The sequence below is a fragment of the Arachis ipaensis genome, chromosome B9, assembly GCF_059453495.1.
Source record: "Arachis ipaensis isolate K30076 ecotype BB chromosome B9, ASM5945349v1, whole genome shotgun sequence".
NCBI classification, from domain to species: domain Eukaryota; kingdom Viridiplantae; phylum Streptophyta; class Magnoliopsida; order Fabales; family Fabaceae; genus Arachis; species Arachis ipaensis.
Genome location: NC_142444.1, coordinates 130,929,074 through 131,073,252, shown reverse-complemented (window position 1 = coordinate 131,073,252; position 144,179 = coordinate 130,929,074). Strand labels below are relative to the sequence as shown.

The 144,179-nt window shown below is 37.1% G+C and overlaps 4 protein-coding genes and 3 non-coding genes across 7 annotated transcripts; 3 read left to right on the top strand and 4 right to left on the bottom strand.

The window, feature by feature from the left end:
- Positions 1-29,136: 29,136 nt before the first annotated feature.
- On the bottom strand, positions 29,137-29,244 carry LOC148546336 (small nucleolar RNA R71). The gene has a single exon (XR_015902070.1). It is a non-coding gene; the product is annotated as a small nucleolar RNA R71 (small nucleolar RNA).
- Positions 29,245-41,749: 12,505 nt separating this feature from the next.
- LOC107615885 (AT-hook motif nuclear-localized protein 20) lies at positions 41,750-43,800 on the top strand. Its single transcript, XM_021112549.2, has one exon. It carries the CDS (start codon positions 42,825-42,827, stop codon positions 43,440-43,442), a length of 618 nt encoding a protein of 205 aa, XP_020968208.1. The 5' UTR covers positions 41,750-42,824; the 3' UTR covers positions 43,443-43,800.
- A 17,461-nt stretch (positions 43,801-61,261) lies between these two features.
- LOC148546335 (protein FAR1-RELATED SEQUENCE 1-like) lies at positions 61,262-62,299 on the bottom strand. The gene has a single exon (XM_088499190.1). It carries the CDS (start codon positions 62,297-62,299, stop codon positions 61,262-61,264), a length of 1,038 nt encoding a protein of 345 aa, XP_088355316.1.
- Positions 62,300-73,715: 11,416 nt separating this feature from the next.
- LOC107615886 (protein FAR1-RELATED SEQUENCE 5-like) lies at positions 73,716-74,714 on the bottom strand. Its single transcript, XM_016317904.1, has one exon. The coding sequence runs from the start codon at positions 74,712-74,714 to the stop codon at positions 73,716-73,718; it is 999 nt and encodes a 332-aa protein (XP_016173390.1).
- Positions 74,715-87,501: 12,787 nt separating this feature from the next.
- LOC107619410 (uncharacterized) lies at positions 87,502-89,853 on the bottom strand. The gene has a single exon (XM_016321695.3). The coding sequence runs from the start codon at positions 89,641-89,643 to the stop codon at positions 87,838-87,840; it is 1,806 nt and encodes a 601-aa protein (XP_016177181.1). The 5' UTR covers positions 89,644-89,853; the 3' UTR covers positions 87,502-87,837.
- Positions 89,854-114,314: 24,461 nt separating this feature from the next.
- LOC148546334 (small nucleolar RNA R71) lies at positions 114,315-114,422 on the top strand. Its single transcript, XR_015900310.1, has one exon. It is a non-coding gene; the product is annotated as a small nucleolar RNA R71 (small nucleolar RNA).
- A 17,991-nt stretch (positions 114,423-132,413) lies between these two features.
- LOC148546333 (small nucleolar RNA R71) lies at positions 132,414-132,521 on the top strand. The gene has a single exon (XR_015900650.1). It is a non-coding gene; the product is annotated as a small nucleolar RNA R71 (small nucleolar RNA).
- Positions 132,522-144,179: the final 11,658 nt, after the last annotated feature.

Below are 144,179 nucleotides of genomic sequence, written 5' to 3'. Positions count from 1 at the left end.
CTGTGGTGGCCTGAGGGTCTGCGGACTGGATAAGGGTAGGAGGATCTGTCTGCTGCAGTGGAGGTTCTGAATGGATAGGAATCTCTGCATCTGCAGCCTGTATCTGGTGTGGCTCCTCCTGTTGTGGCGCAGCCTGCTCTGAGCCTGCCTGCTCGGCCTCTCTCTGTGGATGGGTCTCCTCCTCATGCTCCTCTGCCTCCTCCTCAGATGGCTCTGATGGTGTGTCAGGCTAGAAGGGTAAGTCGCTGCCAGATCGGATCATCATCTTGAGGTGCTCATAGCATCACTTGTTGCGACGCTCAGATCTCTCATATCGCCGCTTGTTGCGGTGCTCCATCTGGTCCAGCTACTAGAATAAGCGGTGCACGAGGTGGTAAACGGGCTCTGAGGCAGGTGGAGGTGCAGTGGGTGGGGCTGGTGCAGCAGGGGAAGAAGAAGGGGCAGTTGAAAGCGTGGCTGTCTCATCAGAAGCGGTCAGGAATGGAGGTCTGTAGCCTAAAGCCTGAAACTTCCTGCTGTGATGGATAATCTTCTTGCAGTCCACAGCAGGTGGCTTCTCATCAGCAAGCTCCCGAGGCACGTCAGCTCGATGTCCTAGCTGGGTAATCAGATATGGGAAAGGGAGAGTGCCTTTGACATGGACCCTGGCCATAAAGTGTCGGATGAATCGTGGCAGATATAGGTCCTTACCCTCCAGCACACAGTAGAGAAGGGTGATCATAGTAGCAGGCAGCTCCGTGTCATGAGTGTTCGGTATAACAAAGTTACTCAGGATCTGGTGCCAGAGCCGAGCCTCATCATTCAGATACATCAGCTTGATTCCCTTAGGCATGGTGGTGTTCTTTCCCATGACCCATGGGACAGTAGGGTCAAGGGTTATCCTTTGCTTGACAGCATCCCAGTCAAATCTCAGAAAGCGCATGTCCTCTTCAGCCTTTTGGTAACCGTCAGGCTGATCTGACGTAGGAGGAAGCTGCGGAATATCCTCAATGGCTTCTTCAGTGACCAGTATCTGTTTCCCTCGGAGGTGCACTGCATTCAGGGAAGTCTTGAAATAGTTGCAGTAAAACTCTCTTACCGAGGAAGCATTGACCTCTGTCAGGTTTCTCTCCAAGAAGAACCAGCCTCGCTGTTTGATCTGATCGGAGGTGTACTGCTGTAGTTCTTCTGGAATTTTCAGAGTTTGCTCCAGGTACAGGTTTCTGGAGGTGGCAAACACTGGATACTTCAGCTCACAGTATCGGTTTGCAAATTTAATTGGATTATTGGCAGGGAGGAGCTGGTCAGCCTTCTCCTGCGGGGTAAAATGCTTTTCCCGCCAGGAGTCATCATGCATAATGTCCAATATAGACATAGAGGATTCTCCTCTTTTCCTTTTACCAGTGGTAGCCTTGCCTTTTCCTTTTCTTTGAGGGTCAGACATCCTGAAAAGCAGAAATTCCAGGATATAAAGGAAGAACAGAGCAGGAAAATAAGTAGGCAAATAGCAATATAAGCACATAGTGACAAAAGAGCAGTAGAATTATGAGATGAGTTGAATAACTGTGCATTGGATTGTTTCGGAGTTAAAAAGCTGAGATGAGAAATCACAATCCAAAATATATGATAAGTAGAACACCTGTTAATTAGGAGAAACAATAATCATGCTATGAGTTAAAAAGTTGAAGGAGTTAGTAAAAAGGACAAAGGGAGAAGTTAGAAAGTTAAAAGTGGTTAAAAGTGAAAAAGTGGAAAGCAGTGAGTTAGGAGAAAGAAAGTTAAAGTAAGTGGCATTGAGAATTGTTTCCTAAGTAACAAGAAATTCATAAATTTAAAGACTAGTCAACTCATATTCAAAAATATCAGGTTATTGATGATGATATAAAAATAGCAAAAATTAAAATCGAATCATCAAAAGTGCAATTTATTAACCAGGAAATCGAAAGGAATAAGAATGCTGGCCCGTGCATTGATTAAGTGGTTTGGGAAAAGCTAAGGAATGCCAAATTCAAATTTCCAAAACCAAAACATGAATGAAAATCAAAACAATTTACAGAAAATTGGGCAGCATTCCGGTTGAAATTGGATGTTTTCGGGTAATAAACAGCAAGCAGAATAGTTCATATAAATTAAAATAAAGCTGCAATTACATATACAGAATATGAACATGAAAGAGCAGTGTAAAAGCAGCATGAAATAGTAAAGAATAGCATATGAACAGTATTAACATCATAGCAAGACCAAGATTGCAGAATAGGTAAAACAAGCAACAAGTATGGCACAGTTAGCAGGCCTAAATCCACTAACCACATCCTAGCTACCTAACCACCTAGAATCCACTACAAACATGCATCTCTAACTAGCCTAATTTTAAACATAAACTGAAAAATATGCAACTAACTACGAATGAAATAAAAGTGGCGTTTGGCGGAACCTGGTGGTTAGAGGCACAAGTATGGAACTAAGAGAGGTGGTGGGAGTAGGGTGGTGTTGGTGGCAATACGGCGGTGACGTAGGGTGGCGCGGCGGCGAACCGTGGTTGGCGCGACGGTGGGTGGCTGTTCGGTGGTAGGGGTCTCGGGTTGGGGTAATGGTGGAGAGGAGGTTAAGGGGGAAGGAAGGGAGGGGGTGAGGGTGTTGGTGGTGGGAGGCGCGGCAGTGATGGCGCGGTGGCGGTGGCTGGCCGCGGGGGTGGAGGGGAGAGAAAGGGGAGAAGAAGAAGAAGGAGGGGAGAAGGAAGAAGGAGGGGGGTGGACGGCGCGGTGGGTCTGGGTTGTTGGTCGTGGTGGTGCGGCAGTCGGAGGTGGTTGGGGGTAGTGGTGGTGGTTGTGGGTGGCGAGGAGCAGAGAGGGAGCAGTGGGGGATTTGGGGGAGAGAGAATGGGGCGCGATGGAGGTAGGGTTTCGCGTCACTGGGGTTAGTGAATTTGAATCCACGCGAACGCGTGGAACATGCGATCGCGCGGCTAGGGTGGAATGGGGTTGACGCGATCGCGTGAGTGACGTGATCGCATGGAATGGGAAAAAGGATTAATGATGCGGTCGCGTGAGGCACGTGACCGCGTCGCTGGAAATTGTGCTAAACGCACAAATCCAGCGTCGTTTCAGCGCAACTCTTTGTCTCCATTTAGGGTATTATGCAATCCACGCGACGCGGACGCATTGCTCAAGCTTTCGCGTGGGATGGGTATTTTGCAAATGATGCATTCGCGTGATGGACGCGAACGCGTGTGCCGTTTTGTGCTAAACGCACACCAGCCGCACGATTCCAGCCCAGATTTCTGGGCGTTGGATTTTTACGCCGATTTCCAGATTATGCGTTCGCGTGATTGACGCGGACTTGGGAGGTGGTTTTCGCAACTGACGCGAACGCGTTAGCAGTGCGATCGCGTCGCACGCCTTCCTTTTTTTATATATATGCAGGTATGCAATTATGCAGTATGCAATGCTAATGCAAATGCTATGAATAACACCCAGGTTCAATAAAAATAATATAACATAAAATCAAATAGTACGAAATAAAAATTGAAAAAGAAGTGACCATACCATGGTGGGTTGTCTCCCACCTAGCACTTTTAGTTAAAGTCCTTAAGTTGGACATTGGATGAGCTTCCTGTTATGGTGGCTTATGCTTAAATTCATCCAGAAATATCCACTAATGTTTGGAATGCCAACAGCCTCCGGGGTCCCAAATTAGGCATGTGAAGCCTTTGAGCATCTTCAAACAGGTTCTCAGGCTCCCGGGGTGACGAATGTCAGAATAGATTCCAGGATCCCAAACTTTGCTTTTAAATCCACCTTTGTCTTGATCTATATGCTTCTATCCGGGCGGTTTAGAAATTGTATTCTCACCAAGATGACCAAACGTCTTCCGTGACCCATTCAATTGAACTTGATACCAATCCTTGCACTTCGAATTGATGCGTGGGACCTTATTGAATCTTGTACACCAGCTCTGAGTATGAGCCATTTCCCTCTTACTCTTAAAGCCGCAGAGAGCTCAAAGCTGGCCATCTGTTTCAAGCAAACCATATTCAAGTAGAAAAGTAAAGATAAAGGTTAAGGATTGTACCCACTTGAAGCTTGTATTAGGTGGTAATGGCCTTGGGATAGGTGTTTCCAGTGGTTCTGTAAGTTCTACTCCCTTGTAATCTTCTGCGAATTCCTCCACTTCTTTGCAAACTTCTTCAAATGCAACCACGTCTTGATCAAAGTCTTCGATATCTTCCGCATCACTCAAGTCATAAGTTGGAGGTTGAGAAAAATCTACCTCGACATCATCTTCGTATTCACTTGGATAAGGTTCTTCAATCTCAGAGAATTCACGTGCGGATGCGGGTTCATTACTAGGAAAACTTGACTTGAGACTATCATCATCAAGGAAACTTGCGTCTTGGGTTATTCTGTCTAGTTCTTCATGAAATACCTGCTTTGGGGGTTGTGCACTATCCTCCTTAGCATCAATTGTAACGTCCTTGACGGAATTTTTCACAACTCTGGATTCCCATGGAGGTTCAGCATCTCCTAAATCTTTAATCAGTACTTCTTCTTCTTGGATAATTTGAGCTTCCTCCAATTGTTCCAGAACAAAGTTATGCTCATTACTGCCTACTGGAATTTCTAGTGTCTCCTTCATGCTACGTTTGTCCTTAGATTCTCCACATAAAGCTAGTGGAGTTCCTTGAGTGTCTAAACGTATGGAAGATAATTGATGTATTGCTTGCTCCAGCTGATGAAGGGTTGTATGAAGTTGATCTACTGTTTCCTTGAGGCGAGCCTGTGATTCTTAAGGTGATGGATATGGACATGGTACATAGGGAAGTGGTGGTGTTAGGGAGTAATTGGATTGGAATTGGGGTAAATAAGGATCATACGGTGGTGAGTGGTGAAAAGAAACTTGTGAGTGTAGTGGTTCAAAGCTACGTTGAGAAGATGGTCTATAGGCACAGGGTGGGGCTTGTTGGTGATTACAAGGGGGTCCACCATATTTATCAGCTTGGTATGCATTGTAGAATGGTCCTTGCCCATGATATCTTGGAGGGTGTTGTTACCTAAAGGGTTGATCAGATCCTCTTGGCTCCATCCATCTTTGATTGCTCTGACCTTGATGCATGTTCCTGCTATAACTTCTGTTCCCTTCAACAATATTAGAACCAAACTCAAAGCGAGAGGCGTGAGAATTCATAGTAGCTAATAAAAATAAAAAGGGAAAAACAAAAACAAATAAACAAATAAAAGAAAAATATTTACAATAACCAATAATAAGGCACACGTTTGCAGTTCCCCGGCAACGGCGCCATTTTAACGATCGGTTTTTCTATCGGTAAAGAAATGCAAAAATATGATTGCGTTGTAAGTATAGCTTCTAAACCAACAGAAAATTCTTTCGTACAAACGTTTTGGTTGTCACAAGTAACAAACCGCTATAAAATTGATAACTGAAGTATTTAAACCTCGGGTTGTCTTCTCAAGGAACTGCAGAGAGGTATGTTCTTATTATTGGTTATGAGTTTTGTAAATTGGGGGTTTTGAAAGTAAGAAACAAGTAATTTAAATGGCAAGTAAAATAAATAAATGACTATAAAATAAACTCTTGGCAAGGTATGAAAATTCGGAAGTCCTATCCTAGTTACTCCTATGAGAATGGAAGTTAATCCCACTTAGTTAACCCTCATGAAAGCAAGGAAAAGTCAAGTGAACTAATTAGTTAGATTCCCAAGTCCTAGCCAACTCCTAAGAAAAGACTAGAGTTAGTGGAATACCAGTCAATTTAGCCGACATAACAACCAATCACGGATAGTTGATAACTCAAGAGCTTCCAGTTAATCAATTAAATCCAATAACATAAAAAGCTAAATAAGAATCAATGATCTGAAATACCTCAATTGCATTAATAAGAGAAAATCAATTTAAACATAATGAGTTCATAAGCCAATCTGGCAACATAAGTAATTAAATGAGAGCATTAAAATATCTGAAAGCAAAAGAGAAACATAAAATAAAAGAAGTATTGAACCTGATGAAGAGTTGAAATTCTAAATCCTTTAAGAAGAATGCTAATCCTAAAAACCTAAGAGAGAGGAGAGAACCACTCTCTCTAAAATCTACATCTAAACTATGAAAAGTGAATAATTGGAGACATGATAATGAATGGATGCATTCCCCCACTTTATAACCTCTAATCTGTGCCTTCTGGACTTGGATCTGGGATAAAAGGGTTTCAAAAATCGCTGGGAGCGTTTTCTGTAATTTCTGGTGCGTGGCGTCTGTCACGCGTCCGCGTGAGTCACGCGGTCGCGTCATCTGGAGTTTTCCTTGTCACGTGTTCGCTTCGGTCACGCGTACTCGTCATCTGTGTTCTGCTCATGGTGTGCGTTCGCGTCAGTCACGCGTTCGCGTCGCTGCCTTTTCGCACTGGGCATGCGACCGCGTCGTCCATGCGTTCGCGTCGCTGCCAGTTTCTTCAAAAACTCCATTTTGTGCTTTCCTTCCATTTTTGTATGTTTTCTTTCCATCCTTTAAGTCATTCCTGCCTTAGAAGATCTGAAACTTCTCAACACACAAATCACGGCATCGAATGGTAATAAAGGGTAATTAAAATAAATAAGTGGGTGAAGGGTTGAATAAATCACTTAAATTGAGCATAATATATATCATAAAATATGGGTTTATCAACGATCCTACTCAAAACGCCACAGACAAGGTCAAATTTTTCCAGATCAGAGAATGTTGTGCCTTTGGTTCTAGCCTCTACCACGAAGACCCTAATCTCCCCATACCTCGGCTGAACTGGTGTCTCGAGAAGTCCCCAACGAAGTTGTGGATTAGCCGTCTAAGAGATGTATAATCAAGTTGGTGGTTCAGTTATCTCTGGTTAGGACTCACATTGAACCCATGTAAAATGAAGATGAGTGTCACGGATCATCCCATTCATAAGGTTGAAGAACGAAGATACATCTTAGAATAGAATCACACACAAATTGAATAGAACAGTAGTACTTTTATTAATCCATGAAAATCAGCAGAGCTCTTAACCTTAACCTAGGAGGTTTAATGACTCATACTGTACATAATAGTGTTAAAAAATATGATATGCTAGAGAGAGATCCTAAACATGGTTGATCTTTTCCTATATATACTAGTCTAATAACTAAGGATTACAGAAATATGATAAACTAGTCAAATGGTGCGAAAATCCTCTTCTGGGGCCCACTTGGTGAGTGTTTGGGCTATGCTTGAGTGTCTCCCACGTGCTAATGTCCCTTAGGGGCTTTGAACGCTGGCTAGGGACCCCCTTTTGGGCGTTGAACTCCAGTTGCTCCCTTGTGGGCGCTGGATGCCAGGACTGGGGCTGGTAGCTGGCGTTGAATGCTACTTTTGGGCCTTCAATTCCGAAAAACGTATGAAATATTATATATTTTTGGAAAGCTCTGAATGTTAGCTTTTCATAACTGTTAAGAGCGCGCCATTTGGACTTTTGTAGCTCCAGAAAAGCTCCTTCGAGTGCACGGAGGTCACATCCTGACAGAATCTACAGTCCTTTCTCTGCTTTTGAATCAAACTTTTGCTTAAGCTCCTCAATTTCAGCCAGAAAATACCTGAATTTACCATAAAATACACAAACTCAAGGTAGAATCCAAAAATGTGAATTTTTCACTAAAACCTATGAAAACTTAATAAAACTTAAATAAAACATACTAAAAACTATATGAAAACAATGCCAAAAAGCGTATAAAATAGCCGCTCATCAGGCGCTGAATGCCCAGCTGGCATTTGGTGCCACCAGGGGGGCACAGGCCAGCAACGTTGAACTCCTCCACTGGCGTCTCACGCCTATTCCTGAAGTTAAATGCCAGCAGCAGCCCGTTTCACACCTCCTTGGGCCTCCAAGTGGATTTAGCACTTAGTAGTTTTATTTTATTTTCTTTTTATAATTTTTATTTCGAAAATAATATCTTTTATGTCTAGAATTTATTAATTGGTTAGTATTTAAAGGAAAAGATCACTTAGGTTTAGGATCTTCTTCCTTCCACACACTTTCAAAACCCTGTTTTCTTTGTAAGTTATGAGCAACTAAACCTCTTGGTTAAGGTTAGGAGCTCTGTTTATTTCTATGGATTAAGATATTATTCCTCTGTTTTAATATATGTTTGATTCAATTCTAAGGTGTCATTTTCATTCTTAATCTTATGAACTGGGTGGAACGAGAGTATGACCCTTTTCTACATGAGTTCTTGTGATTCTCGCTCGAGAGAGTTATCTCGCTTGAACTACAGCTTGAAAACACTCCTCCTAGATGGCTAATCACACAACCTGATGGGGATAAGCAACATCTATTCAGCCAGAATTGGGGTGATTAGGGCCTTTGTCATATAAACTGGATTTCTAAACTTCACCCTCTGACCTGAGTTAAGTGACCACAAGAGTGGCAGTGGCAGTTGACGAAGGTTAGGGGAGATTAAATCGCTAAGAGATTAGGGTTTAATTACTAGTGGTTTCCATAGAATGAATCATTCATTATTAAAATAGTTAGTAAGAAGTTTTAATCCGAAAAAGATAAACATCTCCGAGACCTTAACTGTTTTCTCATTATTGATTTTACACCAAACCTTTACTTGCTTTTCCTTATTTGCTTGTTTATCATCTTATACGTTTACAACAACAACAACAACTCTTTTTACTGTTTTCCTAACAAAGTCCAATAGGGTAACTATTGCTTGCTCAGTCTAACAATCCTCGTGGAATCGACCTTCACTCACCTGAGGTATTACTTGGATGACCCGGTGCACTTGCCGGTTAAGTTGTGCAAGTTTTAATTTCGCGTACCACTTTCTTTGGAGCTTCTTTTTCAACCGGATCCTCAGTAAATTGTGCTTTCGTACTTGCCACTTGTCCACTTATCAAGGTGATAGCCTTGTACTCCTTTGTTGGATTTAGAATTGTGTTACTAGGAAAGGTATTGGTGGACCTCTAATTAATTTTAGCAGTTTTTGTGACTATTTGACCCATCTGAATCTCCAAGTTTCTAAGTGAAGCTCTGGTTTTCTGCATGAAACTAAGAGTACTCTTGGAGACCTCTGCAACTATAGATTCCAAGTCAGAGGAGTTTTGAGAACCAGATGCTGGATTATTGTTGTTGAAATTACTCTGATTGAAACTATTCTGATAACCCTAATTGTTATTGAAATTCTGGTGCCTCTGTGGTTGATTTTCCAACCAAAATTCGGGTGATTCCTCCACCCCGGATTGTAAGTCTTGGAGAAAGGATCATTATTAGGAAGGTCTGGAGGAATAGCCCACATAATGAACCTGTTCAGAAGAAAATTGACCATAATTATAAGGCTCACCTTGAGGGAATCCGCCACTCATGTCATAGGAAGCATCTTGGGTATTAATAGTTAAAACTTGTAGTCCACCCAAGTGTTGAGTAATGGCATTTATCTATTGAGACATAGCCTTGTTTTGAGTAAGAATTGTGTCCAAATCATCTAATTCCATGACTCCTTTCTTCACAGAGGTCCTCTCAGAAGAATATAGATATTGGTTATTACTAACCATCTCAATCAAATTAGGAGCTTCCTCAGGAGTCTTTTTCATGTGGAGAGACCCGCCTGTAGAATTATCCGGAGATATTTTGGCGGCCTCAGTAACTCCATGATAAAAGATCTGTAACTGGATCTAGTCTGAAAACATGTTAGGAGGACATTTTCTGAGCATCAGCTTGTTCCTTTCCCAGGCTTCATAGAGAGATTCACCCTCTCTCTGGCTGAAAGTCTGAACATCAGTCCTCAGCTTGGTCAATTCTAAGGTGAAAAGAATTTGGTCAGAAATTCATTGACCAATTTATCCCATGTATCCAAGCTCTCCTTAGGTTGTGTGTCAAGCCACTGCTTGGCTCTGTTCCGTACAGCAAATGGGAAGAGCAACAACCTATAGACATCAAGATGAACTCTATTTATCTTCACTGTATCACAGATTTGCAGGAAATTGGAGATGAATAAGTTTGGGTCTTCTTGCGGGAGTCCATGAAACTGACAGTTTTGTTGTACTAAAGTGATGAGCTGAGGTTTCAGCTCAAAGTTGTTAGCATCCATAGGAGATACAACAATACTATTGCCAAGAAGTTGGGGTTAGGAGTAATGTATGAGCCAAGTGTTCTTCTAGGTTTCTCAAGTATATTAGGAGCATTGAGAGCATCAGGATTAACAACATTATTGTTGTTAAGATCCAAAGTAGACCCTTCAGCTTCTTTCTCAAAATTATTCTTGAGATTCTCAGTGGTTTTGTAAGCTCTAGCCTACTGCAAACGCCTTCTCAAAGTCCTCTCAATCTCAGGATCAAACTCAAGAAGAGATTCTTTGTTTCTATTCTTGCTCATAAAAACGGACAAGAAAAAATGAGAATCTCTATATCAGAGTGAAGAAAATTTCCAGTGAGATAACCTGAGTAAAAAAAATAAAGTAAAAAATAAAGTAAAATAAACTGAATAAATAAAGCACAATTTTTGAAAAAATTAATGAGAAAAATAGACAAAAAAATTTTGAAGTTAATAAGGAAAAATTACTAGGAATAATAAAATAAAGGAACTAAGGGGACACCAAAATTAATTTAAGAAATTAAGGAAAAAGATTTAAACAAAATATTCAAAAAATAAAGAACAGAAATAAATAAATTAAAATAAAGAATATCTAATCTAAGCAATTAAACAACGGGTAGTTGTCGATGACAGTCAATCTCCGGCAACGGCACCAAAAATTTGGTGCGGATTTTACAAACCACAAACTAACCGGCAAGTGCATCGGGTCGTACCAAGTTAAACCTCAGGTGAGTGAGGGTCGATCCCACGAGGATTGATGGACCAAGCAATAATGATTGGGTGATTCGCTTAGTCAGACAAGTAGAAAATACTGTTTTAAGTGCAATTAGCATTAAACAATAATTCAAGAATTTAAGAAAGCAAACAGTAAATTTGGTGTGAAAAGTATGTGAGAAAATAGTTAAGGTTTTAGAGATATTTATTTTTTCAGATTAATAGTTCTTACCGAATACTTTAATCATGCAAGATTCAATTCATGGCAAACTTTAATTGACTAAACCCTAATTCTTTAGTGATTTAGTCTCCTCTAACATAATCAACTGTCAATTCTTTGGTCACTTAATTAAGATTAAAGGTTTAGGTCTAATTCTAGTTTATTAGCCACAAAAATCCTAATTAGAAAAATATAAGATGACTATATGTCACGTATCACATTAAGTCTAGGTAATTAGTAGTTTAGGAGGAGTTACTTTCAAGCTGTTATTCAATTGAGTTAACCTTTCCAAGAATCAACGAGAATTCATGTAGAAAAAAAGTTATCTTCCAATATACTCAAATTCATAAGATAAAGAACGAAAGTAATCCTTGAATATAAATCAATGCATTGATGGAAAGTATAACAACAATAATATTAATTCATAGAATAAACAAAGCTCCTAACCTTAACAGAGGAGGTTTAGTTGCTCATGGCTTAGAGAAAACTAAGGTTCCAAAAGTGTGTAGAGTGCAGAATCAGAGGAGAGAGAAGAGGAAGCCCGAAGGGCTGAATCTTTTTCCCTTTTATATCTAACTAAATGGATTTGAAAATAAAATAAAATAATAACTACTAAAGGCCCAAAAGATTCTATTTTGTTTTAACTAATAATGAAAAGAGAATAAAATAAACTAATTATTATCTAAATCTTAGAACGAAGCCCTCCATGTGAATCCATATGTGCGCTTCTGGCGCTAAAACGCCAGGCTCGGCATTTAGCGCCACTAGCGTGAGGTCCTTGCACGAGTTACGAAGTACCTGCCACTGAACGCTAGGTCGAGGTGTTTAGCCGCCAACCCAACAGAAAGCTCGCACGCGTTACAAGACGCCTAGCGCTAAACGCCAGGTAGCGGCGTTTAGCGCCATCTTGGTAGCATCAAATTTCTTTCTTTTTCTTCTGCAGAACTCTGCCAAACTCGCCTGGATTTTTTCTGAAATAAATAAAATCACATTATGTCTCAAAGTAGCATCTAAATAGGCTTCGAACACTAAAAACTCAATAAAACGCAATAAATTCATATCTAAAATAATAAGAAAATAAATAGAAGATGCTCACACATCAGGGCCTTATCGTAGGAGCTCACAAACTTGGACCTTGTCTATAACAGTGCTCCAACTTGACTCTTCTACCTTTTGTTAGCTCGAAGTTCATCGATTTTTTCATTCTAGTCTAAGAGACCCTTAATTCTTCGTTCAAAAAATATATATTTATTTTTATTATTAAAACTCAAAGGTTTCATTTCTCGAGGGCAGTTATAGCCCTTTTGGATAATGGAATGTTCTTTGCATAGCCTTAAATGAAAAGTTAAAACCTTTCTCCCCTTTCTTTTTTGAAGTTTTTCCAAGGAACATTATTTCTCCATCTTCTCCTCTGTTGTATTCTCCTTCATGGTACCATCGCCTCTCTCTCTCTCTCTCTCTCTCTCTCTCTCTCTCTCTCTCTCTCTCTCTCTCTCTCTCTCTCTCTCTCTCATTTTCTTTCTTTCTTTTTTTGCATGTATTTGTTCTTCATTATATTGCTAAACTTTCTATACCTTCAATTTTCGCCTTTGTATGCCTCTTTTGATTGTGTTGTTATTGTTATTTTTTGAATGTTGGTTTTTCTACTTCATGAGATTCTTTGTTGCCCCATAAGGATTATCTGTTAACTTCCATAAATATTTACTTTCCTCTTTTCATTCAAAACTTAGTTTAGAAAAGTTAGGGGTGCCACTACTTGTTGCTTTGCATTTTCTGTGAATTTTCACAGAGTGTATTCATAGTATATTTTTCTTTAGATTATCAACTAATTGATAGGCTTCTAAGAATCAGTAGTGCCCCTGTAGAATTTCTACCAAACTATGGTGAGAAAAAAAGTACTTTCCTAATGAAAACTACGACAAGATGTTCTTAACCTTTGGGGTAGCGCACCTTTCTAACTTTATCCAAATAGTTAGGCTATTATTAGAGATTTTGAGCTCATACGTTCCTTCCTTGAGATTCTGGTTTCTACTTCACGTCTTCTTTTATTTGTTTTCTTAACTTAACCATCCCCTTTAGATCATGAAGTTAGGGATATTTATCCTTCTGAGCTAACCCACATCACAAGATCTTCAAATTATTCGAAGAATCATACCATACTTTTAAGAAGATGTATTTTAAGGTTAAAAAATCTCCTAATTCTTAGAATTTTTCATTACCTTAGAGGATGAGAAAAGGTCTAACTTGTATTGGCACTTACATTTTTCATCTCCCAAGATTGAATTGAAAGGAGTAAATGATATTGTACTTTGTACTATAGAGTTTTTTTCGAGATTATGGAATGTAAAAACCTTTGAGCTTGAGAATGATTGTTGCTGATGTGAATGCTACAAGTAAAACCATTGTTAACCATCTACTGAGTTCTTTTTGTTTATGAGTTTTATTTTTATTGTTAAACTCATATATGCCTATTTCTTTTGTGTTTTATAGTTGAGATGGCAGATGGCTTGGAAATGGTTCTCACGATGAAGAAAAGGTTGATTAGTAACTAGGGTAATATTGAAAGGGGTGGTGGAGTTTGCATTTCTTCTTCTGCCACCCAGAGCAACATTCCAAGCACAGATTCAAAAACGATCAATGTGAATGAAAATTCTTCCCAAAATTTCCAACTAAGAAGAAGCAAAAGAATAAAGGCAAAAGCCCTCAAGTCAACCCTTCTTATAAGGAAAATTCTCCTTTTTTTGGCTCTGTTTTGAAGAAAAAGATTCATTTTACTAACTTCATATATTCAACCTTAATTACTGAGAAGACCAAATTATAACTTGCGAACATGTCCCTCAAGGAGACTTTGCCCTGCATCCAAAAGAGACTTCTTCGTGTTGTAGTTTTGGCCTGAGATGTCAAAAAAGATATTTCAAAGTTTTGGAGTAAAATTGCTGCTAAGGACAAAGAGATCTTAGCCTCATTAAATACCTTTGAAAGAAAAAAAGGGTGCCTTTATTCAACAAGTTACTACAACAAGTGATCTAAGAATAATACCTCCCCAAATGAACTGCATTCCAAGTTTGAGGTACTTCAACTCCTTGTAATGTTTCCAGCTTATAAGCCATTTTGCCCAAAACATCTTTGAATCTGAATGGACCTTTCCAGTTGAGAAATAACTTATTTTTCGAGATAAAGACATGCCAGTGTTATCTTGTTTTAGCACTAGGACCCCTTTTTGGAACTCCCTATGTCTCACCTTTAGGTTGTTTCTCTTCGAAATCTTTACTTTTAGAGCTTGTTCAACTAGATTGGCCATGATCCTTACTTCCTCAATCAAATCCTTATCCACGGACCCTTCTATGGGTTTAAGATCATCCGAGGGTTTGGTTCCCTTAGTTCTACATGGATTATTGTATCTTTCTTCGAAACATGTAACACGAAAAGGGGTCTCCCCGATTGACATTTGTTCGGTAGTTCGATATGACCAAAGGACGACACCAAGTTCGTTTGCGTAGAGACCTTTGCTTCATTAAACCTCTTTTTCAAGCATTTGAGTATTATCTTATTTGTAGCCTCAACTTGCCCATTTGCTTTAGGATGTTCTACTGAAGCAAAAAATTTGCTTTATTTTTAACCCTTCAAGAAATTGACGAAATCTAGCATCGATAGACTGGGTTTCATTATCTATAACATACAAGGGACTCTGGAATTCTTAACCAGGTTATAATTTGCCTCCAAACAAATTTTCTGCACTGAGTTGAGGTTATACTTGAAAGAGGATCAACTTCAATCTATTTTGTGAAGTAATATATTGCCACAATGAGAAACTTGACTTGACCAGGTGCCAGAGCAAAAAGACTTAGAAGGTCAACACCCACTTAGCTAAAGGTTTTGTAGGTATAACAAACATCAGTTCATGTGGAGGTGACAAATGTAAATTTGAGTGTAGTTGGCATCTTTCATATTTTTTAACATGCACCACAAAATCACAAATAAGAGTGGGCCAATAGTATCTTGCTCTTACAACTTTCTGACCCAACTAATTGCCACTGATAAGATGTCCACAACATCCTTCAAAAACATCCTGTGAAACATAAAATGTTTATTGAGGTGTTAAACATTTAAGAAGAGGTTTGAGTTATCCCGTTTGTACAACTGGTCACCAATCATTGTATAATGAACTGCCTTAGTTTTTAACTTTCTGGCTTTTTTTATCATCGAGTAATTGACCGTCTTTTAAATAGTCTAGAATCGAATCCATCCAAGTTACTATGTCGTCAGCTAATAAGATCGTAAATACTTTCAAACTCACGGAGGGTTCTTTCAAAACCTCCTGAATTAGAGTATGATTTGCTAGGATTTGTATTTGGTAACTTAGATAATACATTTGTCCCTGCATTTTATTCTCTCAAAACATCCCTAATAAAAAAATTGTCACAATTTTTTACCAAATTTTGTACCTTCTATAGGTATAATTGTAATAAGGCATCTGAAGCTTGGTATTTTTCATTGATCTGAGAGGTCACAATTTGAGAATCGCTGTGAACTTGGACCTTAGTGCAACCAACATCCCGAGCTAGCTGTAAATATGTGAGTAATGCTTCATACTCAACTTGATTATTAGATGTAGTGAAATTGTATTTAATAGAGACTTTAATGACTACGTCATCACCGTTAGAAAGGATTAGACCAGCTCCACCACTTTTATAGTTCGAAACCCCATCAACATACAATTCCCATATCAAGTTATTAGTATCTTGTTGGATCATCTCAGTTAAGAAATCTATCCTGGTCTGACACTATAAAAAATTCGCTGGATACCATCAGATTTACCGGCGAATTTATCAAAAAAATATGCCAGTAATATGTTTACCATTGGAATTAGCAGCGAAAAAAATCCGACAGTATAAACCTTGCCAGAAACTATTTACTGTCGGATTTTTTCTTCTGCTGCTAATTACTGTTGAAAAAAAATCTGCTGGTAATTTTTACCGTCAGGTTTATCCCTCGGTAAATCCGATGGTAACATGCTATTTACTAATAATTAAATATTAACTACCAGTGGATTTATCCCACAATAAATTCGCTGGTAAACTTGAATTATAATTTTTTAAAACAATTCGATCCATCCGATCTAATTTCAAATAACAATTTTAAACAAAATCAATCTTAAATCACATTATATCTACAAAATACAATTTAAAACACACAATAGATGTAAAGGCATATAATCGAATGCTTGGCGTGCAAAAGCATTAAACAATAAGAAATAACACAACTATGTATTCCTTCAACATCAATTCACATAAATTCATCCTATACAACATAAAATCATTATAAATGATAACATTATACAAATACATTATATATTATGAAAACACAAATAAGATTTAAACTTATTATGCACATACATTATATTAAGATAACACAAATAAGCTAAATATAAGTAACCAGATGCATGAAATATTTTTTTTTTGGTAGATGATAAAAGATTCAGAAAAATAAAACCCTGCTCAGTAATCAAGCTCACAATGACAATGGTAAGAGAAGAAGAACATTACCTTATTATAAAGGCGTTGGGCGCTCCCTTGACTAAGGACCATACATTTTATCCGCATCTGCTATCATCGTCCATCAAATTAACTGACTAAACTCAAGCTGCATAAAACCTACAAAAAAAAGCTAAGGAATTTCTCAATTCAGGAAAAAAAATCTAAATCGGTCTTTTAAGCAATATAAATAAACTGCAACATGCTTATTGATGCTGCATAAAATTCACCAACGATCAATACAAAAGGAGCCATCCTCTCTATTAAAATCGTAAAACAAGGCTTGGTCCTATATCTATCATAAGAACCTAAAAAAAACCAAAAATTAAATGCATCAAATCCAAACATCAAAATCCCCCTTTGTTCCCACTGGCACAATGACTGCACAAAAAAAAATCCATCAAACAAATGTACAAAACTCAAGATAATGAATCAGCAATGATAAAATACTCATAAACAATTCCAGATCTGGCACAATCGAAGAAATTGATACAACACACAACAACAATAAGCTAATAGGATTTTTTTCAAATAAATTACAAAAAATAATAGGGTCTTTTCTTTGTATTTTTTCAGAGAAAGCATTCTAAATTTCTAAGTACTCAGCTCAATTGATGCATTCTAACAAACAGGTAAAGGGCATTTCTAACTCTTCTTGATATGATCATCATCATTTTTAAACTGAAAATTCAATTACACAAAGAAACCAACCACACCAACCTCAACCCTAGTCAAAATCCCCAAAAGTCCCAAACTGACTTGTACTTTTCAAACATTCAATACATCAGCAATGTTTTTAATGAAAACTCAAGTAATAAATCCTTAACAATACAGAAATAATCACTTTTACTCTTCATGATATCAAAACAATAAACAAAAATCATAATAATAAACATAAAATCATCAAAAATAAAATTCAAAATCATCAAAACAGAATTCAAAATTTTCTAAATAAAAACAAAATTAAAAATTCTGAATCTAAACTAATACATGAACTAAATCTGAAAAAAATAATAGGAAGAAGGAGGAGGACAACATACCTGGAGGGAGGAAGGAGGAAACTCCGGCAAAGTGGTGGCAACACTGGCAGCGAAGTGGTGGCGATGGTGACGAACCAACAGGGTTGCATTATTAGGATTTTTTTTTAAATAAATTAAAAAAATAATAGGAAGAAATAGGAGGACAACATACCTAAAGGGAGGAAGGGGACAGCTCTGGCGACACAAGGAGCAGCGGTGACAGCAGTGCAGTAGTCGCGGTAGCAATAGTGGCAGAAGTGACGAAAACGGCGGTGATAGTGTAAGACCCAAAAATTTTGAAAAGTCCTATTTTAAACTAATTTCAAATTATATTTGTTTACTGTTTCAATTTCAGAAATTATTTTATTGAAAATAATTAAAGGCAGTTTTGATTAATTGGATTTGAAATAAATTAAGATTTTTATCCAAACTCTATAATTATGGATCATTTTTCTAATTATAATTTAAAATTTTAGAAATTCAAAGATAACAAAATTTGGCTATTTAAATTAGGATTTTATCTAATTTTACAATTATTGAATTATTTTCTATATTTAAATTATAAAGTTGGTAGTTATGAATTAATAAGAATTTTATACTGAATTGATTTAAATAATTTATATTTATATAATTTAATACTTTAAGTTTTAGAAATAAAGAAAATTTATTCATATTATCTTATAATTTTAATTAGAATATTTGATTCCAAACCAAAGAGTATTTTGATACAATTAAAGTAATTTTAGTGATTTAATTAGATTTTAAATTAAACCCAAAATTCCTAAATTGAAACCCTAACCCTAATTACACTCAAAGACACTCTCCCTTACCTAATTGAAACCCTAGACGTCACCCCCCTCTTCCAAAAACACAAACACGCACACTCAACACAGAAAGGGGGCAGAGAGAAACGGGAAGAAAGAAAGAAAGAAACAGAAAGGGAAGAGAGAAGAGGGGACCGCGGAAAGAAGGAGAGGAAAGAGGGAGGATGGCGCCGGCGGGCGTCACTGCTGCCGCGCCATCGTGTCGCATAGAGAAGAGAGAAGGAGAGCCGAGGAAGAAGAGGAGGAGAAGAGGCCGCTGCTGCCGTCGTCCTCACTGCATCCCCGCCACTGAACTCGTGCACAGAGGAGGGAGAGGAGGCGTGAAAGGGAGCCGTCGTGCGATTGCCATCGCTGCCGCGTTGCTGGGCTCGCCGTTTGTGGGGGGGTTCGTCGCCGTTCCAGCACCGCTGTCGCCGTTGGGATCACCATGAAGAGGAGCACGAGCGGGAGAGAGAAAACATGGAGGTTGCCACAGCGAGTGTCGCTGCTGGAAGAGAAGGGAACCGCACCGCCATGCCTAGCCGCCGAAAAACACCGCTGCTCTCGCCAATGACCACTGCCGGTAAGGTTTTGAGTTTGGTTTCCATTTCTTTTTAGTTTTTGGGAGCTTTATGGTCACTGCATGTTTGTTACAGTCGCCATCGCCGGAGTTTTGGTCATCGTTGTCACTTGGGATGGCTATCGGGGCTGCTGCCAAATTGGTTCACCAACCACTGCTGTTTCATTTTCCTATTACAGTAAGTGTTTATGCTTCAAAAATTCCTGCGTTAGTATTCTGTTATGTTTGGTTATAAACTCTGAAGTTCTGGTAATGTACGGTCGTGTTCTAAGTGTTGCATGTCACTTTTAAGCTGCTGTGATTGTTGCAAAAGTGATCATGGGCTGAGGTTTCGGTTGCCATTGGTTTCAGGCTGAGAGAAAAGAGTTTCGTTGACGCATTTGGTTTATGATTTTGACTTATTGAGGTATTGGCTTTTTCTAAAAACTAATTTATTTTAAATTGAAATTGTTATAAATTAATATGATGTGTAAAATGTATTTCTGGTGATTATGTAAGTCTTATGAATTGTCTGAATTGTCTTGGATAAATATGGTTGTCTGTTTGATTGAAATATTGTCTGATTTTGTTAAATTGAAGATTTCTGATTGGTTTGATTTTGAAATAATTTTAATATTTGAAGGTATGGTTTTTGTTTTGTTGGAAACTGATTTGGTTTTGAACCCGTTGGAAAGGGTTGAGGATTGGTTTGGTTAGGACCCGAAGAGGGTGGCAAAGTCCAAGTTTTAGAGGAGGTGTTACCGAATTTTCTATAAAATCTAAAACTTAATTTGGAATGTTATTTAGAAAAGTTTGGATTTGAGAAATCGTATTAATTTTTTATTAAGAAAAATAGTTATGTTTTAAGTTTAATTTATTTGAGGAAAACATATGTCTTGAGTTCAATTTATTCAGAAAAGAATTACTTTACGATTTTAAATCACTTAAAAATGGTAGTATGTTCTAAGGTCGATTTTATATATAAAAAGGGGCTGATGTTTTGAGTTGGACTTAAGGATTTCGTTCAGATGAGCTTTAATATTTTATAAGAAATTGGACTTTGATTAAATGATGACGTTTTAAGATGTTTGGGAAAAGTTGAAAGAATTGGTTTCAAGAATGAAATTGAGATTGGTCTTGGATTCGAATTTGGTTCAGAATTTATGATTTCTATGATTTGGTTTTGATTTGGTTTTGAAATTTCCTTTGAATAATTCAAATTAAGCAAACAATGATTTTTAAGAATCTTTACTGAATTTAAGGAAATGAGGTCGATTGTTTTCCCCTAAAGTCTTGAGACCTTGCAATGGATTTTAATTAATAACTTTTAATTTTAAAGTGATTGAGCGGATGGTTTGAAAATGAATGATTTTGAGTCTTTTAGATGAGATTTTGAATTTGGTCAGGTTTTGAAGTTGCTTGGAAGTTTTGAAAAGATGTTGCGAAAAGTGGCTCTATTTTGAAAAGAAGATTGACTTGAGAAAAGTGATTCCTAGCAAGATGTGAACTAAATATGTTTGTTAATTGAAAGTAAATGGGCTAAGAATGATTTTTGAAATAAGATTTTGAGCCTGGTTGATTGTGGATATTATTGAGATTGTTGGTAAATCGCTATGCGCCTCGAGTAAGGGTTGTGGCAGTCTCCTGCTTGTCAAGGTAGCGGTGCCGGCATAAGGACCGAGGCAGTCTCCCGCCTACGTTAAGATGTGAGGGTCGAAGCTGGGCTCCCCACTCACATTTTTCTCTGGTTGCAAGGTGGTAGGGCACTAACCCACGAAATTATACGGCATCCAGAGGAAGGTGGTAGGGCACTCTTCCTCGGAACATTACCCTCTGATAGAGAAGGTGGTAGGGCACTCATCCCTCGGAATTATTCCCCCTAAGTATGCGCAACAGAGAGACTAATCCGGGAGTTGCCAACCGGATTTTGTGTCAGGATTGGCACTATAACCAACAAGTGATATCACAGCCAATAGGACAGGCATTCATCATATGCATCTATGTGACATTGTTTGGGTGTTGCATATTATAATTGGTTTGCCTATGTGAATAATTATGTTTAACTGCTAATTGTTATACTTGATGTAACTGCTTTGATTGTGTTTGAACCTCTTTACTTGTGTTTGTGACTGAAATTGGTTGGATTGTGGTGTCTTGGATGTTGATTGAGTTGAATGCGCCTAAGACCGTGTTTGATTATGTGATAGGCCTGAGGCCGTGATTGGTTTTTGTTTGAGGTCTAGTTCTGTATCAAGAATCAAACTGGTTCAGCATAGACTTAATGAACCTATACTTGGAACAAGCTGGTCATTCATACTGTCTAAGAAAACTTTTAAGATTTTACAAGAAAGGAGAAAGGTTTTGGATTTTGAGGAATTAACCAAGTTGTTTTTAAAAAGGATTTTTTGGATTTTTGAATGTGAACCTTTGGTTTTTGAAAAGACATATAAGACGAGCAATGATCACTGTATTTTAAAAATAGTTCTATTTTACGTATCTTATTATAGCAATTTCTGTAACCCTATAGTGAGAACTAGCGAGGACGATGTTCTCACTCCCCTACAGGTTTTTCTTTTTCAGGATATGGGCGATGAAGTTTCAGAAAGGTTTATTTCATTTTCTATTTATTCAATATTTTTGTATTATCTTAGTTATTATTATTTTCCCTCACCTTTATCTTTACCAATTTTGTAAGAGGGATAGGAATTTGTGATATGTATGTTTGTAAGTTACTGTTATGTATATATAATTTTCGATATGTATGTGTTGTATATATGTTTGTAAGTATTATGTATGTGTGTGTGTGTGTGTGTTTTTAACGAAAAAGTGTCTTTAAAAGATTTCACGTTTTAAGTTTTAAACAGCTTCTAATTTAGTATTAAATATGTTTAGAGTCGTCGTAATATCCAAGTTATCAGAATGGCACAGCCGGAAGCATAACATTCTGATAGTGAGGATGTTACAGATAGAGCGACTAACGCAGTGCAAGGAGTCCACGCATCCTTTGAAAGTTGTTGGTGGTGGCCGACGCTGGTGGAGGGGCTGCCAGAGGTGGTTTGTAAGTGAGAGAGAGGGAGAGAGAGAGAGAGAGAGAGAGGAGAAGATTAGAGAAAAAGAGAGAGAGTTGTTTGAAAATGAGGGAGGAGGATTTGCGGTTCGAATTTAGGCAAGATTACCGTTGGATTTACCGGTGAAAAAATCCGACAGCAACTCTTTGAAAGTGACCAAAACACAGCGTTACACTAATTAGAGATTACCAGCAGATAAATTTGACGGTAAATCCCATGGTAATCTCGGTGCCAATTTTTCTTGTTTTTCTTCCAATTATTACCAACGAATTTACCGTCGAAAAATCAAATCCAATGGTAACTTTTTTTTCCAACGAATTTATTACCAAATTCACCGACAAATCCGCCGCTAACGTCCGACGGTATTCAGCATTTTTCTTGAAGTGAGAGCTTTAATTGCATTTCTAGGCTCATATTGGGAATCAAATTAAGATAATTCAACAAACCAACTCAATATTCTTCCTCCCAAGTCTAGCTTTTGCGAAACTTTCTTTATCGGTTAGTTGTTTTACATATTATTGTATGATTTTGAAAATATTAGCGTAATCAATGTTCCAACTTGAGTAAAGCAAAAGCCAGAATTTCTAATTTGGTATAGCCTATTTATGGTCCTTGGAAAACCTTGCTTATAAAATAAACCGATTGTTGCAATTTTTCATTACTCTCAAGAACAAGAGTAGAAACTATGGTATCTTCTATTATGGAAAGATAAAGATATAGCAACTTCTTGAGTTCAGGCCTCACGAGAATAGGAGGTGATGCTAACACTTCTTTTAAATTTTTTTAATACCACCTCACATTCTTCTGACCATAGAAATGGGGCATCTTTCTTCATCTAGGTGAAGAAGTGCTTTGCCTTTTCTGTCGAGGCTTCGAGGAACCTGGACAAGGCAGTAACTTTAAAACCCAAGAATTTACCTCCCCAGACTCCAAAGTGAATTTTTCAGGATTAAATCTAATCTAATGTTTTCTGAAAAATCCAAATGCTTTCTTAAGGTTAGCAATCAAATCAATTTTCTGTGAAATCTTTATCAACATGCCGTCTATATAGATTCTATGTTTCTTCATATTTGATCTTTGAAAATTTTAGCCATTCACCTTGGGTAGGTTGCTCTTATATTTTTCAAAGCAAAAGACATCACTTTTTATAGCAATAAATTTTTTTTGTTGTTATAAAAGTGGATTTATCTTCTTGAGGTTAGTGTATTAGTATCTGGTTATAGGTAGGGTAAGCATCTAAAAAACTTAGCACCTGAAATCCTGACATGAAATTAATGAGGTTATGAATATTACTAATAAAAAAATATTTTGGGTAGGCTTTGTTTAAATATGTGTAATCACACATACGCCATTTTTCATTAGTTTTCTTTACCATAACCACATTGAAAAGCCGAGTAGAATAATTTAGTTCAGGAATAAATCCTACTTTTAAAAGTCCTTTAATTTAACTTGCTTCTTGACCTTGGCAGCTTGGTCCGACAACCTCTTCCAACTTTATTGACAAACCATATTTACCTTAGAATTGATAATAAACTGATGAGACATAAAGTCATAGTCTATTCCATGCATATTAGATGGAACTCAAGCAAATAGATCAATATTATCCCCGATCTAGAATTTCTCAAGGTTTCCGTTTGCCTCAGGCCTCGACTGTTCTTTAAGTCGAGCATCAAGATCCACTGAATCATTTATCTCTAATATAAAATTACATGAATAGTTATATCTAATAAATAAATAAATATTGTTTTTGATATTTGTTTTTTATTCCTTTTGTAGGCTTAACATTTCAAAAGTATTTAATAATATCCCAACTTTTAAACCCATCAACAATAACAATAACGGCGTCAACGAGTTATAACTCAAATGGTATATACTCTCTATACTCACTTAAAAATTGCGGATTCGAGTCTCCTTATCTTTGGTAAAAAAAAATAATAACAATAACGGCGTGTATATATATAACCCTTAACAATTTACGGTATAGCGAAAATAATATTGAGGTTTCTTTGAAATTTTTGAAACACAAATATGACAAGCAAAATAAAAATAATATTAATACTCAAACCTTGAAGATAAAATAATGTTTTATCCTATAAAACATTATTAATAAAATTATTCAATTATATACATTTAATTGGGTCTTAAATAATTATAAATTTTACTAATTACTTCTATTTCCCCATTAAATAATAGAAGTAATTAATGGAATGATGATTGTGTAGTCTGGTGGAGGATGATCAAGAATTATTTTACATCAAAATTATATAAAAAGGTCTTTTACGTCAAATTGTTATTATTGATCTAATGTGCTAATTTGCGATCATCATCATAATTAGCTCCTAGGGTGTTAGAAGTTGCATATCTATTATCTATATGTTTTTTTTTTTAAGACAGTAGGTTATATTTCACTAATTATTGAAAAATGAAATAAAAAGATGTCTAAAAGTAGGACAGCATAATAAAAGGTGGAGATTTCCTAAAACAATACACTGAAGGTATTCATCCAACGGTGCATAATCGAAAAACGAAGAAAAATCTTAAAGAAGAAAGAATGATAAATCAAATTGAATGAAACTAAGAGTCTGCCTGATGGAGATGACGATCTAAACTGGGAGTTCTTTGGATTTCACAGAGCAACTTGACAGAGCTTTCTAGAATGGCAGACGGCATTAAAGTAGAACCTTCAAAAATTAACTGGTTGCGAGTTTTCCAGCAGTTCCAGCAAATGATGGCAAGCAAGTGAGGATTACGGTCAGCATTCTTCAACGGGTTAAGCAACTTTGTTGATGCAGTCCATCATGTCCAAAAGTCATTAGGACTTTGAGGGGGAAGACAGTCATGGAGATAACTCTGAGACCATACTTCTTTAATTCTAGAGCAATCGATCAAATAACGAGTGATTGTTTCTGTTGCTTCATGACAGCATGGGCATATTGATGATATAGATGAGATGCGGTGATGAATCTGAGCAAGCACCGAAAGCTGACCATGGTGAGCTTTCCAGATAAATAGCTTAATTTTGTGAGGCAAGTTCAACTTCCATAAATCAATCCACAGCTTTTTCTGTTGCATATAATTAGGGCAAAACTCTAGAGGCGGATGGTAAAATTAATGGCCAATTCTGTAACCTGAAACTGTATCAAATTGTTTAGATTTGTTCAAATCCCATTGCAATTTGTCCTTACTCTGCTGAATTTTAACTGACAAAATCCTGTCTGTAATATTTTGGGAAAATAATTCTTGAATGAGATTCTGATTCCAATTCCTATCTTCAGTAATTAGATCTTTAACTCTTGGAACCAACTCAGAAATAGCCTATCTATTTGGCATGTCAGAAATCATTAAAGGATACGGAGGAGGCAGTCAAGGATCCTCAAAGGTTCGGATATTCTCTCCAGTACCCACAGCCCAGTTAAGACCTTTTTCAACAATCTTTCAGCCTTCTAGTATGCTCCTTCATCCCCAAGAAGGTAAGTGATGAGCAGATAATTTATACGCTTTTTGGCATTTTTTTTACATAGTTTTCAGTATGATTTAGTTAGTTTTTAGTATATTTTTATTAGTTTTTAATTAAAAATCACATTTCTGGACTTTACTATGAGTTTGTGTATTTTTTTTGTGATTTCAGGTATTTTCTGGCTGAAATTGAGGGACCTGAGCAAAAATCAGATTCAGAGGTTGAAGAAGGACTGCAGATGCTGTTGGATTCTGACCTCCCTGCACTCAAAGTGGATTTTCTGGAGCTACAGAAATCCAAATGGCGTGCTTCTAATTGAGTTGGAAAGTAGACATCCAGGGCTTTCCAGCAATATATAATAGTCCATACTTTGCCCGAGTTTAGATGACGCAAACTGGCATTGAACGCCAGTTCCATGTTATAGTCTAGCGTTCAGCGCCAGAAACAAGTTGCAAAGTGGAGTTCAACGCCAGAAACATGTTACAAACTGGCGTTCAACTCCAAGAATGACCTCTCCACGTGTAAACTTCAAGCTCAGCCCAAGCACACACCAAGTGGGCCCCAGAAGTGGATTTCTACATCAATTACTTACTTCTGTAAACCCTAGTAGCTAGTCTAGTATAAATAGGACTTTTTACTATTGTTGTTTCATCTTTGGGTTATCTTTTGATCCTTTGATCACGTTTGGAGGCTGGCCATTCGGCCATGCCTGGACCATTATCACTTATGTATTTTCAACGGTAGAGTTTCTACACACCATAGATTAAGGTGTGGAGCTCTGCTGTTCCTCAAAGATTAATGCAAAATACTACTATTTTTCTATTCAATTCAACTTATTCCACTTCTAAGATATTCATTCGCACTTCAATATGATGGATGTGATGATCGTGACAGTCATCATCATTCTCAACTTTTGAACGCGTGCCTGACAACCACTTCCGTTCTACCTTAGATTGAATGGATATCTCTTGGATATCTAATACAGGAGACCGAGTCCGAGTTATTAGTGTCTTCGTGGTATAAGTTAGAACCCATGGATAGCCATTCCTGAGATCCGGAAAGTCTAAACCTTGTCTGTGGTATTTCGAGTAGGATCTGAGAAGGGATGGCTGTGACGAGCTTCAAACTCGCGAGTGCTGGGCGTAGTGACAGACGCAAAAGGATAGTAAATCCTATTCCAGTATGATCGAGAACCGACAGATGATTAATCATGCAGTGACAGTGCATTGGACCATTTTCACAGGAGGATGGGATGTAGCCATTGACAACGGTGACGCCCTACATAAAGCTTGCCATAGAAAGGACTAGGATTGATTGGATGAAGACAGCAGGAAAGCAGAGATCAGAGGAACAAAAGCATCTCCATACGCTTATCTGAAATTCTCACCAATGAATTACATGAGTACCACTATCCTATTTTATATTTTATTTATTTTCATCCACTATAATTTCTTAATACAATTCAATCCGCCTGATTGACGGTTCATCTTGTTGCTCAGATTAGGTAACTTTCTTTTCATTTTCTTTTCAAAAAAAAAAATTTTCCTTTGTTTTCGAAAATTATTTTAAAATTTTTAAGAATGAATTCTAAAATTTCAAATTGGTATGCTGAAGTTTGGCTGGCCATCAAGCTTTAGACTAACCTGGTATGATTCCTAGAATCTTGATTGAGGACTTTGAATTCATTGCTTCCTTTTCCCTATAGGTTTTCAAAAAAATAAAAATATACAAAAATCCAAAAAAATTAATAAAATCATAAAATCAAAAATATTTTTTGTTTCTTGTTTGAGTCTTGAGTCAATTTTTAAGTTTGGTGTCAATTGCATTTTTTTCTAAAAATTTATGCATTTTTTCAAAAATTCATGCATTCATAGTGTTCTTCATGATCTTCAAGTTGTTCTTGGTAAGTCTTCTTGTTTGATCTTGATGTTTTCTTATTTTGTGTCTTTTGTTGTTTTTCATGTGCATCTTTGCATTCATAGTGTCTAAGCATTAAAGATTTCTAAGTTTGGTGTCTTGCATGTTTTCTTTGCATCAAAAATTTTTCAAAAATATGTTCTTGATGTTCATCATGATCTTCAAAGTGTTCTTGGTGTTCATCTTGACATTCATAGTGTTCTTGCATGCATCATGTGTTTTGATTCATAATTTTTATGTTATGAGTCTTTTTCATGTTTTTCTCTTTCTTCATTAAAAATTCAAAATTCAAAAAAATATCTTTTCCTTATTTTACTCAAAATTTTCGAAAATATGATTTGATTTAGTCAAAAAGTTTTTAAATTTAATTGTTTCTTACGACTCAAATCAAATTTTCAATTTAAAAATCTTATCTTTTCAAAATCTTTTTCAAAAATCAAATCTTTTTCATTTTTCTTTCATAATTTTCGAAAATTCCAAAATGATTTTTAAAAATCTTTTTCTTATTTTATTTCTTAATTTTCGAAAATTTTATTAGCATTTAATATTTTGATTCAAAATTTTTCAAAGTTGTTACTTGCCTATTAAGAAAGGTTCAATCTTTAAACTCTAGAATCATATCTTTTCAGTTTCTTGTTAGTCAAGTAATCAACTTTAGTTTTCAAAATCAAATCTTTTTAATTTTCTTTTCAAATCTTTTTCAAATAAAAATTTCAATCATATCTTTTTCAAATTCAATTTCAAAATCTTTTCTAACTTCTTATCTTTTTAAAAAAAATTGATTTTCAATTCTTATCTTTTTGTTTCAATCATATCTTTTTAAATTTCAATCATATCTTTTTCAAAAACAAATTTCAAAACTTTTTCAATCAATCTTATCTTTTTGTTTCAATCATATCTTTTTCAAAACTACCTAACTAATCCTCTCTCTCTTATTTTCGAAAATTTCCTCTCTCCTTTTTCAAAATTCCTTTTTAATTAACTAATTGTTTTAATTTTAATTTTTATTTTAATTAAATTTCGAATTTCTCTCTCTCATCTCCTTCTATTTATTTATTCATCTACTAACACTTCTCTTCCATCCAAAAAATTCGAACACCACCTCCCTCTCTGTGTTCGAGTTTTTCCTCTTCTCTTCTTTACATTACATTCTTTTCTTCTTCTACTCACACAAAGGAATCTCTATACTGTGACATAGAGGATTCCATATTTTCTTTGTTATTCCCTTCTTTGTCATATGAGTAGGAGCAAGGATAAGAACATTCTTGCTGAAGCAGATCCTGAACCTGAAAGGACTCTAAGAAGGAAACTAAGAGAAGTTAAAATACAACAATCCAGAGACAACCTTACAGGAATTTTCGAACAAGAAGAGGAGATGGCAGCCGAAAATAATAATAATGCAAGGAGGATGCTTGGTGACTTTACTGCACCTAATTCCAATTTACATGGAAGAAGCATCTCCATTCCTGCCATTGGAGCAAACAATTTTGAGCTGAAACCTTAATTAGTTTCTCTGATGCAATAGAACTGCAAGTTTCATGGACTTCCATCTGAAGATCCTTTTCAGTTCTTAACTGAGTTCTTGCAGATCTGTGATACTGTTAAGACCAATGGGGTTGACCTCGAGGTCTACAGGCTTATGCTTTTCTCGTTTGCTGTAAGAGACAGAGCTATAGTGTGGTTGGACTCTCAATCCAAAGATAGCCTGAACTCTTGGGATAAGCTGGTCATGGCTTTCTTAGCCAAGTTCTTTCCTCCTCAAAAGCTGAGTAAGCTTAGAGTGGATGTTTAAACCTTCAAACAGAAAGAAGGTGAATCCCTCTATGAAGCTTGGGAGAGATATAAGCAACTGACCAAAAAGTGTCCTTCTGACATGCTTTCAGAATGGATCATCCTGGATATATTCTATGATGGTCTGTCTGAATTAGCTAAGATGTCATTGGATACTTCTGCAGGTGGATCTATTCACCTAAAGAAAACACCTGCAGAAGCTCAAGAACTTATTGACATGGTTGCTAATAACCAGTTCATGTACACTTCTGAGAGGAATCCTGTGAGTAATGGGATGCCTCAGAAGAAGGGAGTTCTTGAAATTGACACTCTAAATGCCATATTGGCTCAGAATAAAATATTGACTCAGCAAGTCAATATGATTTCTCAGAGTCTGAATAGAATGCAAGCTACATCCAACAGTAGTCAAGAGGCATCTTCTGTGGAAGAAGCTTATGATCCTGAGAACCCTGCAATAGCAGAGGTAAATTACATGGGTGAACCCTATGGAAATACCTATAATCCCTCATGGAGAAATCACCCAAATCTCTCATGGAAGGATTAACAAAAGCCTCAACAAGGCTTTAATAATGGTGAAAGAAACAGGTTTAGCAATAGCAAGCCTTTTCCATCATCCACTCAGCAAAAGACAGAGAGTTCTGAGCAGAATCCATCTAGCTTGGAAAATATAGTCTCTGATCTATCTAAGGCTACTCTAAGTTTCATGAATGAAACAAGGTCCTCCATTAGAAATTTGGAAGCACAAGTGGGCCAGCTAAGTAAATGGATCACTGAAATCCCTCCTAGTACTCTCCCAAGCAATACAGAAGAAAATCCAAAAGGAGAGTGCAAGGCCATTGAATTGATCATCATGGCCGAACCTACAAGGGAGGGAGAGGACGTGAACCCCAGTGAAGAAGACCTCCTGGGACGTCCAGAGATCAATAAGGAGTTTCCCTCTGAGGAACCAAAGGAATCTGAGGCTTATCTAGAGACCATAGAGATTCCATTGAACCTCCTTATGCCATTCATGAGCTCTGATGAGTATTCTTCTTCTGAAGAGAATGAAGATGTTACTGAAGAGCAAGTTGCCAAGTACCTTGGTGCTATCATGAAGCTGAATACCAAATTATTTGGTAATGAGACTTGGGAAGATGAACCTCCCTTGCTCACCAATGAACTGAGTGATCTGGATCAACTGAGATTGCCTCAGAAGAAACAGGATCCTGGAAAGTTCTTAATACCTTGTACCATAGGCACCATGACCTTTGAGAAGGCTCTATGTGACCTTGGGTCAGGGATAAACCTCATGCCCCTCTCTGTAATGGAGAAATTGGGAATCTTTGAGGTGCAAGCTTCCAGAATCTCACTAGAGATGGCAGACAAGTCAAGAAAACAGGCTTATGGACTAGTAGAGGACATGTTAGTAAAGGTTGAAGACCTTTACATCCCTGCTGATTTCATAATCCTAGACACTGGAAAGGAAGAGGATGAATCCATCATCCTTGGTAGACCCTTCCTAGCCACAGCAAGAGCTATGATTGATGTGGACAGAGGAGAGTTGGTCCTTCAACTGAATGAGAACTACCTTGTGTTTAAAACTCAAGGTCCTCCTTCTGTAACCATGGAGAGGAAGCATGAAAAGCTTCTCTCAGTACAGAGTCAAACAAAGCCCCCACAATCAAACTCTAAGTTTGGTGTTGGGAGGCCTCAGCCAAACTCTAAGTTTGGTGTTGGGAGTCTATAAAATTGATCTGATCACCTGTGTGGCTCCATGAGAGCCCACTGTTAAGCTATTGACATTAAAGAAGCGCTTGTTGGGAGGCAACCCAATGTTACTTAATCATTTTTATTTTATTTTCTCTTTGTTATTTCATATTTTATTAGGTTGATGATCATGTGGAGTCACAAAAACTACTGAAAAATCAAAAATAGAATGAAAAACAGCATTGAAAACAGAACACCCTGGAGGAAGCACTTACTGGCGTTTAAACGCCAGTAAAGAGCATCTGGCTGGCGTTCAACGCCAGAACAGAGCATGGAGCTGGCGCTGAACGCCAGAAACAAGCATGAAGTTGGCGTTCAACGCCAGAAACATGCTGCATATGGGTGTTGAACGCCCAGAACAAGCATCACTTCGGCGTCTAAATGCCAGAAATGCATGCAAAGGCATTTTACATGGCTAATTGGTGCAGGGATGTAAATCCTTGACACCTCAGGATCTGTAGACCCCACAGGATCTCCACATACCTCCACTCACCTTCCCTCCTCATAATCCTATATCACCCCCTCTCTCTCCATTCACAGTTATCCCTTTTATTTTCCATTCACCACTCACATCCATACACCCCACCTACCTTCAAAATTCAAAATCTCTTTCCCACCCAAGCCCACCCATATAGCCGAATACACACATCCCTCCATCTCTTCCATATCTTCTTCTTCTTCTACTATTCTTTCTTCTTTTGCTCGGGGACGAGCAACATTCTAAGTTTGGTGTGGTAAAAGCATAGCTTTTTTTATTTTTTCATAACCATTGATGGCACCTAAGGCCAGAGAAACCTCTAGAAAGAGGATAGGGAAGACAAAAGCTTCCACCTCCGAGTCATAGGAGATGGAGAGATTCATCTCAAGGGTCTATAGCTCAGTGGTAGAACATTTGACTGCAAATCAAGAGATCCCTGAGATACCTCAGGGGATACATTTTCCTCCACACAATTATTGGGAGCAATTAACGGTGGAACATCAAGAGCACTCCATCATCCTCCATGGAATTAGAGAAGATCAAAGAGCTATGAGGGAGGAGCAAGAAAGACAAGGAAGAGACATAGAGGAGCTCAAAAGCACCATTGGTTCTTCAAGAAGAGGAAGACGCCACCCTCACTAAGGTGGACTCATTCCTTAATCTCCTTGTTTATTTATTCTCCTATTTTTCGATTTTTATGCTTTATATTTGTTTATGTTTTTGTCTTCATGATCACTAGTATTTAAGTGTCTATGCCTTAAAGTTATGAGTGTCCTATGAATCCATCACCTCTCTTGAATGAAAAAAAAATGTTTTAATTACAAAAGAACAAGAAGTACATGGTTTCGAATTCATCCTTGAAACTAGTTTAATTATTTTGATGTGGTGACAATACTTTTTGTTTTCTGAATGAATGCTTGAACAGTGCATATGTCTTTTGAAGTTGTTGTTTAAGAATGTTAAATATGTTGGCTCTTGAAAGAATGATGATAAGAAGAAATGTTATTTGATAATCTGAAAAATCATAAAATTGATTCTTGAAGCAAGAAAAAGCAGTGAATACAGAAAGCTTGCGAAAAAAAAAGAGAAAATGGCGAAAAAAAATAATAGAAAGAAAAAGAAAAAGCAAGCAGAAAAAGCCAAAAGCTCTTAAAACCAAAAGGCAAGAGCAAAAAGCCAATAACCCTTAAAACCAAAAGGCAAGGGTAAATAAAAAGGATCCCAAGGCTTTGAGCATCAGTGGATAGGAGGGCCTAAAGGAGTAAAATCCTGGCCTAAGCGGCTAAACCAAGCTGTCCCTAACCATGTGCTTGTGGCGTGAAGGTGTCAAGTGAAAACTTGAGACTAAGCGGTTAAAGTCAAGGTCCAAAGCAAAAGAAGAGTGTGCTTAAGAACCCTGGACACCTCTAATTGGGGACTTTAGCAAAGCTAAGTCACAATCTGAAAAGGTTCACCCAATTATGTGTCTGTGGCATTTATGTATCCGGTGGTAATACTGGAAAACAAAGTGCTTAGGGCCACGGCCAAGACTCATAAAGTAGCTGTGTTCAAGAATCAACATACTGAACTAGGAGAATCAATAACACTATCTGAATTCTAAATTCCTATAGATGCCAATCATTCTGAACTTCAATGGATAAAGCGAGATGCCAAAACTATTCAAGAGGCAAAAAGCTACAAGTCCCGCTCATCTGATTGGAGCTATGTTTCATTGATATTTTGGAATTTATAAGTATATTCTCTTCTTTTTATCCTATTTGATTTTCAGTTGCTTGGGGACAAGCAACAATTTAAGTTTGGTGTTGTGATGAGCGGATAATTTATACGCTTTTTGGCATTGTTTTTACATAGTTTTCAGTATGATTTAGTTAGTTTTTTAGTATATTTTTATTAGTTTTTAATTAAAAATCACATTTCTAGACTTTACTATGAGTTTGTGTGTTTTTTTTTGTGATTTTAGGTATTTTCTGGCTGAAATTGAGGGACCTGAGCAAAAATCAGATTCAGAGGTTGAAGAAGGAGTGCAGATGCTGTTGGATTCTAACCTCCCTGCACTCAAAGTGGATTTTCTGGAGATACAAAACTCCAAATGGCGCACTTCCAATTGCGTTAGAAAGTAGACATCCAGGGCTTTCCAGCAATATATAATAGTCCATACTTTGCCCGAGTTTAGACGACACAAACTGGCGTTGAATGCCAGTTCCATGTTGCAGTCTGGCGTTCAGCGCCAGAAACAAGTTGCAAAGTGGAGTTCAACGCCAGAAACACGTTACAAACTGGCGTTCAACTCCAAGAATGACCTCTCCACGTGTAAACTTCAAGCTCAGCCCAAGCACACACCAAGTGGGCCCCAGAAGTGGATTTCTACATCAATTACTTACTTCTGTAAACCCTAGTAGCTAGTCTAGTATAAATAGGACTTTTTACTATTATAGTTTCATCTTTGGATTATCTTTTGACCCTTTGATCACGTTTGGGGGCTGGCCATTCGGCCATGCCTGGACCATTATCACTTATGTATTTTCAACGGTAGAGTTTCTACACACCATAGATTAAGGTGTGGAGCTCTGCTGTTCCTCAAAGATTAATGAAAAGTACTACTGTTTTTCTATTCAATTCAACTTATTTCGCTTCTAAGATATTCATTCGCACTTTAATATGATGGATGTGATGATCGTGACAGTCATCATCATTCTCAACTTATGAACGCGTGCCTGACAACCACTTCTGTTCTACCTTAGATTGAATGGATATCTCTTGGATATCTAATACAGGGGACCGAGTCCGAGTTATTAGTGTCTTTGTGGTATAAGTTAGAACCCATGGATGGCCATTCCTGAGATCCGGAAAGTCTAAACCTTGTCTGTGGTATTTCGAGTAGGATCTGGGAAGGGATGGCTGTGACGAGCTTCAAACTCGCGAGTGCTAGGCGTAGTGACAGTACGCAAAAGGATAGTAAATCCTATTCCAGTATGATCGAGAACCGACAGATGATTAGCCATGCAGTGATAGCGCATTGGACCATTTTCACAGGAGGATGGGATGTAGCCATTGACAACGGTGATGCCCTACATAAAGCTTGCCATGGAAAGGAGTAGGATTGATTGGATGAAGATAGCAGGAAAGCAGAGATCAGAGGAACGAAAGCATCTCCATACGCTTATCTGAAATTCTCACCAATGAATTACATGAGTACCACTATCCTATTTTATATTTTATTTATTTTCATCCACTATAATTTCTTAATACAATTCAATCCGCCTGACTGAGATTTAAAAGGTGACCATAGCTTGCTTCAAGTCGACAATCTCCGTGGGATCGACCCTTACTCACGTAAGGTTTATTACTTGGACGACCCAGTGCACTTGCTGGTTAGTTGTACGAAGTTGTGAAACAGATATAAGATCATGAACGTGCGTATTGAATTTTTAGCGCCGTTACCAAGGAATGGAATGATCACGATTTCGCACACCAGTAAGACTCCAATTTTTGCCATTATAGCATTACCATTGCTAAAGTATTTACCTCTTAAGATTTTGGATAATAGAAAAGTAGGCTGTGTTACGAGTTACCAAAACTGTTTGCCCAAAAGCGCCAGATTTTGGATTCTGAGATCTTTAAACCCAAGGCCTCCTTCTCTTTGTGGGATAGTCATAGTGTCTCAGCTAATCCAAGCCATCCACCTTTCAGAACCTTTTTGTCCCCACCAGAACTGTTAAAGTAGAAAGTGAATTTCCGAAATTAAACCATTAGGCAACTTGAAGCAAGACAATGTATAAATAGGAATAGCTTCTCCCACTACCTTAAGCAATACCTGTCTACCACTTGACGATAGAAGATTGCGCTTCCACCCTTGGATTCTTTTCCGAACCTTCTCTCTGATCATACTAAAAGAAGCATTTTTCGATTTAGAGACTGCAGAACGCAAACCAAGGTATCTATCTTGAGCCATAATATGATTAATATTCATAGAGTTAGCCAGTAGTGTACGAGTAGTGGAGGGAGTGTTGTAGCTAAAGAATACAACAGATTTATTAAGATTTACCCTCTGGCCACTAATGCTTTCATAAAAATTCAATAAACGCAGGATGTTTGAACATGCTTCAGGATTAGCTTTACAGAATAAGATGGAATCATCAACAAAGAGGAGGTGGTTGACCTTGGGACATCGCCTATGTATCTGAAGACCCTGAATTAGTCTGTTTGTTCTGCCTTGTGTAGCAAGAAGGAGAGACCTTCAGCATAGAAAAAAAAAAGATAGGGAGATAGAGGATCTCCTTGTCGAATACCTCTATTTGGTTTGAAGAAATCATAGGGTTGTCCTTCCACAATGACAGAATAAGAAACAGTTGTCACTAATTCTCTAATCCACATGATCCACCGGGAGTCAAAACCAAACTTCTCTAATATAAACCAAAGAAAGTGTCATTCCACCCTATCATATGCCTTACTCATATCTAATTTTAGCGCCATTTCATTTTCGAGTCTCCTTTTTTTGTTCTTCAAGTAATGCATACACTCATGAGCAATTAGGGTATATTAGAGATTAACCTGCCTTTAATAAAAGCACTTTGCGTAGGGCTAATTAGTCTATTCATCATACCCTAAAGTCTATGTACAAGTACTTTAGAGATAATCTTGTAAAAGACTGAGGATAGGCTTATTGATCTTACCTGAGTCATATCTTTAGCATCAGAAATCTTGGGAATAATACAGATTTGAGTGTAGTTAAAACCCTTTAAAATTCTGCCCCCTGAAAAGAAGCTTTTAACTGCTCAAAACACATCACCACTAAGTATGTTCCAAAAGCTTTGAAAAAATTTTGCTGTCATATCATCATCTCTTGGAGCACTTTGAGGATGAATGCTAAATGTTGCACGTTTCACTTCTTCCATAGTCACTGGTCTTTAAAGCCTACAGTTCATGTGAGCTGTAACCTTAGGTTCAAAATCAGTAAACAGAGGTTCAGCATTCTCATGACAGGAAGAGGAGAAGATGTCTTTGAAATAAGATTCAGCCACAGAAGCAATACCAGCATTTGAAATAGCCACTTCACCATCACTGCCAGTTAGTTGCCAAATTTTATTCCTTCGGGTTCAATTTCTAAATTTCTGATGGAAGAAAGCTGTATTCTGATCACCGGATTTGAGCCATTTGACTCTAGACTTATCTTTCCAATAAGATTCTTTATTTTGCAATGCTTTTTCATGTTTGTCCTTTATTTCTGAAATGATATCGCTTCCATGAATTTCTGCTAAACGAAGTTCCTCTAATTTAGACTGTAGTAAATAAATCTCCACCTTCGAATTAGATCTGTGTTCTCGCTGCCATCTGACAATCTTATGCCGACAACGCTTTATTTTTTGAGCTAGGATATACATGGCTGAACCATCAATCTATTCGTACCAAACCTCTCTAACAATCTGCCTTATTTCATCATTGGAATAGCATCTTTCTTAAAATTTGAATCGCTGTTTAGATCTCTCAATTCTCATATTAGAGTTTAAGAGAAGAGGGGAGTGATCCGACCCTAATTCTGACAATCTAAGAACCGATGCATTGGGATAGAGTTGCTGCCAATCAACTCCTACCAGGAATTGGTCCAGTCTTTCCTGTATCAACTCATCACCACGCTGCCTATTCGACCATACCAATATCAATTAGAGAATTATCATTAATAAAACTGTTAAAAGTTTTAATAGAAGAAGGAGATTTACACCCCCACCTGCTTTCTCCAATTGATTAGAAATAGCATTAAAATCACCCATTAACATAACCTTACTATCGAACTGTTGGGTAACTGAAGTTAATTCAGCAAATTGAGCCATTCTATGTTGATCATTTGAACTGAGATAAACACCTAGAACACCATAGGGATCATTAGAACCAGCTGTCAGAATTGGTGCCGCAATGAAGAATCTACCATGGTGTAAAATCTGAATAGTACAACCATCCGTCCATGCCATTGCCAAACCCCCAGATAATCCATCCGAATCCACAATAAACCATTCCTTAAAACCATAAGATCTTAGTTTTCCTTCAGCTTGTCGAGATTGATTTTTTATTTCACAGATAAAACAAACCTCGGGGAGTAAGATTTGCAAATCCCTTTAAGATTGTGGATTTTCAGGGGTCTCCCTAAATCCCGACAATTCCACGAGAGCAGTTTCATATTTCTTTGGGTACCACTTGAAGGCTAGCACCCTCCACCATCATAGCATAACATTACCTCCACTCCTCCGTTTGAAATCTATCACAGACTTTCTGGCAAGTTGTTTCAGGTTTAGCTTTTTGTTCTCCATTCTAATAAGCTTGGACATGACGTTGTTATTGTTTTGGACATTATTCATGGGATAGGATATTCCAAATAAAGAATTAGAAGAAGAATTAGTATCAGTAGTCGTACCAGTGTTTTCTTATTCACCCTCATTTTTTGCTCTAGAACCCGAATTAGCAATAATTTTTTCATTATTCTATTTTTTCTGATCATCTTGCACATTCAATTTTGAGAAACTATCAAAAAGCCAAGCAGGTGGAGATTTTTTCTTCGGTTGAGCTGGAATAGAACCATCCCAATGTTGATTAGGATTGAAGGAAGCTCTCTTTTCAGTTAAACGCCTACCGACTTGATCTGCCTTAAGCCATTCACCGACTCTATCTTCATTGATATTGTTTTGGGTAGAATCATCAATAAAAAATTGACAGTTCTTAGATTCATGCCCCAATTTTGTACAATAAGTACAGAACACACCTATATGTTCATAGCGTACTCCAATCTCCAGCATTTTCTGATTAGGATCAAGCAATTTCAGTGTATCCCTCACTCTTTTATCACCGTTCAGTTCCACTTTAGCCTTCACTATGCGTTTATCTTTGCCTCTAACTTCAAACAGAGCAACATTTTCAATTTGACCAAGTCTCCCACTCAGTTTTCGGCCAACCTCAAGCATTTTGTATTGTTCAGGCAATTCCCAAAATTGTGCCCATACAGGTAAAAAAGAGATGTGATTATCCTCCATGTTTATTGACTGCTTCCATCTGCTAACATGAAGAACAAAACTTTTGAATAACCAAGGCGAACCCCTCTCAATTCGAGTCACATAAGAGTCATTCTAAAAAAAATTAAAATTGGTTCCTGAATTTTTTGACTACTCTGAATCCTTCTTGTTTATTCCATATTGCATAGAGAACTCTTTCTATATTGCTTGAACTCCTTCACAAACATCTTCATAAGATAAAATGATCAAATCATCCTTTTTATCACTGTCAATTATATGAGAGTTTTGAGTTTCTGATTTGTTGCTCATGGTGTAGAGAAAATCAGAATTGGTATTTAATGATTTCGGAGAGAAATAAGATATATGGAATGAGTGAATTAGAAAATGGAGTGAATTTAAAAGAAAAATCCAGCATACGAATGAATTGGGAGAGGAAATGAAAATCAGAGAATTAAGTGAGGGTGAATTAGAAACAGAAAAGAAATTAAGAGAAGAAAGTAGAAGAAGATAAAAAACACTTTGACGAAAAAAATAATAAAAAAGTGTAACCATAACGATAACGTAGTAAAACCTTAGTAGAGCGTAGACAAATCCATAAGGTGCTAGTCGAGGAGTACGTACTCCCACAAAATACAAATATTCTCAATGCATATCTATTATCTATATGCATATATGCTTGATCGTCCTTAATTGTTTTAATGGCATGAAAGATACACATCTCATTTGAATATTAAGTTATATTTTGTATTTGAATACATTAATTATTTTATAAGTAATTCTTTTGTGTGTTTTAAAAAAAAATGCTTCCTTTTTCTTTAAAGTAGTTAGATATATATTGTACTTTCAAAAAACACTAAATAATTTTCTTTTGGAAGTTTTAAATTTATAATAACAAAAACATGAAAAGTTCTAATAAAAAATGAGAGAGACTTTTTGACTTATTAGCTTCTAATATAAGAAGTTTCTCATAAAGAAAAATTATAAAAATAGAATACCACTGAAATTCGTCATAAAATAAAATGTAGAGTTAAAAACAAAAAGGGGTGATGAAGTCACTAGTGAGGTAGGGTATGGTGCCATGGGACAGAGGTAGAGCATGATTGACCGTTGTAAAGTAGTGTTAACAATGGCCAAATTTAATTTGAAAGGATTTTTGAACAATTTAGTACTTGGGAGCTTGGAGGAAAACAATTGGAAGCCAAATTGTTAATTAGAAAGATTCGAAGACTACTAGGTTTCTCAATTTTCTTTCGGTTATACCATCAACGGAGTTTTCTTCATTTTCCTTTAATTTGCTTGCTCTTGTTTTTCTTTTCTTCTCCAATATGGAGATTAGTCTAGTCGCTTTTAACAATGTTAAATTGTTTTGGTTTTATCACATACACTCCTTGTTTTGTGTTGTTCCTTTTTTATTTTTTTTTTAAAAACTTCTAGTGCAAGTTTAATATCTATTAAAAAAAAAAAATTGGCCATTATGGTGTTTATAAATGTTTCTGAACAATATCAACAAAACTACTTTATCCATGAGATAAAAATAGCTACATAAATCAAATAACATTATTATATCCTATTATAATACATCATGTTTATAGCAAAATTGATTTACACATAAATCTTTTTTTGACTATTTTTATGCATGACATATTTAGGTTTTTTTATATTTTTGGTTACTTGTCTATCTTTCATCTAATTTATTTTTTAATTAGATATTTTGCAAATTTTTGTTCCCCTTACATATTAAAATCACCTAAAATGAGATTTTATCATCTTTTTAATAATAAAAACTAGTTCAATTTTTTTTTTTATATTATTGTTCTTTATTCTATTCATTTGTATTTGACGCTCATTTATCTAAGTATCATCTATTTTTCAATACTAAATTTATATTCATCATACTTACCACTTTTTATTGAACACTACTTTTTATATAACATAATTAGTCTAATGACAGTGATAAAATTTATTTTTAAGTTACAAATGTATTTTTTTCACATATAAAACTAAAGATGTTCTGCTACTTTGAGCAACTTATTTAAAGCCTATGATTTACTACATCTTTCTTTATTTTTCTATTATAAATATACACAATATACTTAAATCTCTTTATTTATACTAGGGTGCTTATATTTCATATTTTAAATTGCGTATTTAAATTGTCTCTATGATTATCTTTAATTACTTCTTCTGTCACGTTTGTGTGTACTAATTTATTTATCCTCGTCTCTTAATAAAAAACGTAAAAATCTATGTTCATTTTACCCTATATTTGAGCATCGATACACGACCCTTACTCATTTAATTTAATATTGTACTACTCAAACTATACAATAAGTTACTTATGGGTAACCTGATTAATTTTAGGACAATATCCCGTTTGATTCTTATCATAAAAATTCGACAATATTTTATATTAATGATCGAAAACCTAACAAAATCCTCTCTTTCATTTTCAAATTTGGAAATATATAAAGGTTTATAAATGTGAAATAATTTAATTTCCATCATATGAATTACCTTTTGGGATTTAAAGCTATTCAACTATAATATGATATTTGTGATCATCGAGTCCTACAAATTAAACTCAGTTCTATAATTTCTTATTCCTACTAGCTAGCAGGTAGTGGTCCAAATAGGTGGAAAACCATAAAAAAAAAAAAAAAATTCAAGTATATATATAATTAATAAATTTCATGAATTATATTATAGTTTAGCCTAGTTCTTATAAAAGAAAAATAATTTGGGAAAAGCAAGCTGAGGGGAAATTAAATGATGATGAATATCCATGTTTACAATGACAGGTGAAAATACAATAATATAGTTACAAGGTTCAGAAATACAGAATGGCAATGCCTTCATTTCTTCTAGCTAGTTACTCATACATATATATAGTCTTTTGCAACGTTATGTTGGTATATATCGGGGCCCGAGAAAACGACGTCGTGCTCCCCACCCTGTCCACGCGCATGCGACCCCACCAACATCTCAAAATTAAAAACCCTAATTTCCGAGACACTCCTCCAAAAGCAGTGCATATATTGTTCCTTCTTCATTTCCCTTTTATTTACACTAATACCACCAGAACCCCCAACAACCAAATTCAACATTTCTAAAATAAATTTAAAATATAAATAGTATTTCTATCTTTTTAAAATTTTCAAAATATTTGTCTTATTCACATTATAATATTTAGATAATACAATATTTAATTTTTTCTATATTATTTATTATCTTTAAATGAAGAATAATACATATAATAATATTGGTTATATAAACTAAACTTATATTTAGTATATTTTAAAAAAATATTAATAAAAAAATAAAATATGTGAGCTCCCTAAATGACAACACAGGTCTCATAGATTCACCAACAAAGAAAGAGATAAAGAGAACATATCATCTCTTCTCTCCTTTGTTGTTGTTGCGTCAAACTGTGTTTTTGTGTTGTGTTGGTTCTCTTTGTACTATATCTTATTGTTAGATAGTGTGTCTCTCCTATTTTTACAATTCTATTCTATATGCTCTGTCTCATCCATCTCTCTTACTTCTCTTTCTCTCTCTCTCTCTTCTTCTGTTTGTGCCCTCGTATTCACTCTTTGTGCTTGATTCTCTGCCCAAAAAAAGGTTTAATTTCGCATCTGTTCCATCTTGTATCCACTCAGAGAGACTCACTTCTATCATCTCATGTATACTCAATATAAGTAACCCAAAAATATTATTATAAACAAACCAAAAGAGAAAAGGGGAAAAGAAGAAGAAAAAAAAAAAAAAAGAAAGGTAGAGAGCACTTCATGATCGTTTGATCTTGAATTAATCCGTATTATTATTTTACCTATTCTAAGCAATTAGCCCTCAGCTTTCATACCCTTTACTTGATTCCCTTAGAATCGTTGAATCTAATTCTCTCTTCTCAGAACCTCTCATAATTCCTCAGCTTAGCTTTACTCTCTCTTCTGATTGAGTAAGAGAATCATGTGTGGTTGATTATTAGGTCTTAATTTAGACAGAAGAAAAAGCTAGAGCTTAGCTTGCCCTTTGTTTCTTACGATGAGAATTGAAGCTGCTTGGGTTTGACTTTTGCTTTTCCCTTCATGTTCTTCACTTAGAAGTGAAAGAAGATAGTGTGAATTGGTGTGGTAGTTGTTGATCATCATAGAAAAAAACCTAGCTAGAAAGCTGGCTAATCCTTGGTGGACCGGAACCCAGGTGGGGTTATCTGGGGTTGACCCAGGAAGCCATTCACCTGGCTTAAGCAGCAAGGGGCACACCGACAGAGCCCCCACAGTTGAAGATGAAGATAATAGGGATAACGGATCAGATGAACCAAGAGAAGGTGCAGTCGAAGTTGGAACCCGAAGACCCCGAGGTAGGCCTCCAGGTTCCAAGAACAAGCCTAAACCACCCATCTTCGTCACAAGGGATAGCCCCAATGCCCTCCGGAGCCACGTCATGGAGATAGCAGGTGGTGCTGATGTGGCGGAGAGCGTGGCGCAGTTCGCCAGGAGGCGACAACGCGGAGTTTGTGTGCTCAGTGGGAGTGGATCGGTTGCCAATGTTACCATCCGACAACCTACGGCGCCTGGCGCCGTAGTCCTTCATGGAAGGTTCGAGATCTTATCTTTAACAGGAGCATTTTTACCTGGCCCTGCCCCTCCTGGGTCCACGGGTTTAACCGTGTATCTGGCCGGTGGACAAGGTCAGGTTATTGGAGGGAGTGTTGTTGGGTCACTCGTAGCTGTTGGGCCTGTTATGGTCATTGCGGCCACATTTGCTAATGCTACCTATGAGAGGCTCCCACTTGATGAGGAAGATGAAGGGCCTAGCGGTGGTGGTGGTGGTGGTAGCAGTGGTGGTACTGGAGGAGGCGCAGGTGGTGGTGGTTCTCCACCACCACAACCTCTTCCAGGGATTGGAGGTAGTGGAGGCCATCATTCGCTACACGGGGGTGGTGGCCTTCCCGATCCAACATCACTCCCTTTGTATAACATGCCACCTAATTTGATGCCTAATGGAGGGCAGGTAGGGCATGAGGCTTATCCTTGGCCTCATGGACGACCACCTTATTGAATTCGGTCATAATTTGTGATGAATTGAAGGAGACAAGGTGTTAGAGATGTGTGATCAAATCAAGGTTACGTTCAAATGATTTCGTTGTTCGTCTGTTTTGTTGTTTCTAGCTTGAAGACTTTGTTTGATGGATAGGAATTAATGGGCAAAGATTTGAAAGGTTAGAGTACTAATTATATATAGTTGTGAAGAACTGTGAGATGGAGGCAAGTAATGTTTATTTTATCAATGTATATGGATCATGAAGCTTCTTTTTTTTTCTACCCTATCTTTAGTTTCTGTGTTTTGGAATAAAAAAGATGATCATGGGCATCTTTTTTTAATATATTTATGAATAATTTAGTAGGTATTTTCATAACTCCAACTCCTTTTACTTCCTTTTATAAATCTCTTTGGATGCACATTTAACTTTGTTTATTTGAATTTCTTTATTATTTTATTTTGATTTATATTATTTTATGGATGCACTTCGTATGCCTTTTGTTTAAATAAATGATGGGGCATCAAATGATTAGACTTATAACACATGAAGATTGGTGTATATATGTTTAGACTTTGGAGGAAATAAAGAATCATCATCATACATATGGGATTATGGTAAGTTTCTTTAACTTGTTTCCAGTCTTATATATTACACACTCTAAATAACTATTGGGTAGATATTACTTTGAACATCATCAGGTATTTTTCTTTCACCTAGCCTTGTAATAATTTCTGTCATACTTTCTATAATAGTTAAAAAATAATTACTGAGATCATCATGGTTAGGGTTTAATTTGTTGTGTGTAAATTAACACCAAGTACCAAGAACTTGTGAATCTGGAATTTTGGTCGTGTAAAATGTTCAGTTAGTACAGTGTATAAGGCTGCTTTAGTTTATCAGTTATACATATATATTTGTTTGTTTATATATTTAGTCCCAATTGCTGCTTTCTGCGCAGAAATCTGGGAATATGATGAGTTCCTTCTTGTAGATCTTCCCCACTTGTTTGCATTATTATTAATAAAGTAGTTCCTCTTAAATATAATAATATATCTTATTTTCATATCATACTTTAATTTATTAAATGAATTTAATAGATCCATTTTTATAACCATTTAACTATATAGTATATGCATGATGTGAGAGTCAATCATATAAATTTTTTTAACACCGTCATATAGGCACATATATACATATTATTGTAAGAGGAATCTTCTTCTTATTAGATGAAGCAATTAACATTATTTATATATTATCTTCATCAAGACAAAACATTAATATATGTATATATTTCATTAGAATGTAGAAGTTGTATGTAATAATGTGATATTAACGTTTTGCTTTTGGAATGTTAAATTAAAGGAGTTCAACACATTTCATTGATTTGCTTCATGAATTTTTGTTTCTGAAAAGAAACTAAATTGAATTAAAGAAAAGTTTTGATTAAATTTCATTTCATTTTGAACACAGTCTGAAGCATTTCCTTTGTTGCCTGTGCATCTCATCAACAATAATGCACAAATTAAAGTGCTATAACCTCTCTGATGTGGGGAATCTAAATCTTTAATCTTTCATAATTTAATGTTGAGTTGTCTTCTTTTTACAACAAAAATAGGTATTAAATAATTTATGACATTTAATTGAACTTAAGGATAGAAAATTAAGAGTTATTTAAGCATTAAAATAGAAAAAAAAAAACAGCAGAATATAAAAAAAAAAAAAAATCTCTTTACTGTTTTTGGCTTTTTATATATGATTGATGGATCGGAGTGCAAGACACTTCTGTATATCTGTTCTGTCATCCCATTTCCACGTGCTATGGTTCGTTGTACCATGATGATACATGTACTTGAAAGGATGGCAGATTTGTTTTATGGAATATGGGTGCAATTTATTTAGCATTTTATATTTAAATAGTTTAATACAAATTAAAAGTGAATTATTTATTATTGTTTTTTATATTCAAAAAATACTACAGTAACTTCTTCATAATTCATATGATCTTATCCAAACATTTTTGTTTAAAATGTATGTATACGTTTCAGCTGCATACAACACTTTTTATTATTCACCGTATATATCCAATGTAGATTCAGTATCTTAAGTTTATTATTAAACTATAAATAGAATATAAACAAATTGCATATTTAAATAAAGTAAAACTTAAAATTACTTAATTATAATATTTAGAGAATGATTATATTTCGGTTATGTATTTATTTTGTATACATTATTGCAGAATTTATTATTTTTAAAATTTATACATAAATTATTAAAGACGGTAAAAGTTTACGTCAAAATTGATTATTATCATAAATTTTTAGATTATAAGAAATTTGTGTAAAATCTTAATTACTGCTATCATAAATCTTTGTTGTAGAGGTTTACATGTCAAAATAAAATTGAAATATAAAATCGTTGGTAGATCCAATTATTTATGTACTTTTTTTGTGTGTATATTTTATTTTCTTCTATCTTATACTATTATTTTGGGTTTTTTTTTTTTTTAAATTATGGTATGAAACAACTTACAATACACGTGTAAAGCTAAAGTAGAAATAGGATATTCTTTTTGATTTGGAAAAACATACTTAGTTTTAGTACTAGTCATTTTATTGAAAGTTATATATACGGCTAAGTTCTTTGAATATTTATAAAATCACTTCCATAATTTTTTAAATTGAACATGCAGAATTATTAGAATTTTAAAAATATAATCATTTACCAAAAAAAAAAGTTAAAATAAGACTAAGTCGTCACATGGTGAAAAAAAAAAAGAAAAAAGAAAAAACGCAGTGAGATTGTAGTGGCTGAAAATACTGAGAAAATCGTGCAAAAATGATAATGAACATATGAAAAATGATTAGAAAAGAAATTATGATAAAAACGATTGAAATTATATATATATGGAAGGTAAAGGTAATGGAAGATGTAAATATAAAACAAAACGAAAGAAAATAAAATTCAATAAGGTAGGATAAGAAAAAAAAAAACAAAAAAACAAGTAATGATGAATTTCGAAACCACATAAGTTAGTTAAAAAATGATTAAGATATAATACAATAATATTAACTAAATTAAATTAAATTAGTTAAATTTAGAACTTATTAATCATTTATTCACTGATGACTTATTGATTAGTTAGTATTTTTGTTTCTTATCCAATTTTATTAAGTTGATTCCTTTTTCAAATTAGGTGCAAATGGCGTTTTTTTGCAATTCTAATGATTTTAAAAATTTTTTTTATTCCAAAAAATTCTAATGATTCTACATGTTCAATCTAAAATAATTATAAAAGTAATTTTTATAAATATTAAAAGAATTTACTAGTATATCTAAATTTTAATAAAATAATCAGTATTAAAATTAATTATGTTTCTGTCAAACAAAAAGAATATCCTATTTCTACTTTAGCTTCACACATATATAAGAGTAAATTGTTTCATACCATCATTTCAAAAAACAAACTCAAAGTGATGACATACGAAAGAAGAAAACAAAATATACATAAACTATTGGACTTACCAATGGTTTTATATTCCCATTTTTTTCAAACCTCTAAGGGTTCGTGATAGTAGTCACCTTTTACATAAATTTTTTATAACTTCTAAAACTTTCTGATAATAGTGAATTGTTATATAAATTTTTACACTCTTTAACGATTTATATATAAATTTTAAAAAAATTTTATCCAACAGCAATTTATATAAAATAAGTATAGAACCGAAATATAATCATTTTTTAAATATTGTATTGGGTAATTTTAAATTCTACTTTATTTAAATATATAATTTACTCTAGAATATATGTAGATAAATAAATATGTATTTAAAAAAAGGGTTAAGTACTGAAATCGTCCTAAGGTCTGGAATGAAAATCAAAATCGTCACCGACCTTTTTTTGTTATTAAAATCATCCTCAATATTACAAAACGTTATAAAATTGTCATTTTCCACTTCAATTTTTTTTTACCATATTACCCTTCATTATTAATAAAAATAATTAAAAATAATATTTAAAAAATTAAAACAAACCACCACCCCTCTCTCCTCCCCCCCTCCCCCTCCCCCTCCCTCTTAACTCTCTCACCCCACTCCCTCACTCATCCTCCCTGACTTCCTTAGTCCACTCCCTCACCCTCCACCCCTCATCCCTCACCCCTCACCCCTCACTCTACTCCCGACTTCCACTCTCGACTCCCAAACCCCTCATCCCTCATCCCTCATCCTTCACCCTCCTGTAATCCCCTCACCCCACTCCCGTCACCCCACTCCCGTAACCCCTCCATCCTCTTCCTCATGCCCCTCTCTTCAAATTTTCAACTCCAATTTCAACTTCAATTTTTCTTCTCGCCGCCGCCCTATTTATTCGTTTCTAGGGTTCGCCGCCGCCGCCCTATTTATTCGTTGTTGAATTTGTTATTGTTCAATTTGCTGGATTTGTTGTTGTTGCTGGTGAAGAAAAGAAAAAGAATTGTTGTTGCTAGATTTACTTGTTGCTGTTGCTGAAGGAGAGAAGAAGACTTGGAGTTTTTTGGGTGGGAGAGAGGAAAGGGTGGAAGAAGTGATATCAAGATCCAAGGCCAGTTTGTGTGGCGGAGAAAGGGATGGAAGAAATGAGAGGCGTTAAGGGGTCAAGAATGGAGTTGCTGGTGGCGGAGGAGTAGAGGAGAGAGAGTGTGAGGGGAGGGCGGAGGAGAGTGGCGGTGTTGAAGTTGAACAAGAAGAGGAAAAAGCTGGGTTTTCTCACTAGGAAGAGACATTGGAGGTGGGGGTGCGGGTGCGGGTGGGGGTGGGGGAGGAGCTTTTTGTTTTTGTTTTTGTTTTTTATTTTTTTATTAATAGTTAAGGGTAATTTGGTTAAAAAATAAAATTGAGATAAAAAAGGATGATTTTATAATGTTTTGTAACGTTGGGATGATTTTAATAACAAAAAAAAGTCGGAGACGATTTTGATTTTCACCCCAAACCTTAGGGACGATTTCAGTACTTAACCCTTAAAAAAAATTATATATTTAAAATTTTTGTATCTATAAGTTATAAGTTGTAGATATTAAATCAAATCTTGGATCAATTTAAGAGTACGATTTTACGAATTTCATTTCGATAGAATGGGGAATTTACCAAGGCTATATTTTAATGTTGAGTTGGAACATAAAATTTGACGCTTTCTCTAAGAAATATATTAACAAATAAATAAAAATATTTAAAAAATATCTACTGCATATAATTCTTTAGATTTGTAATTTTATAATAAGAAGTCGCTTGGCATAACCTTAAATTCTTTTAGTGAAAAGTGAAAACACTGCTTCAAAAAATGTAGACAATAAGGATAAGCCGTGGGCTTTATGTGCGTAATTCAAAGTTTCACTCCTTTTAAAAAATTAAAATATATGGTTCTAATAATGTTGATAGTTCATATGATAATTAACAGTATATTTTTCACTCCCTTTCTCTTTTGAGTACACTAAGGGCCATATCCTTATATAGAAAATATGGAAGAACATGGGATTATTGCTATTTTGGAGCGACACAAAAATATAACATATTCTATATAGGAAAGTGTTGTTTTTGTTAGGCACGCAATTGCTGCCTTCGGCGATCTTTACACACAAATCGAAAGAGTCTCATTAATAAAATAAAATAGAACCTATATTATAGGATTAAATTAAACAATAATTTCTTTTTATTGATAGTACATCTCTGAGTCTTAACCTTAAATTATGTGAACTCCAATGAGATATTTGATAGTTAAAAATATTGTTTATAATAAACTTAGAGTATATTATAGAGTCATTTTATTTAATATGGACTGATATTTGGTATAATGTACAATAATTATGTTATAATTGTATATTTTATTGGTGAATAAATTATTATTTATACTCATGAAATATGAAAACGCTGACATATGTACCTATGATAAATTGAAATTGATTTTGTATCCATCAAAGAAGTTCTCTGTGTGACAAAAATACCTTATTTTGATTATCCATTTGCTTCGTTATTATCCGAATCTACTTAGCACTCCAACCCCTCCAAAACCTTATCTACGCCCTATCTATCTTGATCGGAGAATTACAAGCAAAAATGAACTTTAACACAAACCCTTTAACAACATTACCACCACCACCACCATCACCATCATCATCACTTCCTTTTGAATCAGGATAGCAGGGTAGTCACTGGCTAATGCTTGTTTCATCAGCTTGATGTGAAAAAACACATCCTTCGTATCAAAATTAGCTTGTGCATAGCTATGGAAACAACAAAATAAATCATCAAGAAAAGATAAAGTGCAATGAAGACGGAAAAGATTCATCTTTGGTAATTACTTGATATTTCCACATTCTAAAAAAGTGAAATTCTAAAGGTTATAACAAAGTAACATTAAATCGAGAAATACCACCCTTCTCCCACCCAAAAAAAAAAATTAAAACCATCCTTTTATTTTTGGTCACTTGAAGTTCCTGAATTGCAAAAGAAGGAAATGAAAAAAAAAAAAAGAAGCTGATTGAGTTTATAATATTAAAGCAAACAAAACCCAGAAAAAGAAAGTGTAAAAATTAAGAAAAAAATATTGAAAAACTCCCATTTCTTGTTTTACTTCACTTAAAGTTCCTAAAATTGTGAAAAATGCAGACATGAGGGGTATGATTCAGATCAAGAAAATGGGGTTTTTAGAATTCGAAAAAAGATCGAAACTTTAGCATTGAATTCCAGTTCATACCTCAGTAACAGCGAATTGTACATAGCCCCACACAACGTTCTGTGACCCTTCAATCTTCAAAGAATTTGTAGAAAAAGAAGAAGAGAAAAGTGGATCCCTTGTAGTATTGGCGTTTTGAATGTTGAGAGTGTTCTTGAGTGACGCAATGGCTTCAGAAATATTTTTTGAGAGCTTCTGAAGCTTCTTATGTACGATAGAGTTGTTGGAGTCTTTGGTTGAGTTGGTGGAAGAGGCGGTGGTGGAAGAAAAAGAAAAGGGAGGATTGAGTGCAGTGAGTCATTCGAATCTTTGGTGGGAGCATATGAAGATCTTTGGGTGCCACTTAGGTTTGGATAATAATGAAGTAAGTGCATAACTAAAATAGGGTATTTTTGTCACACGGAATGCATCTTCTGTGGGTAGAAAATTAGTTTCGATTTATCATGGGTACATATGTCAGTATTCTCATCTTTCATGGGTACAAATGGTAATTTATTCTTTTACTAGTATATTAAAATTAACAGAAATTGTTGCCTGCAATTTATAAACAACAAGAAAAGACAAAAAAAATTAAAAACTGGAGAGAACGATTATTGCATTGACGTAAAAAAAATTTTAAAAAGAAGAAAACAGAGGCTTGATGTATAGTGGGATGACTTGATATATGGTGGGAGCCACTTGTCAAAAAAAATCTGAATCTCAGCAACTACGAATAAGGATTAAATGATGGAGAATTCGCGTCCAATTTACAGTTTCTTCTCTTTCTCTTCTTTATTTTTGTTTCTCTGGTGTTTTTATTTTTGTTGTTCTTGTATTCTATTTTTTTTAAAATCATGAGAAAAGAACAAGTGATAAAATTAGTTTTAAGAGTATATTATAATTGTTAAATTTTATTTCAGATATTCGAAGGTGTAAGATTTATGTGTGAGAATTCATGTGATATTATTGTTCCTTTATAATATTATTTAAGTAACTAAAAAGTATAATTTGTGAAAGGATAGATCCCTAAATAATGAATAGAGTGACTAGTGTTGTGTACAGATATCCTATAATAATATTTGGAGGATTCATACAATTTGAAACAAAATATGTCACTGATGAAACAACGATGTAAGAAATATTTTCAATATATCATGAAAGTCCATCACAAGAGTCTGTCATCGAGCAATATGTTGAGTCCAACTAGGGATGGCAAAAAAATCCGCACCCACAGATACCTGCGGAGATTACCTACGATGGAGAGGTTAACAGAGACCTGCAAAATTTCCATGGGGACGAGACCTATCCCATGAATAAATGGGAATGGGGTGCGGATTGAGGTATCTGCTACATGGGGACATGTGAAATTCCTGCAAAAGAAAATTTACTTAAATGTCCTTGTATATATAAGTTATGTAAGTAATAACTCTAATTCATTTTATTCTAATTTATATGTTGAAATTTTTGTATATGTTATTATTATATTAAATTCGTATTTGAATTATGTTTGATTTGATATATTTAGTTGAATTATATAGGATTTTATTATGGTTGTGTTAATTTTTTAACAAAAAATTAAAACTTAATAATATCCAATTATTCATTGATACTCGTGGGTATCCATTTCTTCTGCAAGGAGAAATAAATGGGGACCTGTGACAGAGATAGGGGGCATTTTACTAAACAGTGAGAAAAAGTAAGAGAAGGGTTCCAACTCCTATGGGGACCCATTGCCATCCTTAATTCAAACAATTGCCTTATGTGGTTGAAAAAGCCGATATGAGATAGATGATCCAAATGTAGATGGCGACGATGTTGATTGCACTAATGAAGCAAATGTAGAAGAAATGAAAAATTCACTAGCAAACTAACATCCATTTGGGGAGCCGTCTTTTATGCGCTCTTTAAACCTTGCTCTTTGAATGCACCAGAGTATCCTGAGTATTCAAATGCTAGTATGTGAATATGATGTTAATAGAGTATGTCTATATTTTATGTACTATAATATGATGATTATATTGTGGTTGCTAATTGTAATGTATAATTCCTTTTTGTGGTATTGTTGCAAACCCATCTGTTGTTGCAGGTGGCATATTTGTTATTGGGATGAAATTCAGTTCTAGAGATCAGAGACTGTGATCGTAACCATTAAAGACTATATGATTCATAGAGGAGTTGACTATCGGGTATACGATTCGGAACCAACGCTATTTTATACCAAATGTATACAATAATATGGAAACAACTGTGATTGGCTTATCAAGGCTAGTTTGATCCGGAAGAAACATTGTTGGAAAATAAGATGTTATAACAAAAGCTATGTATAAAAAGTGATAAAGCCATTAGTAAAAGCTGTGATTGCAGATATATTATAGATGAGTTATGTGTAAAGGTGCAATATGTGATTTCAGATGTTCAGGTAAAGTTCAATTACACGATGAGCTACCGCAAAATATGGTTGGCTAAGCAAAAAGCAATGAAAAAGATATTTGGTGATTGGGAGACCTCATATGAGACTCTGCCGACATGGTTTAAAGCTATGTGTAAAAAAAACCGTTAGCAGCTGTACAGTTCGAAACTGTGCTTATCTATCAAGGAGATGAGTTGGCTCAGGATATCCGAGTCTTATAGTGAGTATTTTAGAATTTTTAACTTTGTATTAGATCATTCAAGCATTGCAAATTAGTTGTGCAGGTAAACAGCACATACGTATATGAAAAATATAAGGGAGTTCTTATGGTTGCAGTATCACAGGATGGCAACGGAAATATTGTGCCTATTGTCTTTACCATTGACGAAAGGGAGATTGCTGACGTGTCGTACTTTTTTCTTTCTAATTTGAGAAGATATGTCGTGACTCGAGATGGTGTAGGTATTTTTTCTGATCGCCATGAGTCTATTAGTTCAACCATATCCCGTAGCAATGGAGCATGGAATCTTTCGAGAGCTATCCATATGCATTGTATCAAGCACACAACAGCGAACATTTTAAGTAAGTTCAAGACAACGTACTTACAAAAGCTTATTATAAACATAGGTAAATAACATTTAGCATTATAGTAGTTAGAACATTTTTCATAGTGGATAAATGCCTAATAGTTGTTTTTTGAAACGGTCTATTCTAAAACAATCCATGAATTTAATATGTGATAACAACAACTACATGATCGGGCCGACGTATATACCCCATGGTTGGATAGGATCCCTCTCCATCAGTGTTCTTTGGCATTTGATGGTATGCATAGATGGGGTTATATGACCACAAATCTGGTTGAGTGTATCAATAGGATCTTAAAAGGGATACGCAATCTTCCAGTGACAACGCTTGTTAGAGCCACTTTTTACAAACTCAATGAGTTGTTCACCAGAAAGAAGGTTGAGGCCGAGGCTCACATTAATGTTGGACATATTTTTTCTAAAGTTGTTATGAATTTATTATTAGACTTGAAGCAAATCAGTGAGCATCAGAAAACATTCAAGTTAGTATGTTTGATAGGCGGAATGAGGTGTTCAAGGTCCATGAGATGCCATCCAGTTTGGAGTACACAGTCGATCTACCAGACAGCACATAACATTTATTAAATTTAATTTTTAAAGGTAAAATTTTTATTATTTTAATATATAAAATTTACAAATTTTTATATACTAATTTTACATTGGGTAGACCTGGTTTGTTTCGGGTTACTTTTAGGTCGAGTTAAAATAAACTCGGTTGCCTTTTAAGGCCGGGTCCAGGTCTACTTAAACCTGGCCTGACCCGACCCACGAATACTCCTAACTGTGATTATGGTGATTTTCAGGTGGATCGAATTCCATGTCACCATATGTTTGCATGTTGTACAAACTAGCGCCTTGATTGGTAAGTATATGTCAATAAGGTTTGTCGGATGGATAATGTTAGAAAGGTCTATAGAGCCAGGTTTAAGCCATTGGAAAACCTAACTACTTGGCTATGGGATGAAGGACCAAGGATGATACCTAATCCTAACCTCAGGCGAGTGTGCAAAGGGCGTCCAAAAATGACTCGTTTCTTGAATTAAATGGACATGAACAAGATGCTTACTCCAAGCAGTACAGACTATGTGGTGCGGAGAATCACAGTGGTAATAGATGTCCTCATAGGGTGATGAGCGGATATTTTATACGCTTTTTGGCATCATTTTCATATTGTTTTAGTTATGTTTTGTTTGAGTTTTATTATGTTTTCATAGGTTTTAGTGCAAAATTCACATTTTTGGATTCTAATTTGAGTTGTTGTGTTTTATGGTAATTTCAGGTAATTTCTAGCTAAAATTGAGGAGTTTTGGCAAAGTCTGATTCAGATGCAAGGAAAGCGTAGCAGATACTGTCAGAATCTAACCTCCGAGCACTCAAACGAGCATTTCTAGAGCTACAGAGGTCCAAATGACACGTTCTCAACGGTGTTGAAAAGCTAACTTCCAGAATTTTTTAGCAATATATAATGGTTTTCACTTTTTTTCGAAGTAACCTGCCCATATTGGGCGTTGAACGCTAAAGAGCTACCCCCTGACTGGCGTTCAACGCCCCAAGGAGATAAGCCAGCGTTGAACGCCCAAGAACCACCCCCTTTGGGGCGTTCAACACCTACCAAGAAGCAAGGCAGCGCCAATCACCCCCTAATGGGCGTTCAACGCCCATTCCTCAAAGTTGGACGCCAAGCTCAGCCCAAGTACTCAACCAAAGTGGGCCCAATGATGAATTTTCGCACTTCTAGTCTAGTTTGTCATACATTTTGTACTTCTTAGTTATTATATTAGTATTTAAAGGAGAAGATCACCCATGTTTAGGATCTTCTGCCTCATCTTTACATTCTTTGCGTTTTACATTACTTTCTGTAAAAGTATGAGCAACTAAACCTTCTAAGTTAGGGTTAGGAGCTCTGTTGATTTTCATGGATTAATAATATTACTATTCTATTTCAATACACGTTTGATTCCATTCTCTTGTGTACTTTCGTTCTTCATCTCATGAATTGAGGATGACTTGTGACAATCATCCTTGTTCTATTTCAATACATGTTTGATTCCATTCTAATGTGGCCCTCACTTTTTTTTGGCAAACTATCAATTTGCCCCCACTATTTGGACTTATTGACCGGATCCGGCAATTTCGGTTTTAATGGGCCATTTTAAAAAAAAAACACCAATACTAGGTCAATATTAAAAAAATAGGAGTATATATTAGTGTAATTATGTTTGTTAATTTAAAAAATATAAAATTTATGTTTGGTATTAGACATTAACATCTCTAAACTTAAAAATATAATGTTCAAGAAGATGGATGAGTGGGGTTTCCAGCAATAGAAAGAGGGAGAATGAGGGCAAAATTGGAAAAATACTAAAATGTAAAAGGTATATAGTTATATACTCTATATTATAGTTTTTTAATATCATTTTTGTTATATTTTTAACTCTTTTTTTTTACTTTCCTACCTTGAGAGGTAAAAAAGTTATTTACATATTTTAATATATATTTTATATAATTAATTTGAGTTGGTTAAGTGGTTAGTTTATTTATCCATTTGAGTAAGTATTGAAAATTTGAATCTCTCATTGTGTATGCAACAATTCATTGGCTAGTAACAAACTTTTGAATGAAACTTAGACTTACGATAAATTAGTCTTTAGTCTATCGAATTAGAAAATATTGTGAAAAAATAAAATATATATGTTATATTTTGATATATATTTTATATAAATAACTTGTGGATGGTTTGTTTTTTCATGTAACATGTTTATATAATTTGCATTGTAACTCAAAAGTTACAGCTACGGGGTTATAGATGAATTTTGTAGTAGTGTTATAGTATTTCTCTTTATTATCCAACCAAACGTACCCTAGCTATAAATAAGTTACAAGTATTTTATAAATATTATCATTCTGAACAAGGAATGAAAGTAACAAAGTATTGATTCATGACTGGGAGATAATAACCTTTTCTAAACTTAATAAGCCTTATTGTGTCCATGTTTGTTCGCTATCGAATAATGGCAAATGTGTGTATAATGTTTTCATACACTAAATGCATCAAAATCAAATTCACTATTGTTAATAGATTTGAAATATTTAACGATATATCAATACTTAACTAAATAGCAATATAAAGAATGGTCTAATTACGTTACAAACTGTAGCTAAAATTATGGTTTTGTGACCAAGTCTTTTGTACCTCATTTTAATTTCTTAAAACTTTGTTTTATTTTTTATTTTTTTTTTTTGTGTAGTCCTCAATGATTCGAATAAATCTTTTTATTCCAACCAAGAAAATAACCTTAATGTAACAATTTTAAATTTTCAAAAGAAAAAAGGCAAACAAATGTATCTAAGCATAATATATATATATATATATATATATATATATATATATTGATGTGCAACTAAATTTTTTCAAATTTATTTGTTCAAGTTACAAGGTACGTGAGGGATAATTAATATACACAAGATGGAAATCAAACAAAGAATAGTGGGCAGTCAGAGGTGTAACATTATTAACCAATGTATATATCTCAAATCATTATTGTCTCCTAACACTTCATCATATCATATAACTATTTAAAAAAAAAAAAAAAAAAAAAAAGAGAGGAGAGAATAGTGTTGCCAGGGTAAGAATCAGAGCCACTTTAATGCAATTCTCAGTCACACGGATCAGAACTCCATTATACATTTGGAAAGTTTTGAAGTATATCGTTATACTGATATTTTAATAAATTTTAATCGTTAATCTTTTAATTATATATTATATATTTTTTATATTAAAATTAATAATTAAAAATTATAAAAATATCAGTGTATCGATACATTTAAAAATTTTCTTATACCTTCACTGTGTTATGGAAAAAGAGAGAATTAGTCCCACTATTATCACAATTAACAAGTTTGTGTAGTGCTGCTATCCAACTAGCTAGATTAAACATATGTTACTTTATCTTATTCAAAGAATTTTATAATCATCATAGAACACTAAACTAGTTTCAATAAATTTTAATAAGGTGGCCGTTTTTTGGAGTTCAAATTATTCCTCCCAATCTAGTGGGGAAGTAATTTTACTATTTTTTTAAAGGCTATTATATATCTAATGGGTTCACAGACAAAACTAAATGCAGGGAAACCGAAAATGTGGTTGAGTCTATGTATAATAAATTTTCAACTATATTAAATGTATATTAAAATTAACTATCAAATTAGTTATTGTATTTTTTTAAGTATATAAATTTTGAAATAATTTAAATCAAAATCTAACTTCATGGTATAACTACTATATTATAATCAAATAGTTCTAAACTCTATTTATAATCAAACATGCTTAAAGTAAGTAATCAAACTCAAAAATTCAAATTCAAATTCATGTTATAATCAGGTTGGGAATCTATGTGAGAGACAATTCATGCATGATTTTCATGATGAACAAAATCAGAATAAACAACTCCATTTTTTCACCCAAAGAGTAATTTAAATGAAATTTATTTTTATTTATTTATTTTTTATAACTTATATAATATGTAGAATCCAATATTCAGGACCTGAGAATTTGAGTTTTCAATGGAGCACTTAAGAATATCATATGGTAATAGATTAGAAAAGAAGACTACAATTCCAATGAAAAATAAATAGACTATCAGTTAAAGGCTGATTTTTTTTAATATAGAAAGAAGAAGGTGATTGCTCATTTGTGATAGAATTCATAGCCTGTATATGTGACCAATACAATATAGACATGTGGTATCATTAATTCTAGTCAATTAATAATTAAAAAATTTTAAAATCTTAAAATTTAATGTATTTTAAAAGTGTATTAATTATTATTTGTATACAAATACGAATACGTATATACTTTAATCATATATGATTAACTATGGTTAAGTATTTTTATTTATTAAAATTAATACAAAATTAAAATAAAAAATATCTTCTCTTTCTTATCAGCGTTATCTTCTTCCCAAAACACATACTAGTTATTATTTTTTGTTCTAACTTAGACCCCTGAACACCCAATCCTTCCGATCTGAACTTCTCCACCATCGCCGTTCATCGCCGCCGTTCACCACCGCTCACCGACACCGCCAGATCCCTTCTATCTCACAGGCATTCGTCGATCTCCATTTCTATCGCCCGTCGTTAGCGTCCTCTGTTTCCGCCTCCAACAGCAGTGTCGCTGCCGTCTCTCACGTTCTAAGCCTCCGTGACCTATTGTTTGCCGCCTCCGATCCACACCGCGTAACGGCGTTCTCCATCACCGTCGCTGACTTCCACACCCCTGATATTAGGTTAGGTGTTCATCGTCTGTTCAAACAATGAATTTCATTTATTTTGGTTATTGGGCTTGTTTCTTGCATGTTCAAACGGTCAGTTTTATTTTATTGATTTTTTTATGGAACAAATTCTCTGCCATGGATACAATTTTTCGAGCTCTATGTCTACTATATAGATTGATCAATTAAATTTGTAGTATATGTATGATTGACTCTGGAATCTGAAGTAATTACTCGCCTAATTAGAATTATCTTTTCAGTTGTTGAGCCAGTATAAGTTCATTGTTGAAGGCTGCTTCATCATTTACATTCTTAATTTTTTTTATCTAATTTAATTTAGTTGTGTTTGTCTTCCATCTCTCATGTCTACAGTCATTTAAAATATTTTCTATTCAGTTTAAGTGTATTTTTTCCTTGATTATCATGAGTAGAGATGTTATTAGTTTCAATCCATCACATCTCCATTGCCAATCTACAAACCACACCCAAATAAAAAGGAGAAAGAGTTAGCAAAATTAACCTTTTTTCTTTTTAGTACTGTACAGACAAATGCTAATTTTACTTTCAGTCGACCAAAATTACCTATTTTTGTGAATTAGTCTGTGTGCAAGCCAGAAGGAGCATTGTAGGCTACGGCTTAAATTTGGAGAAAGAGAAGAAGTTGGGGATCAATTATTTTTTTGTATCGTATTTAAATGAGAAGTATTTGAAGTTTTTCACTCTTAAAACTGATTAATAACGTATTATTTATTTATTATCATCATTATTATTAAACACAATGATAAAGTAAAATATTATCTCATTTAAGAGTTTTTTCAAGGTTGAAAAGTTAAATTATATATTATTTACTTAAATAATAATACTCATAGTCAACAAATATTTTTAATATACGTATAATTATTAACAAATATTTTTTATGTATTTGTATTATTTTTTATATTTAATAAAAAAAATTATCACATAATTTTACCAGTATTACTTTTTTAAAATTATTTTTTTAAAAAAATATTCTAAAAACAAATAAATAATTTCTGTTTTAAAATTTGAATTGAACTTGATTAGTATCAGAATAATTACTGATTGTCATCATTCAAGTATAAAGGCAATAAATTAAATTAATGTAGTAACGTATTAATAATCATACAAATAAATAATCATTATTTAATATTTATTTCCACCATTGAAGTATAAAGTGATAATGTATTAATAATTTAATAAGGTATGTTTAAAGACAATAAATTAAATTAATGTATCTTTAAATGAAAATACCGAAATAGTTATTTTTCAAAATCAAAAAATTATAAAGACATTAATTTGAGGCATAAAATCAATGGTTTTAATTGTATTATGCCACTAAATATGTATGGATCATAATTTGAGAAAGGTGTGGGTAGATTTAAAAAAATTTAATATTTGCATGCTTATCTAACTCATCATGAAATTGAATATGTACACATATTAATAAGTCATTCATTCAATTGAATACATTCACCCATGAATTTATCATGATTTTGAGCCATTAATTAAATTAAATTTATTCACATGCATGAGTCTATCATAAAATTAAAATATTTATTAAAAACAGATATTAAAAACTTGCAAAATATAAAAATAAGAAAACTTAATTTCAAATTCCAAAATCAGATATTAAAAACTGCACATAATAATTTCAACAATTCTATCACATTGTTCCAAAAAAATTTATGCAATAACCTTATATATACGTTAACAATATATTACTACTTGATATATGCAATAATAAATTATTATAAATAAATGATTTATTTCTTTTTAAAAAAAAGACCTTAGTAATTTATTAATACGTTACAAGTAAGTTGTTATTGCAATTATGAGTTATGCATTAATTGTTGATTCATTCAATTAATTGTTTCATGGTCAATCTCCTTCGTAATTACTTTATTGTCAATTCTGGAGGATCAATCTGTGGTCAATAATTATTTTATGATTTAATTAATTTTTTATTTTATAACTAAACCTCACATCAATATATTATTAATATCGTGTAACAGGTTCTGAGTAATCGAAGATATAAAAAATTGATACACATATTAATAAGTCATTCATTCAATTGATCCATTCACCCATAAATTCATCATAAATTTGAGCCATTGTATGGATGATAAGGTGGAACGAAAAATCTTAGAAATGTAGGATACACAGGTAATCCATTCAAATGCTGATTCTGGAGCTTCACAGGATCTATTGAATTAGGTTGACATGTTTTTCCAGTATCATGGTTATTTGGTTGTCCACTCTAAAAAAGTACACGCAACAAAATTTTAATATTTTATTAGTAAAAAAATACTACTATTATATGTGTATTCCATTTAGGATACGAACCTTATGCGCATTACGTATATTAGAACACCTTCGCTTATACTTTTTGGACTTTAAACTTGTGTCAACAACTCTTGTATCCTACATACAGGCATCTCACATGACATGATTAAGTAAGTACAATTTTAACTAAATAAAAACAAAATATATATTAATGAAGTCTAAAAGTAAAATGTATATATAATAAAATAGCTACAAATTACTGTTTTTTTTTTTTAAAAAATTTACAAAAGTTATATACAAGACTTCAAGTTCACATTAACATACCTTGGTAGCCTTAACTCCATTCTTATTTTTTTGTGTAGCTAATTTATTTGTTCCATTGTCATTAAAATATCTGTGATCTACACTCTGAACATTGCTGTCATCATTGCTTTAGTGATTTATTTCTTCTTCAGAATAACTCTACAATACAATAAAATACATTAGACAATATTTAAATACATAGATAAATAATCTTTAAAAATTTTGATAAAACAGAAAATTAAAATTACCTTCTCATCATTGAGTTCATCACTCGATTAGTGATGACCAGTATGTAGGACGTCTCTACTGTATAATTCTGGACACCTTCGAATCGTATGACCACAACGTGTACAATGAGAACACTTACGAGATTTTATTGCCCATCTATTTTGACGAGGGGCTCCCTTTGTCTTCACAACAGTTGGGTCACCGACCATACACGCATTAGAAAGAACATTGGAGTCAGGATCGCGTCTCTTTTTAAGTTTTTGGATTAGTCCAAAAATGTCATCTCTAATCTCCATGAAGTCATCTCGGTTCTTTGATGCCGACTCACATAATGTGAAGCATAGTGTTGCTAGAGCACCATATCTAATACCAGCAATATTTTCAGAGTTAGTTTCTGCGGATGTAACTGAACATATATAATCCTTCTTAGCATTTTTAGTCCACCTCGTGCAGACAAGAGTATCAGGAATGATATCGATGTGGTCATGTCTCATAGTACAAAAAATATGACAATATGGAATGCCACGACTTTCAAACAAACGACAATCACAAGCAAATTTTTTAGTGGCTTTATCATATTGTACTTCACATTCCCTCCCGGGTTGCCTATATTTATTTATTCTCACCTTAACTTCATTGTTGTTTACTGAATGTGTAACAACATTTAATTTTCCAGCTTCTTCTATCTCACACCGAACCTCTTTAAACATGCTTTTGGTGAAAATATCGGCTGCTTGCTTCTCAATGTCTTGAAGACACGTGGTCAACACAGGAGTTGTAAACAATGATTTAAAATCGGATAAGAGTTCATTTGTCCGATACTGCGTCAATGCTTCATTAAAGTTGTGTATCAATTCCAAAATATAGCACTTTTTACTAATGTAATTCTTTATCAAGGAGTGGATACCTTCGCATTGTGACGTAGTCCTGATTTCACCGAAAAATTTATCATTTAAATATGAGGAAGCCCACATTTCTTTGATCCCGTATGTCTTTTGCAACCATTCATTCTCAGAAAGTCCGTACTCAGATATCAAGTTATGCCATCTTCTCTCAAACTCTTCAGGAAAAAAATTTCCATACATTAGGTGTTTTAACCCATCTAAGAATTTTGAATTCTTTATAGCTTCACAGGCATTACGGTAGAGATGCCATGCACAAAGACGGTGTGCAGTGTAATACCCGGTCTAACCGAAATTAATTAAATAGTAAATTAAATAGGAGCGAATATGGTTGGAGGATTTGACAATTGGAATTTGATAATTTAAATATGATAATTGGATTCAGTGAATTTTTTCGAGTCAGAAAACATAGTTTTCTACGTAAAAGTGCGCAGTGAAATTTTGACCGGCAGTACCGGCCGAGATCTGTCTGGTACTGCAGTTGAGAAAATTGAGTATAAGTAAATAAGGTTAAGAAAGGAGGAATTTTAATTAGGGAAAGTAGAAATATTTAAAATGCGATTTGGAGCGCTAATCTTAAAGATTTTGGCCCGAAATTGGGCCAACGGACAAAAATAAGTGAACCGGGCCTAAGTGGGCCCAAGACCCAACATATATAAACATTAGTTATGAGCATTTCAGCTCATTTTACCCTAAAGAGAAGGGTTGGGGCACTGAAATTGAGAAGAGAGAAGAGAAGAGAGAAAACCTAACTCTCTTTGATCTTCAAACCACCATAACTTGAGCTACGGAGCTCCGATTGACGAGCCGTTTGCGGCCACGCGTCGCTCTTCTCATCCTCTATAATTCTATCTAAGTTTTGTGGTGAGTATTCCATTCATCTCTGCCCAGTTTTCGAATTTCCCCACTGTTACACGTTTTTGGGTAGTTAGTGTTGAAATCTTGTGATTTTGGGTGTTTAGGGATACTCTAACATGGATTCTAAGTGAGTCCTATCCCTATTTCACATGGGCTGAGGTAAGAAGTACTCAAACCTTTGTGATTTATCATTTTCATGAGCCCTAGGTTGATGTATATATGTGAAATTGGTTATGTTAGTGTATTGGTGATTTTGATGCACAAGTGGGAGATTGGTGTTGCTTGAGGAGCTTTGGTGAGGCTTGGAGCTAAGGTTGGTGGAGACTTTCAAAGAAGAGGCTCAATTGATTTGGCTACAAGAGGTACGGTTTAAGTTTCATTTAAATACCGTGTGGTGTGATGAGAATTCCTAGGCTAGATGCCCCTAGGATTAAGTTTGGATTGTGTAAATGATTGGTGCTAATATGCATAGTTGGTATGTAATGTGAATTAATGATTGGGTTGAAAATTGTGTGGCCTTGTATGCTTGGTATATTGAGAATTGAATGTGTTGGGTAATGAGTATTGATTTGTGGTTTATGCTGTTAAATTGTGAAATTGGGCCGGAGGCCGTGAATTTTGGGCCGGAGGCCGGAAAGAGGTAAGGAAGGTAAGTTGATGTGTGCATTGTATGATGATGCAAGTGATTGGATGAGTTTCAGATAATGAATATATGAATAATTGGGTTGGTTATTGAATAATAAGGTTTGAGGAGTTGAAGTGTGGAATTTGATAATTTTGGGTGAAATTATGTAGATAAGGTATGTTTGGTTTTGGTTGAGATATATTATGTGGTCATATATGTGACTAGGATTATTGATGCCTTGATGGTATGATGATATTGAGTGTGTGTAATGATGATTAATTGGAAATGATATTATTTGAAATTGGGATGAGAAAATATGTATGACATTTCTATGTGTTGTCTCTTAGCCATTTGATTAAGAAATGTTAAATTAGTGGGATGATGTTTTGTGAGTTGTGGTGAAGTGTTGATGTGTGAATTGAGGAGGCTTGATGTTGATTTTGGTACATTTTGATTGATTTCAAAAAGGGTTGAAATTGGCATGTTTCGGTTGATTTCGAAAAGAATTGAAATGGCTTGTTTTGAAAATGGCACCTTGTGGTTTTGTGTGAAAACATGATTTTTGGGCATACTTTGACGGGACATAACTTGGACTCCAGATTTCCGTTTTGTGCGAAACTTGTTTAGATAAGAAATTGGATCCGGGATGTCCATGCCGTTTGAAGAACGGGCGAAAATCGGTTTGAAATGAGAAAGTTATGTCCATCGGAAGATTGGGGGTTTAGTCTGTGAATTCTGCAGCTTTTTAACTTAGAAAATTTTTAGCAGAATGACCCTCCGCGCGTAGGCGCACTTGGCGCGTACGCGCCGATCTTCAAGAAAGCAACATCCGCGCGTGCGCATGCTGTGCGCGGGCGAGTCGATGCGCTGCACCAATTGCCCAGCCATTTTCCAGAGAGTTGCGCCAGAGTTGTGCCAGTTTTGTGCCTGGGGCGCAGTGCACCCACGCGTACGCGTGGCTAACGCTTGCGCGTCGTTTGGCTAATTTTCAATCTACACGTCCGCGTGCATGACGCATACGCGTCGATGAGTTTTGTGGCCATCCACGCGTGCGCATGGAGTACGCGTACGCGTGGCTCTGTTTTCGTGCCAAAGTTGATTTTTGAGTTTTAAAATCAAAATTTTGTACTTCTAAGCCTCCGATCTCACCACCTATGTCTTAAATCATTATGATATGCCTAGCAATGAGAAAATGAGTTAGTGAATGTGGTAACTTGCGAGTGAAGTAAGGGGAAAAGTAATGATCAATGATGATCAAAGATGATTATATGAGATATGGAGGATGACGGTGGAAGTACCGTGTATGCCACGAACCGAAGGGCTGTATTTATTGATAAATGGCAGGTTCTTGATTGAACCATGAGCCGGAAGGCTGAGTTATTGCCGGATACGGCGGAGCCATGTTGATAAATTGGCTAGTTCTGGATTGAACTATGAGCCGGATGGCTGAGTTATTGCCGGGTTACGACAAAGTCATTATGGATTATGGCTGAGTATAAATGCATATATGATAAATGAACGAATATGATAAATGAATAATGATGGAAAATGTTGAATGTAAGTATGCTTGTGTTTTCTCTCTGGTTGTAAGGGTGACAGGGCACCGATACCCTCTAATGGCGACAGGGCGCAGATACCCTCTAATGGCGACAGGGCGCAGATACCCTCCAATGGTGACAGGGCACATATTCCCTCTAATGATATTAATGCGCAACAGAGAGACTGTGCCCGGGTTAGCTACCGGACACGTCGGGTTGGCTTGATAACCGACAGATGATATCATCAGCCATAGGGCAGGCATTCATCATTTGAATATGTTTGAATTGTTTGGGTTTGCTTATTTGTTTTAGACTTCTACATTATATATGCTATGTTACCTGATTATGTGCTACTTGTTCTACTTGTACCTTAATTGTGTATTACTTGCATGCATTGCTTGTGTTTGTACAACTGAGAGGCCCCTCATGTTGGTGTCGGTGGAGGTTGAGGGCTATCCTTGATGAGACGAATTCGTGATGCGATTGCTTGAGGATGATGATCATTGGATGAGATAATTTGAGCTCCCTGGGTAGACGCAGTGATGTGGTTTCACTAGCTCCCGGTGAGGGTATAATGTATTAACATAGAATTGCTGAGACAAGACGACTGATGATGGTTTTGTTTAGAATTCCAAATCTGATTCGTGGGAGAATCAGCGAGTTGGGAATTTTATGAGATATGGACCAGATTTAGTATCCCTTTACGACAGTTGCCTATTCATGGATTAGCGAAAATCTAGGATGAATAATTGGTGAAGAAGCTTAGGATGCTTAATGAGTTCTTATTGTAGTGCATTGTATTTATTTGGCACTTTTACCGTACTGGGAACCCATGGGCCTGGGGTTCTCATTCCGTATATATCTCTTGTTTTTCAGATACAGGTCCAGGTGCTCAGAAGTGAGTTGTGGGTTGTCTGAGAGACGGCGAAGATCTTCATTTTCTCTACTTTGTGTTTTGCTTAGAATCTCTCCACCTTTGTTTCGAAAAGATTATATTATGTATTGAACTCTTTTGAACTGGCCTATAGAGGCTCTCGTGTTTCCTTTGGGAGAGATTAGGACATACTATTGTCAACTACTTTCATACTGTACCCTAGCCGGCCTAATCTTTGCGGGTCGCGACTAGTGGCTATTTACTTATTGTTATATATATGTCTATATGTTATCTATCTTTTAGTCTCCTTTACGCCTTGTCCGTATATCGTTTTCGGCTTCACGGTTTATCTTTCTGTTGTCGAAACGTGAGTGATACGTCTTCGCGATTTTATGTCTACTCTTTTCAGGCTTCTCGATTAATACTCCTTTCGAAATTACCTATATTTATATATTAAAAATCTACCTGAGAGTCGTACCACCGTAATATCATTGACTTATGACTCGAGCATAAGGATTTGAATATTAGGGTGTTACATTATGGTCTCAGAGCAGTTCGTCCACGTGAGCCTGAGGGATGGAACTGCTTATGCTTCAATGCATACTCTAAGTCTGTGCCTGTGCTAGTTAGGGTATCTAACCGATACATCTAGCATGAAGTCCATGAGTGTACCTTTGGTACTTTGAAGCACTATACTTCCGATATTGAGACTGATCAACTTGATATCGATTGTTTGGTGTGTATAGGAACCAGATGGCGCCTCGTGGACCCGGTCGGGGACGTGAGAGGGATCGTACTAGCACTCAGGAACCGGAAATCAACCCGAATAATCCGGTAAACCTTATGGCGACGTTGGAGAATATGGCTGCTGCTGTGCAGGCCACTGCGGAGGCTCTTGGGCAACAGATAAACAATAATGGCAATGGCGGAAGTGGAGCTCAGGGCCCGATGACACTGGCAACCTTCTTAAAGGTTAATCCACCTAAGTTCAAGGGAACCACCAATTCGACTGAAGCTGATACGTGGTTTCAGGCCATGGAGCGAGCACTGCAAGCGCAGTTGGTGCTTGAAGAGCAGCGTGTTGAATTCGCTACCTATCTACTCATGGGGGAAGCATCTCATTGGTGGCAAGGGGCTCGACGTCTCCTGCAACATAGGAATGATCATATCACTTGGGATGCCTTTCAGGTGGAATTCTATAAGAAGTACTTTCCGAATTCCGCCAGGACAGCCAAGGAATTGGAGTTACTGCAGCTAAAGCAAGGTGCTATGTCCGTATCTGAGTATACAGACAAATTTGAGGAGCTATTCAGGTTTTCCCGCATGTGTCAAGGAGCTCCGGGAGACTTCGAGGAATGAAAGTGTATTAAGTATGAGGGAGGACTTCGAAGTGAAATCCTGAGCTCCGTTGGACCGATGGAGATTAGGGTCTTCTCTGAACTTGTGAACAAGAGCCGTATTGCTGAAGAATGTGTGAGGAAGGCTGTTGAGGCGGAGAATGACCGTCGGGAATCCCACCGCAGGGAGCAGAATCAAGAATACTCAACAAGGGGTCAAGAGTTTAAGAGAAGAGGATACCCACAACGTTTTCCCCAAGGGCGAAATGACCTTGCGACGAATAAGAATTCCCAAGGAAAAGGTAGGAAAAAACAGATAGTGGCTGCTTCGGATGTTTTGAGTTGTCAGAGATGTGGAGGTCATCATCCAAATAGACCGTGTCGTTATGGTTCGGGTTTGTGTTACAATTGCGGAAAGCTAGGACATTTGGTCAGAGATTGCCCACACTGGAAGGACCGGGAGACTGCCAAGTCCGATTCTCGTACCTGAGGTAACAAGAAAACTGATAACTTAATTCTTTACCACTTTAGACAATGCTGAAGGCTGGTATTCACTCATAATACATGGTCGAATGAAAAATTATGATCTGTTCTAGATAACCCTAAGTTATCTTAATAGAAGGTTTGGTGAGCATAAATGATTAGGTAGGCCTTTAATGGAAAGCAACCTCAGAGTAGAATGACTTGTGGGCGATGTGAAAGCCATCATATGGGAACTCCGTGTCGAGATGGATTGGGACTTTGCCATGGTTGTAGAGGAGTTGGACACGTGTCCTGGAAGTGTCCTAAGGAGGTCAACCGAAATACTACCAAGGGCCAACAACAAGGTCGTGTGTTCACTACAACAACGGGTGATACCGTTAGATCCGACGGTTTGAGAATTGGTAAGCGAAAGAGTGGTAACGTGTTAAAAGTACGATTAAGTTGGTATGTGGCTTTGGTTATCATAGATAGAAATCTAGTGAATGCCAGTCATGCTTAGTTGTGGTTGATTACTTGAGGAAGTAAGTGATAGAGCTAGTATTAGACGAGAGATCAGAATAAAGCAGCAGAAACTTGCGGAAGCAGTAACACAAGATAGCCACGATTAGGAGCTGTAAAAGTTTACTATAATATCTTAAGTTTGAATACTAGAAGGGTTAAGTGGGTTACTGCAAGTAATGATCCCCAAATAGTTGGAATTGATTGCGGCTGCGAGCTTTGATGGTTCTAAAGCGGATGAGGAAATTATCATTGATGCATAATTGGATTTAGATGATGAGAGAGTGCAAGTTGTCGTGTTTGAGAGATGAGTACTATGATGATTGGTCATAGTGACCTTGGATTTTGATTGAGATTTATAATGATTGGTTTTGAAAGATGAATGTGAAAACCATTAAATTGAAATGCTGATGCGGTACTGAAATTGGTTTGAGGAAACCCGTGACAGGTGGTAAACTTCAATTTTTGGAGAGGTACTGTTGAAAATTTTTCTCCAAGAATTTGAAAGAGTGTTGGTTACGTTTTTGAAGATGATTTTTTTTCATATGAGTAACTTTAACAAAAGAGATGTGTCTCGAATGCTTTTATAGATTATTAAAGGAAAGCGAATTCTGATGATTTTGTTAGATTGTTATTTCAAACTCATTTGCTTTCTAGAAATGAAAGGAGATTTTGATTGATGAGTCAGAGACTTTATAACAGCAAGTCATGTAGAAATTCGAGGGTTTGGGAATAAGAAAGTAAGTTTGGAGTTTATGCTTGGAGTTGAGCTGTGATTAGTGGTAATTGGCTTAGCAGAGAGAGAGGATAGTGATGGAGTATGATTAAGGTGTAGTGATTATCTTTGATTGATTATAGTGATGTGGGACGATGGCTATGATTAACGATGATGGTAATACTATTGATGACATGATTTGAGATTTAATAGGGTGTGAGTTGATGAGACGATAAAGGTAAGGAACGAGACTATTGGTCGGCATTGGACAAATGACCGAGAACCTCGAATATAGAAAAATCAGAGCGCGGCAACGGAAGCGCGCAGGGTAAAAGGACCTTGGGACTGTTATGCGTTGGATATAGAGGCAGACTACGCTCGCGTACTCGCAGTGATGATGGAATTTTCGAGGGCAAAAATTTCTGTTAGGGAGGTAGAATGTAATACCCGGTCTAACCGAAATTAATTAAATAGTAAATTAAATAGGAGCGAATATGGTTGGAGGATTTGGCAATTGGAATTTGATAATTTAAATATGATAATTGGATTCAGTGAATTTTTCCGAGTCGAAAAACATAGTTTTCTGCGTAAAAGCGCGCAGTGAAATTTTGACCGGCAGTACCGGCCGAGATCTGTCTGGTACTGCAGTTGAGAAAATTGAGTATAAGTAAATAAGGTTAAGAAAGGAGGAATTTTAATTAGGGAAAGTAGAAATATTTAAAATGCGATTTGGAGCGCTAATCTTAAAGGTTTTGGACCGAAATTGGGCCAACGGACAAAAATAAGTGAACCGGGCCTAAGTGGGCCCAAGACCCAACATATATAAACATTAGTTATGAGCATTTCAGCTCATTTTACCCTAAAGAGAAGGGTTGGGGCGCTGAAATTGAGAAGAGAGAAGAGAAGAGAGAAAACCTAACTCTCTTTGATCTTCAAACCACCATAACTTGAGCTACGGAGCTCCGATTGACGAGCCGCTTGCAGCCACGCAAAGCTCTTCTCATCCTCTATAATTCTATCTAAGTTTTGTGGTGAGTATTCCATTCATCTCTATCCAGTTTTCGAATTTCCCCACTGTTACACATTTTTGGGTAGTTAGTGTTGAAATCTTGTGATTTTGGGTGTTCAGGGATACTCTAACATGGATTCTAAGTGGGTCCTATCCCTATTTCACATGGGCTGAGGTAAGAAGTACTCAAACCCTTGTGATTTATCATTTTCATGAGCCCTAGGTTGATGTATATATGTGAAATTGGTTATGTTAGTGTATTGGTGATTTTGATGCACAAGTGGGAGATTGGTGTTGCTTGAGGAGCTTTGGTGAGGCTTGGAGCTAAGGTTGGTGGAGACTTTCAAAGAAGAGGCTCAATTGATTTGGCTACAAGAGGTACGGTTTAAGTTTCATTTAAATACCGTGTGGTGTGATGAGAATTCCTAGGCTAGATGCCCCTAGGATTAAGTTTGGATTGTGTAAATGGTTAGTGCTAATATGAATAGTTGGTATGTAATGTGAATTAATGATTGGGTTGAGAATTGTGTGGCCTTGTATGCTTGGTATATTGAGAATTGAATGTGTTGGGTAATGAGTATTGATTTGTGGTTTATGCTGTTAAATTGTGAAATTGGGCCAGAGGCCGTGAATTTTGGGCCGGAGGCCGGAAAGAGGTAAGGAAGGTAAGTTGATGTGTGCATTTTATGATGATGGAAGTGATTGGATGAGTTTCAGATAATGAATATATGAATAATTGGGTTGGTTATTGAATAATAAGGTTTGAGGAGTTGAAGTGTGGAATTTGATAATTTTGGGTGAAATTATGTAGATAAGGTATGTTTGGTTTTGGTTGAGATATATTATGTGGTCATATATGTGACTAGGATTATTGATGCCTTGATGGTATGATGATATTGAGTGTGTGTAATGATGATTAATTGGAAATGGTATTATTGGAAATTGGGATGAGAAAATATGTATGACATTTCTATGTGTTGTCTCTTAGCCATTTGATTAAGAAATGTTAAATTAGTGGGATGATGTTTTGTGAGTTGTGCTGAAGTGTTGATGTGTGAATTGAGGAGGCTTGATGTTGATTTTGGTACATTTTGATTGATTTCATAAAGGGTTGAAATTGGCATGTTTCGGTTGATTTCGAAAAGAATTGAAATGGCTTGTTTTGAAAATGGCACCTTGTGGTTTTGTGTGAAAACATGATTTTTGGGCATACTTTGACGGGACATAACTTGGACTCCGGATTTTCGTTTTGTGCAAAACTTGTTTAGAAAAGAAATTGGATCCGGGATGTCCATGCCGTTCGAAGAACGGGCGAAAATCGGTTTGAAATGAGAAAGTTATGTCCATCGGAAGATTGGGGGTTTAGTCTGTGAATTCTGCAGCTTTTTAACTTAGAAAATTTTTAGCAGAATGACCCTCCGCGCGTAGGCGCACTTGGCGCGTACGCGCCGATCTTCAAGAAAGCACCATCCGCGCGTGCGCGTGCTGTGCGCGGGGGCGTCGATGCGCTGCACCAATTGCCCAGCTATTTTCCAGAGAGTTGCGCCAGAGTTGTGCCAGTTTTGTGCCTGGGGCGCAAGTGCACCCACGCATACGCGTGGCTAACGCTTGCACGTCGTTTGGCTAATTTTCAATCTACGCGTCCGCGTGCATGACGCATACGCGTCGATGAGTTTTGTGGCCATCCACGCATGCGCATGGAGTACGCGTACGCGTGGCTCTGTTTTCGTGCCAAAGTTGATTTTTGAGTTTTAAAATCCAAATTTCATACTTCTAAGCCTCCGATCTCACCACCTATGTCTTAAATCATTATGATATGCCTAGCAATGAGAAAAGGAGCTAGTGAATGTGGTAACTTGCAAGTGAAGCAAGGGGAAAAGTAATGATCAATGATGATCAAAGATGATTATATGAGATATGGAGGATGACGGTGGAAGTACCGTGTATGCCACGAACCGAAGGGCTGTATTTATTGATAAATGGATGGTTCTTGATTGAACCATGAGCCGGAAGGCTGAGTTATTGCCGGATACGGCGGAGCCATGTTGATAAATTGGCTAGTTCTGGATTGAACTATGAGCCGGATGGCTGAGTTATTGCCGGGTTACGACAAAGCCATTATGGATTATGGCTGAGTATAAATGCATATATGATAAATGAACGAATATGATAAATGAATAATGATGGAAAATGTTGAATGTAAGTATGCTTGTGTTTTCTCTCTGGTTGTAAGGGTGACAGGGCACCGATACCCTCTAATGGCGACAGGGCGCAGATACCCTCTAATGGCGACAGGGCGCAGATACCCTCCAATGGTGACAGGGCACATATTCCCTCTAATGATATTAATGCGCAACAGAGAGACTGTACCCGGGTTAGCTACCGGACACGTCGGGTTGGCTTGATAACCGACAGATGATATCATCAGCCATAGGGCAGGCATTCATCATTTGAATATGTTTGAATTGTTTGGGTTTGCTTATTTGTTTTAGACTTCTACATTATATATGCTATGTTACCTGATTATGTGCTACTTGTTCTACTTGTACCTTAATTGTGTATTACTTGCATGTATTACTTGTGTTTGTACAACTGAGAGGCCCCTCATGTTGGTGTCGGTAGAGGTTGAGGGCTGTCCTTGATGAGACGAATTGGTGATGCGATTGCTTGAGGATGATGATCATTGGATGAGATAATTTGAGCTCCCTGGGTAGACGCAGTGATGTGGTTTCACTAGCTCCCGGTGAGGGTATGATGTATTAACATAGAATTGCTGAGACAAGACGACTGATGATGGTTTTGTTTAGAATTCCAAATCTGATTCGTGGGAGAGTCAGCGAGTTGGGAATTTTATGAGATATGGACCAGATTTAGTATCCCTTTACGATAGTTGCCTATTCATGGATTAGCGAAAATCTAGGATGAATAATTGGTGAAGAAGCTTAGGATGCTTAATGAGTTCTTATTGTAGTGCATTGTATTTATTTGGCACTTTTACCATACTGGGAACCCATGGGCCCGGGGTTCTCATTCCGTATATATCTCTTATTTTTCAGATACAGGTCCAGGTGCTCAGAAGTGAGTTGTGGGTCGTCTGAGAGACGGCAAAGATCTTCATTTTCTCTACTTTGTGTTTTGCTTAGAATCTCTCCACCTTTGTTTCGAAAAGATTATATTATGTATTGAACTCTTTTGAACTGGCCTATAGAGGCTCTCGTGTTTCCTTTGGGAGAGATTAGGACATACTGCTGTCAACTACTTTCATACTGTACCCTAGCCGGCCTAATCTTCGCGGGTCGCGACTAGTGGCTATTTACTTATGTTATATATATGTCCATATGTTATCTATCTTTTAGTCTCCTTTACGCCTTGTCCGTATATCATTTTCGGCTTCACGGTTTATCTTTCTATTGTCGAAACGTGAGTGATACGTCTTCGCGATTTTATGTCTACTCTTTTCAGGCTTCTCGATTAATACTCCTTTCGAAATTACCTATATTTATATATTAAAAATCTACCTGAGAGTCGTACCACCGTAATATCATTGACTTATGACTCGAGCATAAGGATTTGAATATTAGGGTGTTACATGCAGCGTTTGGAAGAACTTCTTTTATTGCCTCCCTCATTGCAAGATCTCCATCTGTCACCACAACTATAGGTTATTTATTACCCATTATCTCCATGAACATATTCAACACCAAAACATAGGTTTTCCGCTTCTCATCGGATAATAAACCACAACCAAAAATGCATGTTTGTCCATGATGATTTGTTCCTGAGAAGACAACCAACGGCCTATTATACTTATTTTTTTGGTATGTCGTGTCGAAGGCTAACACATCACCAAAACATTGGTAATTAGTGATGCTAGATCCATCGGCCCACACTAAATTATCAAGCTTACCATCCTTCAAAGTAAACTTCCCTTGCAATAGTGGATCTTCATCTGCCTTAAAAACTAGGTAACTCAATGCTGCATGTGCATCACCATCTTTTATCTTTGCACGCCTCGATCTGTCAAAATGATTGTATAGATCTTTTTTTGTGAATCTCGCCCTGTTCGGACCTCCTTTTTGTGCCACCATGAACCCCATTATATGACAAGTTCTAACACCATAAAAGTGCAAACTATCAGCCTGTGCTTTATCAGCGTCAATCATTGTTCGATATGCCAGAACAAACTGGATATACTTAGGTGGGATGAGGTCATGGTTGTGAGTCTCTTTAAATTTGGTGACCCGCCACTTTTGTAAAATCAAGTCATAATGAAATCTAATCTTTGCTTGACACATTACACGGGTGATTGGCTTGTGATCCTTTTTTCTGTTCTCCATCTCCAAGTACTTTTTTCTACGTGTACCCTCTCTGTTATAAACTATCTGTCGCATATTAAGGTTTCCATTGAAATCTTGTCCTTTTTCGTCAAGTCTCGCAACAAAACCGTGCACTTTAGCATAATTTCTATAAAAATCAAAACATTGATCAACGGTGTCAAACTCAATACCCCACATGTCATCATAGCTTAATTCGTTTAACTTCTTGAATTTTATAGCTACAATTCGACACCTCCATGGATTCACTAAATTTACCCTCATTGTTGATAAGATCTTCCTCCTCCTTATCAGAGCTACTATCATACCCAAAACACAGCTCATCATATTCGATAGACTCCTTTAAGTTCTTATTGTCATCGATGTTCATGTTTATGATGTTCAAGTAAGTTTTTATATCTTCGATTACTCAGAACCTGTTACACTATATTAATAATAAATTGATGTGAGGTTTAGTTATAAAATAAAAAATTAATTAAATCATAAAATAATTATTGACCACAAATTGATCCCCACAATTGACAATGAAGCAATTACGAAGGAGATTGACCATGAAACAATTAATTGAATGAATCAACAATTAATGCATATCTCATAATTGCAATAACAACTTGCTTGTAATGTATTAATAAATTAATAAGGTCTTTTTTAAAAAAAAAGAAATAAATTATTTATTTATAATTATTTATTATTGCATATATCAACTAGTAATATATTGGTAACGTATATATAAGGTTATTGCATAAATCATTTATTTATAAGCATGCAAATATTAAAATTTTTTAAATTTACCCACACCTTTCTCAAATTATAATCCATGCATATTTAGTGGCATAATACAATTAAAGTCATTGATTTTATGCCCCAAATTAATATCTTTATAATTTTTTGATTTTGAAAAATAACTATTTCGGTATTTTTATTTAAAGATACATTAATTTAATTTATTATCTTTAAATATACCTTATTAAATTATTAATACGTTATCACTTTATACTTGAATGGTGGGAATAAATGTTAAATAATGATTATTTATTTGTATGATTATTAATATGTTACTACATTAATTTAATTTATTGCCTTTATACTTGAATGATGACAATAAGTAATTATTCTCATACTAATCAAGTTCAATTCAAATTTTAAAATAGAAATTATTTATTTGTTTTTAGAATACTTTTTCAAAAAAATAATTTTAAATAAGTAATACTGGTAAAATTATGTGATAATTTTTTTTATTAAATATAAAAAATATTTGTTAATAATTACACGTATATTAAAAATATTTGTTAACTATGAGTATTATTATTCAAGTAAATAATATACAATTTATTGTGATAAAGGTGGATGACCATGGATAACCACGTAAGGCTTAGTTGGATTTCATTCTTCAGACTAAATGAATCCATTTACAAGACAAATGGCAATAAATGAAAGTTGAAAGTGGTATCATTTTACATGTATAAATAGCAAGCATCCTCGAATGCTTTTACACACAGCAATAATAAAACAAAAGCAAGTGCAATTCTCTCTCTCTTTACTTTTAATACTTCTTTCTATCTTTATATATATATATAAACATTACAATATATTATATTCTTTCTCTTTCGTACTATTCTCTTATATACTTTAATATTATTAAATATATTAATTATATCTACTATATTGATATAGTAATTCTAGTCAATATTACTATTTGAGTTATCTAATTATATTTCATATTTTATATTTGTTACTTCTTCCTTATTTATTTAGTTATTTTATAACACGTTATCAGCACGAGACTCTGATCAAATTTTTAGGAAGACTCAGGTAACAAATTTTCATTATGTCGAAGCTCTCTCATCTTGAATTCAATGCTCTTGATATATCTGGAAACAATTATTTATCATGGATATTAGATGCTGAAATCCATCTTGATTCAATGGATCTTGGAGATACCATTAAGGCTGAAAATAATGCATCCCAGAAGGATAAAGTCAAAGCCATGATTTTTCTTCGTTGTCATCTTGACGAAGGATTGAAAAATGAATATCTCACATTAAAAGATCCTGCAGATCTTTGGAAAGATCTTGAAGAAAGGTACAATCATAAAAAAATGGTGATACTTCCTCAAGCTCGATATGAATGGACACACCTGCGTCTACAAGATTTTAAATCTATAAATGAATATAATTCTGCAATGTTTCGTATCACCTCACGAATGAAATTATGTGGGGAAAAGATAACTGATCATGATATGTTGGAGAAAACTTTCTCAACCTTCCATGCCTCGAATGTGCTCCTGCAGCAGCAGTATCGAGAAAAAGGGTTTAAAAAATATTCTGAGTTAATTTCTTGCCTTCTTGTTGCTGAACGCAACAATGAGTTGCTTTTAAAGAATCATGAAGCGCGCCCAGCTGGCGCCGCCTCATTTCCTGAAGTAAATGCGGCAAATTACCCCAGAAGAGGTAAATGGCAAGGTTTTAATAACAAAAAAAATTATGGAAGAAAAAAGAATTATGTTCAAAAGAGAGGATCTCACCAGAAGTGGGATAAAGAAAGAAATATCGGGCAGAGTAAATCAACAAAGGATAAGTATTTCCGTTGTGGTGGAAAGGGCCATTGGTCACGTACCTGTCGTACCCCAAGGCACCTAGTCGATCTTTACCAGGCATCTTTGAAAAAGGATGTCAAAGGAAAGGAAACAAATTTTGTTTCAAATGATGCTGAAAATTCCACCACTCATTATGATGTATCTGATTTCTTTGAGGACCCTGAAGGAAATATTGGTCATTTGATCAATGATGGAATAGTTTAATATGTGAGATTGTGAAATATCTATGTAAATAAATAATGTAAATAACTTATTATTAAGTTTTATTTTTTATATATTTAAGTTTCAAATACAATGTATATAAATAATGAAATATTAATGTTTATAAATTTTGAAATCATTAAATGTGTCATGCTTTAAAATAAAATTTCAGTATATGACATTATTTTTATGTACAGTATTTCTTAGAAAAATAATTTCGATCAAGTATTCAATTTAACTGTGCATACTGCTCATTTTATTATTATTTGTCTTTGAAGAGAATGGCAAGGATATGTAATGAAGATGTATGCCTTGCGGATAGTGCAAGTTCACACACAATTCTCAAAAGTGATATATATTTTACCCATCTGGTGCCAAAAGAAGAATGTGTTAATACTATTATTGACTCAGGCAATGTGATTGAAGGCTCCGGAAGAGCTATAATTTTGTTTCCTGGAGGAACAAAATTCATAATAAATAATGCACTATTATCTACCAAGTCTCGAAGAAACTTGTTGAGCTTTAAAGATATTTGCCGAAATCGATATCATATTGAGACTATGAATGAGGGAAATCATGAGTACTTATGTATCACAACTCATGATTCAAATAAGAAAGTTATATTAGAAAAATTATCCTCACTTTCATCTGGGTTGTATTATACCAAGATTAGTGCAATTGAATCACATGCCACTGTAAACCAGAAGTTTACTAGCCCAAATGAATTCATAACTTGGCATGATAGATTGGATCATCCAGGAACAACCATGATGAGGAGAATTATTGAAAACTCTCATGGACATTCACTAAAGAACCAAAAGATTCTTAAATCTAGTGAATTTTGTTGTGCTGCATGTTCTCAAGGGAAGTTAATTTTAAAGCCATCACCAGTAAAGATTGGATTTGAGTCCCCTAAATTTCTAGAAAGGATTAAAGGTGATATATGTAGACCTATTCATCCACCATGTGGATCTTTTAGATATTTTATGGTCCTGATAGACGCATCTTCGAGATGGTCACATGTGTGCTTATTGTCTTCTCGCAACCTGGCGTTTGCGAGATTACTGGCTCAAATTATTCGATTAAAAGCACAATTTCCAAAAAATCCAATCAAAGCAATTCGCCTTGATAATGCTGGTGAATTTACTTCCCAAGCTTTTGATGCTTATTGTATGGCTAATGGAATAAGTGTTGAACATCCAGTAGCTTATGTTCACACACAAAATGGGTTAGCAGAATCACTTATTAAGCGCCTCCAATTAATTGCTAGACCCTTACTTATGAGAACAAATCTCCCAACCTCGGTTTGGGGGCATGCTATTTTACATGCCGCAGCACTTATTCGTTTGAGGCCAATGAGTTACCATCAGTTCTCTCCTATACAATTAGCTTTTGGCCAGCAGCCAAATGTTTCCCATTTAAGAATATTTGGGTGTGCGATATATGTTCCCATTGCACCACCTAATCGCACCAAAATGGGACCCCAAAGAAAATTGGGGATATATGTTGGATATGATTCTCCCTCTATAGTGAGGTATCTTGAGATACAAACGGGAGATGTATTTAAAGCCCGATTTACGGATTGTCATTTTGATGAATCAAAATTTCCAACATTAGGGGGAGAGAATAAGCTTCCTGAAAAGGAACTTAATTGGAATGCATCATCGTTGATGCATTTAGATCCTCGATCAGGGCAATGTGAACTAGAAGTTCAAAAGATTATACATTTGCAAAGAATAGCAAATGAATTGCCTGATGCATTTTCTGATACAAAGAGGATAACCAAATCTTATATACCAGCGAAAAATGCCCCAATTCGAATTGATGTCCCAGTAGGACAAGTAGCCACTGAAGCAAATTCACGCCAGAAGCGTGGCAGGGCAGAAAATGCCCCAATTCGAATTGATGTCCCTGTAGAACAAATAGCCACGGAAGCAAATACACGCCAGAAGCGTGGCAGGCCTGTCGGTTCCAAAGATAAAAATCCTCGAAAGAGAAAAGAGGTAAATACGATTCCTATTGAAAAAGACATAGTAAAGACACCTGCAGTTGTCCAAAATTCTGATATAGTGTTAACGCCAGAAGACGTTCAGGTACTTGAAAATTGTGAAAATGATGAGATCTCAATAAATTATGTCTTTACAGGAGAGAAATGGGACCGAAATAAGACAATTGTCAATGAAATATTTGCTTATAATGTAGCATTGAATATCATGCATGAAAGTAAGGATCTTGGGCCAAGATCAGTCGAAGAATGTCAACAAAGGAATGATTGGCCAAAATGGGAAGAAGCCATGAAGGCTGAATTAGACTCACTTGCAAAATGTAAAGTCTTTGGACCTGTAGTCCGTACACCAGAAGATGTAAAACCTGTTGGATATAGGTGGATATTTGTGAGAAAACGAAATGAGAAAAATGAAGTTGTGCGCTATAAAGCCCGACTTGTGGCACAAGGTTTTTCACAAAGACCCGGTATAGATTATGAAGAAACGTATTCCCCTGTAGTGGATACGATAACATTGCGTTATTTGGTCAGTTTATCTGCATATCATAAACTGCATATGCATTTAATGGATGTGGTAACAGCCTATTTATACGGCTCATTAGATCGGGATATCTATATGAAAGTCCCTGAAGGACTAAAGATATCTAAACCATCCAATGAATATTCGCAAGAGTTATACTCAGTCAAATTACAAAGATCTTTATATGGTCTAAAGCAATCTGGACAAATGTGGTATAATCGTCTTACTGAGTATCTGGCCAAAAATGGTTTCAAGAATGATGATATATGCCCGTGTGTTTTCATAAAGAAAACTACATCTGGGTTCATTATAATTGCTGTGTACGTTGATGATTTAAATATCATTAGGACTCCTGAAGAAATTCCAACAATTATAAAAACTCTAAAAGAAGAGTTTGAGATGAAAGATCTTGGAAAGACTAAATTTTGTCTCGGCCTGCAGATCGAGCATATAAAAAATGGGATCTTTATTCATCAAACAACATACACAGAAAAGATCTTGAAGAGATTTTATATGGATAAGTCGCATCCATTAAGTACCCCAATGATCGTAAGATCTTTGGATGTGAAAAAGGATCAATTCCGTCCTAAAGAAGAAAATGAAGATATCCTTGGTCCTGAAGTACCATATCTTAGTGCCATTGGAGCGCTAATGTATCTTGCTAACAATACAAGACCCGATATATCATTTGCTGTGAATTTACTAGCAAGATATAGTTCCTCTCCAACCAGAAGACATTGGAGTGGAATCAAGCAAATCTTTCGATATCTTCATAGAACGGTTGATATGGGATTGTTTTATCCCTATGGATCCACATCACAACTTGTTGGCTATGCAGATGCTGGATACTTATATGATCCACATAAAGGGAGATCACAAACAGGATACCTGTTCACATATGGTGGTACAGCTATATCATGGAGATCCACGAAACAGACGATACCAGCAACCTCCTCTAATCATGCCGAAATATTAGCGATTCATGAAGCAAGTCGCGAGTGTTTTTGGCTCAGGAGTTTGATCCAATATATCCTGTCATCATGTGGACTGATTGATCATAAGATAGCTCCAACTGTCCTGTTTGAAGATAATACAGCATGCATTGCTCAACTTAAGGGCGGATATATCAAAGGTGATAGAACAAAGCATATCTCTCCCAAATTCTTCTTCACTCATGATCTTCAAAATCAAGGGACTATTGATGTCTAACAGATCAGTTCAAGTGACAATCTGGCAGATTTATTCACAAAGTCACTCCCAAAATCCTCTTTTGAAAGATTGATATATGAGATTGGGATGCGCCGATTTCGAGACATTAAATGATGTCGGCAAGAGGGGGAGACTGTACTCTTTTTCCCTTGGTTAGGTTTTTTTCCCATTGAGTTTTTCTTGACAAGGTTTTTAATGAGGCAGTCCCCATCACTAAAGGATATTGTACTCTTTTTCCTTCACTAAGGTTTTTTCCCACTGGGTTTTTCTTTAGTAAGGTTTTAACGAGACAATAATCCTAAATGGTCATCCAAGGGGGAGTGTTGTGATAAAGGTGGATGACCATGGATAACCACGTAAGGCTTAGTTGGATTTCATTCTCCAGACTAAATGAATCCATTTACAAGACAAATGGCAATAAATGAAAGTTGAAAGTGGTATCATTTTACATGTATAAATAGCAAGCATCCTCGAATGCTTTTACACACAGCAATAATAAAACAAAAGCAAATGCAATTCTCTCTCTCTTTACTTTTAATACTTCTTTCTATCTTTATATATATATATATATATATACACACACACATCACAATATATTATATTCTTTCTCTTTCGTACTATTCTCTTATATACTTTAATATTATTAAATATATTAATTATATCTACTATATTGATATAGTAATTCCAGTCAATATTACTATTTGAGTTATCTAATTATATTTCATATTTTATATTTGTTACTTCTTCCTTATTTATTTAGTTATTTTACAACACAATTTAACTTTTCAACCTTACTTGAAAAAACTCTTAAATGAGATAATATTTTATTTTCTCCAAATTTAAGTCGTAGCCCACAATGCTCCTTCTGTCTTGCACACAGACTAATTCACAAAAATAGGTAATTTTGGCCGACTGAAAGTAAAACTAGCATTTGTCTGTACAGTACTAAAAAGAAAAAGGTTAATTTTGCTAACTCTTTCTCCTTTTTATTTGGGTGTGGTTTGTAGATTGACAATAGAGATATGATGGATTGAAACCAATAACATCTCTGCACAATTCATGATAATCAAAGAAAAGATACACTTAAACTGAACAGAAAATATTTTAAATGCCTATAGACATGAGAGATGGAAGACAAACACAACTAAATTAAATTAGATAAAAAAATAAGAATGTAAATGATGAAGCTGCCTTCAACAATGAACTTATACCGGCTCAACAACTGAAAAGATAATTCTAATTAGGCGAGTAATTACTTCAGATTCCAGAGTCAATCATACATATACTGCAATTAATCTAATTGATCAATCTACATAGTAGATATAGAGCTCGAAAAATTGTATCCATGGCAGAGAATTTGTTCCATAAAAAAATCAATAAAATAAACCTGACGGTTTGAACATGCAAGAAACAAGCCCAATAACCAAAATAAATGAAATTCATTGTTTGAACAGACGATGAACACCTAACCTATATCAGGGGTGTGGAAGTCAGCGACGGTGATGGAGAACGCCGCTACGCGGTGTGGATCGGAGGCGGCAAACAATGGGTCACGGAGGCTTAGAACGTGAGAGACGGCAGCGACACTGCTGTTGGAGGCGGAAACAGGGGACGCTAATGACGGGCGATAGAAATGGAGATCGACGAATGCCTGTGAGATAGAAGGGATCTGGCGGTGTCGGTGAGCGGTGGTGAACGGCGGCGGTGAACGGCGATAGTGGAGAAGTTCAGATTGGAAGGGTTGGGTGTTCAGGAGTCTAACTTAGAATAAAAAACAATAACTAGTATGTATTTTGGGAAGAAGACAACACTGATGGGAAAGAGAAGAGATTTTTTATTTTAATTTTGTATTAATTTTAATAAACAAAAATACTTAACCATAGTTAATCATATATGATTAAAGTATATACGTATTCGTATTTGTATACAAATAATAATTAATACACTTTTAAAATACATTAATATTTAAGATTTTAAAATTTTTTAATTATTAATTGACTAGAATTAATGATGCCACATGTCTATATTGTATTGGTCCACATATACAGAGTATGGATTCTATCACAAATGTTGGGGTATGAGAGCAATCACCTAGAAAGAAATGTAATGTTTGATATTGAAATGGATGTGTAAAGTAATTACACTAATATGATATTAGAGGTAAATCACAAGCTGTGTTTAAATTTTGCATAATTTTTAAAATTGCAACCTACCCATGAGTTTAATTTTTTTACTTTTTTTTTTAGAAGTACAAAACATAAACATTAAAAAAAATTATTCAAAAGCTGCAAAACGTAGCTTGTATTTTATATGAGAAAAAATATTTAAATTAAGAATCTTGCTTATAAATACCATTGACAATTTATTCGTATTTCATACCTCACTCCATTTCTTTTTTTTATATAGTGAATTTTTTGATAATTTGTAGTGTCAAAAAAGTTAGATTAGATAAAGTTGAGGTTATGAAAGGTATTGTAAATTTGTAAGTGTATTATAACGGTGAGATTATACTAAACACATACGAAGGAGCGACTTTTATTTGTGAATGTCTGTTTTTTTTTTTTTTTTGTCATTTCACGCACCATGAATTTTGTAGAGTTGCAAAATAATTTTTATGAAAACATACAAAGTCACTTTTCAAAGAGGGTGAGTAACATTTTATACAGGAATCTTGTGCAAGTATTTGGTAGGCTGATTCAATTTCAAATAATGTCCATCACTGACAACGCATGTATACAGCAGATGTTCTATATTTATTAACAAACCCGATTTTACGTGCCAATGATAGAATTGTACATTAAATTTGAACAACATATGAGACTGGACGCGGTTGGCAATGAGGTAAATACGGATGAGCTCGAGGATATAGATTGGGAAGAAGATAATAACTACAGTGAAGAGAAATTTGAAGCCAACTACAAAATCAATGACGAAAACGATGACGGAGACGAGGCAGGCAATCCGGTGGTGCAAAATGAAGCAGATGCACTTGTAAACCAGCATCCCTTTGGTGTTCCGTCTTTTATGCAAACTCTAGATCTCGAAGTCACGCATGCCCCAAAATTTTCTGAGTATGTAAATATGGGTATGTTATATTTATTAATTAAAGTTACCACTAACATTTCTTTATTTAGCCTTAACTGACTAATGGTGGTTCGCATGTCGTAGGTGAAGGCGATGTTGCGGCAGAAGATGGTGAATTTAGTGTCAGAATGAAATTTGGTTCTAGAGAGTCGATGATCTCTACAATCAAAAGTTACGCTATCTCTAGAGAAATTGATTATACTGTGTATGAGTCTGAGCCGCAGATATTAAATACAAAATGCAAGGGGTATTATGCAAGGTGCGATTGGCTTAACCGAGCTAACTTGATTCGCAAGAAAGGTTATTGGGAGATCAAGAGATACAATGGCAGACTCACGTGCACAATAGGGACACAATTTCACAAGATCATGCTAAGTTTGACTCAGACACGATTGCAAATGCTATTAGGCTATTGGTTGAAGCAGACCCGTCGATAAAGGTGAAGTCTTTTATCACAGAAGTTCAATCCAGGTTCAACTATATTGTAAGTTACTACAAGGCTTGGTTAGCAAAGCAAAAATCTATCGCAAAATTTTTTGGTGATTAGGAAGTTTTTTACCAGACTCTGCCAGTATGGTTGAAAGCAATGACTGTGAAGATGCCAAGGTCTCGTGTTCAAATAAAAACTCTCCCTGTTTATCGTGAAGGTGAGGAGGTGAATGGTGTAAGAATTCTCCATCGCGTGTTTTGGAGCTTCTATCCATGTATTACAGTATTTAAACACTACAAGCCATTGGTGCAGGTTGATGGCACACACCTGTACAAAAAATATAAAGGTGCATTTTTGGTTGCGGTGGCACAAGACGGGAACCAAAACATTGTGCTGATTGTTGGGTTTATTTTTTATCGGCTAAACGAATTGTTTACTCGAACGATCGTCGAGGCTCATAAGCGCGTTCGCAACGGATTCACGTATTCAGAATTTGCAATTAAACGAGTCGAAGAGAGAAATAGGTGCTAAGAACGGCATACGCTCCCACGCCCAAACTAAAAGCAGAATGAGTGGGTCATCCATTTCTTTACACTTGTATCGCGATGCATGACACAACGACCTATACAGATGTGGCACACTAGCTGCCCCCAACTGTAGAATGGAATGCGGTGAAAATCTCGAAGTAGAAGCAAAAACTTTGAGTTCACAGAATTCATTGACTTATTTGGGAATACAACCGTTTCGAGCACGCAGAAAATGTGAGCCCGGACATATTGCTCGATGGACTTATGTGTGTCTAACGCTTCGGCGTCTTTACATCGATGAACTTATGAAATGTTTACTTTTCCCAATAAGTGATCATCCGAATCGGGCAACCTACCAAAACAAGCTAAGCAGTTCTCCACCAAAAACTGAGGACCGTTGTTCGTTCTTCCCGTCACGGGCTCCCCATTAATCGGGAGACCAAGTATATGAGTCACATCTTCTAGTGTCACAATCACTTCACCGACTAAAAGGTGAAACATCTGCATTTTCGGCCTCTATCATGTGTTGAATGGTAGGAGGTGTTGAGAAGAAATGAAGGTTAAAAAAAATAATTAGATTATAAGAATATTTTAGATATTTTAAATTTTAAGTGAAATTGTAATAAAAATCTATTTGAGTTTGAATTGATTTAAAAAAAAAACTGAACTGAATTAAATTCTATCTAACCTAATTAAATTATTTTTGTTTTAAACACGATAATTAAATTCAATTTTCACGAAAATTAAATTCCAAAAAATTTTTAAACACCCTGTAATTATGATGATTTGTCAAATAACACGTAAACAAACCATATGTTATATTAACTTGACATGTAAATAATAAATTTTGTTGTGACACATATCACGTGTCAATGGCTAAATATCACTCTTACATGTCCAAAGCATATTGTCTATATCAACATTTTGTTCACGGAAAAACTCAAGAAATAAACATGAGTCACAATGAAAATTAAGAGGCTATTTTGAATTAATTGAAAATTCAAAAACAGTTTTGAGCTACCAGTAAAACTTTAAAGAACATTTCGTTCAACTCCTTGATCGTTTGTGGAAAAGTTGCTAAGAATATGAATGTGGCATACTACTACATGGTAAAAGAATTTGATGGTACTAAATTACAAAACAGAAAGTCATGAACACAATAAATAGGGAGAGGCAGTTTCGAAAAAAACAATTGAAAAAGATCTACCAGAACCAATTATATTAAATTCTCAACATTTTGAGCTTGATAAAACAGTACATGAAGGACTCCATTCACTTTACTGCCATGCGCCTGGCCAAGGACTACCACTTCGTCCAAGCGGAGCTTGTGCAAACTAGGAAGAAGGTTAGTTAGTTCTTTTATAAAAATATATAAATTTTTAATTTTTAATATATTTGCTATACAGTTATTTAAGTAAAATATCTAAAATTTTTATTAATAATAAACTTAAAATGCACCCTTAGAATACATTTTAGCTAAATACTCTATATAAATAGCAACTAAGTTTACAGTATAGTAGTAAATCTTTTATGTGCCTCACATCTGCAAATACCTTCTGATAGGAATTCCTAACTTTACAAGTTCGAAAACTGAGAATGGATATAAATGAAGGGTCACATGACACAATGATTGATAAGATCTGCTACGCTGTGGTACTTCAAGTCAACCCTGCGCTGTGATTTTTCTAACTCGGAATTAAACCACTGCTCAAAGCTTAAAATGGTGCCATTGACATCGACATCAACATCTACAATTCTACATCACTTCCTCTTTCCTCCATGTAGTTAAAGCTCACTGATTTGGCCTCTTCTGCAGTATCATTACAGGCCAGCCTTGTGTACTAGCTCCACAGGGCGCATTGATTCTGGCTTTGACATAGAAACGCAAAGAACGAGAGATAGAGACTAATGTATAAAGTACAGAAAATATATGTTTCTTAAACCAAAAAATTGTCTCTATCTATGTCTCCAGAACCAAACAAGTTTCTGTATCTATTGTTTTTGTATTTCTGTTTCAAATGCAGTATTGTAGCCTAAGTGAAAGAAAACAAAATCCGGTAGTGTTTGCAACCATATCATAGAATTTTCTATAGTGATATTCTAAAAATATTCCTAGTTAACCTTGTAGGCAGATTAATTTGATCTTCAGGTTTTTACATTTAATTTTTTTTTTTTTTTGAAGATTCCCTTGTTTTGAAAATTTGAAAGTGAAACCCACCTTCTGCGCTTTTGATAATAAACAATGCATTCAGATATATCTTTAAGCATAACATTTTTCAAACCAATATACCACCTAAACAAGTTATTTTATTCTTGCAAGAAACACGAACCTTAATATCTTGTGACTTTATCGTAGATCCATAATACAGAACTACTGAAAAAAAAAAAAAAAAAAAAAAAAAAAAAAAAAACTGCAAGGAGAATCAACAGCAGCAACTACATAACAGTACTAATCTCTGCTATTCATAACAGTAATTTCAAGTTTTAACATGCCATACTCTTCTAAGCAACAAGCAAGCTGTGAAACATATTTACAAGTTCATCGTGAACAATTTTTCCCCTTTATAAATATAATTCTGCATGTATACTATATAAGTCAAATTGCAATTACATACAGCTATACTTTTTCAAGTCTTCAACAATATCAGTCCTCAATGTACAAAGTTCAGAATTCCATGCTATACCAGAGTAATATGAATAGTATGTTTGGATTTCCATTTGCAACTATAAAACTATTGATTTGAGCAAAAGCTATGAAAGGTAGCTTTTGCCACAAACCATAGGGGGAGTTCTCCAAACGGAAAATGCAAACACACTTTGGTATTATAAGTCAAGGAAATGCTCACCATATTGAGGATTTTCAAATTTTACAAGGTATTCAATTAAGCAAAGAAGATCCACACTGCAATTGCCACTCCAAGCAATCTTCAAAGTCAAAACTGCTTGCACAATCCAACAAAGCGTTCTGTTGATGTTCATAACGGCATATGTAATTCAACCCAATAAGAATCTCGCAGATCGCTTCCTCTGTCTTTTCCTTATCAGCAAAGTACAAGGTCTGAAGTAGCAGCACATTCGTCCTGCTAACAATTTGGTGTTGCTCAAAATTCCTTTCGCTTTGCCATCTTATCATGTTATGCGCGAGAGGCGCAAGCCCCCTAAGTATACCGTCAAGAGTCACCTTCCAGTCGTGGGCAAGAGGAGCATCGTATATGGCCAAATTCTTGACGTAAGACTTCAGCTTTGCCTTCAGCGATAACCTTAAGCTCGTCGGTAGCATCTGATAGAGATCATCCCTCGCTTCCTCTCCAACTAAATGAGGATAGCTAAGCAGTTTCTCGAGGACAATTATGACATTAGCATAGTGCAAAGCAAGAGCGCAGCCTCCAAGAGTGGAAGGAGAAGCATAAACAGCTAATCTACTCTTGGGACCAAAGGTTGAGCAACTCTGAACACCGGATTTTGCTCTTAGATCTCCATTGAAAGGAATACTGATTTGAGCATGATCGAACCCACTGGAATGGCACGACTGCTCCTTTTTCTTGACATTATTCCCTAAACCAATACTGTGACTGCATCGGTCCCCATGATCAATAACAGAATCATCATCATCATCAAATTTAGAGACAGAGCTGCTTAAACTTAGACATTCCATGAAAAGTCTCCCCGGACTTGTTCCACAAGGAAGAACGAAATCTTCGGGTTGGAGATATGCTAAATCGCCTCTCCTCATATCCATCCGCGGCCTACCACCAATACTTCCCTTTCTCTCCACAGTTCTCCCAATCGAACCCGAATGACTTCCACTTCTGCCACTGTGATTGCGATTCAACTTCTCCGATTTCATAGGAACACTAATTTGGCCAGACACCAAGCCACACTCAGGTGGAGGAGAACCTCCAGCAAGCCCAATGCTATTCTTCCTCAATGCAGAATCCCCGAAAACCACCGACATCCTGGCGTAGATGGTGCAAACTGTCCTGGCCAACAACTCGACAACCTTGTCAAATGTTTGATTCCAAAGTGAAATTTCCTTTAGATGCCTAACATCTTGCCTTTGCCATGCGAGTTTCTGCTCAAAGACCCTCCTACTCTCCTCATTCTGATTATTCTGAAACTTGTTCATAGCTTGCTCCAATTGATTCAAAACCTCCATTTCACTATACAAATTCTTAGTGTTACTAACATACCTATCCATCTTCCTCACCATACCTTCCATATGCTTAACCAAGAACCCTAATTCATTGACATCTATGACCCCACTCACAATGTCACCATACACATGCTCGAATCCCTGCAATGCAGGGACAGAACACTTCTTCCCTAACCTGGAAACAACGCCGGCGACGCGGTTCAACTCGTCGAGCTTCTCGGCGAGAGCAAGGTCAAGGAGATAGGAATGGTCGGAGGAAACGAGGCTCCGAACAGCTTCAGAGGTCAAGATCTCATTCCTGAGCCTCGAGATCTCAGAATCCGAAAGGGATTTGTGAAGGTGAACCGTTTTGGACATGACATTGGCTACTTCAAAAGAAAGAATGTCAATGGTTACCTTATCGTTGTTCTTGATGGTGCTGCTATGTTGCTGCTGCTTCCTCTTTCCCGAAGAAGTTTCTAGAAGAAGGGCGTGCTTGAGATTGGAACTGACTTGGTTACCCATCTTCACAAACCAGGCCTCTGCAACCATTTGGAGCGGAATTGTTCAAGTGAAAAGACCAAAATAGGAGAGAGAACAAGTGAGTGAGTGTGATTCTAAAGGCAGGAGCATGCGGCGCAAATTGTGAAGAGTGATGTTGAAGAGTGAAGAGGGAAGGGATGGGTTCAATTCAATATAAGCAGCAACAATGACATCAGAAAGAGAGAATGTGGGTGGGGAGTGGTAGGGACCAAACACTAATTTAATTTGTTAACTCTAGTTTTCAATCTCAATTTTCAAAAGTGGATTCAGAATTGAAAGTTCAAACCACTTTTTAATTTATTATTTTTTTATTTGTTTGGATGCGTTGCTTTTCATCCTGCCTTCCATCTTCGAAATTATTCTATCAATTTTTTTACCTCAACTTTTTTGGGCTTGTCATATGTGATTTTTTTATTGTTTAACATTTTCTTTCGTATATTTTTTTTATATTATTTAATAAGTATATAATGAGATATCATATCTTATAGGGATTTTTTTCTTAAATAAAATAAAAAATTATTTAATTCCTCAAACAAGATATTTGAACTTTAATTTTTAGAATATGATTTTTTTTTTAATTAAGGCAAGATCACTGCACCCCCAACGAATCTAAGGTGAGTTTGGCATACTATATATACCTGGTGGAACCATTTTTTTTTGTCTCTTTCTTTTTCAATTTCTCCTTCAAATTTACTCTATTCCTTCGTTCTGTCTTTTCAACATTCGTAAAGTTCGTTGTAGACGACATTCTCAGTTCCAATAAATAATAGGTTAGTTAGAGTTATTTTTTTAACTTAGTTAGAATTATTGTTTACATATTAGATGAAATTACTAGTTATAGGTTGCATATTAATTAGAGTTACAGATTTACTATTTATATGTTAGTTAGATTTTATATGTTATTGTTTTTAAGTATAGTTGTTGTTTATTGTCTATAACATGTTAATTAGTATAACAGAGTAAATTGTTAGTTAATTTAGTCAGAATAATTAGTTTAAGTTGTGAATTAGAAGGTAATTAGTGGAATAATTAATTAGGTTAAAATAGATTAGAAAGTAACATGACTAGTAAAATTTAGGGTTCAATTAGTTATTAATTAGGGTTGTTTAGGATGTTAGTTGACGGCGTTAGTTAGTTTGGTTAAATTTAAATCAGTAAGTTTATAAGCTATTATAGATTTATATATTTTTGTTAATAATTCAGTTAACATAAAAGGAACTGAGTTTGGTGTATGTGATTTTATTTTACTAGAGTGTGTTTAAATGGAGTAGCAGTTATTAGGCTACGAGGATAAGATGTATAGATTGGATCACACTAAGCACATTGCTAGCAGGCATGATCGAGTGGTACACTTTTTCACTGTTGTTTATTTTACTGTAATTAATAAACAGTGAACTTGTTATTTTATGCATTCACCGTCCCTGTTTTTTTAATTTTTTGTTTTCGTTTGGTAGGCGCCTCGGATCTTGCGCACCAAGCGGAATTTGATGACACGTCCGTCGGAGCAGATTAGGTCATATCTCAGACGAATTAGATTTGAGTATGTAGCCTATATGGTCGAGTTCGAGTGCGATTGGCCACTTGCCTCGGCATTGATAGAGAGGTGGAGACCTGAGTCCCACACGTTTCATCTACCATGCAGGGTGATGACTATCACCCTGCAGGACGTGGCCTATCGGCTGGGACTCAGGATCGGCGGTGATCCTGTGAGTGGATGCATTGGTGGGTGGGAGCAGCACCATCAGGGACGGACCATTGAGGAGTTATGTGAGCAGATTCTGGGTGTTGTTCCTGGCCCTGAGGACAGACAGTCACAGACCAAGTGGACTGTGAAGCTCACTTGGTTCCACAACACGGTTTGCGGAGAGCTGGAGTAGGACGCCACAGAGGAGCGCCTGTTGAGGTACACGAGAGGGTACATCATGCAGTTGATAGGGGGTATCCTATTCCCAGATGCATCTGACTCTCGGGTGCACATTAGGTGGCTCTCCCTACTAGAGGACCTTGAGACGTGTGGCCAGTTATCGTGGGGCTCGCTTGTGCTGGCATGGCTGTACCGCTAAATGTGTCAGGCCACAGAGCATAGTTAGTGCAATTTGGGTGGGTGCGTCAGCTTGCTGCTGTCCTGTGCCTATCACCATATTCCACTACTACGGCCCGATGGCTTTGGTACTCGTCGGTTTTCCCTGGTTGAGAGGTATTATAAACACTTGTAAAAACCTGTTGTGTTATTATTAATCAATTAATTAAATTGAGCGATAATGTGGAATTGTGGTTGGCATTGTAGGTGGATTCAGTACCGGCCGGATAATGCCAGAGGCGAGAGCAGGCTGAGGCATTACAGGCGTACCCAGAACGGGATTGGGATACTGAATATAAGTGATAAATATTTTAGTATTAAAAATTTATTTTACTTTAATACCTATTGCATTTGAGATTTGAATGTCGTCATTTATTTGCATTTTATGAACAGGTTGAGTGGACGCCGTATGCTGACCCATAGCTGATTGGTCTAGTTCCACCGGCGATAGCTGAGGCGGAGGCCTCGACGGCGGTTGTCTGTCCGTTGCTTTGCTTCGCTATCGTCGAGTGGTATTAGGTGGACCAGGTGGTACGTCAGTTCGGTGGCCTGCAGCACATTCCGACCAGGCCACTGAACATTGACAAGATGCACAGGCTGGATGGTCACTTCGGAAGAGGCAAGTAGTTCCCGCATCTGCTTGGTGGCTTGCATGAGTTGTGGGATGCTCGGGCCAACCGTCGTCTGCGTATACACCATCATATAGACCTGCGTCTGTCCCTCCCATATATGACTTGGTACCTGCAGTGAGCGCACACAGAGTTATTCGGTCTGGGTGATCAGCATCTGGTGGCGGCTGAGGTTGTGCTAGAGGACCTGTCCATCCACCATCCACTTGTTCCATATCTACATCAGCCAGATGATAATCACCTTCTGCAGATGAGGCCAGCAGCCGGATGAGGGAGAGGTAGGGGGTGGGAGAGAGCCAGAGGGAGAGGTAGACGTGGTGCAGGCCAAGGGAGGCAGGGTGATGTCGAGGTTTACCACGATAGAGACTCCGTCAGTCTGCCAGCTCACCGGGCCGAGGATGCAGGCCCGAAGGTTGGGTCTCTTTTAGGACCCGTACCCGGAGACTACTTGTCCCTGAGACATGATTGATGTCACGATGATGGTACCTGACTGGATGACGGGTCTGATACAGGGAGGTGATGGCGGGTTGGCAGATGTGTCGACGGTGCCACAGCAGACCTAGCCATTCTCACATATGCACACTACACCACCTCAGTCTGTATACTTACCATGCCACTTGGATGATCAGTCTAGTGGGTTGTCGTCCACTACAGATTATGCAACACTGAGGGACTAGATGAGCACTCCAGTGCCTGATCCGGTTCCTCCACTTGGTCGAGGTCAGCGTGATGTCAGACCACCTGCGTGTGGCATAGGTGGGTGTCTCGACCCAAGACAACTAGTTTATGATGACAACATTTGACTTTTATAATTTTAATATCATTGCGTTAACTTTCAAGTTCAAACAAGTCTGTCGTAAACAACTTTTCTAACGAAATATAATATTGTAGAGAAAGATTACAATCATATATTTAAACGAAAACAACACCTATAACTAACGTCGACTAGAAGATACCCCTCCACCATCAAGAGCGGTACAAGTCCTCTGTGTGTGACCACTTTGACGACACAATCCGCACCTCTTCTCCTCGTTATGCTCAACGTCATCCATGTTGTTACGAATTCTGGAGCTGACTGGGCGACTTTTTTCACTCTCATCATCCTGGGGTTGGGCCAAATTCGGGGCCCGTCATATGATGGCTAGTGCCCTATCGATCGAAACTCTGATCTATAAACATTGAAGACCGACTCCATGCGGTACACAGGATGTACAAACCGCTTCCAATCAAGTCTTGCATGAAAGCAAGCTGCCAGGATGTGACGACAAGGAAGATGAAGAGTGAAGAGCCTGAAAATATCTACAGTCACACTTACCCTCATCAAGTAGCACTTGATAGTTCTGTTGGCTGGACCCAGGAACTATCGCTAACTCTTCAACCGTGAAGTTTGTCCTCGATCGATCAAACTGGTAAATATTCATGGTGTTCACGTGCTTCGAGTTGAACTCTATGGCCTTCATCAATTTCTGTGAGAATTCAGCACTGACTTGAAGTTGGGCAAGAGCCTCGGAACCCTTCCGTGCAAAAAGTGCACCCAAACGGAAATAACTTGACTTCACAGGACCCGTGATTGGCAAATTGCGAGAGCCCTTCATAACAACGTTAATACACTCGGAGATATTGGTCGTCATGTGACCAAATCGACGACCCTCATCAGCATATTATGCCCATTGTGATCATGGCATTTCTTCAAGCCAGTTTGTGATTGCCACATTTTTGCCCCTCAGCCGGCCAAAATGATGAGCGAACTCACACTGCGGCTTCGAATACGCAGAACTTTCTTCAAGTGAGTCAGGAAGCTGGCTACAATATATCTTGTACAAAATGCCTGGAAGGCGGAGGTGGTTTCCATAAACTCCCCTCGGCGTTCAGTGCACCATCTATGGATTTGGGTTTGTCTGAAATCACTAACACCCCAGGTTGTGGTGTCACATGTTACCGCAGGTACGAAAGAAAGAACGACCACGTCTCCTTCGTCTCACCCTCGACAATGGCAAATGCAATAGGTAGAATGTTTGCGTTGCCGTCTTGAGCTATGGCCATAAGCAAGGTCCCTCTGTATTTACCATATAAGTGGGTGCCATCAATGGAAATAAGTGTCCTGTAATGCTTGAAAGCTTCAACACACGGTGAAAACGTCCAAAAAACTCGATGAAACATGACAGTGTCGGCGGAACCAGGCCAAGGCTGTGTCATTAGTTGCACCCAAGTACCTAAAGACACATTTACAGTTAGCTTATTCTACATGTCTGCATTGTTTAATAGCGAATAACCAAACTTGAAATAAATTTTACCAGGGAAGTACATCTATATAGCGAATAACCAACTAGGAAGCTTGTTGTATGACTCCTCCCAATCACTATATATTCTAGCAATGACTCTATTTTGCAAGCCAAACCTTTCTGTTGGATGCCTTATAACCAAAGTGATTCTCCACACCTCCTTGCAGAATGCTGATTGTTGGATCGGCTTTGACCATCATGAATATGTGTTGCGCAATCACCTTCCAATCCAACATACGATGGTCTTGCCCTATCGATGTTTGCATGCAAGTATGAGGACCAGTGTATCTCCTAACCTCTCACTTTTCTTGCTTTCGGCAATATGCTATGAGTATGCTCCAATTACAACCGGGACCGAATTGGATACACTGTGCATTGTACCTCAACTGGTCACTCTCTACTATTTTATACTCTGCAGCCCTCCTGATGCTGTACTGCTTAACTGCCAACATGACTTCTTCCTTATTCTTAAATTGTTGTCCAACCTCGAACTCGTTGCTTGGATCCTCCTCAGGGCCTCCCTGGGTAAACGACCAATCGAAAGTCATTGCATCGAGATTCAACCTCGTGAAATGATCCGACCGATCATATGGTCGAGAAATGGCAGGCTGTGTCAGAGCGATCTGTGTGTCACCGTAGTAGTTCATCTCTTCTTCCTCATCACCATCATCAGGAATTTTGGGTGGTTCATTGTTAGTATCGTCTCCGTCATTGGGGTTAACCTCATACTAATCCATCATCGGTTCTCTGATAGCAGAACCATCATGACTTTCAACACCGTCATCTATTAAGTCAACATTACGAGCTTCAATATTAGACCCCTCTTGACTACCTTCAGGTGGCATATTTAGAACCACCGTCATCCTTCTGATAGTTCGTCTAACAGCTCCACTCAATGGACTATCATACCTGCAGATGATCCTCGGCCACCCAAATCAACAAGAAACATGAATAATTCCAACAGATGAACATTTGTCTATCGGTTGTACCACGACCTTATAAGCTATACATCTTCATCGTCACATAGTAGACGATACCTAATTCAAAACAATAGAAATATTTCTCACAACCGTGGTCTGACAAATATACTAGCAACAGAGAGAAAACAACTGTAATATACCTTCTATAAAATAAACTACCATCTACTTCGATCGGATATCTGTAGTAAATTTTTTTCACCCTTTTTGCCTCTGCCCGATGGAATGCAATATCAAATTCTTCAACGCTGTTAGACCGTTGACTTCCAGTGTCATATAGGTAATTATCGGTTGTCCCGATCTAAAAATAATAGAACCTTCTTCATCATATACTATTTCACCATCGTAATGAATGGATAACAATGGATTCCTTGACATTGTGTAGAAAAATATCAACAGTGAGAACGAAAATGGACAATGAAATTGTGGCTCTCTGATCCACTCTCCAACAGACATGCTTTTATTTTGGAAACGTAACATAGAGTTCACCAGGGGTGTAACAAACTTGTCTTAATTACAAAAAAAAAAAAAATCGTATTCTGGAAAATAAAGTTCAAATATCTTGTTTGGGGAATTAAACAATTTTTTTTATTTTATTTAAGAAAAAAAATCCCATCTTACAACAACAACTAAAAAAGCGACTATATTACGTGCACACTAAAATCAGTTACTAGTATAACACATGTTAGAATATAAATAAATATATATTAAAAATAAATTAAATCACATATGTATTTATTTATAAATATATTTGTAAATAATTTTAGTAGTTAATTCTAGTATGCGAATAGTATTTTTATAAAAAAAAATTTTAAATTCATTCTCACTTTCTGTAATTACACTTGACATTCTTTAAAAAATATAAAAATTTATTTTCTTATAATAATTAAACTGCATTAAATTTTAACTACAAAGCATGATAAAAAAATTTATATTTTTAAACATTTTTTATTAAGTAAAAAGTATTAAACTCTTTGTAAATTAAACAAATTTTAACTTCTTATTAATTATATTTTATATCAATAATATAAATTTAGAAGAGAAATATTTAAAGAACAACAGCATTTATTATTTTTATCTAATATTTTTAGCCATTAACCTAGTTTTTTTTTATTTAACAATCGAATAATATGCTTTTAATTTATATTTTTAAATATTATTAATTAACTGCTAGTAAAAAATAATAAATTTTATTAGTTCTTTAATATTTCTTAATTTAAAATTTAAAATTTAGAAGTTAGACTTACAATTTAAAAAATACTGGAACATTAGTATTTACCCGATAAAAATATAAGAAATAATAATACTAATAGTTGTATACTTGTATTACATTTATGTATACTGTTGTCGTTACCAAAACCGAGGGAAGTTGGAGCTAACAATGAATGATTAGAGGTCGGAACAAAAAAAAGTAGCTTTGACTAATGGAAAGAAGCAAGTACCCTCTTCACAAGGATGGAAAAGTTTGACTTCATCTAACATGGGTTGGTTATGAGTTGTGACTTGGCTTGTGTGACTAATAATAATACTGATTATGTGCAGTCTAGTCTATGTACTTTTTATGTTCTATAGTAACAAATTAAATCATGTTTGGTGCTCTAGAAGTAGAACAACTGCTACACTTGCATGCAATTTGGTTAGTCAAAAACAAGACATTGATATTTCAAAATTAAACATTTGGTGTAGGAGCTCTGTTCCAACAACTAAAACAAGTTTTCATAAAATCATGAAGTAATCATCAAATCATAATCTAACGTCCCTATCATACAAATAACATGAATCATATAAGACATTTGGAGTGGTTTTCAATTGTCCATGATAATGTTTCCCATGAAAACCGACTAAACAAACATGGAGTTAGATCAAGAGAAAGGGAAAAGCGAAATTCGTCAAAAAAAAAAAAAAAAAAAGAAAAAGAAAAAAGAAAGTTAACTATGGTGGGAGTAGTTGGTGGTGCCTTTGTTTATTTTTTTATATATATATACTAAATTGAGAAATAGGGTTACTTGCCCTCCTCCATTACGTAATATTCACCTTGAAAAAAAAGATCAAGCAAATAGTGACAAAAAGAAAGCTGGAACAATTTTTTTTTCAACCCAAAGTAACCTATAATGTATGTTATGAGTTATGACTTTCTTATTGTGATACACATACTATATGTTTGAGTCAATAATAATGAGTCATCAATTATTAATTTTGAACTTTTGATGCACTATTTAAATTTGACACTATGTAGCCAAATCAGCAAAACAATGTAAACAGAACATCATATCAAATCTAATTAATTTGGGTGGCTAAACTAAAGACTGAATAGGAAGAAAAATAAGAATGATACAATGGGCTACAAAGCATGGACCATTTTCTTTAATTTATCAAAGGAAAGTAAAAGTGTAAGGTATATATGGACCATTTGTAACGAGTAATCTCTTTCTTTTTTGGCCAATGAGTAATAGCTCAAATGACATAGTCTTCCCATACTCAATTAAGAGGTTGCAGGTTCGAGTCTCTTATCTTTGGTAAAAAAAAAATCTCTTTCCTTTTTTTTTTCTTTGGATAAATTAATATAAAATAATATTAAAAGATTTACATTACACACAAAAATAACATTTAAAAAATACGAATGACAAATCAATTTGTAAAAGAATTTTAAAACGTGACAAAAATAATAAAATAATATTATTTTATAAGGACTAACAAATTTTGTATTTAAAAAAATATGTGCATTTATCTGAATATTTATAAGAATATTTTATAAAAAAATAAAAAAAATTCAACCTCTAAACATCTCTTATCATTTTTCTAAAAATTTTCATTTACTCAAAAAAAATCGTAAAAAAATTTACTTTAACATAAGATTATCGAATTTTAAAAACAAAATAATTTTTTTATTATGTTTGTAACAAATCATATTAAAATCCAATATTAAAAGTCCTTTTTGAAAAAATATATATAATATCTAATTATTTTTATCACTTTTTTTTAGATTTTATTATTCGTATCTTTTGAAATTATTTGTGTCTAAGATATAAAATTTTGATTGTCATTTTAATCATTTATCATTTTTTTTTGAGTTTCTAAATTTTTACTCTCATCCGTTTTCTTTATAATTTATCTGATTCTTTCCATGAAGTATGGACAATAACACATGACACAAGGTTAAAAATAAGGTTTGACATGCTAACATGTGATGGTATATAAATGTGTTGAAACGTGTCTGAAAAAGAATTTTTTTATCTTTTTATTAAAATACAATTGATACGAAAAATACTTGTGTCGCACAAGTATCAAAAGACTATTGTGTCCGAGATGGGTCTAAGAAGCAAATACAACAATTCAACAAAATGTTCTTGGTTCATAGGATTTATTAAACCAACATTCCATATTAGATCAAGACAACACCAATAAAGTCTCACACAAGTCCACACAAACAAATTCAGCCCAAAATGATTTGCTTCATCATTCTTTCACATTTTAACATATTTTTCTAGAAATAAATTTGTTATGATGACTCACCATTTTATCTAGTTATGGTGACTCGTCCTTTTTTCAATTATCTGAATCTTCTCAACATTTTGTAAAGATTTATATTTTGGTTATTTTATTTTCATAGATGTTGATATATATAACCCTATTCCTTTGTAAATTTAAGTGGACATATATACAAAAATACAGTCTTTCTTCTTTGTCTTTTGCTTCCTTCCAAAGTTATATATATATATATATATATATATATATATATATATATATATATATATATATATATATATATAAATTTAAGTGGACATATATACAAAAATACAGTCTTTTTTCTTTGTCTTTTGCTTCCTTCCAAAGTTTTATTTTAGTATCAACGATCTTTTTTAGCGTTGCTGGTATCCATGTTAAAGATATCTGATCCCAACTGCCAATTTGTTTTCCTCCTTCCTCTTCCATCATGAATGATTAGTCTTCCAATTTTTCTGAAGACCCTAGTAATCTTGATTACGTTCATCCTAGTGAAAATTCTACTTCTGTTTTAGTTACTCTTATTCTTATAAGAAGCAATTATCATTCATGGAGTCATTCATTTACTATGGCAATTATTTCAGAAAATAAATATGATTTTCTTATTGGTTCCATACCTTCTCCTTTACCTGAAGAGCCTCTGTTTGCAGCTTAAGAACATTGTAACAATCTAGTCTTATTATGGCTCTTCAATTCTCTGTCTCCCTCCGTAAGTCAGAGTGTTCTCTATTTTTCTACTGCTTTCTCTGTCTAGACATATTTGAAGGAGCGTTTCTCTCAAAGTGACCTCCTTTGAATTGCTGAATTAAAAGAGAAAATTTACGCACTTAAGCAAGGCAATCTCTCTATCACTGAATTCTGTACCTCTCTGAAGTCTTTGCAGGAAGAGCTTGACAATTATCGTCTTCTCTCTATTTTTTCTTGTCCAACAAAAATATAACGGTCTTACGATTTCATTATCCAATTTCCAAAAGGCTTAGATGAGAGATTTACCGTGGTCTGGTCCTAAATTCTTCTCCTCGACCCATTGCCACAGTAACACAGGTGCTTGCGCTCATCAATTAACACAAGCGGAAATCGCAAGCATTCACAGGTTTTTTGGATGACCAGAGATCCATTGCTACCATTGTTAACTCTCGGCAGCCGTCTTTCCATCACGATCATGTCTCCTCTTTTCCTAGCATGGTTTGCGGTCGTGGTTCCTCTTTGAAGTTGTGCTCTTATTGCGGTCGTGGCGGCCACACTATTGATGTGTGTTATGCCAAGCATGGTACCCACCAGGTCACCTGCGATACTCAGGGAGGTCACAGTTCAATGAAAAGCTGCCGCATCTACCAATGCCACCACTGCATCCCTTCCTCAAAATACTGCCTCATTGTCACAACAAAATTCTGCCCTAGGTCATGGTGAAAGGGTGCACCAACAGCATCTCGAAAAACCGGTTCTAGACCTCTCACCAACTCAGCATCACACTCTCATGACATTCCTCAAAAAGGCTGAATCTCATTCTTCATATTATAAAGCTCGAATTTCTTTGTCTCAGCCTCTTGCATCTATTCCTCAAAACCAAATGGACTTTTGCCCATCTTAAGTAGCCACTTTCTTTTTTTTAAACACTTTTTGCATAGTGAATAACTTTTCTAATAATAATTTTTTAAATACTAGGATTATAGACTCCGATGCTACAGACTACATTACATCAAACCTGTCTTGGTTTGTCTCTTATGCAAAAATTTTTCCTAATATTGTTCATTTATCAAATGGTTCTCATGTCGTTGATTTTTACAAGGGTGTTGTTAGATTTTTATCATTCTTAATTCTTCGTGATTTTCTTTATTTATCTTATTTCAATTTTAACATCATATCTATTTCAAAAATCACCTCCATGCTTCAATGTGAACTTACTTTTTCATCTTCTTCTTGCATATTACAGGCCAACAATTCGAGGATGATTGGTTTAGGTAGATTGAGAGATGAATTATACATACTTGACAACACCATAAAAAATAACCCATCCTTCTCCCATTCATCAACACTTACCAATTCTCAAATATCACACCTTTAAATCATTGACATTTCTGTTTGGGACATCTTTCTGGACAAAGAATCAACTATTTATATAGACAATTTTCTTTTATTTTCATGCATCATTATAAAGCTTGTTACATTTGTCATTTTTCTAAACAAAAGAAACTCATTTTTTTTAAACTTTAACGAGGCCAACGCCAATTTTAGTTTATTACATCTTGATGTATGGGGACGGTTTCAACAAAGTTCTATTCAACTCACAATTATTTTTTAATTATTGTTGATGATTTTAGTCGTTTCACATGGGTCGTTCTATTAAAATCTAAATATAAAGTTTAAAATCATGTAAAGAATGTTATTATTTTAATTGAAACACAATACAATTCTAAAGTTAAGTGCATCCGTTCGAATAATGGTCCTGAATTTCTTTACATGATTTTATTCTTCAAAAGATATTTATCAACGAAGTTGTATTGAAATACCCTTACAAAATGGAAGGGTAGAACATAAACATCAACATATTTTAAACATAGCTCACGCTCTCATGTTTTAATCTAATTTACCTCCCTTTTTTTAATCTTATGCCATTAATCGTACAATTTTCTTATTTAATCGAGTTTCATCTTCCGCAATAAATTAAAATTTCAAACACCATTTGAGATTTTATTTAATCATCCACTGAATTTTAATGAAATCAATGTTTTTGGGTATTTATATTATGTCTCTACCCTCGTAAAAAATAGATCAAAATTTGACCCAAGAGCAAAAACAACTGTTTTTCTTTGCTTCAAAAATAGTTTTAAAGGCTACATTGTTTATGTTTTGGAGGATAAAATGATTGAGCTTTCCAAAAATATAATTTTATATGAAATGATTTTATCTTTAGTCAACAAAAAGGTCCGATCCGATCAACCCTAAACAATAACCCCACATTACCTAAATTCATGTAATTATCATACCATTCCTCCTCTTCCCCTTAACGAATCACAACCCATAAATCTTTTTAGCCCATTATACCCACATAATTCTACCATTATTTCCTCTCACCTAAATCAACCAAGCCTTCCTATTGGAGCTTTGGCCATAACCATTAATCCACTCCCACATCAATCTCCTTCTTTTGATTCGCACAAAGTCTCATCTCCTTCTTCGAATACCCTATAAAGGATAAAAGTTAAGAGACGCTGAGCTTAGTGTAACCAATTTAGTTAACATTGGTTTGGTGTAACTGTATTCAGTTATGCAGATGAACTCTACATACCTTTTACTCTTATAAATAGTTGTATTAGTATTGTAGAAGTGATATATAATAAGACATACATTCAGTTTTTTACAACTCTTCTTTTAATTCAGTTTTATTCTCTTTCTCTCTGTTTTTCCTTGATCCTTTAGCTACTGAAGGTAGCTACCTTTCATACCCCTCCCTTACCTTCAACGTTGTCTTCATCCCCTATGACCACCAAAGCCAATTCCTGCCATGAGACTCCAACTATTTCTATGCCCAATAATACTCCTTCCTTCTCTTATGATTCCTCTCTTTTATTGTCAGACCCATCACAATCTTCATCACCATGAAAGATGAGCTGGCCACTCTTAAGTTGAACAAGACTTGGTGTCTAGTTGAGGTGTTAAGCCAATTAGTTGTAGGTGAGTGTATTGTACAAAAAAAATTAGATGGTTCAGTTAATCAATACAAGTACGTCTTGTAACAAAGGGGTTTACTCAAACTGAAGGTGTTGATTTCTTAAAAACCTTCACTCCAGTGGTCAAGCCTGCCACGCTATCAAACTATTTTTGGCTTTGGCATCAATCAAATATTGGCATATCTATCAATTGGATGTAAATAATGCATTCTTACATTGGGACCTTTCAAAAAATGTTTACATGACTTTATCTCCCGAAATTAGACCTACTTGACCAAATTAGTGTTGCACATTATTGAAGTTATTATATGATTTATGACAGTCCAGTCGTATATGGTATGAAAAACTCTATAAATTCTTACTTTCTCATGGATACCAGTAGACCATATCTGATTATAGTATATTTGTTAAGTGCATTGGTGCTGAAATTTCTATTCTTCTAGTTTATGTTGATGATATAATTCTCACTAAGAATTCTATTTCTGAGTTTGCTGCATTAAATATATTTTTCATCAATATTTCAAAATTAAGGACTGAGGTTCTTTAAAATATTTTTTGGGTATTGAGATTGCTTAATCAATCAGGGAAATTTCTTTATCCCAAATAAAGTATTTTATTGATCTTTTAGAGGATTCTGGTTTATTGGGTGCTAAACTCGGTTCTGTTTCCATGGATAGTTCCACAAGACATTATTAGGATAGCAGTCTCCTTCTCTTTCACCCCTTTATTTATCAATGTTTGGTTAGTCGGCTCATTTATCTTACCACTATCCAACAGAACATCATCTATGTCATTTAGCAGCTAAGTCAATTTATGGGATCTCACACTCAATCTCACCTCCAAGCTGCTAAGAGTGTTTTAAGATACTTGAAGGGTAGTCCTGGCAAGGTCATTCTCTTTCTAAGAAATTCTGAAATTTAACTTCTGGGATTCAGTGACTCTGGTTGGACAGGATGCCCCGATACTCATTGTTCCTTAACTGTTTATTGCTTCTTTTAGGTAATTATCTCATTTCTTGGAAGACTAAGAAATAAACTACTTTGCTCGTTCTTCTGCCATAGCTGAGTATCGAGCCCTTGCCGTCTAGCACCAATGCGACTCTGACTTTTTCTCTATTCTTCTTCTTCTGTTCACCCCTCAGGTTCCATGGTCCCTCTTTTTTCTTGTTTAAGTTAATTTAGGATTCAGTTATATGTAAATTTAGGATTTAGGGTTTGATTATTATATGCTAATTTAGGGTTTAAGGTTAAGTTAATTTAGGATTTAGGATTTGTTTATGGTATGTTAATTTAGGATTTAGGAATTAGTTACATGTTAATTTAGAATTTAGGATTTGATTATTATATACTAAGTTAGGGTTTAAGGTTAAAGTTAATTTAGGATTTAGGATTTGGTTATGATATGCTAATTTAGGATTTAGGATGAAGTTAATTTCGGAATTAGGAATTAGTTATGTGTTAATTTATGATTTCATAAGAAATGCAAGATGCTTGAATTTTGAAGTAGGAAATATACGAAGAAAATGTTACAAGCCTTAAGTTGATATAATATAGTTAGCTATATATGCAGTGTTTAATAGTAGCAATAGTTAACTCTAAAGCTTGTAAAATTTGTAAGTTGAGTCTCTTTTTGCTTCTTATTCAATCTCAAGAACTAATTAATCTTGCTAACTAAATATTTTTATTTTTCTTGAGGTAGATTTATATAAACATGTTTTTATACTTATAGTATAATGATGTCTACTATTTACTCTTGAAGTATAGGCTTATTTCTTAAAGGTTACCTAGTTTAGAAATATTTATATTTTGACTTAATTTTCAATTAGATTTTTATTATTTAAAATTTTTCAATTCCTAATGATTTAAACTCTTTAATTGAATTGAATAAATTCTTGTGTTTGACATTATAATATTTAGCGGTGTGTGAAAAAATTAGTTTCACTGAACTGAATTGAAACTGAACTGAAACTGTTTTAAATAAACCAGTTTTTTTAAATAAAAAACTGAACTCAAACTATAGTTTTTATAAAAACCAGTTTATTAAAAACTAGTTTTTATGGTTCATTTTAGTTTTAAACCAAATTAAAGCTGGTTTTATTTAAACTCTAAAATTAGTTTTTACATACTCTTTCTCTCTTTCTTCCTTCACTCTCTCTCTCCCCTTCCTCTCTCTCTCCTCTTTCTCTCCTCCTCTCTCCCTTCTCACTCTCTTTCCCCTTTCTTCATTCTCTCTCTCTTTCTCCCTCCTCTTTGTCTCCCTCCTTCTCTCTCCCCCTTCTCTCTCTCTCTCCTTTTCCTCTCTCCCCTTCTCTCTCTCCTTTTCCTCTCTCTCCCCCTCTCTCTTTCCGTCTCTCTTTCTCTCTCTCCTCCTCTTTCTCCCTCTTCTCTCTCTCCCTCATTTTCCTCTCTCTTCCCCTTTCTTTCTCTCTCTTTCCTCTCTCTCCTCTCTCTCCCCCTCCCATCTCTCTTCGTCTCTCTCTCTCTCTCTCTCTCTCTCTCTCTCTCTTCTTCCTTCTCTCTTCCTATCTCTCTTCCTCTTTTTTGTCGCTCTCCCCTTTTCTTTCTCTCTCTCCTCTCCCTTCTCTCTCTTTCCCCCCTCTTTCTTCCCCTCTCTCTTTCCTTCTCCTCTTTCTTCCCCTCTCTCTCTCTCTCCATTTTCTCTCGCTTTCTCTCCCTCTCTTTTCTTTTCCTCTCGCTCTCTCTCCCTCGCTCCCCCTCCATTCCCCTTCTCTCTCTCTCTCTCTCTCTCTCTCTCTCTCTCTCTCTCCCTCCCTTCCCCCTTCTCTCTCTCTCTCTCTCTCCTTCTTTTCCCTCTCTCTCCCTTTTTGTTTCTCTCTCTCCTCTTCCTCTTATCTCTCTCCCTCCATTCTCTCTTCCTCTTTCTTTCTCTCTCTCTCTCTCTCTCTCTCTCTTTCTTTTCTCTGTTTTTTTCTTTCTCCCTCCTATTTCTCTCTCTCCCCATTTTTTTCTTTCTCTCTTTGCTTCTCTCTCCCCTCTCTCTTTCTCCTCTTTCTTCCCTTCCTTTCTCTCTTTTCTCTTTCTCTCTTTTCTCTTTCTCTCTCAACCTTCTCTCACTCTATATCCCTCTTCTCTCTCACACCCTCTTTTCTCCAAAATAAGAAAGAGAAAGAGGGAGAGAGAAAAGAGAAAAAAAGAGGAAAGAAGGAGAGATAGGAAAAAGAGAGAGAGGAAAAGGAGGAGGAGAGAGAGAAAGAGAGAAGGGAGGGGAGAAAAAGTGCAAGAGATAGAGAGGAAGAGAGAGAAGGAGAGAAAGTGAGAGAGATAGAGAGAGGGAAAGAGATAGATGAGGGGAAGATGGAAGGAGAGAGAGGGAGAGAGAGATAGAAAGAAAGAGGGATAGGGGAGAGAGTGAGAGAAAGGGATAGAGGGAGAAAATGGAGAGAGAAAGGGGAGGGGGAGAAAGAGGGGCAGGGGAGAGCGAGAGGAAGGAAAGAGAGAGAAAAGGAAAAGGGGGAGAGAGAGAGAGAGAGGAAGACAAAGAGAGGGGTAGGGGAGAAAGAGGGGGGGAGAGAGAGAAGAGGAAGAGTGAGAGGGGAAGGAGAGAGAGAAAGGGAGAGAAGGAGAGAGAGAAAGGAGGGAGAGAGAGGGAGAGAAGAGGAGAAAGAGAGGAAGAGGGGAAGAAAAGAGAAAAAGGGAGAGAAGGGAGAGAGAGAGAAAGAGAGAGAGAGAGGAGGGGGAGAGGAAAGGTGAAGAGAGAGAGAGAGAGGAAGAAGGATAGGGGAGAGAGAGAGAGAGAGAGAGAGAGAGAGAGAAAGAGGGGAGGGAAGAAAGAGTGAAGGGGGAGAGAGAGAGAGAGAGAAAAGGAAAAGAGAGAGGAGGGAGAGAAGGGAGATAGAGAGAGGAGGAGAGAGAGAGGGAGAGAAGGAGAAAAAGAGTGGGAGAGAGAGAAAAGAGGGGGAGAGAGGGAGAGAAGAAGAGAGAGAGAGGGAGAAGGGAAGGAGAGAGAAAGGGAGAGAGAGAGGGAGGAAGAGAGAAAGAGAGAGAGAGAGAGAGAGAGGGAGAGGGGGAAAAAAAGAGAGAGAGAGGGGGGAGAAGTTAAAAGTTAAAAGTTAAAACTTATTTTAGCCTATAAACCAGTTTAAACTGGTTTTTTCTATTAAAACTGGTTTTATTTTTATGAATTGGTTTAAACTGGTGCACTATATTGTAAACTGGTTTAAAACCAATTTCTTATTTGACAAAGTAGTTTGGTTCAGTTTTTAAACCATTTAAATGGTTTAGTGCAGTTTCAATTCAGTTTATGAGAAAACTGAACCATGAACACCCCTAATAATATTATATGTACAACGCTATGTATATAGTATTAATTCAAGTAAGAAAACAAGTTAATATATTCTGCTAGAAATATTGTGAATGTAATTATGTTTTGACTGATGTTGTGGATTGAGATTGGTTAGAATTGTGGGAACTATAAAGATGGATATATGTCTAATTTTAGGGGAGGTGATGTCAATTTTTTTTAAAATAATCCAAAAGTTGAATGATTTGTGTAGTATATATGCTTATTAGTGTTAAGAATATATTCTCTTTGCAGATATGACGATAGATAGAAGAGGTAGATTGAGTGGGTCTCATGGTCATGGTGGAGAAGAGGGTTTTCACCGAATCCCCAAGGACTGCTCAATCATCGCCCTCTACCCCAACTATCTCGTTGACCCATGTGACATCACAGGTGGGTCCAACGGGCCAGCAGTTCATCATGGTCCCAAACCCGAACTACCTGCCTACTTCTGCTACACCCCTTATAAATCCAGCGATGGAGCCCGCGGTGAGTGATTCCTTTAATGCGTCCCAGCAGGATGCTCCTCCAACTCCACCCGTCGTTCGGCTGAAGATTTGGCCTGATGGCATGCTGGTGTGAGTACATACTATTTTAATATCATTTATCCACAGTCTATTTTGAATTTGTTAAGGTGTATGTGTTTCTATGTGTTTGTTAATATTAAGTTTTTTCATTGATAGGTTTGGACCAAACAACAATGCATGTACACAGGCGATTGGTGCACGAAATTGTGATCATCAATGGTGCCAACAACTTGGTACGCACAATTGTAATCTCAACTCTTTGTCACAACTCCGCACAACTAACCAGCAAGTGTACCGGGTCGTCCAAGTAATAAACCTTACGTGAGTAAGGGTCGATCCCACGGAGATTGTCGGCTTGAAGCAAGCTATGGTCATCTTGTAAATCTCAGTCAGGCGGATTCAAATGGTTATGGAGAATTGATAATTAAAAGATGAATAAAATATAAAGTAAGATAGAGATACTTATGTAATTCATTGGTGAGAATTTCAGATAAGCGTATGAAGATGCTTTGTTCCTTCTGAACCTCTGCTTTCCTATTGCCTTCATCCAATCATTCATACTCCTTTCCATGGCAAGCTTTATGTTGGGCATTACCGTTGTCAATGGCTACTTCCCGTCCTCTCAGTGAAAATGGTCCAAATGCGCTGTCACCGCACGGCTAATCATCTGTCGGTTCTCGATCATGTTGGAATAGGATCCATTGATCCTTTTGCGTCTGTCACTACGCCCAACACTCGCGAGTTTGAAGCTTGTCACAGTCATCCCTTCCTAGATCCTACTCAGAATACCACAGACAAGGTTTAGACTTTCCGGATCTCAGGAATGGCCACCAATGATTCTAGCCTATACCACGAAGGTTCTAATCTTAGATTAGAAACCCAAGAGAGTATACTCCAGCTGTCGTCCAATGACTACGTTGAACATCATGTAGATCGCTTTGTGGTTGTTAGGCACGCGACCTTGGCTAAGCGAGTAACGAAGATTGGGTGATTGTCACGGGTCACCCCTTCATTCTAACTTAACTGAATTAAGTACGAGAGTATATCTTGGAGAAGAAGTAGGCGTGAATCGAATAGAAAAACAATAATACTTTGCATTAATTCATGATGAACAGCCGAGCTCCACACCTTAATCTATGGTGTGTAGAAACTCCACCATTGAAAATACATAAGAACAAAAGGGTCTAGGCATGGCCGTGAGGCCAGCCTCAAACGTGAACATATAAGTTCCAAAGATGAAAAGTGTGTAAAGGTATCTAAAATACAATAGCAAAAGTTCCTATTTATAGCAAACTAGTAGCCTAGGGTTTACAGAAATAGGTAATTAATGCAGAAATCTTCTTCCGGGCCCACTTGGTGTGTGCTTGGGCTGAGCATTGAAGCTTTCATGTGTAGAGACTTTTCTTGGAGTTAAACGCCAGCTTTTGTACCAGTTTGGGCGTTTAACTCCAGCTTTTATGCCAGTTCTGGCGTTTTGACGCTAGAATTTTTATGCTGACTTGGAACATCGGTTTGAGCCATCAAATCTCAAGCAAAGTATGGACTATTATATATTTCTGAAAAGCCCAGGATGTCTAATTTTTAACGCAATTGAGAGCGCGCCGATTGGGCTTCTGTAGCTCCAGAAAATCTACTTCGAGTGCAGGGAGGTCAGAATCCAACAGCATCTGCAGTCCTTTTTCAGCCTCTGAATCAGATTTTTGCTTAGGTCCCTCAATTTCAGCCAGAAAATACCTGAAATCATAGAAAAATACACAAAATAATAGTAAAGTCCAGAAATGTGATTTTTATTTAAAAACTAATAAAAATATAATAAAAACTAACTAAAACATACTAAAAACTGCCTAAAAATAATGCCAAAAAGCGTATAAATTATCCGCTCATCACAACACTAAACTTAAATTGTTGCTTTTCCCCAAGCAACTGAAAATCAAATAGGATAAAAAGAAGAGAATATACAATGAATTCCAAAAACATCTATGAAGATCAGTCTTAATTAGATGAGTGGGGCTATTAGCTTTTTGCTTCTGAACAGTTTTGGCATCTCCTTTTATCCTTTGAAGTTCAGAATGATTGGCATCTATAGGAACTCAGAATCCAGATAGTGTTATTGATTTTTCTAGTTCAGTATGTTGATTCTTGAACACAGTTACTTTATGAGTCTTGGCCGTGACCCTAAGCATTTTGTTTTCAAGTATTACCACCGGATACATAAATGCCACAGACACATAACTGGGTGAACCTTTTCAGATTGTGACTCAGCTTTGCTAGAGTCCCCAATTAGAGGTGTCCAGAGCTCTTAAGCACACTCTTTTTGCTTTGGACCACGACTTTAACCGCTCAGTCTCAAAATTTTCACTTGACACCTTCACGCCACAAGCACATGGTTAGGGACAGCTTGGTTTAGCCGCTTAGGCCAGGATTTTATTCCTGAAGGCCCTCCTATCCACTGATGCTCAAAGCCTTGGATCCTTTTTATTACCCTTGCCTTTTGGTTTAAAGGGCTATTGGCTTTTTCTGCTTGATTTTTCTTTCTCCCTTTTTTTTTCTTCTTTTTTTTCACATATATTTTTTCAGCAAGCTTTTCACTGCTTTTTCTTGCTTCAAGAATCATTTTTATGATTTTTCAGATTATCAACAGCATTTCTCCTTTTTTCATCATTCTTTCAAGAGCCAACAATTTTAACATTCATAAACAATAAATTCAAAAAATGCACTGTTCAAGCATTCATTCAGAAAATAAAGAGTATTGCCACCACATCAAAATAATTAATTTGTTTTAAAAATTCAAAATTCATGTACTTCTTTTTCTTTTGCAATTAAAAATATTTTTCATTTAAGAAAGGTGATGGATTTATAGGACATTCATAGCTTTAAGGCATAGACACTTAGACACTAATGATCATGTAATAAAAACACAAACATAGATATAACATAAAGCATAATTTTCAAAAAACAGAAAATAAAGAACAAGGAAATTAAAGAACGGGTCCACCTTAATGATGGCGGCTAGTTCTTCTTCTTGAAGATCTTATGGAGTGCTTGAGCTCCTCAATGTCTCTTCCTTGCCTTTGTTGCTCCTCCCTCATGACTCTTTGGTCTTCTCTAATTTCATGGAGGAGGATAGAATGCTCTTGGTGCTCCACCCTTAGTTGTCCCATGTTGGAACTTAATTCTCCTAGGGAGGTGTTGATTTGCTCCCAATAGTTTTGTGGAGGAAAATGCATCCCTTGAGGTATCTCAGGGATTTCATGATGAGAAATTTCCTCATGCTCTTGTTGAGGTCCATGAGTGGGCTCTCTTGTTTACTCCATCCTTTTCTTAGTGATGGGCTTGTCCTCATCAATGAGGATGTCTTCCTCTATGTCAATTCCAGCCGAATTGCAGAGGTGACAAATGAGATGAGGGAATGCTAACCTTGCCAAAGTAGAGGACTTGTCTGCCACCTTGTAGAGTTCTTGGGATATAACCTCGTGAACTTCTATTTCCTCTCCAATCATGATGCTATGGATCATGATAGTCCGGTCTATAGTAACTTCAGACCGGTTGCTAGTAGGAATGATTGAGTGTTGGATGAATTCCAACCATCCCCTAACCACGGGCTTGAGGTCATGCCTTCTTAGTTGAACCGGCTTCCCTCTTGAATCTCTCTTCCATTGAGCGCCCTCTTCACAAATGTCTACGAGGACTTAGTCCAACCTTTGATCAAAGTTGGCCCTTCTAGTGTAAGGGCGTGCATCTTCTTGCATCATGGGCAAGTTGAATGCCAACCTTACATTTTTCGGACTGAAATCTAAGTATTTCCCCCGGACCATTGTAAGCCAATTCTTAGAGTCCGGGTTCACACTTTGATCATGGTTCTTGGTGATCTATGCATTGGCATAAAACTCTTGAACCATTAAGATTCCGACTTGTTGAATGGGGTTGGTTAGAACTTTCCAACCTCTTCTTCGAATCTCATGTCGGATCTCCGGATATTCACCCTTTTTGAGCTTGAAAGGGACCTCCGGGATCACTTTCTTCTTGGCTACAACTTCATAGAAGTGGTCTTGATGCACCCTTGAGATGAATCTCTCCATCTCCCATGAGTCGGAGGTGGAAGCTTTTGCCTTCTCTTTCCTCTTTCTAGAGGTTTCTCCGGCCTTTGGTGCCATAAATGGTTATGGAAAAATAAAAAGCAATGCTTTTACCACACCAAACTTAGAAGGGTTGCTCGTCCTCGAGTAAAAGAAGAAAGAAAAGAGTAGAAGAAGAAGAAATAGAGGAGATGGAGGGGGGGTTTGTGGTTCAGCCAAGGGGGATTAATAGTGTGTATGATGTGTGAAAATGAATGAGTGAAGATGGGTTTATATAGGAGTGGAGAGAGGGGTAGGGTTCGGCCATGTATGGGTAGGTTTGGGAGGGAAAGTGGTTTGAATTTGAATGGTGAGGTAGGTGGGGTTTTATGATGGATGGAGGTAGATTGGTGAAGGGATTATGGAGAAGACGGTAGGATTTGATAGGAGAGGGGTTTTTGGGGAAGAGTGTTATGGAAAGGTATGAAGAAGAGAGAGAGAGAGAGAGAGAGAGAGAGAGAGAGAGAGAGAGAGAGAGAGAGATGAGGTAGGTAAGGATCCTGTGGGATCCACAGATCCTGAGATGTCAAGGATTTCTCATCCCTGCACCATGTTGGCGTGTAAACGCCCCTTGCTTGCCAATCCCGGCGTTAAACGCCAGGTTGCTGCCTATTTCTGGCGTTTAACGCCAGCTCTGTGCCTATTTATAGCGTTAAACGCCAGTCTGGTGCCCATTTCTGGCGTTAAACGCCTAGAATGGTGCCAGACTGGGCGTTTAACGCCCATTCTGCTACCCTTACTGGCGTTTAAACACCAGTAAGCTTCTCCTCCAGGGTGTGCTATTTTTAATACTATTTTTCATTCTATTTTTGCTTTTTCAGTTATTTTTGTGACTTCACATGATCATCAACCTATAGAAAACATAAAATAACAATGAAAAATAAATAGATATAATAAAATTGGGTTGCCTCCCAACAAGCGCTTCTTTAATGTCAATAGCTTGACAGTGGGCTCTCATGGAGCCTTACAGATATTCAGATCATGATGATGGCCTCCCAATACCAAACTTAGAGTTTGAATGTGGGGGCTCTATTTGACTCTGCATTGAGAGAAGCTTTTCATGCTTCCTCTCCATGGTTACAGAGGGATATCCTTGAGCTTTAAACACAAGGGAGTCCTCATTCACTTGAAGGACCAATTCTCCTCTGTCAACATCAATCATAGCTTTTGCTGTGGCTAGGAAGGGTCTGCCAAGGATGATGGATTCATCCATACACTTCCCAGTGTCTAGGATTATGAAATCAACAGGGATGTAGTGGTTTTCAATCTTTACCAAGACATCCTCTACAAGTCCATAAGCCTGATTCCTTGAATTGTCTGCCATCTCTAGTGAGATTCTTGCAGCTTGTACCTCAAGGATCCCCAACTTCTCCATTACAGAGAGTGGCATGAGGTTTATACTTGACCCCAGATCACACAGAGCCTTCTCAAAGGTCATGGTGCCTATGGTACAAGGTATTGAGAACTTTCCAAGATCCTGTCTCTTTTGAGGTAATCTCTGCCTAGTCAAGTCGTCCAGTTCTTTAGTGTGCAAGGGGGGTTCATCCTCCCAAGTCTCATTACCAAATAACTTGGCATTTAACTTTATGATTGCTCCAAGGTACTTAGCAACTTGCTCTTCAGTAACATCTTCATCCTCTTCAGAGGAAGAATACTCATCAGAGCTGATGAATGGCAGAAGTAAATTCAATGAAATCTCTATGGTCTCAGTGTGAGCCTTAGATTCCCATGGTTCCTCATTAGGGAACTTCTTGGAGGCCAGTGGACGTCCATTGAGGTCTTCCTCAATGAAAATCACTGCCTTTCCCTCCTCTATGTATTCGGCCATGTGGGACGTGTTTATGGCGTTGCATTCTCTCTTTGGGTTCTCTTCTGTATTGGTTGGGAGAGTACTAGGAGGGAGTTCAGTATTTTTCTTACTTAGCTGACCCACTTGTGCCTCCAAATTTCTAATGGAGGACCTTGTTTCAGTCATGAAACTTTGAGTGGTTTTAATTAGATCAGAGACTACAGTTGCTAAGTCAGAGTGACTCTGTTTAGAATTCTCTGTCTGTTGTTGAGAAGATGATGGAAAAGGCTTGCTATTGCTAAACCTATTTCTTCCACCATTACTGTTGTTGAAGCCTTGTTGGGGCCTCTGTTGGTCCTTTCATGCGAGATTTGGATGATTTCTCCATGAAGGATTATAGGTATTTCCATAGGGTTCTCCCATGTAATTTACCTCTTCCATTGCTGGGTTCTCAGGATCATAAGCTTCTTCTTCAGATGAAGCTTCTTTGGTACTGCCTGTTGTTGCTTGCATTCCAGACAGAATCTGAGAAATCATATTGACTTGCTGAGTCAATATTTTGTTCTGAGCCAATATGGCATTTAGATTATCAATCTCAAGAACTCATTTCTTCTGATTTGTTCTATTATTCACAGGGTTTCTTTCAAAAGTGTACATGAATTGGTTATTTACAACCATCTCAATGAGTTCCTGAGCTTCTGCAGGCGTCTTCTTCAGATGAAGAGATCCTCCAGCAGAGCTGTCCAACGACATCTTGGACAGTTCAGACAGACCATCATAGAAGATACCTATGATGATCCATTCAGAAAGCATGTCAGAAGGACACCTTTTGATCAATTCCTTGTATCTTTCCCAAGCTTCATAGAGGGATTCACCTTCTTTCTGTCTGAAGGTTTGGACTTCCACTCTATGCTTACTCAATTTTTGAGGTAGAAAGAACTTTGCCAAGAAGGCATTGACTAGCTTTTTCCAAGAGTTCAGGCTTTCTTTAGGTTGTGAGTCCAACCATATCCTAACTCTGTCTCTTACAGCAAAAAGGAAGAGATTATTTTGAAAAAGATGTGATTGAGAAGATATGATTAAGAAGATATGATTGAAAATCAAATTAAAAAAGAAAGTTTTAAAATTAAAGTTGATTACTTGACTAACAAGAAATTAGAAGAAATGATTCTAGAATTTAAAATTTGATCCTTTCTTAATAGGCAAGTAACAACTTGAAAATTTTGAATTAAATCATTAATTGTAGCAAGGATTTTCGAAAATAAAAAAATGGAAAGAAATTGATTTTGAAAAATTATGAAAATTTGAAAAAGATTTGATTTAAAAACAAAATCTTCCCTCTTGTGCCATCCTGGCGTTAAACGCCCAGAATGGTATCCATTCTGGCGTTTAACGCCCAAAATGCTACCTTTTTGGGTGTTTAACGCCCAGCCAGGTTTTCCTTCCTTACTGGGCATTTTGAACGCCCAGCTTTTTCTATGTAATTCATCTGCTGTCTGTTCTGAATCTTCAATTCTCTGTATTATTGTCTTGAAAAGACATAATTTTGAAAATTTTTTGAATTTTTTTATGATGAGAAATAATCAAAATGCAACTAATCATGGAAAACTAAGATTAAATCAACAATGCATGCAAGACACCAAACTTAGAAGTTTTCATATTAGAGACACTAACAAATTGAAGATGCATATGAGAAACAACAAAAAACACAAAACAAGATAATTTAAAGATTAGAGCAAGGAAATCATCAAGAATAACTTGAAGATCAATGAAGAACATAATGCATGTAATTTTCAAAAATTAGAAGAATAAAGACATGCAATTGACACCAAACTTAAAATTAGACACTAGACTCAAACAAGAAACACAAAATCTTTTTTGTTTTTATGATTTTATAATTTTTTTTTGTATTTTTTTGAAAATTAGTTAAAAAAAAGAGAAAATAAGGAATTCAAAATTCTTAATGAGAATTCCAAGAATCATGCAATGTTAGTCTCAAACTCCGGTCCAGGAATTAGACATGACTTACTAGCTAGCCAAGCTTTCAATGAAAGCTTCGGTCCAAAACACTAGACATGGCCAATGGCCAGCCAAGTTTTAGCAGATCATTACTTTCAACAGCAAGATTGATAGAAATCAACAAGCTCTTGTGATGATAAGTTGAAACCTCGGTCCAAAAGATTAGACATGGCTTTACAGCCAGCCAAACTTCAACAGATCATCATGAAACTCTAGAATTCATTCTTAAAAACTCTAAAAAACATAATAGAAATTTTTTTTTGAAATTTTTCGAAAAATAAAAAGTAAAAACCATAAAATAAAATTACCTAATTTGAGCAACAAAATGAACCGTCAGTTGTCCAAACTCGAACAATCCCCGGCAATGGCGCCAAAAACTTGGTGCATGAAATTGTGATCATCAATGGCGCCAGCAACTTGGTACGCACAATTGTAATCTCAACTCTTTGTCATAACTCCGCACAACTAACCAGCAAGTGTACTGGGTCGTCCAAGTAATAAACCTTACGTGAGTAAGGGTCGATCCCACGGAGATTGTCAGCTTGAAGAAAGCTATGGTCATCTTGTAAATCTCAGTCAGGCGGATTCAAATGGTTATGGAGAATTGATAATTAAAAGATGAATAAAATATAAAGTAAGATAGAGATACTTATGTAATTCATTGGTGAGAATTTCAGATAAGCGTATGAAGATGCTTTGTTCCTTCTGAACCTCTGCTTTCCTATTGCCTTCATCCAATCATTCATACTCCTTTCCATGGCAAGCTTTATGTTGGGCATCACCGTTGTCAATGGCTACTTCCCGTCCTCTCAGTGAAAATGGTCCAAATGCGCTGTCACCGCACGGCTAATCATCTGTCGGTTCTCGATCATGTTGGAATAGGATCCATTGATCCTTTTGCGTCTGTCACTACGCCCAACACTCGCGAGTTTGAAGCTCGTCACAGTCATCCCTTCCCAGATCCTACTCGGAATACCACAGACAAGGTTTAGACTTTCCGGATCTCAGGAATGGCCACTAATGATTCTAGCCTATACCACGAAGGTTCTAATCTTAGATTAGAAACCCAAGAGAGTATACTCCAGCTGTCGTCCAATGACTACGTTGAACATCATGTAGATCGCTTTGTGGTTGTTAGGCACGCGACCTTGGCTAAGCTAGTAACGAAGATTGGGTGATTGTCACGGGTCACCCCTTCATTCTGACTTAACTGAATTAAGTACGAGAGTAAATCTTGGAGAAGACATAGGCGTGAATTGAATAGAAAAATAATAGTACTTTGTATTAATTCATGATGAACAGCCGAGCTCCACACCTTAATCTATGGTGTGTAGAAACTCCACCGTTGAAAATACATAAGAACAAAAAGGTCTAGGCATGGCCGTGAGGCCAGCCTCAAATGTGAACATATAAGTTCCAAAGATGAAAAGTGTGTAAAGGTATCTAAAATACAATAGCAAAATGTCTTATTTATAGCAAACTAGTAGCCTAGGGTTTACAGAAATAGGTAATTAATGCAGAAATCTTCTTTCGGGCCCACTTGGTGTGTTCTTGGGCTGAGTATTGAAGCTTTCACGTGTAGATACTTTTCTTGGAGTAAAACGCCAGCTTTTGTGCCAGTTTGGGCGTTTAACTCCAACTTTTATGCCAGTTCTAGCGTTTTGACGCCAGAATTTTTATACTGACTTGGAACACCGGTTTGGGCCATCAAATCTCGAGCAAAGTATAAACTATTATATATTGCGGGAAAGCCCAGGATGTCTACTTTCCAACACAATTGAGAGCGCGCCAATTGGGCTTCTGTAGCTCTAGAAAATCCACTTCGAGTGCAGAGAGGTCAGAATCCAGCAGCATCTGTAGTCCTTTTTCAGCCTCTGAATAAGATTTTTGCTCAGGTCCCTCAATTTCAGCCAGAAAATACCTGAAATCATAGAAAAATACACAAACTCATAGTAAAGTCCAGAAATATAATTTTTATTTAAAAACTAATAAAAATATAATAAAAACTAACTAAAACATACTAAAAACTGCCTAAAAACAATGCCAAAAAGCGTATAAATTATCCGCTCATCAGCGATCTCCGAGGTGATTAACTCTATGTATGATCACCCATATGGCCGAGCTACATGAAGATCCTTGTTGAGACTAGAGAGCGATGCTTTCAGAAGTAGGGGGTAAAAACCTAATATTATTGAATTAACTATATTTAAACTGTATTTTATTTTGACTAACTAACATTGTTGAATCACTTTGCAGAGTTGAAATTCATATAGGATACAGAACATAATCTCATGATCAGGAAGATCTACAACCACCGGGTAGCTAAACAACTTCAGCAGATGTTGAGCGACATTTGTCAGGGGCGTGACCACCTAACAACCTAGATCTGTCCATCTATCAAGAAGGAACTGGAGGCCTATTTTAGAAAGGATGAGGGGTTCAAGTGTCGCCGTCTGACGAACATCGCTAACAGGGCTTCGCCGAGGTCGTCGAAGTATACGGGTGGGTCGGCGACCTTCATAAAGACGAAGAGCAGACTAGTAAGTAGTTTGGTAATGTTTGTTAATAGTTACTTGAATTATTTGTTTGTTGATTTATTTTATTGGTTGATTTGAATATGTGTAGTCCAAGTCATTGGATCGTGAGGTGACACTAGTAGAGACCTTCAAGTATACCTATACCTTAAAGGCCAACAAGGAGATATTTGCTGACGAGTGGTCTGCCGCCCATTATGTAAGATTCAATTAATTCTAAGTTTCAAATTTATTTGACATAAAGTCAATTAATTGTTATCCTAATTACAACATGTGTGACACGGGGGGATTAGATATAGAGATTGGAGGTCACAACCCAGAAATCTCAGCCGCCTAGTGGGAAAGATGAAGCCGACTCTGAGACTTCAGTGGTAAATCCTGATAGAGTTTGGCGTGAGACTACCTCTGAACCTCCCAAAGAATTGCCGCTTCGGGTTAGGTTCGTTCTTCACCAGTGGCCTCCGCTCCTTTGCAATGGCAACTTCCTCTCCCTCTGCTTTTGACACCAGCACTGCCGATCTCCAGGAAGTTGTCGACTTGAGGGAGGAGGTGCAGAAGGTGACACAGAAGCTTCACCAACAAACAAAGCAGTCTGATCAAACCTGATGGAGAAGCTAGAGTAGCTTGATCGTTTCCGAGAGCATATAGAGGTGTACAACAAGCAGATGCGACTAGAGGCAGTGGCACTGCAGGAACCAGTGGCAACACTACTGGTGGGCACTGACTTCAGCACCTACTCTGCCACCCGCAGGGGGAAGACGACAACGACGATTATTGGGATCTGTAGGGTTTAGAAATTTAATTTTTTTATGTCTAATTTGTTGTATTTTATTTCTGTGACATTTTATTATATTCAAACCATTTATTTTTAATAAAATAATTTGTTGATTTCTAATAATTTTGAATTTCTGCCCTAATTTTGTTAATAAGAATTTTAATTTGGCTACGAATTGTGGTTTAACTATGCTAAACAAAAAAAACTACCATAGAATTTACCAGCGAACAAACCCGACGGTAATTTGGCATCAAAACACATGATATGGCACCAAAGTTACTAGTGCGCGAAACTAGAACTCGCACAACTTCACCGGCAAATGCACCGGGTCGTCCAAGTAATACCTTAGGTGAGTGAGGGTCGATCCCACGAGGATTGTTGGATTGAGCAAGCAATAGTTATATTGCTAGACTTAGTAAGGCGAACAGTAAAAGGTGGTTGTTTTTGTAAACACATAAACAGTAAATTGGCAAGTAAAGAAAGCAAATAAACAGAATTGGAGTAAGACAATGATGAGAAAACAGTTAAGGTCTCAGAGATATTTATCTTTCCGGATTAACACTTCTTACTAACTACTTTAACAATGAATGATTCATTCCATGGTAAACTATAAGTGATTAATCCTAATCCCTTAGTGATTAATCTCCTCTTATCCTACTAAAATGCCACATACAAGGTTGGTTACTTTCGAATCAGAGGGTGAAGTTCTATATTCTAGTTTATACCACAAAGGCTCTAATCATTCCAGATCCCGGCTGAACAGATGTTCCCATGTCCCCGACGAGTTGTGGATTAGCCGTCTAGGAGGTGTGTTCTCAAGCTGTAGTTCGAGTCACACCTTAGAATAGAATCAAACATCTATTAAAATAGAAAAGTAATAATATTAATTCATAGAAATAAACAGAGCTCCTAACCTTAACCAGGAGGTTTAGTTGCTCATGACTTACAGAGAAAACAAAAGTATATAAAAAGATCTGAATGATTAAACCTAAGTGATCTCCTCTTTAAATAGTAAATGCTAAACCTAAAAGATATTACTTTAAATTAAAAATTACAAAGGTAAGATAAGATAAGTCTAAGGAGTGCTAAAATCCACTTTGGGGACCTACTTGGTGAATGCTTCGGCAACTTGCTGGCTGGTGCACAAATCCCCACGCTTTGTACATTTGAACCAGCAAGTGCACTAGGTCGTCCAAGTAATACCTGAGTGAGTCAGGGTTGATCCCACGAGGATTATGGTTTGAAGCAAGCTATGGTTATCTTGCAGATCTTAGTCAGATGAGTAGGAATTTATTGGATTTGGTTGAAAGCATAAAAGGAATTAAAGAAAAAAGGGTATAAAATACTTTGTGAATTCGAATGTAACCAGTGATAAGAAGATGGTTAAGGCTTAGAGATGCTTTATCCTTCTGGTTTAACTCTGGTATTATTGTCTTCTTCAATTGTGAATGATTTCTTCTATGGCAGGCCGTATGTGATTGACGCTGGTTTGAGCAGCCGCCAATACTCTTCCATATCTGAATCCCAGGATTAGTGTGGATCCATTCTGATTGAGGGTAAAGCTCCTGTAGTCCATTTTGTTTGGTGATCCTACTCAAAATATCACAGACAAGGTCGAATCTTTCAGATCACAGGATGCTGAGCTTTAGGGTTCTAGCCTCTACCACAAAGACCCTAATCTCCCCATACTTCGGCTGAACTGTTTTCTCGAGAAGTCCCCAACGAAGTCGTGGATTAGCCGTCTAAGAGATGTATAATCAAGCTGGTGGTTCATCATTGTCCGATGAAAGACTCACTCTAAACCCATGTAGAATGTGATAACCTTATGCCAGTTCAACACATTCATATTGATGAAGAACGAAAATACATCTTAGAATAGAGAATCAAATACAAATTAAGAAAGAACAATAGTACTTTTATTAATCCATAAAACTCAACAGGGCTCATCCCCTCAACCTAGGAGGTTTAGAAACTCATACTGATAGAAAATACAATCATAAACAAAAATATGGCTGAAAAGTCTAGAGATTATGTAAAATGTCGCTTAAATACTAAACTAATGACTAAGGATTACATAAGAAGGGAAAAACAGTCTTTTTAGTGCTAAAATCTACTTCTGGGGCCCACTTGGTGAGTGTTTGGGCTGAGCTTGATTGAGATCCACGTGCTAGAAGGCCTTTACTGGCTAGGGGGTCCTCTTTGGGTGTTTGGACGCTGGTCTCCTCCTTTGGGCACTGGATGCTTGGAATGGAGCAGGCGGCTGGCGTTGAACGCCAGTTTTGGGCCTTCTATTCTGAAGCAAAGTGTAAACTATTATACATTCCTGGAAAGTTCTGAAAGTCAACTTTTTATAGCCGTTAAAAATGCTCCATTTGGACTTTTGTAGCTCCAAAAAAGCTCTTTTGAGTGCAAGGAGGTCAGATCTGGATGGCATCTGCAATGCTTTCTCTGTCTCTAAATCAGACTTCTGCTCCAATTTCTCAATTTCAGCCAGAAAATACCTGAAATTGTAGAAAAATACACAAACTCAAAGTAGAATCCAAAAATATAAATTTTACACTAAAACCTATGAAAACTTAATAAAACTTAAATAAAACATGCTAAAAACTATATGAAAATGATGCCAAAAAGCGTATAAAATATCCGCTCATCACTGGTGTTCAACGCCAATCTAGGCGTTGAACGCCCATAGGGGAGGAGTGCGTTCTGGTCCCTTGCTCCCTGGCTAATGTTGAACGCCAGTTTGGGCATTCAGTGTTAGGAGTTACTCCTTCCTGGGAGCTAAATGCCAGGCTTGGCGTTTAGCACCTGAATTGGTAGTTATTCCAAAAAAAAATGTATAGACTATTATATATTATTGGAAAGATCTGAAAATTAGCTTTCTAACACCGTTAAGACTGCGCCAATTGGACCTCTGTAGCTCAAGTTATGGTCGTTGGAATGCAAGGAGATTAGGATTGACAGCATCTGCTATCCTTTCTTCGTCTTTGCACAAGACTTTGTCAAATTCGCCCGAAATTTACTTAAAATCATAAAAAAAAAACCACAAAAACTCAAAATCGCATCCAAAGATGAATTTTGCACTAAAACATAATAAAACTTAATAAAATCCAACTAAAAACACTACAAAAACAACTAGAAAAATGTATAAGATGCTCACGCATCACAACACTAAACTTAAACTGTTGCTTGTACTCAAGCAACCAAAAACAAGATAGGACCAAATGGAAGAGAAAAATACATAAGATTAGAGTTATCATTCATGCGCATATCTAATCACTTGAATGGAGCTATTAACACTCTATTTTTGAATAGTTTTGGCATCTCACTTTCCTTTGAAGCTCAGAACTATTGGCATCCTTTAGAACTAGAATTCGGATGACATTATTGATCCCCTTTCTTTAAGTTCTTTTTTATTCTTGAACACAGCTTTTGTTTTCTTTTGGTGCTTTGCACCTTTGAGCCTAGCCGTGACTCTAAATGTTTTATTTTCAAGCTTAACTTGATACATAAACACCACAAGCACTTAACTGGGGGAACCTTTTGGATTCGACTTTTGCATTGCTTTTATTCCCAAACAGTGGTGCTCATAGCCTTAAGCGTACTCTTTAATAGCATTTGGTCACGACTTTAAGTGTTCAGTCTCAAGGGTTTACCTGACACCTTCACACCACAAGCATATAGTTAGGGCCTTAGGGGTAACAACTCTTTTGAGCTTTTTAGATCAATTTTGACCCTCCTAACCATTGATGATCAAAGCCTTAGACCTTTTCTTCTTTTGATTTTTCTTTTGATTTTCTTTTTGTTGTTTTTCTTGCTTCAAGAATCAATCTTTTTGATATTTCAAAGAACCAATAATATTTTTCTAAATTCTTATTCCTTCAAGAACTAATATGCCCAACCCCAACATCAAGTATGCACAGTTAATTCATACATTCAGAAAATAGAGATAAGGCCACCACGTCAAAGTAAATAGAATAACTTATAATATAACTCAAGATCTCATGCATTTTATTATTACTCTCCTCCTTAAAATTTTATTTAAGTTTAATAGGAAATACATGAGACATCTTAAAAGAGAATAACTGAAAATTTTTGAAATTAACTACTAAACTAGAAAGCAAAAAATCCTAATAGTAATCATGTAACTCCAAATTGAAAAACAGAAAATAAAACACAATATGCAAACAGAGATAAGATAAAGGAGATGAAACTCAACCACCTCAGTCATGGTGGTTGCTGCTTTCTCTGGAGGATCCTTTCTGGTGCTTCAACTCTTCTAATTTGCACCCTTGCTTCTTTTGCTCCTCAGTCAGCTTATGAAGAATGAGTAAATGGCCTCTGTGTTCTTCTTTTAGTTGGTCCTTAGTGGATATCAACTGTCCAATGGATACTGCCAGTTGAGTCTAGTATTCGCGTGGAGGGATACTTTGTTCTTGAGGCCACTCAGGCTGCTTTCTCTTAGCAGGGGAGACTGGCTTCTGAATTGGTGCTTGAGCGAGTTCCCTAGTGTATTCCATGCTCTTCTTGGTGATTGGGCTGTCCACTGCAATAAATATATCTCTATTAATCTGAACTTTTGCCTCTTGACACAAGCGAGAGATGAGATGGGAAAAGCCAGCCTAGAGAGGGTTGAGGTCTTTGCTGTGATCTTATACATCTCACAAGGGATCAATTGATAAACTTCCACTTCATTGCCAAGCATAATACAGTGGATCATCACAGCTCTCCTTACAGTAACCTCAGAGTGGTTGCTAGTAGGAAGATAGAACGCTGAATGAACTCCAGCCATCCTCTAGCAACAAGATTGAAATCATTCCTTCTTAGTTGGAATGGTTGACCTTTTTTGTCGTTTTTCCATTGTGCTCCGGAAAGACATATGCCCTTACGGACTTGATCTAGCCTCAGATCAGTTTATGCTCTCCTATTAAAAGAGTCAGGGTCATCCTTTAATGGGGGTAGCTTGAAGACTGCCCTCACTTTTTTATTCTGAACTGCAGGGTCTTCCATCGGACCATAGTGCGCCATAAATTGAACTCGGGGTGCTCTTTCTGTTGTTTGTCTGTCATCCATAGATTTGCATAAAATTCTCGGACTTTTAGAACTCCAACTTCAATTACGGGATTGGCCAAATTTTCCCATCTCATAATTCGAATTTGCTCTTGAATTTTCGGATATTCATCAGCCTTCAGTTCGAATTTTACTTTCGGGATTACTATTTTCTTGCTTACTACATTGTAGTAGTGTTCCTCATGAAGCTTGGTGTAAAACCGGTAAGGCTTATAAGTGACTGTTGAGGGAGGTCTTTCTTTCCTCTTCCTTGAGGTTGATACCCCAGCCTTTGCTGCCATGGAGGATGAAAAAGTGAAAAAAATGGAGCATCCTCAACACCAAACTTAAAAATTTTGCTCGTCCCTGAGCAAAGAGATGTAAAGAAAGAAATATAAAGTAAGGGCAGAAGAAAGAGGAAGAAGAGGGAGAGGGTGTGGGAGAAGTGAAGGGAGGGCGCGTATATATAGGTGTGGGGAGTAGTGAATTCGGTTATGGGAGGGATTATGGAGAATGTGGAGTCAAAATTTGATGTATAAAGAGTTTAGTTGGAAAGATAAGAATGAAATAAAAAAAGATATGATGAAAAGATATGGGTGAATAAAAAAGATATGATTTGGTTGAAATAAAAAAGATATGAATGAAAGCATATGAGTGAAGCAAAAAGATATGATATGAGTGAAATAAAAAAGATATGAATGGAGCTTCCCTTCTCGCAGTGTTGAACGCCAGTTCCGGCGTTGAACGCAGAAAGGGTTTTTTTTCTTGGAATCTGGCGTTGAACGCCAGGAATGGGCGTTGAACGCCAAAGATGGACCATGGACATTCCCAATTGGACGTTAAATGTCCAACTCCACCTCTTCCCCCTAGCGCTGAATGCCCAAACTGGCGTTCAATGCCAGTAAGGGTGTTCTCCAGGGCGTTCTGTTTGTCCTGTTGTGCCTTTCTGTTTCTGGGCCAAGTACTACGCATGATCACAAACGTTAGTAAAATGAGAAAACTTTGAAAATAAATAGAAAACATCATCATATGAAATCGAACTCAAATAACAAAAGTAAAATAAAACAAAGGGAATGTAAAATATAGGATTTATATGGCTGGGTTGCCTCCCAACAAGCGCTTCTTTATTGTCATTAGCTTGACATTCATTGTTGTCATGTCAGTAAGAGGGTGGAGTTCCCTTGCTCGATCTCATCTCCTAGATGGTGCTTTATTCTCTAGCCATTAACTATGAATCTTTTATCTAAATTCCTGCCTTAAAGTTTTACATGACCATATGGTGATACTCCAGTGACCATAAAGGGTCTTGACCATGTGACTTGAGCTTCCCAGGAAAGATCTTGAGTCTATAATTGAAAAGTAAAACCTTCTGGCCAGGTTCAAAAACTCTAAAGGCCATCTTCCTATCATGCCATTTCTTGACTCTTTCCTTGTAAACTTTGGCATTCTCATAGGCAGTATGCCGGAACTCATCTAGTTCATTCAGTTGGAGCAATCTTTTCTCTCCTGCAGCCCTGACATCAAATTTAGGAATCTCGTTGCCCAGCACGCTCTGTGCTCTAATTCTACTGATAGATGACATGCTTTACCATAGACCAATTAGTAAGGAGACATTCCAATAGGGGTCTTAAAAGCTGTCCTGTATGCCCAGAGTGCATCATCAAGCTTCATTGCCCAATCCTTCCTAGAGTTGTTCACTATCTTCTCCAAGACCCTTTTGAGCTCCCTATTTGATGCCTCAGCTTGTCCACTTGTCTGTGGATGATAGGAGATTGTTACTTTATGACGGACTCCGTACCTCTGCAAAATTGAATCTAGCTATCTATTGCAGAAGTGGCTACCCCATCACTGATCAATGTCCTTGGGATATGGTGCACGAAATTATGATCTCAGGCAACGGCGCCTAAAAACTCTGTACGCACGTCTTAATAAATCGTTTTTCATTCACAACTTCGATACAACTAACCAGCAAGTGCACTGGGTCGTCCAAGTAATAAAACCTTATGTGAGTAAGGGTCGATCCCACGGAGATTGTTGGTATGAAGCAAGCTATGGTCACCTTGTAAATCTCAGTCAGGCAGATATCAAATAGTTATGGAGTTTTCGAAAATAAAATAATAGATAAACAGAAAATAAAGATAGAAATACTTATGTATATCATTGGTGAGAATTTCAGATAAGCGTATAGAGATGCTTTCGTCCCTCTAAACTTCTGCTTTCCTGCTGTCTTCATCCAATCAGTCCTACTCCTTTCCATGGCTGGCTTTATGTAAGGACATCACCATTGTCAATGGCTACTTTTCATCCTCTCTGTGAAAATGGTCCGATGTGCTGTCACTGCATGGCTAATCATCTGGAGGCATCACCGTGGTCAATGGCTGCATCCCATCCTCTTGTGAAAATGGTCCAAATGCTCTGTCACGGCACGGCTAATCATCTGAGGTTCTCGATCATACTAGAATAGGATTCACCCTCCTTTTGCGTCTGTCACTACGCCCAGCACTCGCGAGTTTGAAGTTCGTCACAGTCATTCAATCCCAGAATCCTACTCGGAATACCACAGACAAGGTTTAGACTTTTCGGATTCTCATGAATGCCGCCATCAATCTAGCTTATACCACGAAGATTCTGATTAAGAGATCCAAGAGATAATCATCCAATCTAAAGTGGAACGGAAGTGGTTGTCAGGCACGCGTTCGTGGGAGAATGATGATGATTGTCACGTTCATCACATTCATGTTGAAGTGCGAATGAATATTTTAGAAGTGGAATAAGTTGAATTGAATAGAAAAACAGTAGTACTTTGCATTAATTCGTGAGGAACAGCAGAGCTCCACACCTTAATCTATGGAGTGTAGAAACTCTACCGTGAAAAATATATAAGTGAAAGGTTCAGGCATGGCCGAGAGGCCAGCCCCCAAAATGTGATCACAGGATAAAAAATACAATCCAGGATGTCTAATACAATAGTAAAAAGTTCTATTTATAATAAACTAGTTACTAGGGTTTACAGAAGTAAGTAATTGATGCATAAATCTACTTCCGGGGCCCACTTGGTGTGTGCTTGGGCTGAGCTTGAATGTTACACGTGCAGAGGCTTCTTTTGGTGTTGAACGCCAGGTTGTAACGTGTTTCTGGCGTTCAACTCTGGTTTGTAATGTGTTTCTGGCGTTTAACTCCAGACAGCAGCGTAGAACTGGCGTTCAACGCCCTTTTACATCATCTAAACTCAGCCAAAGTATAGACTATTATATATTGCTCGAAAGCCCTAGATGTCTACTTTCCAACGCAATTGAAAGCGAGCCATTTTGAGTTCTGTAGCTCCAGAAAATCTACTTTGAGTGCAGGGGGGTCAGAATCCAACAGCATCAGCAGTCCTTCTTCAACCTCTGAATCTGATTTTTGCTCAAGTCCCTCAATTTCAGCCAGAAAATACCTGAAATCACAGAAAAACACACAAACTCATAGCGAAGTCCAGAAATATGAATTTAACATAAAAACTAATAAAAACATCCCTAAAAGTAACTAAATTCTACTAAAAACATACTAAAAATAATGCCAAAAAGCGTATAAATTATCCGCTCATCACAACACCAAACTTAAATTGTTACTTGTCCCCAAGCAACTGAAAATCAAATAGGATAAAAAGAAGAGAATATACTATAAATTCCAAACTATCAATGAAACATAGCTCCAATCAGATGAGCGGGACTTGTAGCTTTTTGCCTCTTGAATAGTTTTGGCATCTCACTTTATCCATTGTGGTTCAGAATGATTGGCATCTATAGGAACTCAGAGTTCAGATAGTGTTATTTATTCTCCTAGTTCAGTATGATGATTCTTGAACACAGCTACTTTATGAGTCTTGGCCGTGGCCCTAAGCACTTTGTTTTCCAGTATTACCACCGGATACATAAATGCCACAGACACATAATTGGGTGAACCTTTTCAGATTGTGACTCAACTTTGTTAAAGTCCCCAATTAGAGGTGTCCAGGGTTCTTAAGCACACTCTGTTTTTGCTTTGGACCTTGACTTTAACCGCTCAGTCTCAAGTTTTCACTTGATACCTTCACGCCACAAGCACATGGTTAGGGATAGCTTGGTTTAGCCGCTTAGGCCAGGATTTTATTCCTTTAGGCCCTCCTATCCACTGATGCTCAAAGCCTTGGGATCCTTTTTATTTACCCTTGCCTTTTGGTTTTAAGGGTTATTGGCTTTTTGCTCTTGCCTTTTAGTTTTAAGAGCTTTTGGCTTTTTCTGCTTGCTTTTGCTCTCTTTTTTTTTCTCTATTTTTTTTCACCATTTTTTTTTCTGCAAGCTTTGTTCTTTGCTGCTTTTTCTTGCTTCAAGAATCATTTTTATGATTTTTCAGATTATCAAATAACATGTCTCCTTGTCATCATTCTTTCAAGAGCCAACATATTTAATATTTTTAAACAACAACTTCAAAAGACATATGCACTGTTCAAGCATTCATTCAGAAAACAAGAAGCATTGTCACCACATCAATATAATTAAACTAAGTTCAAGGATAAATTCGAAACGCATGTACTTCTTGTTCTTTTGAATTAAAACATTTTTCATTTAAGAGAGGTGATGGATTCATAGGACATTCATAACTTTAAGACATAGTTACTAATTACTAATGATCATGTAATAAGACACAAACATGGATAAGCACTTAACATAAAGAAAACGAAAAACAGAGAATTTTAAGAACAAGGAATGAATCCACCTTAGTGATGGTGGCGTTTCCTTCTTGAGGAACCAATGATGTCCTTGAGCTCTTCTATGTCTCTTCCTTGTCTTTGTTGCTCCTCCCTCATTGCTTTTTGATCTTCTCTAATTTCATGAAGGATGATGGAGTGCTCTTGATATTCCACCTTAATTGTCCCATGTTGGAACTTAATTCTCCTAGGGAGGTGTTGATTTGCTCCCAATAGTTTTGTGGAGGAAAATGCATTTGAGGCATCTCCGGGATCTCATGGTGATGAGCTTCATGCGTCTCTTGAGCTCCATGAATGGGCTCTCTTGTTTGCTCCATCCTTTTCTTAGTGATGGGCTTCTCTTCCTCAATGGCAATGTCTCCTTCTATGTCAATCCCAGCCGAATTGCATAGATGGCAAATGAGGTGAGGAAAAGCTAACCTTGCCATAGTGGAGGACTTGTCAGCCACCTTGTAGAGTTCTTGAGGTATAATCTCATGAACCTCCACCTCTTCTCCAATCATGATGCTATGGATCATGATGGCCCGGTCTATAGTAACTTCAGACCGGTTGCTAGTGGGAATGATTGAGCGTTGAATGAACTCCAACCATCCTCTAGCTATAGCCTTAAAGTCCAGTCTTCTCAGTTGAACCGGTTTGCCTTTTGAGTCAATCTTCCATTGAGCTCCTTCCACACATATGTCCATGAGGACTTGGTCCAACCTTTGATCAAAGTTGACTCTCCTTGTGTAGGGGCGTGCGTTCTCTTCCAGCATTGGCAAGTTGAACGCCAACCTTACATTTTCCGGACTAAAATCTAAGTAATTCCCCCGAACCATGGTGAGATAATTCTTTGGGTTCGGGTTCTTACTTTGATCATGGTTCCTTGTGATCCATGCATTAGCATAGAACTCTTGAACCATTAGAGTTCTGACTTGTTGGATGGGGTTTGTTAGAACTTTCCAACCTCTTCTATGGATCTCATGTCGGATCTCCGGATACTCATTTCTCTTGAGTTTGAAAGGGACCTCGGGGATCACCTTCTTCTTGGCCACAACATCATAGAAGTGGTCTTGATGAGCTTTGGAGATGAATCTTTCCATCTCCCATGACTCGGAGGTGGAAGCTTTTGTCTTCCCTTTCCCTTTTCTAGAGGATTCTCCGGTCTTAGGTGCCATCAATGGTAATGGAAAAACAAAAAGCTTATGCTTTTACCACACCAAGCTTAGAATTTTGCTCGCCCTCGAGCAAGAGAAGAAAGAATAGATGAAGAAGAAGAAGAAAATATGGAGGAGGGGAGGGAAAGGTGTATTCGGCCAAGAAGAGAAGAGAGGGTTGTGTGGTGTGAAAATGAGGAAGAATGGAGGGCTATATATAGGGAAGGGAGGGGGGTAAGGTTCGGCCATAAGGGTGGGTTTTGGGTGGAAAATTGATTTTGAATTTTGAAGGTAGGTGGAGTTTATGAGGTAGGTTTATGGGGAAGAGTGGATGATGTGAGTGGTGAAGTGGTGATAGGGAAGAAAGATTGAGGTGATTGGTGAAGAGTTTTGGGTAAGAGTGTTTATTGGGAAGAGAGGATGAACATTGAGAAGAGGGAAGAGAGTGAGTGGAGGTAGGTGGGGATCCTGTGGGGTCCACAGATCCTGAGGTGTCAAGGATTTGCATCCCTGCACCCATTAGGCATGTAAAATGCCTTTGCATGCAATTCTGGCGTTCAAACGCCGAATTGATGCTTGTTCTGGGCGTTCAACGCCCAGATGCAGCATATTTCTGGCGTTGAACGCCAGCCAGATGCTTGTTTCTGGTGTTCAGTACCAGCTCTTCTTCACTGTGCATTTCTGGCGTCTGAATGCCAGGATGCTGCTTGTTTCTGGCGTTCAACGCCAGAAACATGCTCTGTTCTGGCGTTGAACGCCAGACAGATGCTCCTTACTGGCGTTTAAACGCCAGTGAGATCCTCCTCCAAGGTGTGACTTTTCTTCTGCTATTTTTGATTCCGTTTTCAATTTTTATATTTATTTTGTGACTCCACATGATCATGAACCTAATAAAACATGAAATAACAATAAAAATAAATTAAACTTAGATAAATAAAAATTGGGTTGCCTCCCAACAAGCGCTTCTTTAATGTCAATAGCTTGACAGTGGGCTCTCATGGAGCCTCACAGATGTTCAGAGCATTGTTGAGACTCCCCAACACCAAACTTAGAGTTTAGTTGTGGCCTCCCAACACCAAACTTAGAGTTTGACTGTGGGGGCTCTGGTTGACTCTGTTTTGAGAGAAGCTTACTGTGCCTCTTTTCCATGTTTACAGAAGGATGTCCTTGAGTTTAAAACTCAAGGGAGTCCTCATTCAATTGAAGGACTAATTCGCCTCTGTCAACATCAATCACAGCTCTTGCTGTGGCTAGGAAGGGTCTTCCAAGGATGATGGATTCATCCTCATCCTTCCCAGTATCTAGGACTATGAAGTTAGCAGGGATGTAAAGGCCTTCAACCTTTACTAACACGTCCTCTACTTGTCCATAAGCCTGTTTTCTTGAATTGTCTGCCATCTCTAATGAGATTTTAGCAGCTTGCACCCCAAAGATTCCCAGTTTCTCTATTACAGAGAGGGGCATGAGGTTTATCCCTGAACCAAGGTCACACAAAGCCTTTTCAAAGATCATGGTGCCTATGGTACAAGGTATTAGGAACTTTCCAGGATCCTGTTTCTTCTGAGGCAATGTCAGTTGATCCAGATCACTTAGTTCATTGGTGAACAAGGGAGGTTCATCTTCCCAAGTCTCAATACCAAATAATTTGGCATTCAGCTTCATGATTGCACCAAGGTACTTGGCAACTTGTTCTTCAGTGACATCCTCATTCTCTTCAAAAGAGGAATACTCATCAGAGCTCATGAAGGGCATAAGGAGGTTCAATAGAATCTCTATGGTCTCTAGATGAGTCTCAGATTCCTTTGGTTCCTCAAAGAGAAACTCCTTATTGATCACTGGACGTCCTAGGAGGTCTTCCTCCTTGGGATTCACGTCCTTCTCCTCTCTTGTGGGTTCGGCCATGATGGTCAATTCAATGGCCTTGCACTCTCCTTTTGGATTTTCTTCTATATTGCTTGGGAGAGTACTAGGAGGGATTTCAGTGACCCTTTTACTCAGCTGGCCCACTTGTGCCTCCAAATTTCTAATTGAGGACCTTGTTTCGTTCATGAAACTTACAGTGGCCTTGGACAGATCAGAGACTAAGTTTGCTAAATTAGAGGTATTTTATTCAGAGTTTTCTGTCTGTTGCTGAGTGGATGATGGAAAAGGTTTACTATTGCTAAACCTGTTTCTTCCACCATTATTAAAGCCTTGTTGAGGCTTTTGTTGATCTTTCCATGAGAAATTTAGATGATTTCTCCATGAGGGATTATAGGTGTTTCCATATGGTTCACCCATGTAATTCACCTCTGCTATTGCAGGGTTTTCAGGATCATAAGCTTCTTCTTCAGGAGATGCCTCTTGAGTACTGTTGGATGCAGCTTGCATTCCATTCAGACTCTGAGAAATCATGTTGACTTGCTGAGTCAATATTTTATTCTGAGCCAATATGGCATTCAGAGTATTAATTTTAAGAACTCCCTTCTTCTGAGGCGTCCCATTACTCACAGGATTCCTCTCAGAAGTGTACATGAATTGGTTATTAGCAACCATGTCAATGAGTTCTTGAGCTTCTGCAGGCGTTTTCTTTAGGTGAATGGATCCACCTGCAGAAGTGTCCAATGACATCTCAGCTAATTCAGACAGACCATCATAGAATATATCCAGGATGGTCCATTCTGAAAGCATGTCAGAAGGACACTTTTTGGTCAGTTGCTTGTATCTCTCCCAAGCTTCATAGAGGGATTCACCTTCTTTCTGTCTGAAGGTTTGAACATCCACTCTAAGCTTGCTCAGATTTTGAGGAGGAAAGAACTTGGCTAAGAAAGCCGTGACCAGCTTATCCCAAGAGTTCAGGCTATCTTTGGATTGAGAGTCCAACCACACTCTAGCTCTGTCTCTTACAGCAAAAGGGAAAAGCATGAGCCTGTAGACTTCAGGATCTACTCCATTAGTCTTAACAGTATCACAGATCTGCAAAAATTTAGTTAAGAACTAAAAAGGATCTTCAGATGGAAGTCCATGGAACTTGTAGTTCTGCTGCATCAGAGAAACTAATTGAGGTTTCAGCTCAAAATTGTTCGCTCCAATGGTGGGGATGGAGATGCTTCTTCCATGTAAATTGAAATTAGGTGCAGTAAAGCCACCAAGCATCCTCCTTGCATTATTATTATTTTCGGCTGCTGATAAACGAAATTTGTTATGCCGATATAGAATTCAATAATGGATATAATCGTGAGTATAGTCTAATCAACATTCAAACTTCGCATCAAATAATCCTACAATCTATAACCGAGAGTATTAGTCCCCCGAGTCGTCCTCCCTCGTCCTCCCTTGGAATTGCTAGAGCATGCATCTTATTGATTAGGAAGCCTTGTTGTGGTTCTTTTGAAGGTTTAGCAAAATCAATGACAAACAAGCAATCAATTTTTAGAAGCCTTGGCCTAGGGTTGGCATTATAAATTCTATCCTTATAGTCCCTTCAATGATGACAACAATTAGGCCTTGCTTCATTTAGTCAACCCCTAGGTATAAAGGAAAGTCAAATGAGAATAACTAACTTGAGTCACAAGTCCTAGTTTTCACCTTAGAGAAATCTAGCTTTAGTGCACTCCAAGTCAATTAGCAATTTCTAATTCCAAATCAACAATTGACATAAACTATTCAACTCTTTCTAATGACCCAAACCCTATGCCAAGTAAGAAACTTTTACTCCATAACTAATGTTGGCATTTTATCAAACAATTGATGAGCAAGGATAAAAGGCATAGTAAAAATGAGAAGGAAGTGGAATTGAAAGTGCTTCAACACAAGGAACTAACAACAATTAACAAAGAACAACAATGGAAATGAACTTCTCAAGAAATTGAAGAAAATCCAAAACTACAAAGTTGAATCTAGGATCTATGAGGATGGAGCAATTACAAGCACTAATTGAAATTGGAGAAGAAGATCTATAACATGAACAAGTAAATTGAGAATTGCAATGGATCTCACCAAAGTGTGATGGAAAATTCAGAAAAATGGATGAAGATGAACCCTCATGAGAGCTTAGAATCTCCCTCTCTCTCTCTACCCAAGAGTGTAACTAACAATAGCTAAAAAAATCTAGAACTATCTAAAAATGAGCCAAAAGTCCTTAACCCTTCAACCCTTGGTCTTCATAAGCTCTTCCTGTCAAGGCACTTCCCCCAAGATGAGATCTCCAACTGTCTCCACGCCTAGGTCACGTGACTTCTAAAAAAATCATGTTCGAGCATCGGCGTGCACGCTCAAAGCATGCGTGCGCGCCACTGGGGCATCTTGCAATGTGAGCGGAGGCGCAGCGTACGCGTGCGCGCCCATGGGGGTTGTGGCCTAGCCGCTACACAAGCCGGCTCGTGGCTTGGCTTCTGGCTTTGACTCCTAGCTGCGCAATCCACGCGGGCGCACCAAGTACGCGCGCGCGCCCTTGCTGAAGTTTCCAAAGCTCAATTTCTCATGCTCCTTTCCTTCGCGCCCATTCTCCTTCCCTCTTCCGGTTCATCCCTGCCCTATATTCTGAAACCACTTAACACACATGTCACGGCATCGAATGGCACCAAGAGAGGATTAGAAATGTATCTAGTTTAGTGCAAAATAAGCATGTTTTCATCCATGAGGCAAAAGTTAGGAAAGGAACATAAAGTCTTGTATTTTCATATGAAAAGCATGTGGAATCATTGATAAAACCCCTGCAATCGATACAAGATAAACCCTCAAAATGGGGTTTATCAACCTCCCCACACTTAGATTCTAGCATGTCCTCATGCTTAGAGAAATGCAAGAGAAACGCAAAAGACCGAAGGATCATAAAGGCATAAGACTCCTGAGGTGCAGCCTACTTACGTGAATGCAACTACGACTAGTGCTACCATCTACTTGGTTAGGAACAAATCAACCTCCCTAAGATATATGCAAGCATATAGGGCACGGTGGCGGTCAATATATGGGATTCACCAATTTTTGAGCATCAAGTGCAATATATGCAATTTTGCATGAAGCATGCTCGTGAGAGCCGGGAATCATGAATTAGAGCCATCGAACCCTCACCGGAAGTGTTTACACTCTATTCGCTCGAGTGTCTAGGGTTGATTCTCTCAATTTCCTCCTAATCATGCTTTCCAAGATTTGTTCCTCATCTAATCAATCAACATACATTTCCTGCATGCATACATCTATCATGAAGTCTTTTCTTTGGTTGTAATGGGGCTAGGGTTAAGGTAGGATGCATATATGGTTAAGTGAGCTTGAAATTTGAATCTTTGATAAGCTTTAAGCTTTCCACCTAACCTATGACATCCTATACAATTGAGTTATATTCTAACTACCCATTCTTCACTTTTTCACATACTCATGTATTTTCCTTTTTTTTTCATTTCACAATACTTATGCATTGATCTTATTAAGTTGCACTTTGCTTTAGGGCATTTTGTCCCCTTTTTATTTCTTTTTTTTTTCTTTCCCTTCTTCTCTTTTTTTTTCTTATTTCTATTTTTTTTTCATATTATCTCTTCTATTTTCTTCTTCATTTGTTGTTTTTTTTTTGAATTTTTTTTTCTATCTACAAGAGCATCAATGCATAAGGTTTTACATCTGACCAATACATGAGTATGTACCTACTTCCCAAAAACTACCCCTTGTATTCCCCCAATGTCCCAAGGTTCCCACACTTGAATGCTACTCACACACACACTAGCCTAAGCTAATCAAAGATCCAAATGAGAACAATTATGGTTTTTCGCTTTAGGCTTGTAATGTGCTAATTTAAAGAACAAGTAGGTTAAGCGTAGGCTCAATTTTGGCTAACAAGGGAAGATAGAGGGTAAGGCTATCTGGTAGGTGGGCTAATGAAATGATGGCCTCAATCATATAAATGTATGAATACACGGAATAATGGACATATAGACTCAAACAAAGCAAGGATTACACTCATAGAGAGGAAACAATTGCACACAAGAAGAAAAATAAGTGACTATACGATGTAGCCACAAAACAAGGCTCAAAGCTCACTAGCTTGTGTTCTTAACTCAAAATTCATGTTCCAAAATACAGTTCTTCAAGCAAGTTTGGCATCAAGATATTCAAAATTGGCAATGTCAAGGTTGCCCCAAAGTATTAGTTTCCTAAGAGAGAGTTTCATTGTTCCAACCAAGTAAACTTATCATGCAAATGATATCATGAAAAACCTAATCATGCAACCTATCCTACTACAAAGGAGTTTAGAAAACGAAAATTTATTTGGGTGTTACCTACGGAGATCGGTCGGCCGACCTCCCCACACTTAAAACTTAGCACGGTCCTCCGTGCTAGAGGTGATGCGCAATGGTTGGCAATGGCCGACCCCCGAGTGTCCATCATCTCCGTTGTCATCGCTGCTTCCGTTTGAGGTTGCGGTAGATGTGGAGATATCTGGTTCCTCCATAGGTGGGGTGACAATGCTCAGAAGTTTCTTCACGTGAGCATATCGGCGTTGGTTACGCCTCTCATAACGGTCCAACTTCTTGTGAAGGTCTTCAAGGCGTTGGGTGGCTGATTTTTGTGGCGTGGAGGATGTAGTGGTGTTGCGAGTAGGAGTGGGTAGTCCAATGTCCTTGGTGACTTCCGGAGGCTTGAGGCACCTCTTGGTCGGAATAATATCACCCTCGACCGGGATTGAGGTCCTCCTATCCTTAGTCTCTCGGTGGACGCCGGCTGCCGCCACTAATTCGGTCACCATAGTGGGGAATGGTAGATTTCCCTTGGCATAAATGCGCCCCATGGATTGGCGAATGGCATGCGAAATGTCGATCGGTTTCTCGGTTAAGATGCACCATATCAATAAGGCAAGCTCGGCGGTAATGGATGACCCATGAGTGCTTGGGAGAACGTAGTGGGCTAGTATTTGGGCCCATGTCGTGGCTTCTTGAGTGAGGTAGCGTGCATCTAAACCTTTTGGTCTTCGCTTTATGGTCCCCCGAATCCAACATGCTTCGGGTGAAGCAATTACGCGGAGGACGGCGTTCCAATCGAACTCACGGTCGGCGCATGTTGTCAAGACTTCTTGATAGGCATCATATCCATCTGCTAACGGCCCAATCCCAAGGACTCCTTGGATGTCTTCCACTGTGATTGACACTTGCTTCCGGCGCACAAAGATTGATGTGAGAAGGGGTGAGTGGTAATTGGTGTAGAATTCCACCACCCACGATAAGTTGACCTCCTTGGGTTGCCTCAAGAGGAACCTCCATTGCCTCCGGTCAATGTGTGGCATCACTATCGGAGTGAGGTGAGCCGGTAGGACCAGAAGGGGCTCCGGGTGATAATTTCTTTCAATCATCCTTGAGTAAACAAGTTCGCAGTAGCGGTTAGGGAACTTGTTCGGATTCTTCGGAGGGTTGTCCTTCTCTAGAACATCAACGGGGCCCTTAGCCTTCTTTAGGAGTGGCTTGGCCGTTAGTTCCTGGCATGCGCTATTGGATGCTGGCTTCTTCGGGGCCTTCCCGTTGCTCTTTTTGATGACCATCCTGTGATAGTAAGGAAAGGAGATAACATCAAACCCAAAGAAGCGTAATTGAATATGATTATGCAAATGAGAAATTGTGCCTTAAGAATATGGGTATCCTTATTACATGACAGCTGCAACATGTAACGAAGATAACATGTGATGAGCAAGGCAAATCATTGGCATGTGGTATAGGGGTAGTGTAGGCATGCACGGAGAAGGCATGAAAAGCATACACCCTCAAATACCAAAAGTGGGAAGCAGTTTATGAAATGGTGAGTGGGTGGATTGTAGAATATGAAGGTGCACCCAAAAGTGACTAGTTAAGAAGCAATGAGTCATAATGAGTTAAAAAGTGTCATGTATGCATTTCTTCAAACACTTGGGGTGCATCCTTTAGTAGTATGTAAATAGATGGGGGGAAGCAATGTAACAGTCCACAAACCAACATTAATCACTACAATGCACAGTGGTTATAAGAAAACTATGCAACACATCTCATCCATCAATGCAAGAGAAGTTATGACCCAAGTGCCCATGAAGAGTTAAATGGAAAAGGAGCTAAAAACACACCCCAAAGAAATGAGGGGCTCAAAAGAGGGGGGGAAGAAAAAACTACCTAGAAGAGAATGAAATTAACTGACTAAGAAGCAAAAGAGAGAAGTAGAGTAAGAGGGGAGCCTAGTATAGTACCTCGAGAGAGATGCAAAAGGGGTATGGGGGGGAAAGGTTGTGGATTGGAATGATGGAGAATGGAGGGGGGCAATGTAGGGGCCACCGGAGGTAGGTGGTCGCCGGAGGTGGTTGTTTGTGATGGTAGGGGGTGATTTGGGAGGAGAGGTAGTAGTGGGTAAATGGGTAGTAGAGGAGGTAAGAAGAAAAAAGGGGAAGAAGAATGAAGGGGGCAAGTGTGCTCCCCATTATATTGACGTCGGTTATCCACGCGGGCGCGCACGGGGTGCGCTAGCGCAAGGAAGCGGGGCGGAGCGATGGCGCGCGCGCGCACGGTGCGCGCGGGCGGCACTGTGATTATGCCCCAGGCTTGAGGTGGGCTTGGGGTTGGCTTAACTCTCTGGAATATGTACCAGGAGTGCACAGGGGGCGATCGGCGCGCGCACGGCATGGGCGCGTGCGCGTGCCTCGCGTTGTGGGCATGTGGGCGCGTTGGCGCCTAGTGCGCGCACACGTCAGAGGTGGTGGGATGGTGGCTTAGTGCAGGCGCGAGAGTGGCCTAACTCTCTGGAATATGTACCAGGAGTGCACAGGGGCGATCGGCGCGCGCGCGAGGTTTGCTAGCGCGTCGATCTGAGGATTTGTCAGGGGGTGCGTACGCGCCCTGTGCGCGCACGCGTGAGCGGCCTGTGCCTCAGGCATGGTGCGGGCGTGAGAGTGGCCTAACTCTCTGGAATATGTATGGAGGGGTACTTCGTGCAACCCGCGCGTCCACGCACATCGCGCGTCCACGGGGGTTGTCGGAAATGCTTCATGGGCGCGTGCGCGTGAGGTGCGCGCTCGTGCAAAAGGGTGCCTTCTTCAAATTTGCATGTTCTCGCACTACCTTCAGCATTCCAACCCTCCAAACAACCATTTTAGGCACTATAGAAGGATGTATTGACATGATAAAGGACCAAATGAACTCTACAAATGAAACAAAATTTGAAACGAAATCTAACTACAACTTCACCGATCACCTAGCTACCAAACATGAAGTCAAGTAGTAAACAAGTATCAATCAAAGAAGAATTCGATGGTTATGTACAAATGGTAGATCTTACCATGGTGGGGTGTCTCCCACCTAGCACTTTTGTTTACCGTCCTTAAGTTGGACGTCCATTAGCTCAAAGTTCTTGTTCAAGAGATGCATCCCTCAAGAGGAACACTTCAAATTCCTTGGAGTTCTTTCTTTGCTCACCATGGTACAATTTGAGATGGTACCCATTCACCTTGAAAATGTCCGGACTTGATGGGTGGCGCAAGTGATAGACCCCGTAAGGTTCTACTTTCTCTACTTGGTAAGGTCCATCCCATCTTGATCTAAGCTTTCTGGGTAGTAATCTCAACCTTGAGTTGTAAAGGAGCACTAGGTCACCGAGTCCAAATTCCCTTCTCCTAATGTTCTTGTCATGAATGGCTTTCATCTTCTCCTTGTAGAATCTAGAATTGTCATAGACTTCTAATCTCAAGCATTCCAATTCCGCCAATTGAAGCTTTCTCTCTACTCCGGCTCCACCCAAATTCATATTGCATTCCTTTATGGCCCAATAAGCTTTGTGTTCGATTTCTACCGGTAGATGGCATGCTTTACCATATACAAGTCTAAAAGGGCTCATGCCAATGGGTGTTTTATAAGCCGTTCGATATGCCCAAAGTGCATCGGAGAGTTTAGTGCTCCAATCTTTCCTATTCGGCTTCATAATCCTTTCCAACACATGTTTAATTTCCCGGTTAGATACCTCGGCTTGGCCGTTTGTCTGAGGGTGGTAGGCCGTGGCAACTTTGTGTATGATGCCATACTTTCTCATGAGGCCGTCCATTTTTTTGTTGCAAAAATGGGATCCTTGATCACTTATGATTGCTCTTGGGGAGCCAAAACGACAAATGATATTATTCCTCACAAAAGAATAAACAACATGGGCATCATCCGTCCGGGTGGGGATTGCCTCCACTCATTTTGACACATAATTGACGACTAACAAGATGTAGAGAAAGCCATTGGAATTTGGAAATGGTCCCATGAAGTCGATTCCCCATACATCAAAGATTTCACAAAAAAGCATATTTTGTTGGGGAATTTCGTCCTTCTTAGAAATATTTCCAAACCGAATGCATTGGGGACAAGATTTGTAATAGAGGGAAGAATCTTTGAGAAGGGTTGGCCACCAAAATCCGCAATCAAGGACCTTTCTTGCCGTTCTTTGGGGGCCGTAGTGGCCACCTCCTTCGGAAGAATGGCAAGCGTCTAAGATTGCTTGGAATTCGGTTTGAGGTATGCACCGTCGCACTATTTGGTCCGCTCCACACCTCCACAAATAGGGATCGTCCCAAACATAGTATTTGAATTCGCTTTTCAGCTTGTCCTTTTGATGTTTGTTGAGATTGGGAGGGAAGGTGCGTGAAACCGAGTAGTTTGCTATCGGGGCATACCAAGGAACCACTTCCGAGATTGCGTGCAAACTATCTAGAGGGAAGGAGTCATTGATAGGAGTGGTGTCGCTTTTTGTGTGTTCAAGGCGACTCAGATGGTCCGCCACTAAGTTTTGGGAACCACTCCTATCCTTGATTTCCAAGTCAAATTCTTGTAACAAAAGCACCCAACGAATTAATCTCGGTTTTGATTCCTTTTTGGCCAACAAATACTTTAGTGCCGCGTGATCCGAGAACACTACTACCTTAGAACCAAGAAGATAGGCTCGGAACTTGTTCAGAGCAAAAACAATAGCTAGGAGTTCCTTCTCGGTAGTAGTGTAGTTGGATTGGGCTCCGTCTAATGTTTTTGAAGCATAAGCTATGACATAGGGAGTCTTACCCTCGCGTTGTGCTAACGCGGCCCCTATCGCATAATTCGAAGCATCACACATGATTTCAAATGGTTGAGCCCAATTCGGTCCTCGCACAATAGGAGTTTGTGTCAATGCCACTTTAAGTTTGTCATATGCTTCCATACATTCCTTGCTTAGCTCAAATTCAGTGTCCTTTTGTAGTAGCCGAGAGAGAGGTAGGGCTACCTTGCTAAAGTCTTTGATGAATCTCCGGTAGAATCCTGCATGTCCAAGAAAAGAGCGGACTTCCCTCTTGGAGGAGGGGTAAGGTAAACTAGATATGACATTTATTTTTGCCGGATCTACGGAGATGCCTTCTTTTGAAACTATGTGCCCCAAAACAATGCCTTGTTTGACCATGAAATGACACTTTTCAAAATTTAGGACAAGGTTTGTTTTGGTGCATCTCTCTAAGACTTTTTCAAGGTTACCTAAGAAATGATCAAATGAATTACCGTACACGCTAAAGTCGTCCATGAAGACTTCCATACATTGCTCTAGAAAGTCTGCAAATAGGCTCATCATGCATCTTTGAAACGTTGCTGGCGCGTTGCATAGGCCAAATGGCATACGTTTCAAAGGGGCAAGTAAATGTTGTTTTTTCTTGGTCCTCTAGAGCAATGTGTATGTGGAAGTATCCGGAGTAACCATCAAGAAAGCAATAATATGATTTACTGGCTAGTCGATCGAGCATTTGATCGATGAACGGTAGTGGAAAGTGGTCCTTCCTTGTGGCCGCATTCAACCTCCGGTAGTCTATGCATACTCTCCAAGAATTTTGCACTCTTGTTGCTATAAGTTCACCGCTTTCATTTTTGATTGTGGTCACCCCGGATTTCTTTGGCACCACTTGGATCGGGCTTACCCACTCGCTATCCGAGATAGGATAGATGATGTCCGCTTCAAGTAGTCGAGTGACCTCTTTTTTCACCACCTCAAGAATGGTTGGATTAAGTCTCCTTTGAGGTTGTCGGACCGGTCTTGCTCCTTCTTCAAGGAATATGCGGTGCTCGCATACTTGGGGGCTTATTTCCACTAGATCCGCCAAACTCCACCCGATTGCCCTTTTATTTTTTCTCAATACCTCTAGCAACTTTTCTTCTTGTTGAGGAGTTAGCTCTTGTGCGATTATCACGGGGAGCTTTTGGGCTTCATCAAGATATGAGTACCTTAGGTGGGGGGGTAGTGGCTTCAATTCCATCTTTTTGTCATGATTTGATGTTTGAGTTTCCGGATGGTTTGTATGGTGTGTGGTGTTTAATTTGCTTGGATCTTCATTTGCTTCTCCAATCATGTACTTCTCATCTAACTTTGCAAGGTGCACTTCGGCAACAATGTTGTCAATTGGGTCACACCGGAATAGAGAGTGATTTTCTGGTGGATGCTTCATTGCTTCTTCTAGGCTAAAACTTACGACTCTCCTATCTATCTCAAATGAGTATGTTCCCAAGTAAGCATCTAGCTTAAATCTAGAAGTTCTCAAAAATGGTCTTCCAAGTAGGATGGATGATGCTCTCTCGGTTTCACTTGATGGCATTTCAAGGACGTAGAAATCAATCGAAAATACCAACCCTTTGATATTCACCAATACATCTTCCGCGACACCCGTCACGGTTATTATGCTTTTATCCGCTAGGACAAATCTCGCCGTCGACCTTTTTAGTGGTGGTAACTTCAATACCCGGTAGACGAAGAGAGGCATGATGCTAACACATGCTCCGAGGTCACACATACAATCTACGAATTGAACTCCATTGACGGTGCAAGTGACCATGCAAGGGCCTGGATCATCACATTTCTCGGGCAATGCTCCCATTAAAGCGGAAATAGAACTCCCCAATGGGATGGTTTCCAATTCAAGAATTCTATCCTTGTTCATGCATAGATCTTTAAGGAATTTTGCATATCTAGGAACTTGATGGATAGCGTCAAAGAGGGGGATGGTTACCTCGACTTTCTTGAACATTTCTACCATTTTGGGGTCGAGTTCTATACGCTTCCTAACTTTCTTTGCAAGTGTTTGAAATGGGAGTGGTTGAGCAATTTCTTCTTCCAAGGTTCTCTTGGTCTTGGGAGTCTCTTTTGTTGGTTGAGTTTCATCCTCAACTATGACTTGTGGTGTCTCCTCTTCCACTACCTCTTCTATATCTATTCTCTCCTCCTCTTGAGTGATTGTGATGGGCTTTGAATCCTTTTCTCCCTTCTCTTTTAATTGTGTTCTGGATCTCAAGGTGATGGCATTGATGCCCCCCTTAGGATTGGGTTGAGGTTGAGAGGGAATGACGCTTTGGATTGGGGGTTGAGGAGTGGGATTTGATGATGTGTCCATTCGTGCAAGAAGAGCTTGTAGTGTAGAGGTGAGGCCGGTGAGACCGGAAGCAAGTGTGTTTTGTAGTTCTTTTTGGCCTTGGATGATGGTCCGGAGTGTTTCATCTTGGTTGGAGGGGGCGGTTGGATATGTGAGTTGAGGAGCTTGTGATTGGTTGGGTGGTGGTCTTTGATGTGGTGGTTGGTATGTTTGGTAGTTTCTTTGTGGGTTTTGTTGGTTGTATGGTGGGTTGTGTTGGTTGTATGGTGGCCGGTTTTGTGAATTGTTGTTCCATCTTTGACCTCCTCCATTGTTGTTGTTGTCCCTATTTCCTTGTTGATGATTGTCTCTCCAATTTTGATTGTGGTACCCACTCCCTTGATTGTAGCTTCCTCCTTGATAAGGTTGCCCTTGGTTAGGATTACCATCTTGGTTGTACCCTTGATATGGGCGGTCATAGAAATTGTGGGTAGCCGCCAAAGTGTTGTCCTCTTGAAGGCTTGGGCACTCGTCCGTGTAGTGGGAATATCAAGAACAAATGCCACACACTTTTTGAGGGACCAATTGTTGGTTGTGTTGTTGAGGAGGTGGAGGGTGTTGTTGATATGGTTGAGGTTGAGGTTGTTGTGGTTGTTGTTGGCTCAATTGGAGTTGCCTCAAGACGGATGTCATTTCACTCAAGGATTTGGTTAGAGCGGTGGTTTCACTACTAGTGGATACCTCATTCACGGTTCTTGGGCGGTTGACTCTTCGTCTCATGTGTTGATTGGATTCGGCTAAATCAATGATGAGTTGCCATGCCTCCTCTGCTGTTTTATATTTAGACAAAGAACCATTGCTAGAGGTGTCCAAGAGGGTTCTATCTTGTTCTCGCATCCCTTGACATATGTATCCAAGCAATACTTGAGTGTCAAGCATGTGATTAGGGCATGCATCTAGTAGCTTACGAAACCATTCCCAATACTCATACAGTGGTTCCGTTTCACCTTGTACAATACAAGACATTTCCTTCCTTAGCCTATCCATCTTCTCCGGGGGCAAGAATTTATCCAAGAATCCTCGTCTAAGCAAGTCCCAATCAGAGGTGACTTCACTAGATA

Bases quoted from the DNA above. Each gene is read 5' to 3' on its own strand.
- LOC148546335 (XM_088499190.1), bottom strand. From the start codon at position 62,299: ATGTATGGAAATTTTTTTCCTGAAGAGTTTGAGAGAAGATGGCATAAC.
- LOC107619410 (XM_016321695.3), bottom strand. From the start codon at position 89,643: ATGGTTGCAGAGGCCTGGTTTGTGAAGATGGGTAACCAAGTCAGTTCC.
- LOC107615885 (XM_021112549.2), top strand. From the start codon at position 42,825: ATGGAGATAGCAGGTGGTGCTGATGTGGCGGAGAGCGTGGCGCAGTTC.
- LOC107615886 (XM_016317904.1), bottom strand. From the start codon at position 74,714: ATGATGAGCTGTGTTTTGGGTATGATAGTAGCTCTGATAAGGAGGAGG.